Source organism: Cololabis saira, chromosome 24 (assembly GCF_033807715.1).
Source record: "Cololabis saira isolate AMF1-May2022 chromosome 24, fColSai1.1, whole genome shotgun sequence".
In the NCBI taxonomy this organism is placed as follows: Eukaryota; Metazoa; Chordata; class Actinopteri; order Beloniformes; family Belonidae; genus Cololabis; species Cololabis saira.
The window spans coordinates 8,645,846-8,790,024 of record NC_084610.1 but is presented as its reverse complement, the minus strand read 5'-3'; the positions used below and the strand labels follow the sequence as shown (position 1 = coordinate 8,790,024).

Below are 144,179 nucleotides of genomic sequence, written 5' to 3'. Positions count from 1 at the left end.
CTCTGTCTACACGCATCTACATAAACGGAGTTTTCAAAAATCTTCACTTTGCCCGGAGTTTTTTTAAACATTCGTTTATTTGCGTTTTCATGTGGATGACAGGTCCAAACATAGGAAAATATCTTCGGTTTAGCAGATACCGGCTACGTGTGTACGGGGCCTTAGTCTCCGTACGGCGAAGTGCCATGTTGTTGATGGGTGGATGGAGCAGGCCTGCAAGGTCGACTGGGACTCGCCCACTTTACTTCAGTCACAGTCGGCTATCTGGTTGACTTTGGGTGTGTTGTTACTAGGGGTGTAACAATATATCGTGCCACGAAATTTCGCGATACAAAAACATCACGATACGTGTCATGGAGGTGACAAACTGTATCGCGATATTGGGTTATTAATAATCTATTGTGTTGACTAGTAACGGGCAGTGTATTGGTGACGACCGCGCCTCGACCCGCGGGCGAAAATCTTCCTTCGCTCAGAAGAAACTAGTACCGTTTTGGTCCCGATCACGGGACTCTTGCAAGGTTTTGAGCTCTGAACTTTTACTTATGTAAGGCTGGTGTAGAGTTAAGCCTTACCTTATTAAATTAAACCTTTTTCGGGTGGTGAGTAGGATAAACACGGGGACAACTTCTGCTGAGTTCCAGTGTACTTTAATGTCCCTCAACACAGTAGGATTTTAGAACGTCAACAACAGCACCTAGCCGCCCAATCTAAAACAGACTAATCACTACAGATAACTGACTAGTGTAATTATAGTCCCTGATTTACATCAGAATATAAAGAATATATTAAATAAATATTAAATAAAATAATGAACCCTGAATTACCAAAATAACCTTCTTGACAAAAATAAATCTCCTCTTACACTTATAAGGTGAGCATGAATCAATCCTTTTTATGATGTAAAATTGTATGTATTTTTTTACTTTTTTATTTATTTATTTAATTTTAGTTGTTAAATTTCTGGAAAAGAAAAAAGTCAAATCATACATATGAGAAACTATTCAGTTTGTGGCAAAATATTTTTACTTGTATGAAACTGAAGATGCATAATGCAAACCTGACATTTACTTTTAGTTCATTTTGTGGAAAATGGTTGGCCTGGCTTTCTCTTTAAAACTTAAACAGTTATAAAGCATTAAAAACTGTAACAATAGGGCAAATGCACAGCATTGTTTTGTATTTTGTGTCTTTCAAATAAAAGACAATTTTTTCCAGTAATATGTTCCTCATTCAAGGTTGTTAAAAAAATACTGCTATAATATCGTATCGTTATCGTGACCTCAATATCGTGTATCGTACCGTATCGTGAGATTAGTGTATCGTTACACCCCTAGTTGTTATATAATCTGATCAAACATCCTCATTTCAAGTATCACTAAATCTGGAACCTGAGCAGAGCTCAGCTGTAAAACCCAAAAGACATTGTTGAGTTAACTCAAGGTTCCCCTTGAGTTTGAGTCTCATTCCTAGTTACAACTGCAGTGTATGCAACCACAAACAAAAACTCAGCAAGAGTCCATTTTGCCATCATCTTGTGTTTTTCTATTGGTGCTTGACAAAGAGTGAAAGTTGTGTCCCACTGCCAGGTGGAATGGAGCGGTAGTTAGCAGTAGGTCAGTAGGTCCTACCGGGTCCCTCACTATAAATGGAAACATCACAGCTGGAAGGACCAAAGCGGAGGGTCGCACCTGAGACTCCTGCTAATGGAAATTCAGCTTTACACCCCTTTAAATGGTTCAACCTAATTCTAAATTCATCTGTATGTTTAAAGAGGTCAAATGGTGGCCATATCTAACTTGTATTTGAGTCGAAGGACCGGGATAGGAGCATACCTGTCAAGTTTAAAAATAAGGGAAATTTTCCGCCATGCGCTGTCCCACCAGCCCAACCGAGGTCCAGTATCTTACATTTTAAGACAGGTTTGCAAGAAATGTAAAATAACTACCTGTCAATCACTTACAAACTACAATTATGTGCTCAGAATCTGATAGGACTACGTTTGTTGACACTGAAATTCTGCAGATATTCCTACAGTATGTGTGTAATTCCTATAATAGAGCCTAAATGAAAACACAAAAGGGAATTAAGGCACATTTATTTATTTTAAATATTTTCAGTTTATATACACATTGATTGCCTTCAAGTGAAACCTTTACATTTTCTTTTAATTTGTGATTTTCACTCATGTGGCTCTCTGGTACGAGTATTAGGCCAAACTAAGACAAAAAAAATTATAGGAAATTACGAGAATAAAGTCATAATATAATGAGAATAAAGTCGTAAAATTACGAGAATAAAGTCATAATGTTGCGAGAATAAAGTCGTAATAGAATAAAGTCGTAATATTATGAGAATAAAGTCATAATATTACGAGAATAAAGTCATAATATTACGAGAATAAAGTCGTAACATTACGAGAATAAAGTCGTAATTTATGAGAACTCTAACAGGAAGAGCAGTCTTCTCCCTGTGTTAAAATGAGGAATATTTAGCATCTTGTGATGTTATATTTATATATTTATAATATATTTAATATTACGACTTTATTCTCGTAATGTTACGACTTTATTCTTGTAATGTTACGACTTTATTCTCAAAATATTACGACTTTATTCTCAAAATATTACGACTTTATTCTGGTAATATTATGTCTTTATTCTCGTAATTTTACGACTTTATTCTCATATTATTATGAATTTATTCTCATAATTTCCATTTTTTTTTGTCTTAGTTTGGCCCTAATACTCCGTCGTACTCTGGCGCCGCCCTGGTGCTGCTGACGGACATCGTTCCTTCCCCCGTGAGAGAAACTAAAAACGCAGTTACAAATCTTTCAGAACGCATAACTGAGCCCCATTCTGCTCCTCTTTAGGAAAGTAAATTCCCTATCCCATTTTTAGAGATAATTATACAAAGTCTTCGCTTTTTTGCCAGAAATGCCTCTTTTTTCGTTACATCTATCCATCTCTGATTTGTTGTTCCGAGTTTGTTCCCATTGTCCCGTACTGGACTCCAGTAAATGTGACTGGTCTGCCTGGTAGCTTCGTATTTGCTGCAATGTCAGTAAAAAGAGCTGTTGCTTGACATTTATTAGCTCCAACTCCTAAGTTATTCTTTATTTGTTGCCATGATTGAGCTGCATGAGGAAGGAAGCTCAGCACAGCAGGCTGAACTCTATATCTGTCTGCTAGCAGGTTTCACGTCCTCTGTGACTGTTGGAAAACTGAATTTCACATGGATTTCATGCTTTCATACTTCTTGGTTGGAAGTCAGAATTTGTACACATGTATGCATATATTCAGGTTTATTTATACACAAACATCAAACAAAAACTTTGTCCCACGGTGTCATTAGTGAACAAAGCTTCCCTGGAGTGTGCTTCAACCTTGCAGACTCCGTGTTTCGCGGCCATGAAGCCCATCGTAATGATTCCTCCAGGACATATCCATCCTGCCTAAACATCCTCAAACAAGAAACTGGATTATTTTTAGTCCCAGGGAAGCTGCTCTGCCCAAAACGTAACAAGGGTTTAGCCTTTAAGAATCAGGAATGACAGAAAACAAAAACAAGTGTGGCCTTCCACTGATGACCGTGGCACTCACCCGACTAAAAAAACCCCCACCTCTTTAAGATCAAACCACTAATCCGATGTTAAATGTCTCAAATGGTTTCTGACCTGCCCCTGTAACTCGAATCCAACTCACTCCAACTGTGCGTACACATCAAACAATAAAACTCCATAAAACTAAAGCTGCCGCGCGTCCAAAAATAAAACCTCACAGAGCCGCAGCACCTGATCAGCATTGTCCCGGGTCCAAAATAATCACTCAAATCCAGGGTCTCCAAATGGTGGCATTCCCCAGAGATACCCAGCTATGATCACTCAAATGCTAAATGTCCCGGGACACTCCAGGGTCTAAATATAACATGAGGCCGGTGCACTGGATTTTTGGGCATTCTTTTCATTCTTCTGAAAATAGAAAGCCACATCAACTGGAGCTTGTTATCTGTCATGTACGCTGCCTGTGTTGTGGAGTTTGTTTCCGTATTTCAGGATAACAATCCCCTGAACAGAGCATTGTGTGATGTAGTGAGAAGTAGAAACTAATCAAAAGCTGCAGGGAGATATTCCTGACTTCTTCTCTTAGTCTTACTGTAGAAGATAATCATGATTATTGCTGGAGCTTGAAATTTCAGCAAGATATTGCACGAAGCTTTTTGGAGCCAAAGTTTGATAGCAGATCTTAATCAAAGGCATGTATTTTTGCAGAAGTCACCAGATCATAGAGGAGTGTACCATCACTCCAGTACTCCAGCACTCTTCTAAAGCCTATTGCTCATACTTATATGCTCTTTAAACAGTCAATTTTTCCCATTTAACTTGCTGATTTTTTTTCGTCTGACAAGAATATTTAGGTTTTAAATACCTGACATGTTTTGGCGATTAGTTCCGCCTTCACCAGTCTTGTGTGAAATGGAGTGATTTGCTTTTGATTAAAAAAAAGAACGCTCCAAATCATAAACACGCACAATACTATTTTGATAGATGGCATTGACTGTCTTTGCACTACTTTAATTTAAATAGTCAATTTTTCTTGTTAATCGTTTTTAGAAAACATTCAAGCATTTTGAATGTTGATTTGAAAAAGCACATTGTGTGCAGAAAACATATGAAATATTTCAGTGTTAGAAGAAGATGCGTTTACATCGTATTCTGGTTCCACCGGGTCTGTTTTGAGGGCGTTTGGTCTTCTTTAACTTCTTCCCACAGTCCAAAATGATCCATGTACAGTTGATTGCTGCTGTTTTAAATGGATTGCATAGAAATGAAGTATTAAAAAAAGAAAGAGACTGTATCTTCACCTGAGCTCTTTTTTCCCCCAAATTAATTTCTAAAACTATTTCTAAACAGAGCGCTGGTGGATCAGTACGTCTGCTCCTGCTGTGAAGTCCAGAGAGGATTAGAGGAAGTATGCTGCAGATAGTCCAGGCTTCTGAACACATAACTGAAAGCTGTTATCAGCGGCCTTTAGGGCAGCGCAGAGGGCATTCTTTCCATTGAAACAGTATTGCCATCACATTGAGTCTATAAAAAGATTGTCTTTTCACAAAGGCGGTTTTAAAAGCACAAGCTGGACTGATCTGAAAGACTCCCTGTGAAGGATTTCTGTCTCTCTGATGTGCAGCAGTGCTGTTTTCATTGCTTTCCTGTTGATGAAGTTGTGGCCTGACTTTCTGTTCTTCCCCAAAGTGCCATGATCTCACTTAGCTTTTAAAAAGAGTGAAGGGCTCATCGTGGTTTAAATTAGAGTGGGGAGTTGCATCTTCTGCTGCAATAAAGTCTTGGGCTGAACATGTTTCTGTAAATAAGACATAAGTAATAAATTGCTGCATGAGTATTCTGAATAATTTGGAAATGTTAGTTGTTTATGTCACTGCATGTCTGACTCTCATCGGCGCTGCTTCAGGATGTCCCTGGGGAGCATTTTGGCTGCAGCTTCAATCCTCTCATGATAAAGTGCAGCCGCTTCCTCGTTCATCGCAGCTCCCACCTCAACAGCCAGGACAATTCTGTTTGACGTAATCCCCGTTAAAGATCTGATCTGCTGCAGTTATTTAGAGCAGTTTGATATGATGATGGAGTTATCTGAAGGTTCTGACTGGCTGTTAAAGGTAAAATAGAGGATTGTGATTGGATGCTGGGCTAGTCAAAGGGTTTATCCAGAGTCTAGATCTCATGTAGAGACTAGTTGGACCGGAGCAATGGAAAAATATCTGATCTATTTATAAAGGCCCATTTAACAGAAAAGGGTCATCGGTGTCCTTCAGCGGAACAGAAAAAGTCTTTGACGAAGCAGAGAAAAGCCAGCTTTCACTGTTCTGATATAAATGTACTTGATACCAGAGGTGTCAAAAGTATTCACATTCATTACTCAGGTAGAAGTATAGATACTAGAGTTAAAAAATACTCCTGTAGAAGTTGAAGTATCAACTCAAGTTTTTTACTCAAGTAAAAGTATAAACGTACTGGTTTCAAAACTACTTAGAGTATAAAAGTAAAAGTAATGTAAGGGGGAAAAGTCATTAAGGACAAAAGCAATTGAAAATAGATGCATCTTAGTATAATGCAAATATATTAAAGAACCATATATGTGTACTATTGAGCATTAACATGTGTTTCAGAGAGCAGGAGATATGATGACTAGTTGCCTATAAGTATTGTAATGGTGCAAAAAGTCAAACTTCAGAGGCATGTTATCATTTATCCTAACCTTTATTGGAATGTACATCCAAGTTTAGTTGCAGGAATCTGAGGGAACGGATGTAAGAACAAAACTGGACAAGAACATCTGAAACAACCACAACCAAATTCCCTCTATCCGGATGGAGCAATTTAACTGGATAGTTTTTTTTAAAGGCCGAAATGAAATAGAGTAACGAGGCTGTTTTTAAAATGTAAGGAGTAAAAAGTACAGATAATTGTGTGAAAATGTAAGGAGTAAAAGTAAAAAATAATTACTCCAGTGAAGTATAGATAACCAAAATTTCTACTTAAGTAAGGTAACAAAGTATTTGTACTTTGTTACTTGACACCTCTGCTTGATACTCATGGACTGTGATCTTAAAAGAAATATTCTTATTTTATATTCAACAATAAATACAGGAATGAGCTATTTCCAAGCCACCCCAGAAATAAAGCGTGTCCAGTGAGTCCTGGGTGAACATGGCCAACACGATTTGTTGTTTGAAACAAAACTCACCAAATGTTTGTTAGTATGAGTTTGAAGAAATACTTTTTGTAAGGAGCCACTGAGACTGGATGAATGAACTTACTTGTGATGTCATGCCCCCATTTGGTCTGGCATGTCATTGTTACATAGCGTGCCTTTAAAGCATATAGTTACTGAGAGTATTTTGATTTAATGAAGTTACATAATTTCTGTGAAATATCAGTGTTTCATAAAACACATGCACGACCTAAAGCACCAGATGATATTCAGATGATCCACTATCGATTGCTGATTCACACTTTCATCCATTCACACATCTGGATTTGTGAAGTGCTGTCAAACTTGACTATTTTGCTATTTACATTATTTATGTTATGCATGAACTGAAAACTAAATTTGGTTCATGATTCTGCAGACATGCAGTACTTTACATTTGTTAAAAATATGATATAACAGTGCCCCCCTGTGGACATTTACTATTTGTTATGAACACAGCCTATCAACTAGTGGACTTGCATGAACGTATATTGAATATTAAAATACTCGATAACTGCACTACAGGAAAGTGAAATCCAGCAGTAATCCAGTTTTGAATAAAATGCAGGTTTGTTTTTAAGGAAGTGATACTAAATAACCTTTTTTAATGCTGAATCATCACAGTAACATTAGGTTATCTTCTCTTGTGCAGGGGATGATTATTCTGACTTCTCTACAAGTCATGTTGCTGCTTGTTTTGCCTCTTTTATGCAACGCTCAGCCCACATGTACAGGAACCTGCTCAACGCTGTCAAACAGAAATCGAAATAAGAAATAGAACATACTAGAAATGGTTTCATGGGTGACACGCGTCATTGTTTGGTTTGAGTTATCACACGGAAACAGCCGTTGTGAGTTCCTTCCTTCTTCTCACCTAAAATACTTCAATGAGACTTCAAACCACGACTTCAAATAGCTATTTGATTGCCCAATAAGTGCTCAACCTCCTACACTGCGCTTCTTGGGAAGAAGAACATTTCCATACTGAAGCAAAACAGATGAAATGTGGCAATAATTTTCTTTTTTAGCCGTCAGCATTTCTTTGTTGTGTAGTTGACGTTTTCAGGGCTGTTAAATACAATTATCAGTGATTTGGAAAGAGCCCTCATGACGTACTGTATCTAAAAGGAAGTGAAAGGGGTCAGACAGGGCTGTGCTTGCTTCACTACCAGGTTCGGTCCAGTGAAGCCTTTTATTTGACAAGGTTAGAAACCTTCTGCGTTTCTAAAACCGCCAAGAATGAGATTGTGGACTGTTTTAGTTGTCACCTTACTGTCGTGGATTAAAAGCCCCATCACATTTGAGTTTAAAAATGTTCTTCAAAATCGGTCCATTGTGGATTCGCTTTCCTTGGTGGCCTGAGTGCACTGCAAAAACTCAAAATCTTATCAGGAATATTTGTCTTATTTCTAGTTAAAATGTCTAATTTTTAGTCAAAAAATATCATTACACTTAAAACAAGAGTCATTACCAGAACTTATTTGACAATTTTCACCTGTTTCAAGTAAATTTTCACTTGAAATAAGTAGAAAAATCTGCCAGCGGGACAAGATTTATCTTCTTATTACAAGCAAAAAAATCTTGATGTAATCTGAATCAAGGTGTTTTAAAAATCTTGTTCCACTGGCAGAGAAATAAGACAAATATTCTTGTTAAGGTTTTGAGTTTTTTGCAGTGTGGACTCTGACTGGAGCCCAAGAGGTTTTAGTTTTTGTTTCTTTTGTGGGGTGAATGATACTAAACCTACACAGGACCCATCAAATTTGCTAGAATCTCGGAGAATCTCATCTCAGAATATTGACCATTTTGTCCACTTGTATCCCTCATTTGAGACCCAAAACTGAAAGTTTCCCTTTTTTTTATATATATATTTCTACCCCTGATTTTTTTTCCCCATTTTATCACCCAGTGCTCCTACCTAAATCAGTCCTGGGCATTGCCATCCTCTACCAACCCCGGGAGGCCCTGCACTGAGCTCAAGTCTCCTCCTTACTTGAGGAGTCAGAAATCAGAAAATCAGAATCAGAAAAAGGTTTATTGCTAAGTTTGTTAAACACACACAAAGAATTTGTTGTGGTTATTGGTGCAATACAATACAAGAGCAAATATATAATGGAAAGAGAGGCCACTTCTTTTCACCAGACAGGGTGGGGCTTCTCTGGCTGGATGTAGCACGTGGAAGTGTACATAGCCCAGGGGCCTCATTTATAAAGCTCACTTGCGCACAAAACAGGGCTTGAAAGATGCACAAGCTACCTTCTACGCAAAGGTTGGGATTTAAAAAGAAAAAACTAACCGAAAAATGTGCATATCCCTACGCCAACCCTGACCCTCCCGTAGGAACAGTCGTAAGATATGGGGAACTGGCGACGCAGGCGGTGAGGTGGTGAAATGAAGCCAGATTCATGTCATACTCTTAATGTCATCACATATCAGACTTATAATATAATAGCGCTGATCGTGTCCCTCTGTGTTTGAAGCACAGCGTCAGTCAGGACTCTGCTGCTGCAGCTGCAGTGCAGGACACGCCGGGAACCTCCTCGTACCCACCGCTTCCAACCAAAGAGTGACTGAGGACAGAACAAATGAGGGGCTCCGTAGAGAGTTTAGGGGCGTTTAGGGGTAAGGAGGAGACTTGAGCTCAGTGCAGAAAGGGGAGCGGGGCTGCCGTCCCGTCTTCGTATCACCTTCGCACAGGGTGTCTTGATGATTTACAATTACAGGCTGAGCCTACCATTAGTTTTTAAACTGTAAAAAGTGGGGGGGACATGTCCCCCTGTCCCCAGTGGAAATTGCGCCCGGCGTTTAGCGCAGCAACGGCGTGCTGCCACTCACTCGCTTTATTTTATAGCCTACTACTTTTTCTACTTTTACTGTGACCACCAAATAATGTCGCTTTCCTGTCCTCCACCTTATCCACAACATCTCGTTCTCAGTCTCCGTGAAATTTAGTGGCCCGGTGGCTCGACACGTCTCATTCATCCTGACGCGCAGCAGAAACAGACTGCAGGAAGCCGCTGCGCATGCTCAGCAGGCTCATTTATATGCAAATACAGTCATGAAGTACTTTACATTGCCCATTTATGGTATGAAGTGGGCGCGTAGAGGGCGGGATATGAGGCAAATTCAGCTGCGCAACCTTCCAGATGGACTGTGATTTATAAAGCGAAGATTGCGTGCAAGTGTGCATGCACACGGTTTTATAAATCCAGATTTTTTTTTGCGCCCGCCATTTTCGGCTTTTGGGTTTATGTGCACTTTTAGTATGAATCCTACACACTCTTTTATAAATGAGGCCCCAGGACTGCTGCATGTTTTTGTGAGGGTAGCTCACATTAGCTACCCAAGGGAACACGGGGAGAACATGCAAACTCCACACAGAAAGGCCCTTTCGCCAACCCCACCCAGGGTGCTGAAGTCATGGGCACCCACAGCATTTCCAGCGAGAATTGTGCATGACCTTCTAGCTGTAAGTTTCCCATTTTTAAAGAAAAAGTGGAAAAGTTTGTTGGATGTGATTTTGAGGATTTGATCCTTTAACCACAACTATAGATCAGAGATTAGCAGATAGATAATAGATCAAGCCTTCTATCACGCAGGATTTTTGGTTGCTTTCACAATGAAACATGCTTAATTTTGCATGATTGTTTTTTTTTTTGGCATCTTCACAGTTTTCACACAGTGTGAAGATGTTTTTCCCCCACCTCTTTCCTAGTGTCATCCTTTTTCTCACCTAATGAAAGGTTGGCGCCTACCCAAGGCTGCAGCCTCAGGCACCTGTCTACCCACATCTTATACTGTTTGTTTGTCTGTTTTGTTCTCTTTTGGACGGGTTGTACTGGAATGAAATGTCGTTCTGGCGCTGGCTCAATGACAAATAAAACACCTTGAATCAGATTACAGCAGGCATTTAGTAAATACTGGTATTTTACAATTAGGATCTTTGGAAAAACTATTCAGTTTCGGTTTCAGTATTACGAGCAAGTCCTTCATGTTGAGACACACCTCCCTGAACATCGTAGATTTAAGTGAAGACGTCCCAGTCCAGACGTCCCAGAGGAAGCTGTTCATCAGGGAAAGAGCAGAAGGTGAGTAAAGAAAGACATACGAGTTGATTTAGTGGCTGGAGTCCCTGAAAGTGAAAGACTGTGGTCAGCTTGTAGCATGTTACCCCTCAATGTTGGACGACTGGACCGTATTTCATAATGTTAAAGCAAAGTGATAAATGATTGATGGTAAAACAACTTCTCTTTGACTTGAGTGCAGCTGTATGTTGTACGACAACGCAACAATTCAGGCCTTAAATGCATCACCAGTTATGTGACAGTTACAGCATCACTCAAGCAAAAGTCCAGTGAAAACATTGTACTGTTTTAAGTTTTTACTCTACTCTGAGTCCCTCGTGGAGGATTGAACACCCTTATCGCAGGAGATTCCAGCCACCTGACCTGACGGAAGAAACTCATATCAGCTGCTGGAATCTGACATCTTATTCTGTTGAGTACTACCCATATTAATCCGTGATGATAGATGAGAGTGGGAATGTAGGTCGATTGTGAAACAGAGAGCCTTTCCTTCTGGCTCAGCCTTCTCTTTACCACAACAGACCGTTGGGGGTCTACGTTACCGTAGACGTCTGTCGATCTCACCGCTCCACTCTCCCATCACCCGTGAATAAGGCCACGTTTACACGTAGCCGGGTATTTACAAAAACGGATATTTTCCCCTCTACGTTTTCAAAAATATCCTCGTTTACACGGACCCGCATGAAAACGCTGTTAACGTCATGCCAGCCAATCAGAATCCTGGAAAAAACATCAACAAATGACACGTGTAACTTGCAGTTAAGGCTGATTTATGGTTACGCGTTACACCAACGCGTACCCTACGCCGTAGGCTCTGCGTCGATTTAACGCAGGACCATAATTCAGGCTTTACTTCCAAGACGGAACGAGAGTCTGAGAGAATTTAAAACAGGTAAAATAAAAGAAATATTGATGGTGGCCAAACTAATTGTAAACACAGGTTGCACTCATGATGCTGCTGGTGACGTTTCTGTCGCATAATGTGACGTAAATTTCCGTTTTCCTCCGTTTTCTCTGTTTCTAGACGCAAACGTGAAAACAGAGTTTTTGAAAATCTCCACTTTGGCCGGAGTTTTCAGAAATGATCGTTTTTGGGGGCTTTGACCTCCGTTTTCGTGTAAACGAACGGCCAAAACGCCTCCGTTTTTGCCCCGTGTAAACGGGGCCTAAGACCCGAAGACTGTCATGGTGCTTTTCCACTAGTACCTACTCATCCCGACTCCACTCGCCTCAGTTTGGTTCTTTTCCACTAGGGGTCTAATGTGCCAAGTAGATACTTTTCTGTAACTAATCTGCCGAGGTTCTAAGCAGCTGAGTCGGCTGTATCTGACGTCATCACACTACAGTACATGCCACCGATTGGTCTGGTGGTTGGCCAATCAGATGTCTGAGTCAGGATGTGACATCATTTCAAGAGAGACTCGCCGCTTCTTGTTCATTTTATTCGAAGAACAACGGCAGCACAAAAGTCTGCTCCGTGGTCTGATTCCGAGATAGAGACATTCTTAAACCCGGTGGCCGAGGAAAATATTCAGAGAGAGGTAGATGGGGAGACGAGGAATGAGAAAATATATCAGGAGCTTTCTCAGTCCATGTGTGCTCAGGGCCACGAACGGACTTTTCAGTACCAAGACAAACTGTGTCGCACAATCGAGTACGTCACAGCAGCTTCGCTCCAAGCCGCCTACTTCTGATCCGGGTGTGGAAAAGAAACAAGGGCAAGTTGAGTCGAGTCGAGTCGGGGTGAGTAGGTAGCTACTAGTGGAAAAGCGCCATTAAACTCCTCCACTTGAGGCAGACCCTTGTCCCACCCCTTTCCGACTGATGGTCCCAGATTTGGAGGTGCTGATTCTCACCCCTGCTGCTTCACACTCGGCTGCAAAGCGCTTCAGCGAGAGCTGAAGATCTCTCTGAGGCCCCGTTTACACGGAGCAAAAACAGAGGCGTTTTCATGCGTTTTGGCCGTTCGTTTACACGAAAACAGAGCTCAAAGTCACCAAAAACGATAATTTCTGAAAACTCCGGCCAAAGTGGAGATTTTCAAAAACTCAGTTTTCACGTTTGCGTCTAAACAGAGGAAAACGGAGATTTAGGCTTCAGAATGTCACATTATGCGACAGAAACGTCACCAGCGTCATGTGTGCGACCTGTGTTTACAATTTGTTTGGCCACCGTCAATATTTTCCTGTATTTTACCTGTTTTATATTCTAAAGTCACACTTAAAAGTAACTCCACTTCTCTGTCACTCCAAACGAAAGGCTCTCGTTCCGTCTTGGAAGTAAAGCCTGAATTATGGTCCCGCGTTAAATCGACGGCGTAGCCTACGGCGTAGGGTACGCGGCGATGCGCGCCGTACGGTGTGCGTCGCCGCGTAACCTACGCCGTACGGTGTGCGTCGCCACGTACCCTACGCCGTAGGCTCTGCGTTGGTGTAACGCGGAACCATAAATCAGCCTTAACTGGAAGTTACACGTGTCATTTGTTGATGTTTTTTCTAGGATTCTGATTGGCTGGCATGACGTTAACAGCGTATTTATGCGGATTAGTGTAAACGAAGAGATTTTGAAAACGATCTCGTGTAAACGATGACATTTTTCAAAACGTAGAGGGGGAAATATCCGTTTTTGTAAATACCCGGCTATGTGGAAACGGGGCCTGACAGAACCAAACAATGAGTGCAACTATCACTCAGTTCACACAGGGACTGAATAGCCCATAACAACAGACCTGGTACCCCTTACTCCTGGAGCAACCCCCTAAAGGACACCCAGAGGAACACGGTCAAATGTCTTCTCCGAGTCTACCAGCCACATGTCGACTAGTTGGACTTCCTAATTGGAAGTGTTGGTGGGATGGAGAAGATCCTGGAAGTTTCCCTTCCCCCATCTAACGGCATCCCCATTAGAGCCAATACAGCACACCACCCTCACTATATAATGTGTTGGTGAACCTCTGCTTTCCCCCCTGAACCTCCTGATGGTTTGCCAGAATCTTCTTTGGGCCTTTCTTTGGACAGATTATGTCTCAGGCTCGACGATCTCCAATAAACTGCATCTGAGTCGTAAAACCGTTTCAGAATAATGTGCCGGAGCATAAAATTGTCACATAATCAACATTATACAATGTGATTAAGAGAAAGTTTATCTCCAACAAGATTCCAAAGAGTGGAGAAATCTCAAGGCTGAAGCTCAGCCCTGAATGCTCGTGATTTTCGGCTCTTTAGCTGGCTCAGACATGAGTCTGTAATGTAAATCACTGCAGGGACCTGGGATAATTCCTGGAAAGTTCATCATGCAGGAGCTCCTTCATCCAGAGAACAAATGTAGATGATGCAGCCACCACCTTGACTGGGTCAAAGCTCATTTATCATGGATTAAGTCAACATGGAAAACGGTTCTGAAGTCAGATTAATCGACATTTAAAATACCTTGTTTTTTCTGGAGCGGACCGCCCAGATGTTTATCGTTGCTCAGTTCTAAGTCCTGCATCTTTGGTGGTGTACATGTGTGTTGGGACTTGTAGAGCTGGAAAATTGCACATCTGGAAAGGAAACTACAAGGAGGCACAAGAAGGAAATACGGAGCTCAAATCTTAAATCAGACAAGAATGGGGCAACGCTCCTCTGCCAAAACCCCGACAACTAGTCTCATCCGTTCTCAGATGTCTGTTGTTGACTAAAGAGGTTTAAAAAAGTGAAAATCCAGATCTTCATCTGTCTGTGAAAAACAATTATACTATTTAGTTTATGTTCAGGTGAATAAAAACACTACTAAGATGCCTCACTGTCTTAGAAAAATCCCCATATTTAAAAAAATTATCTTTATCTTCATTTTCACACCATTACAACACAGAACTGCTTGTTTTTCTTTCTTCTTCCGGTTCTTGGGTATGTGAGGTCAAGAAAACTCAACATGATGAAATCACAGCTGATACTCTTGTTGCTTTGTAAAGTATGAGATCACTTCTGGTGGTTGGACAGATTTACCGGATCCCACTCAGAGACAGACGGAGACTCAGTTAGACTCAGTTAGACTCAGCGCAGAGCGCCGCGATGCTGCTCCTCTGACACTCTTCCTGATACTTCCTCACTGGTAAGATGAGATGCACCATTTCAGCTCTGAACAGTCAGAGTATCGTATTTACAATAAATCAAGTTTTATTTACAGGAATCTAAAAAAGCGTTGAAATACTTGCCTTCTTAAAGAAAATAAATTTTGGTAATTTATTCAAGTAAACCATCTGATGTTGTTAAAAGCTGCAAATGTATATCTTAAAGTCTAAAAACAAGTTATCTGATAACTATTTATTGTGGATTTTTTTGTTTTAATTTTTTATCATTTTTATTGCATTTTCTGTTGGTTACACTGCAAAAACAGCTGCTTTGAAAATAAGCATAATATTCAATAAATCTAGTCAAAATTGTCTCATTTTAAGTAAAAAATTATTTCTCTGTGGGGTAAGAAAAAATTTCTCGCCTACAATTTTTTAAATTAGCAAAATCGTCTTGAATAGTTTTCCTCTGTTACGCAGAAAGGAGTTTATGCAGTGATGTGTGCTGGAGATCACAGATAATATTTATATTTAGTAGAAGGTAGATGAAGAAGCACGTTTCTGTGTTCTAAATATGGCTTTTGTAGCAATTGCTTTGTTCTTTGGCTTTGAAAGTAGATGGGGCACCTTGGATCACTTCCTTTCAAAACCATAAGTTCAAACGCGCACACACACACACACGTACCAAGACATGCACAGACACTGAAGGGTATGTGTTCTGACAGGAAATAACCCTCGATAAAATGGAAAGTTCTTCTTCTGAGCCGAATGTCAGGAGAGTGAAGATGAAGATGGCTTCTGTCTCCACCGTCACCTTGTTTCTCCTCGGCTGCTCTCTCATCCCCTCAACAGGTACTGATCACCAAACACCTTATTCTGTTTTCTGTCAGTAAATGTCACTAATGAGGTCTAGTATGAGGCTTTTATAATACAGTTCAGGTGAAGGTTAATTGTAGGTTTGGGTCCTTGAACTGGAGCTGGTGGGTTCTTAACATCTACTGTCTGTTTTTAGAGGCTGATTTTAGAAATCTGTGCACAATTTGATAAAAGATGTTAAAATGACACGGCATGGAGGTCTTAGTTAATGAAATGATAAAAAAAAAGAATGAATTAACCTTTAAATCTGAAAATTTACCATCAAAAGTTCACTTGTTCATGTTTTAATGGAGAAGCTTTAAGTTAAATGTTGTTTCTGTGTTAGTTAAGTTTAATTGTCTAACACATTGGCACCAAATGAGAACCAACAAAACACCTAAGCGCCCTCATGTTTCAGTTCTGGTGCATAAAGAGGCAGTAATTAGATTTCAGTTCCCAGTGAGGTTTGATGATGTGAAACAGACTGGATATTTCGGTTTATTGGACCAGATTTAGTTTAAAATCATTTCTGCATATATTTTTTATTGCCCAGATTGTAGTTCTTACTTTTACAAGGAGGTTTATATGAATCATGATATGATTTTTGCAACCCTGTGAGATGAAATGTGCACCAAAAATGCATCAGAGTGAGACAAAAGAAAGAAAAAACACGGATTGTGTGTGAATGTTACCTGCAGATAAAAGTGCAGACGGAGCTGATGCGTTGACAAACAGGAAGCTCTGCAAAAGCAGCAAGGCGGAGGAGACCTGCACACCACTACATACTCACACAGCCGTCACAGACAAATGTGAAACATGAAAGCAGAAATCTGACTAATACTTGAAGATATTTTGCTGGAAAAATGAAAATGCTGAAAACGTACATTTTATAAAGCATTTTTAAGTTTAGTTTTGTGGATGTAACATTTATTTTTACGGGGTCACAAAAGGAAAATGGTTTTCAATTCGACATATTAACTCAGTCTGGTTCAGAAGTATTTAGAAAACATTTTATGAGATCCAGACTTTCAGATTTATTTTAAAGGGTTTCTTTAAAATATGACATTTATTATTTAAGGAATTACAGTGTCACAGGTATTTGGACATATTTCTATGTATAACTGTAATTTTTAATGCTTGAGTGAAAATTCTTGCCCAAATCCCTGGAGATGCTTTCCAGGTCTGATGCCTTATCGTTTGTAAGTATTATTATATTATCGTTTGTCTGCCTTCAATTTGTCTTCAGGAACTGAAAAGCTGATTTGTGGGGTTGAAATCAGTTGACTGACTTGGCCACTGAAAAAGACTCCACTTCTTTTCCTTTAAAAGCTCTTGAGCTGCTTTTTCCCAGCATGTTTAGGGTCATTATCCATCTGCAGTGGGAACTGCTGTCCTTTCAGTTTTGTAGCATTTGGTTGAACGTGTTCAGAGTTTGGAAAACACCTTTTCAAGATGTTTTCTGTCTTCCTGTTCATGAATGTTACCAAGGGTCTAGAGCTGGTTGTAAATCCTCTTCATGAAGGAGTCTTTCGATTGTGGATGTTGATTTGTGATGCACATCCCTTTCCTGACTTCTGTTGACCTCGTGATGGCATTTTTCTTCTTCAAGCAAAGGCTGATGCAGTAATCCACTTATTGTTAGGGATCTTTTGGGGTCTTTCAGATGTTGTTGACCTCACCGGGGCTTTCTGATCCAAACGTTTGGTTCAACTGCACCTTGTTGATGATTTTCGAGCACTAAGATGTCCGTGGACTGAAAGCCAGTCATGAACACCAGAACCATCACCCCCTTCATTTATCAGAATCAGAATCATCTTTATTGGCCAGGTTCGAACATTGTCCAACAAGGAATTTGACTCCGGTTATTTCGCTCTTTAGATTTAAAGAATATCTAGCAGTAAATAAACAAATGTGGCACTTATTGACATGTATACAATTAAAGAACTGAAGGTGCAGCAGTATGAAGTAGAAAAAATGACGGCTCTGAATAAAATATCGTATATACAATTATACAAAAAAGGCCTGAAAGAGCTGATCTTGGTTAAAAATATTTGTACTCCTAAATATAGTATTTTTGCATTTATTTTTTTGTGATTGATGAAAAAAAAACTGCACAAAATACTTTACTCCTTTTTTTTTTACTGTTATTAAGACACAGGAATAATATACCGTATTTTCTGGACTATATGCCGCACCTGCATACAAGCCGCTCTATTTTTAAAAAAAATAATGAAAAAAAGATATATAAGCCGCATCCGCTCTATTTAAAAAAAAAGATATGCAAGCCGCAGATATTTGTTGTTAGATTAGATATTTACTACATGTACAGAACGATTTTGAACCGTAAATGATGTACATGTACCTAAATAGATCCTTTACTAACAGTGGCCCGGTTTCCCAGATCAGTTAAGTAGTTCTTAACAGCGAAAGACTTCTTTCAAACCATCTTAAGGAGCCTGTGAAAGAAGTCTTTCGCTGTTAAGAACTACTTAACTGATCTGGGAAACCGGGCCAGTGTCTTTTAACACGGCAGCAACTTTGCTGATTAAAACGGGACAGAACCAAGAGAAAATAACGGTATTTATTTATCTGTTTGAAATCTGCTTCTACCTACTTCTATCTGCTAAAGAAGTAGTAGTGTATTGTTCTTTGCATTTATTTTGTCTTAGTTTTGATTCTAATTCCGGTTAGAGCGCCCCGAGCGGTGGAAGAAAAATCCACAGAATAGCCGCACCTTTGTATAAGCCGCATGGTTGAAAATCTATGAAAAAAATAGCGGCTTATAGTCCAGAAAATACGGTAAACACTTTATGTGCTCTATGTGATTATAAAAATAAAACCTAATGTAGTTTTATATTCATGAAAATAACATTTCCTGAGTGAAAGGGAAACTAAGGAACTCCCTCAAATTTGAAAACATAATCTTTTTAATGAAGATTATATTTAATGGCAGTTTTTTCTCTGTAAAACATGTAAGAAAAAATAAAAAAGAATCCAATATATGGACTGGAACAGGAAAGAAGCTGTGAATCGCTCTGACATTTAGATCACGTATACAAGGAGAAAAAGTCATTTTGAGAGGTAATAAGATGAAAGTCGACCTGACACTTGCTGCTGCTCCTCAGCTCTTAAAACATCATGAATCTCATCAATTTGCTTCCACTTTTAGATTTCAAGAAAAACAACATCTTCATGTGTTGTTTTGGTGTTTTTTTCATGGATTTGCTCCACAGGGTGCTGTGAGAGCACATGTGGGTGTCACATGAAATAATAAAACCGAAACTGAAAAATCATATCATAGGAATATTTTGTTTAATTTTTTTTTTTTACTTTGAAATAAACAAACACAAACCCTAATACATGCTGCCTCCTAATTTGAATGCAGCTTCTGCTTTTATTTCTGTATTAACACCTGAGGAAACTAATGTGATTTGCTTTGGCAGTGCTGCAAGTACGTGGCAGCTGAACGCACAGCCTCATGACCTCGTGTCGGCAGGACTGAAACTAGGCCAAAAGACATGAGGACTATGTTCCAGTCTAAGATTATTGGACTGAAAACAGTTCCAGTAAAACCGGAGAGCAGCTATCTCTAGAAAACACCAGTCACAGTCGTGATTTCAACCAACGCGTTGGTTTAACACACATAAGATGTGTTTCAGAAACATCAGCAACCATCATATTCGGTTTTGCTTCAACATCGCAGACAGCTGCTAGGATAGATGGTTGCTATAGTTACACCAAGCCTGGCTATTAAAAAGCTCCTGTAGATATTTGAATATGTGACGTATCTTTAGCCGCGTTCAAAAGTCAGCTTCTTCTCGACTCTTTCCACTCGTGATGTCCTCCCCCTGCCGGACACGAGGATTGAACTGATTCAGAACCAGCGTGATGATAATGCTCAGTCCCCCTCAAGGGCCGGGGATTGTCAGGTTGGACCTCTGAGACTGAGAGCCTTTACCTCCTGGTTTCATTCAGGCAACACCGATGAGTTTTAGAGGAAGTCTGAAGCTGCCTTCTTGAGCAGCGTCCCACTGATGTGGTTCAGATTAAATAAGCTATCCTTGAATATAAAGAAATCAAATTTCATAATTTTTAGTGGCAAAAATCATACCCTAAGGATTCATGCAAAATTTTGTCTGTTAATATGCCTCAGGTGTCAACTCCAAGATTCCTGGGTATTATTGTTGATGAGAGTTTGAGTTGGAGAGAACAAATTGACTGAGTTACCAAAAAAATCAATAAATCCATTGGCCTTATAAGGCGTGTTAGTCATCTTGTCATGACGAGTTGTCTCCTTACACTTTATTATAGTTGAATTTATCCTTATCTCTCATATTGTAATATATTTTGGGCAAATACTTTTCCTACAAATCTTCACAAAATTCTGGTCCTACAGAAACGTTTTGTTAGGATTGCAACTCAATCAGAGTCACACGCTTCATCTACTCCTTTATTTCACAAACTCCAGATTCTTACTATTTATGATATCAATATTTTTCAGATATGCGTTTTTATTTATAAGATAATGATTCAAGTGAAGGGAATATTCCTGGACAGTTCAAGACTTACTTTAAATCAAATTCACAGGTTCATTCTTATTCATCTCGACAATCCTCAGATCTTCCTCCTCCTAAATTTCTCACTTGCAGAGGTCAATGTTCGGTGAGATTTAGGGACTAAAGTTTGGAATGATTTTTCCCACCTGGCAAAGAGCTCTTCCTCTTTGAAATGTTATAAAAAGTGTTTGAAGGAACTTGACTGCTGATGTAATGTTGTACATGTATCCATGTTTTTTTTTTGTTTTTTTGTGTGTTTCACTCATAGTGACATGATCATTTCTACCATTATTCTTATTTGCTCAGGAGTCAATACAAGTTGTAAAAACAATACCCCATGCACGCTCACACACACTTATGTTTTTGTCTTTATTCTTTATTATTTATATATTGCATTATTAGTTTGTCATCACTTTTGTGTAGTTATACTTTTTGTTTTTGTATGTTAATCTTGTGTTCTTTAACACATGTGACATTTTAATAACTTCGGTGGAGGCTTCAAATAAGCCCATTGGGTTTTTTTGCCTCTTCCTGCACCGTATAGTATTTATATTTGATATTTTCTTGTATATCTTTAAAACTATGCAACACAATAAACTAAACTATAAACTAAACCGAGTACAACATTCACCAAGTCCTGACTACTATTTATCATCATATAGAAACAAGACAATGCTGGCTTTAATGACTCATGCAGTGAGGCATCCACGAGGGTTCACTTCCCAGAAAATAAAACAGTTCCTGAGAACGACTTTCGAAAGGAGTCTTTCATTTTTTATTTATTTTTTTGTATTTGACCCTTTGTGATCCCATACATTTTCCATCCACTTGGTAATTCACTATGTTTTTCTTCAAAACTGATGAGAAACTGTTGTTTGTGCATCCGTAGTCGATTTCTATGGATTTATAACCTGCACCAACAAACCTTTTTTCATACTTTGATTCATATATAAAATTAGGCTTAAATAGCAATTTGTTTTTAACATTTTGTTGCAAACATACAGTATATTCTGTTCTTACTTAAAACCCTCAACACGTTTACACCTCTTATATCTAATAACAGATCTTGGCTGGTTATAAGTGCAGAATGCTGCTTTTAATATTCAGAAATAAAACCTGTTATCTTACAGAAATGATGTTGAATTTCACCATCAGGTTTAAGAAATTGGTCTTTTTTCCTTTTTGTAACTCTCAACATTTCTTTCTAATTCAAAGAGTCTGCCGGCGACTGCAAAGTCTATGCAGAAAGAGGCAAAAGTGTCACCGTGCCTCTGGGAAAATCTATCCCTTCAATCTACAAGTTGCAATGGCACCAAAGCCAGGCGATAATCTTCTACAAGAAAGGACCGACCATCATCACAGGGAATAAGGACGACGTTGATAAAACAGGGTCCCTCGTTCTAAAGGGTCTGCAGCAAGAAGGAACCTATAAAGCTGATGTTTTTGGACAAGATGGAACATCAATATACTCCTCAGGGGGGATACGTGTATGTATACAGGGTGAGTGACTGAAACCAAAATAATTGCTTGATAAACTTTATTCCTCGTCCATATATGTCCTTAGCAGTCTTTAAGTTTAGTCATGGACCTCTGCTGTGTGTTTTCTTCAAGTATCTGAATCTGTGAAACCTACAGCATCATTGTAGCATCAAAAGGTTTTATTACAAGTGTACAATTCTGTCCTCGTTGAATCTTATCAGACCCTGTGAAAAAGCCAACACTGAAAATGGAGTGTGTAAAACCAGATTTTGTGAAATTTACCTGCACTCCTGGTCAGGTAAGAGCAAATGAAAACCTCATCTTTGTTCTCGCGGTGTGTTTGGAGCCTGCGTAACGTCCCAGCCCACGACAAGCCTTCAGAAGTTCAGTTATCGCTTCTCTTTTCCCCATAGGGAGACAAAGATCTAAAGACCCAGTGGCTCAAGAACAATGTGTCTGAAAAGGACACACTACCGACTCTAACCCGGATAGCCCAAGATGTTGAAAAAGACAGTTTCTCCTGCAAAGTTTCTAATCAAGTTTCCTCTAAAACCAGTTCCTCTCTGACACAAACCTGCTTCATTGATTCAAGTGAGTAAAAGCCACTAGCATCCACAGCCACGGGCTTCTTTTACCGGGATGGTCAAATGACTAATTATGACTTTTGCAACAGTGAAAAACGTACAATTTGAGTAGTTACAGAAGATTGTCATACTGTAGTTTTTTTCAACCTGGATCAGCAGGTTGGTTATTGGAAGCTGTTAAAGGGCCTGTCACAACTTTTGCTGGCATACGTTGAAACAGGTTTTGCATAAGTTCGGAGCACGATGAAAGCCACAGGCGTTGCATTGTGGTACGGCGAGGTCCTGGAAAATATTTGTCCATGCATAAAAATCCTTGACGTAAGAAGAAAAAACACCTATAGTTCTGGGATCATATTTCTTCTCCTTGTGTTTTCTCTTTAAGCATTTATTTTTCCAGAGGAAGTCTTTGGAATTAGTATCTGGATTTTTGTTGGAGGAGGAGGAGGTACGTTGTAAGATTTTTTCTGATATTTTTAACATTTGTAATATTTTACATGTAATTAATTCCTCATGAAATTGTTGTAATCTGCTAATCTTGTACAACATGTCATCATCCTCTTCAGGTATCGTTTTGCTGCTGATTGTACTCGTCATTATTTGCTGTATCCGGGCCAAACGGAAAAGCCGCATGCACCTGAAAGGTAATTTTCTTTTTTTAATTTCTTTTTTCATTACAACTTACAACACATGGTAAAATCTGATGGATCAACTTCTAGATCTTGCTAGTTTCTCTTACGCCTTCCCGTTATTTTTATCCAACAGTGAAGAAACCTGTGGAGCACCACAAGGCTCAATGTTGGGACTACTTAACTAATATCATTCAAATGTTAAAACATATTTAATTAATAATTCCTGCTTTAGGGAATAAGAAGGAGTTATATTTAATGTCACAAAAACCAACATTGGTGGCTTTTGCACACAATCAAGTCTAGATTTGGTTTTGTTCAACGAAGGCTGGAGGCTACACCTACTTAGTTTCCTGTCAGAGCTCCTTTTCCTTTACATTTCCAGAGGAAATTTGGGGTTTCTTTATTTATTATTATTCTTTATATTATTTTCTGTTTGAAATTGTTTGAATTAACAATTATTTCCATGATGTAATACATTTGAGTTTGCATAAAATTGAATATTTGAAACAGTCAAGAAACCTTTACTATGTGGAAATGTCTATGCCCTCCATTATTTCCACTTGGACATCCTGTTATCAGAGACTGAAAACCTAGTTTTAGTAATGTTTCTGACAATTTGTTCCGTTGAGCTTTGAGGTCTTTGCAGTTTTGAGACTGGACTGCTCTTTCTGACTGGGAGGCATGATGCTTATTTAAATACAACCAACAAGCAGCATAAAAGCTAACAGCATTGTCAGGACTGACAAGTTCACACATCCAAGAATGGTCTAAGTGTGAAATAAGTTGAAATGTGTGGCTATTTGCAGCAGTTTCCTACGGCCCACATGATTAAAAACATAATGCAGCATCAATAATACACATGTTGAAGTAAATTTGATTCCTCATATAGGGATGAGTCAAGATCATGCTCCTCCCCCAATATCACTGACTTTTTAAGGTATTCAAATTCTTATAAAAACAGTGGGTGATGAATGTGCTGATTCTTTTATTTCCTCATCAGATGAAGAGGAGTTCCGTTTAAACTTGGGCTGTCCCGACCAGCAACATCACCAGAATCAACATCCTCCTCACGCCCACAACCATCCTCATCATCCTCCCAACAATCAACCGTTTCACCAGCCCCATCACGACACGGCTGGCCACACCGGCCCGCGCCAAAACCGCTCCCGAACCCAGCGTCCCAAAGCTCCCAACCCGCCCGGAGTTGACCCGAGCCCGGCGCCCAGACAAACCGTACGGGTAGGAGCCTGCAGGCCTCTCGCCAAGCAGACATAGGGCCAGTCCCAATACTCCCCCTAGCCTTACTTTTTAGCCCTACCCCTAAATTTTGTGCATTCCCGTGAGGGTAGTGGTGTCCCAATTCCTCTTTGCATGTAGGGGTAGTGGGCATAACGAGGGCTAGTGTGTATGAATCTAGTCCAGGGGTCGGCAACCCGCGGCTCTAGAGCTGCATGCAGCTCTTTAGCGCCGCCATAGTGGCTCCTGGAGCTTTTTCAAAAATGTTTGACCTTTTTTTCCCTTTTTTTTCTTCTTTTTTTCCTATTTTTCTTCTATTTTTCTTTTTTCTTCTATTTTTCTTTTTTCCTTATTTTCTCTTTTTTCTTCTTTTTCTTTTTTCTTCTATTTTTCCTTTTTTCTTTTTTTTCCTTTTTTTCTCTTTTCTTTTTTCCTTTCCTTTTTAATCTCGACATTTCGACTTTTTTCTCGAAATTTTGACTTTTTCCTCAACATTTCGACTTTTTTCTCAACATTTCGACTTTTTTCTCAACATTTCAACTTTTTTCTCTACATTTTTACTTTTTTTCGACATTTTTACTTTTTTTCGACATTTTTACTTTTTTCTCGACATTTTTACTTTTTTCTCGACATTTTTACTTTTTTCTTGACATTTTTACTTTTTTCTCAACATTTTGACTTTTTTCTCGACATTTTGACTTTTCTGACATTTTTACTTTTTTCTCAACATTTCAACTTTTTTCTCGACATTTTTACTTTTTTCTCGACATTTCCACTTTTTTCTCGAAGTGCATAATAAAAAAAAAATCTTCCCCCAGTTATAATTAATATAAAAACATGCCGCGTGTGTTGTCTTCATTCTAAGGCTTATACAAGATTTGCGGCTCCAGAAATATTAGTTTTTTGTGTTTTTGGTCCAATATGGCTCTTTCAACATGTTGGGTTGCCGACCGCTGGTCTAGTCCTTCACAGCTAGGGATTTCAGGTGCTGACTCGCCAACCGAGGGCTAGAGACATTTTCCCAGAATGCTTTACGTCATCATTTGCAGACTGAATCAAACAAAAAAACATGGCGGACATTTCTCATTTTTAGTGAAATAAATCAATATTTTGAGTTAGTTTCTGCATAAAAATGCATTTTGATTACATTTCTAGCAAGAAATATATATTTTACTTTCATAATATTCACTCAGTGAATGTACATAATCACTCGCTTGCCCATTGTTGCAAAGTTTTTTCAGATCTCGCCAGAATAAAGGCTGATTTATGGTTCCGCGTTACACCAACGCGTTACACCAACGCAGAGCCTACGCCGTACCCTACGCTGTAGGCCCTGCGTTGATTTAACGAGGAACCATAAATCAGCTCCCGAGCCGGCAGGCTGTTTTCATCCCGAAAACATCGGATCAAATTTCTTAACAGGCGTTATTTGGATAAACTGAGCCCAGGTGGGGGATCTTAACGGTTACTTTTACGCCTGAAAAAATATTAAAACTTAATAAAGTGGCATATTAACAGCGCTACGGCGGAATTTAAAACAGCTTTTATCTCTAGGCTTCCTGATACGGTGTGACGTATGTGCAAACATAACTACGCAGTCGCTTACGTACCCGAACGTAAACCACACAGTGACGTAGCAAGTGGTGTCCCAATCCCTAGGGAAGATTACAAAGCCCTACGCCTTGTGGCTTCATTTTGAGGGCTAGTGGTAGTGAGTAAGGGGTTAGTGGTAGTGAGTAGGGTGAACATTGGGATTGGCCCATAGTCTACATAGGTCACATTGCGTCATGTGGATCTGAATAGTTTGACTTCAGTGTGGTTTTTGGTCTGACTCTATTTTCCGCTCCTCTCAGGGCCCTCTACCAGCTCATCCTGTCGAAGACGAGCACCCCCCTCCTCTTCCTCAGCCCAGGAAGAAAGTCCCGAAGCCCCAGAGGGCGTGACGCCTGTGACGTCACCAGACCATGTGAGGAGTCATCACATTGTGTCATTGTACCCTGATTTATGACGCTGTTTCAAAAGATTATTTCATTTTATGAGGCGTTAATGACACAACGTGTTAAAACTACTACAGGGAAACGCAGAGACCACGCCAGCATTTTTTAATGTGCTAAAAGATGGGTTTTGGTCCAGCGACACTTTTCTTTTTCATTTTTTTTCCAACTGGCCCCTAAGTTATATTTTGCTTGTCACCAATTTTAGAAATGTTAGAATAGTTTACGCCCTGCCGGATCTCAGGCTTACGCCCCCTGTACCGGGGGCTTTAACAAGTTAAAGATAAACGTAATGAAACTGCAACTTGAATGAGACCAAAGGCTCAGGAGAACAATGTTTACTTTGTGACATATAGAGAAGAAGTTCATTTTTTGTAGATTTTTTTTTTTTACAGTTTTCGTGTCTTTTTTAACAAAGTCAAGATGTCAAGTACAGTCAACTTTATTTATATAGCATTTAAAACCAAAGTGCTTCAAAAAAACAAACACAATATATCATACAGCAAGCTACGGATGTAAAAACATATAAATAGTTTTTTAAAGCAAAATTTACATAAATGGATTGCTTTTTTCTTTTGTTTTACTATTTTTTACAGTAGGTATATATATATATATATATATATATATATATATATATATATATATATATATATATATATATATATATAGATTATATTAATGTTTCCGCAGTATTACTTGTTTTTCTCAAAGATTAAAAAAGAAGACTTTTCAAACTGAACTGATAAAGTGGGTATATTTTCTCACAGTGTGTGGCCACCGTGATGTCACCGCTTGGTTTATTTGAGTCTTTGAAGCCTAGACTCAGTCTCATCTTGGTTTTTGAGACCGCAGGTTTCAATTTACAAAGAAACCTGCACAAAGACGCCCACTGATGTTCCTCACCTGCACTTTGGTCCACGCAGCCTCATTTGGATGAGAGGACTTTGGACAGAACCCCAGTTTCTCCCATCAGCAGCAGCAGCAGCAGCAGCAGACTATCCCACTTTGCTTTTTTAAATCTGGACAATTTCCAGTCACAGTTCTGTTCACTTAGACAGTCTATGCATTATGAGTCTAACTTAGACTCATAACGCCATGTGTCCAAAGTCCAAGAGTCAGAAGTATTTCCCCAGAAATGAATCAGCACTTGAATTTTTAGAGGAAGCAGATGCCATGAACTCTCATGGCTGTTGACAGAAGTCTACACTTATGGACTTATAACATCAAGGTAGCAACCAAACAGTTATTTTATACACTTTCTGTACATGTGCACAGTTAAAGCTGCCCCCGGTTTGTCCGTAGGAGTAAAATAGCTATTTATTTTGACATAGCTCCACCGCTCCTTCGAGTCATGTTGATTCGTTGGTACCTAATGAAAGTTTACACTCCTTTTAATTTGCTTCAACTATTGAATTATCCTTAAATCAAACTCAGTTTACCACTCAGTTCTATCATCCTTTTTTTTTTCAGAAATTCACCATCAGATGAAGCCTTGCTCCATCTCATCGGCTAACCACTGGTGCTCACATTAATGTGCTACAATTAGCCTTTCAAGCCACACCCACCTACTCGCAGTGATATCCAGCGGTACAAAACGTACCGAGCAAGTCGCCATCAATGAAATTAGTGAGAATTGATGATTAAAAACTAATTTTACTGCAACAACCAACAACAGGCATTCACCTTGCACTCATTTCATTCATTTCATTTAATTATTTATTCAAACAGGTTAAAACAAAAACAAAAAAATAATCAGAATACATAAAATGTATATACCGAAAAAACAAAAAAAAACATAAGCAAAACAAAGCAAATTAAAGAGACAAATCTATATGTAGATAAATATTTCCTGTTTGAAAGTGTGTAGGATGAAGTTTCAAAATACTTTTCTAGTCCTACCCCTTCTAATGTTCTGTTTTTACAATTTCTTCATTTCACAGAACTTCTAAAAGAAAAGCATAAAAGAAAAGAAAAAGTGGTTCAGCTGAGCACGGCACTTTGGTCACTGGCTGTCAGTTCATGTGTCCATTTCCGTTTTGTATCCGTACAGAGTATTGATTTTAAAGATTTGTTTAAACTTACTTGGTGATTTGCATGATTTCATTTCATCTTTACAGTTGTTCCACAGATTAACTCCCTTCACTGAGACACAATGGGTTTTGATGTTTGTTCGTACATGCTGTTTTTTAAAATGGCATATTCCCCTGAGATTGTGTTTATTTTCTTTTATTTGAAACAACTTCTGGATGTCTTGCTTCACTGATTTTTTTTATTGTTTTTGTCTTTTGTTGATGCCCATCTGATTGCTGGTCTCTGATCTAGTCAGGTCCAGAAGTAGGAACTTTAATGTTCAACCCAGACGTGTTTTCTTTGAACACGGCGATACTAATTTATCAAACTTACTGCTCGCGGATCAATACCGGTACATGTGGTGAACTTCTGTTGAACCATGTAAAGGAAGTCCATCCGCCTGGATTGAAGCCTTGACTGATTTGCTGAGCCTCTGCACCAACTCAGAACGTGGTTTTTGCACATGAACGTGTCATGTTGTTGATCTACATGTATATGACAAGTTCGCATGAAAATACCTGAATTTGCTTCAGTGACTTCAAACTGAATTTTGAATAATTTCAAACTCTTAGCATGTATTTGTACGATGCAAAATGTGCTTTCAAACTATGTTATGTATTAATACAGCACATATGGATTTCAAACTGTCATTTTTACTTTGTTTTATATATATATATATATCGGTGTGTCTGTCAGGTTAAAAACGTTTTTTTTTTATCAAATGATCTGTCATTTAGCTGTTTATTTTAGAATATGTGTTTATGAGTCTTTAAATAAATGGTGGAAGTTTTGGTGTGAATTTTCCGACAGTCATTTGAACCTCTGCTGGTTGAAGTCACTGCAGTGCACTGTGATGAGACACGGCGCATGCGTGTGTGTGTGTGGGGGGGTTTTGTGTGTCTTTTACATATCCTGTGTATTTTGTGCTGAAAATGTGTTTGCGGTTTGCCGTGTGCCTTGGCTGTTCGTGCTGAATTCAAGATGAATATCAGCTTTGTGCAGTGTGGGGGGAGAGAGGCTTTTCCTGCACTGGCAGCCTTTTACAAAAGGAAAGAAAAAAGGCCCGAGGCGACCCCCGCTTGCGTGGCCGCAGGTCTTCACACTTGCTGCATGAAGGGGTTGATTGAGCAATGTCGGTCGGAGCGTGCTCATGATGCTGCCGTGCACTTCTGCTCTTTTTCACACCTTAAAACCATCACAGGATGCTGTTTTCTCGTCATACAGAAATGAGTGCATGTAATGCAGACTGAAAACATTTACATTCAGTGTTATCCTGTTGTGTAATTGTACTGTGTTTTAGTTTATTAAAAATTATTTAATAAAAATCATAACCAATGTGCCTTTTTTTCTTTTCCTCGGCTGGTGCTATTGCTATGAAGGTGTTATTCACAACAAGCACCCAATAAGGTATTTATTTTCAGTATTATTGCTATTTCACTGCTGCGAAATGTCATTGGCCTGCTTTTTGTTTCAGACACAGATTATTTATTTAATTTTCTGCATTGTATTAAGGTTACTGCAGCACTGAAGTGGAGACATTCATGAGGTGTGACTGAGAGCTCCAAAGAGGACACGACTGTGTAATAAACAAACAGGTCTGACCTGAGTCTGTTGTAAAAGAGCTGCATGGTTTACGCAGCACCTCTGGCGCCCTCTGGTGGCCGCTCTGCTGAACTGCGGGAGCGACTCATTTGGAAGTTAATTTTGATTTTCCGTCTGTAATACATTAATTAATCTTTGCAGTCCAGATTTTCTTCAACTTTTATAGACACTACACAGAAAATAAAACTATCATGATTGTTGGAGGAGTCATGTTTGCACATCTAAATGTGTAGCAAAGCTTTAATCACGTACTCTTACTCGTTTATGTGTGCACTTGAACATGTTATCAACATCTGCATCTTCCTGTGCTGCTCATCCTCCTCTGTTTTTGCAGCACCAGAGTCAAACTGAACAAGCAGGAAATGCAAGTGAACTAAAGCGAGGGGAAACCCGCAAATACTCATATCTGTATGACCCGTTTCCTCTGCAACCATTTGTTGAAACCGAAGGTGTCAAGAGTTGGACTGGTTGGTTTTAATGATAAATGTGCTTTTTTTAGATGTACACAGCCTGGTGGCACTTGACTTACAGTCATTTACGCTCATTTAAAAGAAATATTAATCTATTTTTCCACATGAATGGTCGGTTTTCCAAAACGATTTACACATTCACATCGTCCTACAGTACAGGGCAAACGCACTGGTTATTGCACACATTCATGCTTTTTTCAGTTAAATCTGAGACGGAAATATTACTTCAATGAATAAAAATGTAAACTTACTACGAAGAAGCACTTAAATCATCAAATGAAAAAAAGTCATTAAAAGCAACAAAAATGCTACATTTTAAAAAGGAGTAACATCTGGGTGCCCCAGCAGTAGAGAGCAAAAATGAGACCTGATAAAACCACAAAGGGAAGTTAATAGATCACCAATTGGGGAAAGAAATGACCCAGTGTAGCCACAGATGACTATGATGCAAAGGGAAAAAATAAAGAAGCAAAGTGAGAAACAAATCTACCACAAAAAGATGAGCAATGATCACAAAGTCCTGACCTTCATGTGCACGTGGGCCTCATCTGGATTAGTAGTGGGTTACAGAGTGGATTTGGGCTTGAAAGGGGAAAACAGCATGGTTCTCTCATGGTTTCAGCTTGTGGGCCCCCCGAGTGGAGCGATGGGGTACAGGAGGGCATCCGCCGCCAGTCTAAAACGCGAAAAACACAGGGAAACGCACAACGAGCACACAAGCCTTGGATATCTGTAAGAGAAAAGACAAAGACACGAAACAGGCAGAGACATAAGCACTAACCATTTCAGGTCCCTGAGACTGAATCAAAGCTACTGCGATTATCTGTCCCCCGAAACTGCAGAGTGAGTATGTAGGTGAGTGAGCAGGTGTGTACTGTATGTCTGTGTAACTGTGTGTGTGTAAAGCCAAAATGCAACCACTTTAAGCTCATGAGGGGACCACATATTAATATATGGCTGATGTGGTGGAAACTAAAACTAGACATGAATGTACTGGTGCAGATACTGCAGAGACACAAACACACAAGAAAGAGCACAATCATTTCTGCATCTCTGTTGTCAGTTTGATAACTGGAGCCCTCAAGCCAGTCTCGAGCCCAGAAGTAACACATGTGGCTCTGCTGTTGGGTAAAAACTAGGGCTGGGGATCGATTCAAATGTCAAGAATCGATTCGATTCAGAATCGATTATCAAGATTTGATTTGATTCGATTCGATTCCGATATTGATTTGGGTTAGTGTTATTAAAACTGTTTTTTGAGCTGTTGCATGAATTATATGACTGTAGTTATGCAAAATATTACTACTAGTATTGAGATTAAACAGCAAGTATTGGCAGCTGATGATGCTGTAAGGACGAATCACCTCCCAGAATGCTGATAGAACTGCTTTCAGAAACATCATGTGGGTCAGAATTACCAAACAGATCCAGGGAGGAAACAGAGACGGATGAAATCGGTTTTATTTTTTCCCACATTCTGTTTTTATTTGTTCCATTTTCAGACTATTTTGGTTTTTAATTTTTGAGCATTTGGTTTTTAGAATTCTTTGCAAATGTAACCCCAAGACAGTATATAAAGTAATGAAATATAGACAATTTATGCAATTATAACCTAACACTTTAATGTTTTCATACCTTTAAACATATTTAAAGGCAAAAACATGGCACCAGTTATTCTCGTGTCCAATAAAACATTCCTTTTTTGGAGATAAACAAAAAAATAACCAAAAGTTGTAATGTAATGATGGAAAAAAAAATACATAAATAAATAAAAAAAATAATAATAATAACTTTTTTTTAGATCGATCTTTAGACATATGAATCCATTTTTAGAAATTTATATGAGAATCGATTTAGAATTGGGAAATCGATTTTTTCAACACAGGCCTAGTAAAAACTGCACCTTTGTGGAGATTCCTGCCTCAGCCCAACGTTAGTAACAGAGTGTGTCTCTGCAGCCAGAAGGTGGCGACCCAAGTCCATTTTCTCCTGTTTGTGAAATGAACCTCCTGCAGCACAAACTGCTGTCTCTGTCAGAGGTTAACCAGGTATGTATGCCAGCTATCTCAGCTCTTCCTGAGCTGAAGCTCAGTCCACATTATCATAACTAACCTTCTAGCTTTGGTTATTTCAGACAACGAAGCGTCTAGCAGAAGACAGAGAGTTTGTGTTAACAATCCGTAGCCTGGTGGATAACTAACAGGGAGCAGAGCCGTGTCTTTAATATGGCCAGATCCTGCAGGCCGATAGATCCTGAAGAGCTGGGACTGCAGCACACAGCTCGGCTTCCTCTCAGCCGTATACGCAGGAAAGCAACCTTTGACCGTGAGGTTGAGAACCTCTCCCCTCCGCTTCTGCTCCATCTTTCTGAGTGACTGAGCGTGAACTTTGGCCCGCGCAGCAGCAGCCACGGAGTAAATCCGCAGCACTGGTCTGACCACACGACTGTAAATGACCACCAGAATGTGTTTCTGTCGGAGAAAACGCCGACTGCAGGGAAAATGAGCACCAAGACGTATTTATATAATACTTCTGGGAGACCACATCTTCTTATAGACTTCCTTTGAATGACAATGAATTGATGCTAATATATATTTTGTCTGACTTATATGATCACAACACAAAAACTTAAATTATTGTAGATATCTAGCTCTTCTGTAATGGTCTGGATAATGAATCTCTTTCTCCTGCATGACCCTCTTTCATACAGTTTTCTGCTGAGGCAGGCATTTGGCTTTTTTATTATTATATAACTGTAATATTATGTTACACTCTCATTTCTGATGTATGTTTAATTTCTTAAAGGGAACATATTCTTAAAAAAAAACTGATTTATTTAAGTGTTTGAATTCACTGTCAGCTCAAAACCTTTGAGTCTTGGTCTCCATAGCTGGATTTTGTATTTATTTATTGGTATACAGACCACTGTGACTGGCTGTGGATTTGCGTGGAAGAGTCTGAGTTTAGCTAAGAGCAGGTGGGTTTTACTATCTGAGCATCAATTAAACTTCTGATTTCTCCACAGAAACAACATTTGGGGCTTAATTTGCTGATTCTTTTTGTCGAACAAGAATATGTAGGTTGTTTTTTTTTAAATACCTGATGAAGGCAAAAGGAATCGTCGAAACATGTCAGGTATTAAAAAAAAAAAAAAAAAAAAAATATATATATATATATATATATATATATATATATGTATTCTTGGAACCACTTCATATCATTTCAGGATCCTGTCCATCACAGAGTTCCATGTTTATTATATGGGTTTATTAAGACCAAGTCAACCAAGATAAGTGGGCATGTTGCAGCTGGTTTCTCAAAAAAAAAATTCTTCCAAAGGATGTAAACATTTCATGAAGCTGTAGCAACATTAAAAAATGTATCACATCTCATTTAAAGGGGACTTATTATGACAAACATGTTTTTTCTTGCTTTAACATATATAAAGTGGTCTCCCCTCAGCCTGTCAACTCAGAGAAGGAGGAAAGCAACCAAATTCTGCAGTGTCTGTACAGCCGCCCGGATGATCCATCCAGTGTGATGTGGATCTACGAGCCGTTCAGATTCTGCGCCCATCGTTACGTAACCAAAATGTGATTTACATCGGTTGGCCTCCGATGCGTGAAACCACGCCCACAACTAACTCCGCGGGTCGGAGCTTCCACCATTTTTTCATAGCGGTGTATCGCGTCATTCAGGCAGCCAATCAGCACAGTGCCTCATTATCATAGCCCCGCCCACTCAGAATCCCGCATAGATAATGAGGTTAGAGAATGGGAAGATAAAGACATGGCTCAGAGGCTGAATTTCTAATTTATTTAGCAAAAACAATCAAAAGCTTGTTTTTAAGACATTCAAGGCCTGTTTAAAATAGGTATTAGATGCCATAATAGGTCCCCTTTAAAGCCATTATATGTGGCAATACCATCTCTGAACACATGGGGGCGTATGGTGCTGCTGTGTTAATGAGTGAGTGTGGTCAGGCTTGTCTTGTACCCCACTAGAGGTGGACATTACTGTGCCTCAGTCCACTTGTGACATGCTGCCCCATGTGGCCAAAACTGGCACTGCTGCAGAGTGTGGCTTTAATATCCGCGTTTCCAAATGGGCTTCAATGTCCTTTCCTGCAATAATAAACAAGTCTGCTAAATTAGACTTCAAACAGGTGTTTTGCATGACTTTTTTTCAGATTTTTTTTGCTCCTTTATCACTCCTTGTAATTTATAGTATGTTTTTTGTTTTGTTTTTGTCTTTGTTTTTTGTCTTTGCTTCTTCTCTAGATACCTCTGTTACTTGTCCACTATATCCATTATTTTCCAATGTTTGAATCTAAATGACTAGTTTTGTTTTGTATAAAACCTCCTGAGTAGAGGTTCATAAAAGGGTAGGCATAATAAGCCTTGGCTTCAGCCTATACCTTTCCGGTGCCAGTTAAAATATTGGACTATTTTTATGTTGTATCCAAATGGACCGAAATAAAACTCAAAATCAATCAATCAATCAATCAATCAATCAATCAATCAATCAATCAATCAATCAATCAATCAATCAATCAATCAATCAATCAATCAATCAATCAATCAATCAATCAATCAATCAATCAAACAATCAAACAGGTGTTTTGCATGACTTTTTTTCTGATTTTTTTGCTTGGCTCTGTGAGGTCCCAACCCACTAAGAGGTTTAGCAATGAAGCTCCACAAAGTTTATATACAGGACTGTCTCAGAAAATTAGAATATTGTGATAAAGTCACAATATTATATTGTGATATACTGTGATATATTGTGATTATTTTCTGCAACGCAATTAAAAAAACAAAAATGTCATACATTCTGGATTCATTACAAATCAACTGAAATACTGCAAGCCTTTTATTATTTTAATATTGTTGATTATGGCTTACAGTTTAAGATTAAGATTCCCAGAATATTCTAATTTTTTGAGATAGGATATTTTAGTTTTCTTAAACTGTAAGCCATGATCAGCAATATTAAAATAATAAAAGGCTTGCAATATTTCAGTTGATTTGTAATGAATCCAGAATGTATGACATTTTTGCATTACAGAAAATAAAGGACTTTATTGAATTGAATTGAATTGAATTAATCTTTATTTCGGCTTGTACAGAACAAGATGAAAAGGAAGAGAAAAACAAAAATCAACATTTCTTTTGCCGAAAAGGTGTAGGCTGAAGCCGTAGCTTATAGTGCCTACCCTTTTTTCTTATGATCAGCAAAAAAAATATGAGACATTATCTTTTACTCAGTGAAAACAGACAATACATAAAGAAGAAAAAAAATAAATAAATAAGTAAGACAAAATATAAAATTGACATTTCACATCCTAGAATGTTTTTGATAGTATACTTTATAATTATAGTGTTTTATATTTATTTACAATATTTTCTTTAAACAATTTCTTAAACTTGACGATAGAGCGACACATTTTTAGGTTGTTGTTACAACTATTCCAAATTTCTTTTGCCTTAACTGATGTACATTTCTTTTTAATATTTGTTCTTGCTGTCGTCAACTCAAACATGAGTTTCCCCCTCAGATCATAACAGGTTTCTTTTATCTGGAACAGGTCCTGAATGCAGTTTGGAAGCAGTTTCTGCTGGGCTTTAAAGGCAAATAAAACAGTTTTCTGCTCTACTATATCATGGAATTTTAAGATATTATATTTAATAAAAAGATTATTTGTTGGTTCATAATAGTCGGTTTTATTAATTATCCTTAACGCTCTTTTCTGTAATAGAAAAATAGGGTTTGTATTTGTTTTGTAGGTGTTACCCCATATCTCCACACAATAAGTCATGTATGGAACTATGAGTGAGTTATACATTAAAAACTGTGCTCTTTGACAGAAAAAATAATTTGTTTTATTTACTATTGCTAGGGTTTTAGACATTCTTGATTTTACACTATTTATGTGTGATTTCCAGCTAAGTTTATCATCAATTATTACCCCCAGGAACTTATTTTCATATACTCTTTCTATTTCCATACCACTAATTTTAATTGTTATATGATTATTTTTTTTTCTAGTGCCAAAAATTATGAACTTAGTTTTAGTTAGGTTTAATGATAACTTATTGATATCAAACCATGCCTTCACATTTTTCAGTTCTCCTTCCACCACATTCAGCAGCTGTTCCAAATTCTTCCCTGAACAATAAAGGTTTGTATCATCAGCAAACAAGACATAATTTATTATTTTAGACACTTTACAAATATCATTTATATATAATATGAACAATTTAGGACCTAGCACTGAACCTTGTGGGACACCGAAGGTGACTCTTTCTAGTTCTGATTTATCATTATTTATCTCAACATATTGAAATCTGTCATCAAGATAACTCTCTATCCATGAATTGGCAATCCCTCTGACACCATATCTCTCTAATTTATTTAATAAAAGTTTATGATCTATGGTATCAAATGCTTTCTTCAGGTCAATAAACACCCCCACTGTATATTCCCCTTTCTCAATAGCAGTTGAAATTTCCTCTACTAGTTCCATCACAGCCATTGAGGTGGACCTATTACCTCTGAACCCATATTGATTATTGCTCAGCAGATTGTGTTTTTCTATGAATTTATCGAGTCTATTGACAAACAATTTTTCTATTATTTTTGAGAATTGAGATAATAACGAAATTGGTCTGTAATTATTAAAAAGGTGTCTATCTCCGTTTTTGAAGATGGGTATTACTTTGGCGGTTTTCATTTTATTAGGGAAGATTCCAGTTTGAAATGATAGATTACATATATAGGTCAGTGGTTTTACTATGTTTACTATAATATTTTTAACTAAAGACATATCTATATCTGTCCAATCAGCAGACCTTTTATCTTTGAATTTATGCACAATATCAAGTATGTCTATTTCTTTAACTTCACTTATATAAATTGTATAATAATTTCGTTCAACTAGATCTACTAAGCCTTCCTTATTTGCCGGCTCCACAATCTCATTTGCCAGGTTATAACCCACATTTGAGAAGTATGTATTAAATTCATTGACTATTTCCTTTGGATTATTTACTGTTGTTTTTTTATCCTTCGTAAAATAATTGGGATAGTCTGCTTTGCCCTTACCTTTCCTAATTACACTATTTATTACCTTCCATGTCCCCTGTGTATTACTCCGATATTGTTGCAGTAATTTATAATAATGCTCTTTCTTCTGAATTCTTATAATTTTTAATAATTTATTTTTATAAGTTTTGTATCTATTTTCGGTTTCTTTCGTTCTATGTTTTAAAAAGTTTTTATATAATAGATTTTTCTTTTTGCATGCATTTTCAATCCCCCTTGTTATCCAGGGGTTATTTTTGTTCTTGGGCTTTGCAGCTTGTTTTCTTAAGGGACAGTTCTTGTCATAAAGGTCCAGTAATGTGGCTAGGAAAGCATCATATGCTTTGTTGGGGTCTTTGTTAACATAGACCTCCTGCCAGTCCTGTTCACTAAGGTCCACATTAAGGGCTGCAATGGTTTCCAGTGTTTTCAATCTGGAAAGGTTATAGATGTTTTGCTTGGGTTCTTTTTTGGCCTTGAAGAAATTATGTAAGATGGCAAAAACGGGAAGATGGTCACTGATATCATTCAACAGCAGTCCCCCTGTTATTTCAATATCAATTTCATTAGTAAATATATTATCTATCAAAGTTGCTGAGTCTATTGTGATTCTGGTTGGTTTTAGTATTATAGGAAAGAGGCTACTGCTATACATTTGATTTATAAAGTCTATTGTTTTATTATTTCCATGTGGATTTAGAATATCTATATTAAAATCCCCACAAACTATATTCACTTTGTTATTATTTATATTACTAAACATATCAGCTATTTTATTATTAAATCTATCTAAACAAGTACCAGGAGTTCTATATATGCAGCTGATCATTATATTTTTAGCTTTTTCATTAATAATTTCAATAGTTAAGTATTCTATAAGATTTTCTATTTTATTTGACATGCTTTTGACCATTTTACATTTTAAAGCAGTATCAACATATATTGCAACACCTCCTCCTTTTTTACTGTCTCTATTTGTTGTAAACATCTCATAGCCATCAAGATCCATATCGTAGCCTTTGTTGTCATCAAGCCAAGTCTCTGAAATTGCTATAATGTTAAATTTCTTAAACTTCCCAAGATATTTTTTAATTTCTGTGAAGTTTCTGTATAGGCTTCTGCTGTTGAAATGCACTAGTGACAGGGCACCTTCCATGTTGACATTACTAATAAATTGTTCATCTGTATAGTATTCACAGTTATTACTCATAGTATTATAGAAATTATTGTCTGGATCAAGATTTTGGTCAATACCATAAAGTTTGTGCTCATTGCGATCAAAGGTTTTAAAATTCAAATTTTCATATTTACTATATAAACTGTTCACATTTCCCTCTAAGCATGATGTATCTGTGTCTGTGTCTATGATTTCTCCATCCTCCACTCCTCCAAACGGAAACAAATAATCCTCAACACAAAACGCCATAATTACTTTGTATGGGCAACAATTGCTCTCCGCACACACAGCCTTGCAGTTTGTTCCTTTTGTTCACAAGCAAGCACACACATACGCACACACCAGAATCAAATAACCGAATGGACAAAATCAACGCACACACGCAAACATGCTCACACACACACATACCAGAATCCAGAATCCCCCCACAAAATAAACGAAAAAACAAAATCAACAAACGGCTTTCCTTAAACTTAAAGTCTGAGCCGCCATAAATCAAACACAGCCATGAATGCATGTCATTGTCCTCTGAGAAGAAAAAATATAGAAAAGGCATCCACTTCAGTTCGATACAAAAACATATCCATAAACAACAAAAACAGCACTGTCTTTCAGTTACTGTCCGTGCCATCAAGGCCAAGGTCCTTAAAATAAGGATAGGAAGCCCAAAACATTGTCTAGAAAGCCATTTGCGAGACCGGTCAAGTGGCAACGCAAGAATAAACCCGCTCCAAGCAGGGCGGGAATAATCCATGCAAAATATATTAAAAATCCAAGGAAAAAATACTCCATACAAAAAATGAATGCAATCCATGTCATGAGCATCTTCTCTTTCGAGTGGTAACTCAAAAGAAAAAATAGATAGAAAAATTAAAAGAGTGGAAAAAGGATCAAATAAACTTAAGTGGAGTTTCACCATATTAAACTCTAACCTTTGAGTCACGGTATAAATCTGGTTCCTCATTTGAACCGGGCTAGATCTTGCAGCTCTCTTACCGTGATCACCTTGCTTTCTTCGGGTGTAGATCCCTTTGTTTTAATAAAAACTTTGCAGTTTCTTACCCACGTAGCTTGGATTTTTTTCTGTTTCCACAGGTAGCGGGCCTCTCGGGCGATCTCAGCGTTCTTTTTTGTCAGATGTTCGTTGATGTACACCGCGGTCCCCTTCAGCAGCTTGCCCTGGCGTAGCAGCTCTATTTTGTGTTTCCTACTTACAAAGCGTATGATTATTGCCGGTTTGGCTTTGCTGTCCTTCCTGGGGAGTGTATGGCATGTCGCGATGCTATCCTTCTGGATGGTCATATTTTTCCCTTCAAAGAAGTTTATTATTTCGGTTTCCAGCGTCTCCTGCTCTTCTGGACGCAGCTCCTCGCCTTCTTTGGCTCCTGGGAGCGTAGCTGCTGTTCTTGCGTAGGATCGATGCTTTGTCTCCAGCCCGCTTATAATCAGATCCTCCATTCTGGAATGTTGTTCCAATTCATCAACTCTTCGTTCCAGACCATTGATTATTTTGTCCTTTTCTTTCAACTGAGTTTTTAGCTGCCTGACTTCACTCACGAGCTCCAGCAGCGTAACTTGCTGTTTAGCTACTGAGCTCATCTCTTGGGTCAGGTAATTCAGAGATTTTTTTATTTCCTCCATATCGTCTTCAATTGTGCTCGTGACGGTAACTGATTGACTTGATGCTTTCTTTGGTGGCATCTTGTGTTCTTATTTTCGTTGCTTTTTAATTAACTTTTTACCAGTAGTTCGCTCCGTCCACGGCGGGTTTTGATCTCCGAAAACAGCTGATCCGTCCAACAGCTGATGAATTATCACAATATTCTAATTTTCTGAGACAGTCCTGTAAACTCTGCGCAGGATGAATCCATCACATCATCACTGTAGGATACGTGACGTGTAATAAAGACTAAAGGCTGATTTATGGTTCCGCGTTACATCAACGCAGACCTACGCCGCGTCGCTGCGTACCCTACGCTGTACCCTACGGCGTAGGCTCTGCGTCGATTTAACGCAGAAGCATAATCCAGCCTTTAACGCCTGCAGCAGGATGGAGGTCTGTCTCCACCTGGGACCTCCCCGTTTCCTCCACTCCTCCTCCAGACCGACACCTAACTTCCGGCCGGTATCTCTCTCCCTCTCCCTCTCTCTCCCTCTCAATCAGCCTCTCCCTCTCAGTCAGTGAATTTCTGCAACTGGTTCCCACACCAGCACATGCATTAACGCTCCGGCCGTGCCAGTGTTGCTGCGTGGAAACAACTCTCCCCCCGGGACTACATTCGGGACCAGGTTGCAGCTCGGGTCGGGCTGCACGGAGCCCGGACTTTTATTATTGGATTGCCCCACAGCGGCGGGAGAGGACTGGATTTACGGATTTACCCCCAACCCCGGACAAAAGGGACCAGATTGGGGATTTAAAGAGGGGGGGAAACCCACCAGAGTGGACTAACAGAGGAGACATGGATCATCTTCTCCTCACACTCGCCTTTGGTCTTTTAATTCTCGGTAAGGGACGTATCCCTGCATGATTGATTACTAATTAACTCCGATGGATGGCATTCTGCTAGAATGGGGCGAAACCCCCGTTTTCAAATCTGCCGATTTAATATTTTCGTATTGACTCGTAGACACACACGCCGTGTAAAAGATCACTAAAGAGATTTTTAGAATCATTTACGTCCACTAGATAATTCGGCCTAAACTAAATAGTCATACCTCATTAATTTTTGAGGCATTTTTTAACTTTTCCCCACTGGTGCGGCGTGCTATCCCCTTCAATCCGCGGTGGGTTTTAATGATGGAAGTCGTTGACTTCATGAGTGAAATGATTCAAAAAGTTGCTATTTTAGTGTTTTATCGGTATCAGGTTGTAGGTTTTATAACGCCGAGTTGAAGATTGGGTCCAAAATACTGAAATACATTTGCTTCTCAAGTCTCAGAGTTGGCTGTCTGTGATTGCGATTAAAGAATATGAAAATGTCAAGTCAGTGAATGGAATTAGGTACGGTAATCAATCCCGGGGAGGGCAAGATGTCACATATTCCCCCTTAATTTAACTGCCCAAACGAAACTGAAAGGTTAATATACCACTGTGAGACTGTTTTTCTTACATTTTCACTATCCTTTATCACATCTACAAATGTCTTTAGATTTACTTATTAATTTGAAATGAGTAATGTCTTTGGTTTGCTTTGATAACTATTAAGTCACGTGACTGACTTTTTATTCTTTAAAATTGAGAGATTGAGATTAAAAGTGCCTAACTTCCAAGAAAATGACATGCCTCCATGAAATATCTCACATTTGTATATTCTTTCAGTGTTATCTTTTTTTTGTTTTTATATTTTTGTTGTCTTAGTCAAGATTATTGCACTTCCCTTGAGACCAGTTTGGTCCTATGACTCAGTTTTGAATCGAAATGGCCTGGCCCTCATGATTAATGTTTGAGACCAGTAGTTAATCCGGTTTTTCCCACTTTGACGCAGCAGGGCTTGTCTACCGCCCTACCTGAGCCCTGAACATGCCATATGTTTATGTGCACAACAGCGAGTCCTACAGGGGCCTCCCCTGTGTTCCGGGGACTTGGCTCAAATTAGTGCAGTGCAAGATGATCAAATGTCACCAGCACCCATGCGGTGTGTATTCCTGTAGGCGTATGTGTGTATCTAATGGTACAGATGGGAAAGTAGCTATTTTCTGCAAATAATATCCCTTAACTCAGTCCAACTGTCACGCTCCATATAAAACAGAAACCGTGTTCTATATGTATTTCTGGTTGCACACTGAGACTGCAGACAGTGCTGACCCAGTCTGAGCCCCGACATGGCCCCTGCTGCGTCTCATGTCTGCGGTGGCTAGCACATCACTCACACACCATCAGACTCGAAAGAGGAAGAAACATCTTGGTTAGACGTATTTACTTATTTAGCTTTAATGTTACCACCGGACTGTTCTGTTCCAGGAACAGGCAATTTTACAATAAAATTTGAATGCATCACTAGAGGCATAAACTCATGCATGCTTTCATTTTCAGCAAGGCTTGGAATGCTTTCTCTGTCCTGAAAAGTAAAGGAACACATACTGTATATTGCATCATGTCATAATGGGGTAAAGTAGGAAGCGTTGGAGGAAACAAGTGGAAACATTTTGACTGACTCTTATTGATAAACAGGAAAAAATGCAAAAACATACCTCGTTAAGCTTCAATGAGCTTCTGATGGAAGAGCATCCATCAACGACTAAAAGTCTAAACTAGTTTTACTTGATTGTTGGGAAAAGTGCAATGATATGCTCAGATTAGGGCTGGGCGATATGGACCAAAAGTCATATCTCAATATTTTCTAGCTGAATGGCGATACTCGATATATATCGATATTTTTTATGTGACATAATTGGGGTTTCCCCCAAAGCATTATAGCATAGCATCTCTGTTAGCTTCATTTTTTTCTGAGGCAAACCCTTAAAAAAACAGTCAGTTTTAATAAAACAAAGCCTCGTGCCAAATGTCACACAGGTACCTTTTAGGGCTGTTCGATTTTGCCCAAAAATAAAATCTCGATTTTTTTTCTCTCAAAATCCGATATTCGATTACGATTATTTTGTGAATTGACAAAAGGCAAAGAAATGATTTCAAATATGCTGTTTTTTTATTGAACATTTGCCCCAAAATGAATGAATAAAGTGCAAAACTCTGTAAAATAAGTTGAAAAAAAGTTTTAAAAAATATAATAAAATATAAAGTTTTATCTCTGAAAAAAAAATCAGCAAATCAGCACTTGTAAACATACAGTAAGTTATATTTCCAATTTAAAAAAAAAAAAAAAAAAAAAGGAAGTGAAAAATCGATTTTACGAGTTTCACGTTTTAACATCGTTCTAATTACATAATCGCGATTACGATTTAAAATCGATTAATCGAACAGCCCTAGTACCTTTATTAACAGAGGTCTGCACAATATCAAAATGTATAAAACAAATGAAATAAAAATAAACTGCCTGCATATATAGAATAAAATTGCTTCTTGAATAAAATAAAACAAATTTCCCTTTCCTGCATAACAATTAAATTAAAATACACTGTGCAATTAATACAATGTAGACAGTAACAGGCAGACTTTTCCACTGAAGTTGACAGTTGTGCAAATAACAAAACATTTGTGCAAATCTCAAATAAAACATTCAAGTCAATTTGTCACAAAATAAGCTATATCAAAATCATAAAAAAAAGCTATATCGATATAAACGATATTGTCTCGTACCATATCGCGTTTGAAAATATATCAATATATATTAAAATCTCGATATATGGTCTAGTTCAGATCCACATTGACTATGCATCCAGAAGATGCTTTGCACATGCTGAGTAATAAATCAGTAAAGACTTCCCCCTCCCTGGCCATCTCCTTAAACTCTTCTGGGGAATACCAAGACGTTCCCCAGCCATACTCTCATTTTGGGTCTCGCCTGGGCCTCTGGACCTGCCAGAAACCCCTCCCGAGGGAGGCGTCCAGGAGGCATCCGTACCAGATTGAATTGTCACTTAATAATGCTTTGGGAGGAGAGTATGTGCCCAAATGGCCCCTGGTAGACATGTTGTTGGCAGCAGCTGCCCCTGGTTGGGTCTCCCACCCACACTGGTCCTGGAGGATGAGTCAGATCATCAATCCTGATGGATTGCCATGAAAAGGAAAACTGTGAAGAGAAAACAATGTCCTGAGCCTGGTTTGGATTAGGATCTTCACGCATGGGGCCCAGCTGGGTTTAGCCCAGCAGATGATGTGGGTCTACCCTCCGGTGATGGGTGGTCCTCACCCAAACCTCCGTCGCTGAAACACACTCAGTTCTGCAGGTGGTTTTATTTTCCATAAATTCCTCAGTTGAACATCAAGCCTCGTTGCCGTATCCAAACTGAACTGAAACAGAACCTGGAAACCCTCAGATCTCACATCTGATCACATCTGTAAAAAATAGTGATGTGACATGTTGATGATGATTTGAATTGACTTCATGTCTAAAAAAAAAACTTTTAACTTCAGGGCAGAAGTTTAAGGGATTGTGTGCTGTAGATGCAGTGGTGCGGAAAGTCCTGCAGCCTGACGTTTCAGTACAGTGTGTGGTTCGGTGTTTGTTTGACATAGCCCACCAAGAGTTTTACGATTTTCTTTCACTGTCAGAATCGCACTGTGGCCTGCTGGTTTCTCTGGAGACCAATATGTCAAACAGAAGCAGCTTTGCTTTATCTCGTCTGAAGCTAAAGACGACATAAATAATTGCTCGCTTCTGACAGAAATGGAAAACTGAAACATTCAGTAGGTTATTTCATTGTCTTGTTATTTACGAGGCAGGAAAAAAAGCCCACATTCAGCAGATCCACACAAGTGGGTCAAAGACGTATAAGGCCTCATTTGGGGCGACCGTAATTTATCTCAAAATGAATAGATTTCCATAACAAAATGTATATTTTAATAAGTATTAGTAATTAAATTAACTTTTCAAGAAAGATAGACACATGTTTCCTTTCACTTTTTTAAAAACATTTTTTTTTCTTCCTCATTTTTTTTATCCCGTTTTTTCCCCCATTTTTACCACCCCGTGCTCCTACCTAAGTGACAGTCCTGGGCATTGCCATCCTCTACCAACCAGAAAAAACCATTAAAAACCATTTTTAAATACATTCTATCCATAATGGCAGTGTCACCCTCTTACTTACTCTAAAATTCATAAAACTGATTTAAAATGTGTACAAGGTGTATCCACTTATGCATGCTATACCAATAATTCATATTTGAACCAAAACTGATAGACATTCAATTTTGAATTTGATACAGAATTGCCATTTGTTGGTTACCCCACATGACAGGTGGTCACCCCACATGATGCTTTCAAGTTTAATCAAATATAACAGGCTAACAGTTAGCTATATGATCTAAGCTAGCTACTTCTCACCACATATCACTAACAAATTTACCTTCAAAATCTAGATTTGCAAATAAAACGAATTATTTACAGTTTTAGGGTGGTCACCCCACATGATATCAAAATGTGACGTATACACTGCAGCAGTTAGAAAGAGGATTTATTTGTAAGGGAGAGAGAGACTACTGACCTGCAGGTTGTCTCTCTGGGACCCTCATAGAGTAACTGGCTGATGCAACATCCTCTTTGAGATGATTGTCAATATAAAAGTCCCTCAATTGTATTTTTTTCATGGTCACCCCAGATGATAATTCAGACAATGAACATATTCGGACAAGATTAGTTTGTGTATTATGATTGAAATGTGTGTACAAATGTTCCATAACTTTGTCAATAAATCTAAAACAAGTTTGAAAGTATGCCCAATAGGGCAAGCATTATTTTTAAATTGTTTTAATGTGATTTAAAACCAGTTGTCCAAACAGAAGTCAAGGCCGGACGGTCACCCCACATGATGTATTCACACTTCAGATGGCAGAAAATGACCAATAACCAACATGTTTAAATAAAATAAGAGTGGGCACATGTAGAAGGAACGTATTAGACATACATGTTATATTTTTTATTCATTTTTATGTTTATTATTAGGTAAAAAGTTCCATCGGACAGAAAAAGTAAGCGTCACGTCTTTGACCCAAATAACATCAGGGCCGGCTGCCAAAAAACTCAAGTATTGATGGGCCGTACGAGTGCAAGGGTTGTCTACGGGGCTCGTTTTATCACCTAAACTGATTTAGTTCCAGGTCTAAAGGTATTGAGAGGTAAAGAAGAGGAAATGTGCTCCTTCTCACTGCTCCTGGTTTCATTAATGCAAGTCTTCTAAGGCTGAAGAATTATCTGGTTTTGCAATTAAAAAATCAGATATTTCACTGAACAATTGAGGACGACATTAAGTTTTAATTTCCGAGGGCTGCTTAAAAACACATGCGTGTAATCCAAACCATTTAAATGTTTGATTCAGTTCACAGTGAGATATTTAGATAACGGGAAAGTCCTCCACTAATCTGGATTTCTCTCATTAGAAGAAACATAATGGGAGTTTTTTCTCCCTGGCAAGTCCTCGTTTCTGCGCATAGTCAGAGTAGCTGTTATTTCTAGCACTTGCTCCCAAGCTGATCAGACATCTGCTATAACACAACACATTTTTTTTCTTGGACTTTGAAAGAATTAGTGTGATCAGATCTGCTCAAGTTCATTAATGTCTTGCTCCAGAAGAAAACTGATAGCAGTTCCACGTACATGGAACTCCCTGACCAACCGGCTGGAATAGCCCAAGACAAATGTGGGTTTGAACTAGGAATGGGCGATATTTTACTGTTCACGATAAACCGTCAAAAAATTCCTCACGATAAGAATTTGTCATCTCGCGGTAAAAACGATAAATTCCCCTTGATGACGTTTTTGTGTAAAGCTGATTTATGGTTCTGCGTTAAATCCACGCACAACGGGAAGGAAGGAAGGAAGGAAGGAAGGAAGGAAGGAAGGAAGGAAGGAAGGAAGGAAGGAAGGAAGGAAGGAAGGAAGGAAGGAAGGAAGGAAGGAAGGAAGGAAGGAAGGAAGGAAGGAAGGAAGGAAGGAAGGAAGGAAGGAAGGAAGGAAGGAAGGAAGGAAGGAAGGAAGGAAGGAAGGAAGGAGAGAGCAGAAGGAAGGAAGGAGGGAAGGAAGGAAATGAGCCAGGAAGGAAGGAAAGGGGAGAAGGAAGGGAGAACACAAGGGAAGGAAGGAAGGAAGGAAGGAAGGAAGGGAGAACACAAGGAAAGGAGGAAGGAAGGGAGAAAAGAGGAAGGGAAGAAGGAAGGAGAGAGCAGAAGGAAGGAGGAAGGAAGGAAGGAAGGAAGGAAGGAAGGAAGGAAGGAAGGAAGGAAGGAAGGAGAGAGCAGAAGGAAGGAAGGAGGGAAGGAAGGAAATGAGCCAGGAAGGAAGGAAAGGGGAGAAGGAAGGGAGAACACAAGGGAAGGAAGGAAGGAAGGAAGGAAGGAAGGAAGGGAGAACACAAGGAAAGGAGGAAGGAAGGGAGAAAAGAGGAAGGGAAGAAGGAAGGAGAGAGCAGAAGGAAGGAGGAAGGAAGGAAGGAAGGAAGGAAGGAAGGAAGGAAGGAAGGAAGGAAGGAAGGAAGGAAGGAAGGAAGGAAGGAAGGAAGGAAGGAAGGAAGGAAGGAAGGAAGGAAGGAAGGAAGGAAATGAGCCAGGAAGGAAGGAAAGGGGAGAAGGAAGGGAGAACACAAGGGAAGGAAGGAAGGAAGGAAGGAAGGAAGGAAGGAAGGAAGGAAGGAAGGGAGAACACAAGGAAAGGAGGAAGGAAGGGAGAAAAGAGGAAGGGAAGAAGGAAGGAGAGAGCAGAAGGAAGGAGGAAGGAAGGAAGGAAGGAGGAAGGAAGGAAGGAAGGAAGGAAGGAAGGAAGGAAGAAAAGAGGAAGGGAAGAAGGAAGGAGAGAGCAGGAGGAAAGAAGGAAGGAAGGGAAGGAAGGAAGGAAGGAAGGAAGGAAGGAAGGAAGGAAGGAAGGAAGGAAGGAAGGAAGGAAAGAGGAAGGGAAGAAGGAAGGAGAGAGCAGAAGGAAGGAAGGAGGGAAGGAAGGAAATGAGCCAGGAAGGAAGGAAAGGGGAGAAGGAAGGGAGAACACGAGGGAAGGAGGGAAGGAAGGAAGGAAGGAAGGAAGGAAGGAAGGGGGAGAAGGAAGGGAGAACACAAGGAAAGGAGGAAGGAAGGGAGAAAAGAGGAAGGGAAGAAGGAAGGAGAGAGCAGAAGGAAGGAAGGAAGGAAGGAAGGAAGGAAGGAAGGAAGGAAGGAAGGAAGGAAGGAAGGAAGGAAGGAAGGAAGGAAGGAAGGAAGGAAGGAAGGAAGGAAGGAAGGAAGGAAGGAAGGAAGGAAGGATAAATTCCAGTTGATGGCGTTTTTGTGTAACAAACATGGCAGATCTGAGAGCTAGATATATTTATAGTTACAAAGGTGGAGTTGAATTGGTATTTTTTTTTAGCGTTAAATTGGTATTTTTTTTTAGCGTTATCGGGATAAATGCCAGAAATTATCGTGATACATTTTTTAGTCCATACCGCCCATCCCTAGTTTGAACCCTCAAAATCAGATTAGATGATGGCATCAAAGGTGATGGATGGAGAAGGAAAAGCATAAAGATCTCCTTCCATATCCAGAAAAAAACTGGGAAAGTCTGGGAACTGATTTGGGTGTGGAAGCATCTGATTCCAGAAACCTGCATACGTAATGGTCCACCACTTCCACCTTTGGGGAAAGTGCGGTTTAGATTTTGGCACTTTTGGTGCCGTCATTTACGTCAATACCTCCCTCAAGTTAGGACCTGCCCCGCTCGTGGCTCTAGGTTTCTGTCAAGCATGTTGCAACAGTCGTCCATGTGAGCTTCCATCAGGAAACCTCATCAGTGAGGCATGTGAGCCTGGTACTCTATCAGTCTGTTCAGCGTTTGGGTTTCGGTGACGTGATGCAGCGGTTCCCAACCTTTTTTCCTTGGAGCCCCCCCTACTTGTGTCTAAGAACAGCCGGGCCCCTGACCCGTACGTACTGGCAGCAAAATAGTAAAGTTATTAGTTACAAACCTTTAATTGAAAAAAATGAACATTAATTATGTTTTTTTGATACATTTCTCTTTGGTTTACCCTGTACTTTGTTTTTCTCACCTTCCCTTTGTGTCACCAATGTATAAAATATGCACAAAAAATAATTGTAAGGACATAAAAATATTTCTGAAAAATGTCTCCTTTTAATATGAGAGCAACAATTTTGAAAATTTTTTCTTTAACAACCTGTCGGAGTAGTAGTATATTTAATGTTGAATAATGATATAATAATATATTTTTAAGTTTTTATCCTGATAAATAACTTACGTATTTTAAAATGACCAAAATATATTTCTAAGTGGGTTTATACAGACTTGTATTACTGTATTCCATTAGGTGTTTTATTATGATTTTTTTTAAATTTATTTAACATGTGTAAATATAATTTTAACAACTGCATATCCTCAAAGCAGATAAAGTTTTGCACCCCACCATTGATCTCTGGCGCCCCCCCAGGGGGGCCCGGACCCCAGGTTGGGAGAAACTGACGTGATGGACTGACTGGAGCGTCCAGTGTGACCAATTAGCATTTTCCAGACTGTAATATTTGTCATTTTCTCTCCGTGCCTGTAGGTAGGTGTTCAGCCCGCGTGGTGTCTGTGTCTCCTGGTCCGTTGGTGAGGGTGGAGGGTCAGCCGGTCTCCATCAGGTGTGATGTCAGGGAATACGGTGGACCGCGTGAACAGGTATGATGTTTCTTGGTATTTTTGTCACCGTCCAGGAGGAAGGTTCCTGGTTCATTCTCCAGCTGGGGCTGTTCTGCGTGGGGTCGGGGTGCCCCCTCCCACGCTTGCGTAACTTTTCCCTGGCCTCTTGACACAGTCCAGAAACGTGAGTGGTAGGTTAGGCCCGGGCCAATTCTTGACCCTAAACTGAGTCAGTTTGAGTCTTGTCAGTTCGTCTAAATGTGGCTCTGCAGCCGACCTGTGACCTTTCACCCAGAGAGAGTTGAGATGTGCACCGGCAGACCCCGTAACCTGGAATACGAGGAAGTGGGTGACGATAATGGAGCCACCCAGATAGATTTAGTTGAATTTTAATTTATAAATGCCCAAAAAAACACACTGAAATCCATTTTTTTTCTTTTATTTCCCCAAATCTGATTCAGACAGCGTTCAGATATGGATTAATATTAAATTCCAATCAGATTCACAAAGATACGTCCGTCTGAATGATGTGGCTGCTCTAATAGGATTTAGATTTAGTCTTTTGCATCGTTTGCAACCTAACACCAACAGGAGGGACTTGAGTGATAGTTTTAAAGCAGAAAAACGGCGGTGTTTGTGCCGTTTTGTCCCACAGCTTTGACACGACAGCAACAACGGTCCATAGACGGACGCTGAAATTTTCACTGCTGCTTCCCGTAAACATCTGACAAACAATACGAGTAACACCACCACTTAAAATGCTTCACTTTGGTCTGTTTACACCAGTGTGTGTGTGTGGGCTACCATGGCAACCATACAGATTGGATCTGATCTGAGCTCAGATATTGATCAATTGTGGTTACCTGTGGTTAACTTGTTCCTCTCTCCTCTTCTGATTGAACTATGGGGGGTTGAGTGTAGGGCTGGGCGATATGCACCAAAAGTCATATCTCGATATTTTCTAGCTGAATGGCGATACTCGATATATATCGATATTTTTTCTGTGCCATAATTGGGGTTTCCCCCAAAGCATTAGAGCTAGCATCTCTGTTAGCTTCATTTTTTTTCTGAGGCAAATCCTTAAAAAAACAGTCAGTTTTAATACAAAGCCTCGTGCCAAATGTCACACAGGTACATTTATTAACAGAGGTCTGCACAATATCAAAATGTATAAAACAAATGAAATAAAAAAAACTGCCTGCATATATAGAATAAAAAGGCTTCTTGAATAAAATAAAACAAATATCCCTTTCCTGCATAACAATTAAATTAAAATACACTGTGCAATTAATACAATGTAGACAGTAACAGGCAGACTTTTCCACTGAGGTTGACAGTTGTGCAAATAACAAAACATTTGTGCAAATCTCAAATAAAACATTCAAGTCAATTTGTCACAAAATAATCTATATCAAAATCATAAAAAAAAAAAAAATCTATATATATATTTTTTTTTTAAATCGATATAAACGATATTGTCTCATACCATATCGCGTTTGAAAATATATCGATATATATATTAAAATCTCGATATATCGCCCAGCCCTAGTTGAGTGCTGAGACTCCAGCTGAAGTTTTAAATATGATTTTTATTCAAATGCTTAGATCTTTGCCACTGACGGGCCATGCCACACTGTATCAAAATGCATCAGTTTGTTTCTATGGCTATAAGCCGAAGTGACCATGAAAATCCTCATCGCCGCTCTGTTCTGCAGGATTTTGAATGGGAGATGTCCAGGGACCCGAACGGCGCCAAGACCAAAATAATCTCCACCTTCGACGTGGGATACTCGGACGCGTCGTTCAGCAAGCGCATCGCCTCCGGCGACATCTCGGTGGTGCGGCTCCAGGACAACGAGGCGGAGCTGAAGATCGCCGAGGCGAAGTCGCAGGACGCCGGTTTCTACTGGTGCCACACGCCGAGCACCGACGTGGTCAGCAGCGGCAACTACAACTCCCAGGTCCAGCTCACCGGTAGGAAAGAAGCCCATCAATTGAATCTTTCTGATTATCATTTAAAGCAACTGTAGCTTTTCTGTGAGTGAGGAGACGTTAAGCGTTGGATCATTTGACAACTACTTCCATTACTTACTATTAATACTCTGATAAAACACAGCTGCAGCTTTTAGACAATGACTGGTTCCTGGTTTGGTTTTCACACATATAAATACAACACACCTCAGCACGCTCGTGCAGGGAGCAGATGTCAGGTGGGAGTATCTGGCACGTGAGCAGTGCAGGTCTAGGAGATGCAGATTTGGATATAAGATATAAATACCAGCAGAATAACTGATTATGTTTTTATGTTGAATGTGTTTCAAGCAGAGGGGGAAATATGAGCATATTACAGGTTTGACACCAGATATTTAACCAACGTTGGGTACAGTAGTAATTATTTTAGCATTGCTGGTAAAATGGCTCAGATACAGTTATGCAAGAGATGACTTTTATGGAAGTTTTTTCTGTCATTTAAAGTTGTTTTTATTTATTCATACACCCATAAAAAACAGTCAAATTCAAAAACAAACATTAGCACCATCATCAACAGATCCAGCATACAATCCTATATACAAAGGCTTCCTGCAGATCTGCATTTTTTATCATTGATAATTCCAGCCAACGTGAATTTTATATGATGCAACTGTGAACATCATTTCCATCCATTGTTTAACATCTGGGGCGACTGTACTCTTCCATACTCTAAGAATCATTCGAGCAGCTGCTACCATCCCAACTTTTAAAATCCCCCGTTCTTATTTACGTATATTTGTCATTTCTATTTGATTTCCTAACAAACACAGTCTGGGTGATACAGGTATCACCACACCGAGCCATTTACTCACCTGTTCCAGTACCGTCTACCAAAACGGGTACACTAGTTTACATCCTCAAATTACATGCAAGAATGTCCCTTTTTCACTCTGATACTTCCATCATAATTTATTTCCTATTAAGCCCATTTTTATGAAGTTTTGAAGGAGTGAAATAAAATCTATGAATTATCTTGTACTGAATAAATTTCCCCTTTTAAAACTTTTATGGAAGTTAAGGTGGAAGTTAATGTGATATTCTGGTAACTCATCAGCAAGCTTGATGGAGGAAATCCTCTTTTAAATATCCTGTATAAAATGAACAGTCCACCATTCATATTATTGGCTGAAAAAACGGGAACAAGAAAAAAAAAAAAGATGTCAACCTGATTTACAAGTTTGTAACCACCTGGAAAAATGAATCCATTTGCAAGTTAAACATAGAGATCGTAAACTGACCCTTCCCCCCGATCAGATGTAAAGCTCTTCCTCATCTGACGTGATCTCCTATAACCTTTTATTACCCTGCTCTCGGAAAAGTGCTTAAACATAACCTCACCTTTTGACACGACGGGCTCGAAATAGCCTGAATATTTCAAGTCATTGTTCCCTTTTGAGACGTAATCAAATGAGATCTAAAGATTTAGCAGTCAGCGTTCCTGTGAAGCGGCTTGTAGAACATTATTCGCTTTGCATATCTCATACAGCTGATCTCCAGCCCCGCTGGCTCTGATTGGTCAGCTTTATTACTCTGGACTGTGTCCCTGGACTGAAGTTAGATTTGAACTCTGATAATTTGATGCTTCCTTGAACTAACTATGTCAAAACTAATGTACCTTCACTTGGTTGAACCTGGGTCATTCAAACTAGAATGTTTCCAGACGTGTTTGTTCTCAAAACCCCTTTTGTGCAAAAATGTGCCGTTGGCAACAAAGTTAGACTAATCCGTGAACAGCTGGGGCTTTAAAGCAGCACAACGGACTTTAACCTTCACTTAGCAACCTGCTCTCAGATCACTTGAGCCCCCGGTACAGGGGGCTCTGGTAATCAACAGGTCAGCTTCCACTGCATTTGGATAACTGGACTTTTGTTGGTGCCGGTTGGGACAACTGGATCATTTAAGATGCGATGTTGAAGAAACGTGCTCACAGAGCGACAGTGGACGTCATAACGGAGGTGACCCGGCCATCCGGACTAGCCACTTAACCTCCACACTAGGCCTGGGCGATAAACGATAGAGATAACGACATTCGCTGCAATGACTGATGTCAATTTTCCCATGTCGGTAAATTCGGTGTTGTGATTAAAAAAATAAAAGAAAATGAACATCTTTTTGTCTGTTTTGACTGTGTGCTGATAGGCTAGTTTCATTCCCCTTTTAAGACGTGTCTGTGTGATCACGTGACTCCACCCATCCAGTCTAGACGAGAAGGGAAACCCAAGAAAATGGCTGATGGTTCAAATGAAGATGTGGCTGACACACGTGGCATTTCTCACGCTGAGAAATTAACTTTACCGCACAGTAGCTCCAACAGGCCCCCTGCAAACGAGTCAAAGTACGCTATGGGCTCAGAGCAGCTGTCTCCAGCTACCAGCCAATCAGCCAATCAGAAAATACCGTATTTTCTGGACTATAAGCCGCACCTGTATACAAGCCGCACCCGCTCTATTTAAAAAAAAAAAAAAAAAAAGATATGCAAGCTGCAGATATTTATGTTGTTAGATTAGATATTTACTACATGTACAGAAGGATTTTGAACAGTAAATGATGTACATGTTTGTACCTAAATAGATCTTTTCCTAACAGTGTCTTTTAACACGGCAGCAACTTTGCTGATTAAAACGGGACAGAACCAAGAGAAAATAACCGGTATTTATTTATCTACTGTATTTATATGTTTGAAATCTGCTTCTACCTACTTCTATCTGCTACAGAAGAAGTAACGTATTCTTCTTTGCATTTATTTTGTCTTAGTTTTGATTCTAATTCTGGTTAGAGCACCCCTAGTGGTGGAAGAAAAATCCACAGAATAGCCGCACCTTTGTATAAGCCGCACGGTTCAAAACCTATGAAAAAGGTAGCGGCTTATAGTCCAGAAAATACGGTAGATGTTTTTTTTGTTGCTGGGTAAGGTCTTTCAGCTTCAAGCATCCATGAATGCTCAGCGGAAGTAACCTAACTTACAACACACATCACTTTTAAACACACACAAACCACCGTCGTTCAGGGGACCAATTTGGGGCTGAACGTGTCTTTATTTAATTTTTGTCCAATTTGTTTGACCAGAGCAGAATGAGACCAATGCTGTCAATAATAATGATAATAATGAATACAGCACAAAGACAAATTATTTAATATATCATGAATATTGTGAATAGACAATGGCCACTACAATGTTCTTCTTTTTTATAGAATAAATAAAACGGTCTAGTTCCTTTTATTAGTTCCTTCTGAAGAAGGGTCAATGGGACACACGGAGGGAGTTATTCCACGCAGAGGGTTTAAACGCCTCATGAAAGTAGCGTCAAAAGGTACACCAAACCATCGCGTTTATCGTGCATTTATCGTTATCGAGATAAAACTGCCCAATTTATCATGATATTGATTTGCGGTCATATCACCCAGCCCTAATGTGCACACACGGAAGACCACCTGAGCTAAACATGGCTAAAGTTCCTCCAGATGTTTGGCCTCACACCCATCACTCACTCTCAACAGTTGGTGATTAATTGCTCAGTTCATTCAAGTTCATTCAAATCCCCAAATTACGATAATTGACTCCAACTATGTGACTTCGTTTCTGGTAGACCTGACAAGAAGTATGCTTCTGCAAAGTTCCCCTTTACAGTTCTGGTCTGTGCTATTTTCTGAGCAGCAAACATATACTCAGCATGTTCCTTTGATTTCTTTTTTTCTTTAATTGGATTGCTTTCTGCTTGGTAATTAAATGTCTGCTGACTGTTTTTTCTTTAATTCCAATGTAAACACAACCCCAACAATAATCTGTACTGAAATTAGTACAAAAAAATGGGGGTTGCATGATGTATTTTGTCTTCAAGAAGGATTTCATGACAACCAATCATCGGTTTTAAAGAGGTAAAGTGACAAAACGCATCTTCCGACAGCTGGGTAGTTGGCTCCGTGATGCACCATCATGTTCAGTGGCTCTCCGCTTCCCGGCACCAGTCCCCAGACACCTTGTTAAATTTAGACCTGAATTAACTAGGCAGCTCTGTTTTGGTGGGAGGGAGGTTGTCATGTACATGTGCAGCACGAGTACAGTGTTTTCCACTGTATGTTGGAGACCGGCTCCGCAGCCGAGGCGGCGGTTTGGGAGATTACGAGTTGGAATCGAACCAGTCGAGACTTGTGCGCCACAGGAACTCACACGCTGCCTCCGCCGCTCCGCCGAGGCCGATCGGTTATGTAAGAAACAAGCGGAGGTCAAAAAAGGGTTTGAAAATCCCTTCCGGGCTAATTTTAATTGATGGAGCGTAGAGATGGGCGGTATGGACTAAAAAATGTATCATGATAATTTCTGGCATTTATCACGATAACGATAAGAATGACGATAAAAAAAATACCAATTCAACTCCACCTTTTTAACTATGAATCTATCTCGCTCTCAGATCCGCCATGTTTGTTACACAAAAACGTCATCAACGGGTTTCTTTCTTTCTTTCTTTCTTTCTTTCTTTCTTTCTTTCTTTCTTTCTTTCTTTCTTTCTTTCTTTCTTTCTTTCTTTCTTTCTTTCTTTCTTTCTTTCTTTCTTTCTTTCTTTCTTTCTTTCTTTCTTTCTTTCTTTCTTTCTTTCTTTCTTTCTTTCTTTCTTTCTTTCTTTCTTTCTTTCTTTCTTTCTTTCTTTCTTTCTGGCCCATTTCTTTCTTTCTTTCTGGCTCATTTCTTTCTTTCTTTCTTTCTTTCTTTCTTTCTTTCTTTCTTTCTTTCTTTCTTTCTTTCTTTCAGGCTCATTTCTTTCTTTCTTTCTTTCTTTCTTTCTTTCTTTCTTTCTTTCTTTTCTTTCTTTCTTTCTTTCTTTCTTTCAGGCTCATTTCTTTCTTTCTTTCTTTCTTTCTTTCTTTCTGGCTCATTTCTTTCTTTCTTTCTTTCTTTCTTTCTTTTTTTCTGGCTCCTTTCTTTCTTTCTTTCTTTCTTTCTTTCTGGCTCCTTTCTTTCTTTCTTTCTTTCTTTCTTTTTTTCTGGCTCCTTTCTTTCTTTCTTTCTTTCTTTCTTTCTTTCTTTCAGGCTCATTTCTTTCTTTCTTTCTTTCTTTCTTTCTGGCTCATTTCTTTCTTTCTTTCTTTCTTTCTTTTTTTCTGGCTCCTTTCTTTCTTTCTTTCTTTCTTTCTTTCTTTCTTTCTTTCTTTCTTTCTTTCTTTCTGGCTCCTTTCTTTCTTTTTTTCTGGCTCCTTTCTTTCTTTTTTTCTGGCTCTTCTTTCTTTCTTTCTTTCTTTCTTTCTTTCTTTCTTTCTTTCTTTCTTTCTTTCTTTCTTTCTTTCTTTCTTTCTTTCTTTCTTCCTTTCTTCCTTTCTTCCTTTCTTCCTTTCTTCCTTTCTTCCTTCCATCCTTCACGTACGTTGTGCGTGGATTTAACGCAGAACCATAAATCAGCTTTACACAAAAATGTCATCAATTTATCGTTTTTACCGCGACATGACAAATTCTTACCGTGGGGAATTTTTTTGACGGTTTATCGTCAACGGTAAAATATCGCCCATTCCTAATGGAGCGACGCTCAGTTATTGGTCTTTCTTTATCTCCCGTGGACGCTGGCGTCAGTGAAGCACAGCTGTACGGTTGCAGTTCCACCTCCAGCCCTGCCACGCTGCCGTCCACTGACTTTATCCTCCATTTAAAAATACTTCAAGGATTCCAAAGGAAAGCACTTTAATCTTGTAATATCTTTAATGCGGATCCTTAATGAACCTCTGAATGCTGATGGTGGGGGGAGATTTGCCAAGGTCAACTTCACATTTTCAAAGCACGACGGGGGAACTTGAGGGCCAGAGATGGGAACATGTCCCCACTAAAGATGATAAACGGACATAAGGCAACACGAGGATGGGGATACTTTTCGGGAGCAGGAGGAGCTTTTCCTTTTCCACAACTTTGTCCTGCTTATGAGCTTTAGCCAGGAACAGATTTTTTTTTTCCTTCTTCTCCCCCCAACTCCCTCTGCCAGCTCCCCCCGCCCCCAAAGCCGGTGTCGGCGTTCGGTTCCAGACGTTACATTGAGCTTGTAGGGATTGAGCCTTCGCCTGGATTCCCTGAAGCTCCTTCTCCTGCCAAGTTTAACATGATTGCTCGCTCATTCCACTCATGTTTGGAGATCACATGGGTCAAATGCTATTACACAGCACAATTTGGACGTATGGCGAGGCCGGCCAAGCGAGCGCCGTGACGACACTCAAAGCTCCTAAAACTACAGCTGCACTTGAGCGGTTGCAGTGAAATGCTAATGACTTCTTCACATGGAAATGATTTGAAAGTTAAATAATGAAATAACCCTGCGATGCTTTGACAACAGGCCGCAGGAGGGATGCTCTGATCACTTGTCTTTAAGCAGGGCTACAAAAAGAAATACTTCTGTTATTAATATCAAAGGTACTAGACATTTTCGTGTCTGAATGCATACAAACCAATTTGCTTTACAGAATGCAAGCGTTGCATCAGTGAAAGTCCCATAATGCACAGCTTCCTCTCCGCCATCTGCCACTACTTGGATTCATTTTCAACATGAAAAGAACAGTTTTTTTTTTATTTAATTACATTATTTATTTGTTGTTTAAAATCGTAGCAGCTCTACGGTCTCAAATACCAAAACTGCGGTATGAAAAATGAGTTTTTGCAATGACAAAAGGCCTTAAATCACTTTCAAGGTTTTAAAGGTGTCTTAAAATTGACCCTGTTTATTTATTTTGTTAGTTTACATGTTGTTTTCTATAATGACATAATTTAAGTTTATTTTTTCAAGGATAAAAGTTAAGAAATATTATTGCAGTTGAGTGTTTGTGCATCGTGCTTCTGTCAGTAGTTCTTGTGATGGTCCATTGATGACCATGAACGATGGCATCCAAGACTCGATTCTTGACTCGTTTTTAACATTCCTCGGGTTGTGAATTTCCTCGGTATTCGTTACATCCAAGAAATCTGGCATCTGGCTTTTGACTGCGACATTAAACAGCTCGGCTTGGCTCGTCGGTGGTCCAAAAATCTGTCAAGAGGAGAACTTGTGGATTGGAAAGGAAGATCTACAAGCTGACTGGAGTGAAGTCTGTGCCAGAAAGAATTCCATCGTTTCAATTGTGAAAGACGTCTTCTCTCTAGATAAAGGTCAATGGTTTATGTCAGAGAGGGAGACATTGGGTGGAGTATTTTGTACATGTAAGACGAAGGATGCAAGGAATTTCTGCAATACTTAAATCTGTCCAAGAACACAGAAGACTCCATCATTCTCAAGTGAAGTTTTCTTGGATGCTGCCGCCCATCTCAAAGTATACCAAGGACCTTAGTTGGATAGGTAACCATTGTTAAATTGCTTGTGGAGCTTGAAGCACTCTGGTACTCTTGGCTTCTTCCAACGTACGTTAGGTTGATTTGATGATTCTTATACGTAGCTGGGATAGGCTCCAACCGACCCCCGTGACCCTGGTTGGGATTAAGCAGGTGCAGAAGATGGACGGAGCTGGCCAGTAGGAATGGGCGATATTTTACCGTTCACGATATACCGTCAAAAAAATTCCCCACGGTAAGAATTTGTCATTTCGCTGTAAAAACAATAAATTCCTGTTGATGAAGTTTTTGTGTAAAACTGATTTATGGTTCTGCGTAAAATCCACGGAAGGAAGGAAGGAAGGAAGGAAGGAAGGAAGGAAGGAAGGAAGGAAGGAAGGAAGGAAGGAAGGAAGGAAGGAAGGAAGGAAGGAAGGAAGGAAGGAAGGAAGGAAGGAAGGAAGGAAGGAAGGAAGGAAGGAAGGAAGGAAGGAAGGAAGGAAGGAAGGAAGGAAGGAAGGAAGGAAGGAAGGAAGGAAGGAAGGAAGGAAGGAAGGAAGGAAGGAAGGAAGGAAGGAAGGAAGGAAGGAAGGAAGGAAGGAAGGAAGGAAGGAAGGAAGGAAGGAAGGAAGGAAGGAAGGAAGGAAGGAAGGAAGGAAGGAAGGAAGGAAGGAAGGAAGGAAGGAAGGAAGGAAGGAAGGAAGGAAGGAAGGAAGGAAGGAAGGAAGGAAGGAAGGAAGGAAGGAAGGAAGGAAGGAAGGAAGGAAGGAAGGAAGGAAGGAAGGAAGGAAGGAAGGAAGGAAGGAAGGAAGGAAGGAAGGAAGGAAGGAAGGAAGGAAGGAAGGAAGGAAGGAAGGAAGGAAGGAAGGAAGGAAGGAAGGAAGGAAGGAAGGAAGGAAGGAAGGAAGGATGGATGGATGGATTCCCGTTGATTATGTGTTTGTGTAACAAACATGGCGGATCTGAGTCATTACAGTTTTGCAGTACAGGTGTAACTCATTTAATTGGTTTTTATTAATTCAATTTAATTGATGTAGTTGAGTAGTATTTAGTATCTCTTAGAGCAGTGCTTTGGGGGTTCCAAAGACTGAATGTGGTGATAGATTTATAGTTAAAAAGGTGGAGTTGAATTGGTATTTTTTTATCGCCATTTTTATCGTTATCGGGATAAATGCCAGAAATTATCGTGATACATTTTTTTGTCCATACCGCCCATCCCTACTGGCCAGGATAACAGAAACATCTACAATCATGAAAGCAGGGCTACGACTAAGGATTGTTTTTATTTATGTATTGTTTTGGACCCATCTACGAGGCTGTGTTGACGAATCTTCATAATGTAATCAATATGTCAGTGAATCATTGCTGTCATACTTCACGAGCTTGGAATTGCCAAAAGGCGCCTAATAAAAACCAAATCCTCTGATCTAATGAAAGAGAAGCTTTAAGCATTTTGCAACAACTCCTAAATATGAAATGTGAAGGGAAACCAGAGAATTACCCAGTTAATACCGTTTCCAGGACCTTTAGTCAAACGTGGTGCCGGGAGGATCATGTAGGAATGTTTCCTGTGAGAACGATGCTGGAAGACAAAATCAAGGGGAAAATAAATCTGGCGTGAAAAAACGGTTTCCAGCGCTCAGGATTTCACGCTGTGTCGAAGGCTTACGGTGCGTTTTTTACAAATGTAGTCTTGATCTGAACCTAGTCGTTCATCTTTTGGGTCCTGTAAATATTTATAGCTGCAGAAAACGTACAAAATAAAGGTTCGCTGAGCTTGTGGCATCGTTCATAAAACTGCAACCTGGTATTGCCAAAGCTGCCTTACCCAGATCCCAGGATGTGTTCTGCACACTTATGTTAATAGGATATCCTAGTCTCTTTTTATTTTTGATGAATTAACAGAACACCTTCAACCTCATCTTTGCTTTTTGTTAAAGAATCAGCCGAAAGGAAAATGAAGCGTAGACTGAGGAAGCCAGAGACTCCACTTGTGTCTGACATCGTGTGCAGTTTTTATCGGCGTATGTTGGTGGTAATGATGAAGCAGGGCGTGTGTGCAGACATGCAAAGCTCACTCTCAGATTGCTACTGAGTGTGGGTATTAACCCCCCGTGTCGTCACTGCCAACTTGCAGCTCATCAAAAGCATCTGTCGTTTCCTCTCACTGCTCACGTTGTTCCCCACACGAGCAACCAAACTTTCCTTTTCTTTCCTTCGTTGATTCACTTTCCCAAACAGTGAGTCACGAGCTTTCTTTTGTATTATAACAAGAAAGGGAACAAAGCGGTGGTAGCGGTTTGTTTAAAACTTGCCTGGGACATCTTAAAAGACTGCACTGTTGTGGAACAAAAAGACCTCTGGATGAGAGCTCGGAAGTAAATATGTTGAGTTTATTGGGTTACCTGAACACTCCCCGGGGTGTGTCCTACTCTCACACAACAGACGTGCAGTCACAAATTCACAAGCTTATCTTGAGCTGTTTACTTATTCCTTTTTTTTTTTTGCTTTAACTCGTGGCCTTGACAAAAGTAGACACACATTTGGCTGGCTTACGTCAGTACCAGGAAATGAACCCTGCCCTAAAGATTAACCTATTTATGAAGTTTGAATTACCCGTAGATGAGCTTGAGCGTGTTGCCAGTTAAAAGGAGTGTTATTATTATGACTAGCTGCACTCTAACAGATGGCTTTTCTTAATTAGTTTTTATATTTTAGCATTGTAACCCTCTTTAAAGTATTGATCAGACATGCTTCTCAAGCTCGCTCCCCAAGGATCAGCTTAGCGTCCAAAACAGATGCTCGGCAGGAGGTCCAGACCACGCAGGGAAATAAGTTCTTACATTGTATTTTTTCTAACATCATCATTTCTCCTCTTTTACACATTCTTCTTTCAAATTGTCATCTATTAAGGACATGCACTCAGTTCAATGCTGCTATTTTGCCAGTTAGTCACCCCGCTCTGTATGAGCAACAGGAACTGATTAAAAAACACAAACAGGGCAAATAAAACAATGACGAGATGGTAGACGTCTGCATAACTTGAAATGTTCTGACGTTGGGTATCAGCCGATATCAGACAATAATCTGATAGCAGTGTTATTAAGGAAGATATGTCCTTTTTTTTTTTTTTAAGCTTCCTAAGACCAGGCGTGCACATACAGACCCTTTCAAAAAATTAGAAAATCATGGAAAAGTTGTTTAATTTCCATAATTCCATTCAAAAAGTTAAACTTTTATAGATTCAAAGCCCACAATTTAAATAATTTCAAGTATTTCTGATTTAATAAAGTACATTTTGTCCATGGCTTTACAATTAATTTGCTGATTCTTTTTGTCGGACAAGAATATTTAGGTTTTTTTTACATACCTGACATGTTTCAGCAATTCCTTTCGTCTTCATCAGGTGACTGAAGGCGAAAGGAATTGCCGAAACATGTTATTTAAAAAAACGAAATATTCTTGTCTGACAAAAAGAATCAGCAAATTAAATCTCAAGTATTTGTTTATTTTTACATAATTTGTGCTTCCAGCTCATAAAACCCACGAAAATACTGTGAGAAATTGCCATTCACTTCTCAGTTTTTGCAGAAAAAAGAGACATTAGGACCAAATCGATCAAAATGTGGCACTTTAGAAAGGATATGTCAATCTTCCCTCTGGAAGATGAAATCTGCATCTCCATACAAGCAACAAGTTAAAAGTTTGCACTGGGTCTTAGGAGGTTAATGAATATTCCTTCTAACCATTAATGATTGACTGCCAGCTAACCGTCGCTACGGTATCACTCATGTGGGCGGCAGGCATTTACTGATCTTTGCCGTTTCTCCAAATGCTCAGTTTAGTGGCACAATCTACATTTTTGTCAATAACTGACAAAGCCTGATCATCCAGAACATTGAGTGTGTTAATGTCCAGCTCTCTTTAGAGAGTTTTTTCCAGAATCTGCTGTTGCATTTCCTTCATCTTCCCCTTTGACTTAATAAGAGTCCTGGACTTTGACCTGATGGTTCCGGAAATGTTCAATACTCGACCTCTGGAAACCATAGCTTTCCGTAAAGACCATTCCAGCATAAAATAACAATGTTGTGCAGCATTTTGCTGGCTCAGTCCAATAACCCGTGTCTCCATCAGACTTGAAACAGGACATTGGAAGTCAGCGTTTCATCTATATAATGGATAGAAGTCGATGCAATGTCAGAGGAGTTTCCCTTTTGATCAAAAGCCTGGGCCTAATGATGAAAAATGTCCCCTCTGGGCTTCTGTTGGAGCTGCAGTGTAAATTGAAGTCAAAGTGGAAGTCAATAAACTCACGAAGAGAGCTGTGAAAGTTTCCATGTGTGTCTCATTTCTGGTGTTTGTCTTTCAGCTGGTTGAATGACAATTGTATTCTCTTTCTCTTCCCCCTCAGTCATCCCCAACACCCTCAAGGTCTCCCCCCAGACTCCGCCTGCAGTGGTCCCAGAGGGCAGCGACCTCACGCTCTCCTGCAACGTGACCCGGGAGCTGGCCCATCCCACCTACCTGTCCGTCAGCTGGTCGGTGAAGAAGGGCGCCACGTCGGAGGACATCCTGACGTTCGGCCCCTCAGGGGGACGTGGTCACGGGCGCCAAGTACGCCCGGCGTTACGCGGACGGGGAATCCGACTGGTTCCTGGCAGGAATGGAGTGTTTGAGCTGGTGATCTCCAGGGTGACGACGTCTGACGACGGCGTTTACGAATGCAACGGGACGGAATGGACGCATGAAAGAGGAGGGAAGTGGATTAAAATCGTGGAGAGTAAAAAAGAGATGGGGACTGTTGCCATCACTCCTACAGGTAAGATACCCAAAACAACCATCTCTGTATAGCAGTAGAACAGCGTCAGTATTCTTCTTTATTTCTGCATTTACTCTGGTCATACCAGTGTTGGTGTCTTGGTTCAGACTGATGGACCAGATCTCACTGCGTTGGTCCTCTGATGATTACAGTATAATCCAACTGGTGACCAGGGAAACCATGTCAACAATGCTACTAGAAGGGTTACCTTCTGCCTGAGTTTATTGCCGTGGTGATGCTGGACTGCCACTTGTTTGCTGATCAGAATTGAGGAAATGTTGTCCAATAAATCTTTCCACTGTGGCACCAGTCAGATGATTGTTTGTTTTGAAGTGGGACAGCTTTTATTGAGAACCGTAACTAGTCACGTCTCCATTAGACTTTTCGTGGGGGGGTCGATGTTTACATTGACTGGTGTTTTATTCTGGATGAGCATAGACCCTGGTTCGCTGGTGTTCCTACCCATCATCCCCTGCTGCTCATCAGTGTTTGTGAATGGTTTCCCATGATCAAATATGCTGGTTGTTTACTTTTTTGCTTGTTGTGTAATAATTAGTCCTTCTTTTTTTTTTTTTTTTTTTTTTTTGGGCTCTAGTGCCCTTTTATTGAGATGCAGACTGGAAAGGGGTAGAGAGAGAATGGGGAAGACACGCAGCAAAGGTGCGCGGGCTGGATTCGAACCCGCGACCGCTGCAGGAGGACTGTAGCCTCAGTATATGAGCCGCCGCTTAACCCACTGCGCCACCGAGCGGCCCATTAGTCCTTCTTTTTGTAATTTATTCTGTGTGTTGAGTTGTAAAGTACGACGGAGTATTAGGGCCAAACTAAGACAAAAAAAAAAGAAGGAAATTACGAGAATAAAGTTGTAATATTTTGAGAATAAAGTTGTAATATTTTGAGAATAAAGTCGTAATATTAAATATATTATACATATATAAATATAACTTCATAAAATGCTCAATATTCCTCATTTTAACACAGGACTGCTCTTCCTGTTAGAGTTCTCATAAATTATATTCTCATAATATTACGACTTTATTCACAGAAATTACGACTTTATTCTCAAAATATTACAACTTTATTCTCGCAACATCATGACTTTATTTTCGTAAATAAATAAAAAAAAAAAAAATAAATATAATTAAAAATAAAAAAAAAAAAAAAAATAAAATAAAAAAAATATAAAAAAAGAAATAAAATAAAAAGAAAAATAAAAATTAATAAAAGAAAAAAAAAAATTATAAAAAAAAAAGAAAAAAAAATAAAAAGAAAAAATAATAAAAAAAAATATAAAATAAAAAAAAAATAAAAAAAAAAATAAACAAAACATAAAAAAGATAAAAAAAAAAAAAAAATAAAAAAAAAAAAAATAAAAAAAAAAAATAAAAAAAAAATAACTAAAAAATTATAGAGAATGATAATAAAAAAAAATAAAAAAAAAAAAAAAATTCCAATTATTTTTTTGTCTTAGTTTGGCCCTAATACTCCGTCGTAGTAAAGCAACCAAGTCAAGAATGGGTTTATGTCGATGACCTCATGGTTTCTCCATATAAGTCAGCTGGATCAGCATGTGGGTTAGTTGGCCATGGTGGGGAGGTTGTAGGGTGCACAAGGTGTTAAAGCCTTCCACCTTTCCTGTGTTGCTAGTTAAGTATTAATGTCTGCGTCCAAACTTGGGGGATCTCATCAGCAACAATCCACTACGCTGCTTTGTGTGCATCCAAGTACTGCAGCATTACTAACAACTTACTCTGCACGGTCCCGACCGGAATTTGGTCTGGACCGTGCAGTTTCTAATGAGAAAGTAGTCTGTTTGAGGCAAAAATCTGACTTGGAGGCATTTGTTTTGTTCCTTTCCTTAATGGGAACTTAAAAAGTTCAAAAGTTCGAAAGCAATCCAATGTCATATCCAACTGTTGGCAGTTGATTTGCATTCTGGGTAATGTAGGCAGCAGATTTTGACAATGAGAACAAATGTGTGGAATAATAAACTGACTTGACAGGTTTTTCAATCATCTGCACTTTGGTATAAGCAAAAGAATGAAAGATTTTTTTTCTTCCACATTTTATTATAGAATTGTAAGAAAATGTTCAAAACCTTTTTCATTTCCATCATTGCCTTTATTTAGATTTTGATTAAGCAAATAGTGGCTTATGCTGTTATTTCTCAGAAATGCCCCAGGAATTTGAGATCAGTCGTTTTCTATATACATTTGGTATTTATAACCTCTCAGGATGATTATTTAAAAGTTTTTAAAAGTCACATCTCATGCTGGAAGGGGCTTGTGAACAAAGAAGTGTGCCGACCTGTCGGAGTGAGTCACAGATCTTCATGACGGAGGATGAAATAAATATTTGGCATGAAGGATTTAAGACTAATGCAGCTGAGACTTTAAAACATGCTGATGAACACCACTGACTAGTTTCCTCTGAAGCAGGGACATCTTGTAAGTGCAGAAAGGTCTCCACCTCTGATTCAGCAGTCCGTGGCATTAACCACAGCTCTGCATGAGGGAGGAAGTTCCTTCCTTATTTGCTTGAATCTGGGATGAATCAGATTTAATTAGCTGACACTGTATCATATAAAGTTGACTCACAGAGTCCACAGCCCTGGTTGTCTGGTTCCTTAAAGTCTTTTTCTTGTAAGTCTGTAGTGCTTAGTGTTGTGTTGTACTGCCTGAGCCATGTGTCCTTCACTTAAGCAAAATTTAAATATCTTTTGGGCTCTGTTACCTAAAAAAAGATCAAAGCTGCTTGCTTTCCAAATCTTCAAAGGATCCATTTAAAAATACTACGACACGAGTGCTATTGTGATCGTATTGGGAGGCCCGCTGCAGATCTCACCCTGGATTTGAGGGAAGAAGCTACCATGTGTGCAGAGTTTACTGGCCAGGGTGTCGAAATGTAGTGGCACAAAGATCCAGGGACGTGGGAGAGTTCTCGCTCTGTTGTGTCGGCCCTTGTTGGTTTAAAGAAATCCTCTCCTCTGAGTGTTTTTCTTCCGTCTGTCTCGTGCTCTCCCTCTCCCGGGACTCATTGGTCGTTTTTCTGCCTCATTCTGTCCTCGGAGAGGCCCCTTGCACACTAAACACACCGCAGATCCTTCACTGCGGTTGCTCTGGTCACCATATCTTGGATCTTTCTAGGTTACCGTATCCTCTTAAGTGCTACGGAACATGCAGTGGTTTGTAATGAAACCAGAGATGAGACACACACACACACACACACACACACACACACACACACACACACACACACACACACACACACACACACACAGGTTTCAGTCTTGCATCCATTGTGTCCCAGTCACTTCATATTGACTTACTGGCTTGAGTAAAGAGGATGAGAAAAGTCAAACAGAGTTGCCTTTGTCCCCTTTGTCCTTTTCCAGACACCGTAAAGAGCCTCTTCACCATATCACAGCTGTTTATGTTGTTAATGGAGACCATATTGAAGCTCCTGATCTCAGTCTGGGTTTAAGGATACATAGGAAAGACTGACGGTTTTTTAATTCGTTGGCTGTCTTTCCATTGAAAAGGACAGTAAAGGTCTCCTTGAGCACCTCTGCTGAAAGAATGTCTTGGGAAAGCTAAAGCAATCTCGTCTCAGTTTCCACTAGGGATGGGCGGTATGGACTAAAAAATGTATCACGATAATTTCTGGCATTTATCCCGATAACGATAAAAATGACGATAAAAAAATACCAATTCAACTCCATCTTTTTAACTATAAATCTATCTCACTCTCAGATCCGCCATGTTTGTTACACAAAAACTTCATCAACGGGAATTTATCCTTTCTTTCTTTCTTTCTTTCTTTCTTTCTTTCTTTCTTTCTTTCTTTCTTTCTTTCTTTCTTTCTTTCTTTCTTTCTTTCTTTCTTTCTTTCTTTCTTTCTTTCTTTCTTTCTTTCTTTCTTTCTTTCTTTCTTTCTTTCTTTCTTTCTTTCTTTCTTTCTTTCTTTCTTTCTTTCTAGCTCATTTCTTTCTTTCTTTCTTTCTTTTCTGGCTCATTTCTTTCTTTCTTTCTTTCTTTCTTTTCTGGCTCATTTCTTTCTTTCTTTTCTGGCTCATTTCTTTCTTTCTTTCTTTCTTTTCTGGCTCATTTCTTTCTTTTCTGGCTCATTTCTTTCTTTCTTTCTTTCTTTCTTTCTTTCTTTCTTTCTTTCTTTCTTTCTTTCTTTCTTTCTTTCTTTCTTTCTTTCTTTCTTTCTTTCTTTCTTTCTTTCTTTCTTTCTTTCTTTCTTTCTTTCTTTCTTTCTTTCTTTCTTTCTTTCTTTCTTTCTTTCTTTCTTTCTTTCTTTCTTTCTTTCTGGCTCATTTCCTTCCTTCCTTCCTTCCTTCCTTCCTTCCTTCCTTAGTTCTGCGTTGATTTAACGCAGAACCATAAATCCGACTTTACACAAAAACGTCATCAATGGGAATTTATCATTTTTACCGTGAGATGACAAATTCTTATTGTGGGGAATTTTTTGGACGGTATATCGTGAACGGTAAAATATCGCCCATTCCTAGTTTCCAGTTGTCAGCCCAGATTGAAATTAGGTTTAACTCACTAATGCTTGTCTGTTTTCGTGCTTCAGGACGTTTCCTGCAGTGAAAAAGCTAAAGCGCGATCGTATCATATCCATCTCACACGGCCAAATGTGAGGAATGTGTTGGTTGTACTGTACGTGTCCAGATGTGTTGACTGATTTCTGCTTCTGTCCCTTCAAGGCCATTCCCTCAGCGTGAAGGCTTCATCTCCCTCCTCCTCTCCCTCCCCCACGTCGGTGCTCCTCTCCCCCGCCGAGACGCTCACCCTGCTCTGCTCGGTGGCGGCCGACAACCTGCCCGCCCTGGCGCTGGAAGTCACCTGGCTGGCGGACGGCCGCGAAATCATCACCATGGAGCGCGGCGGGGTGGTGAGCTCCAACGCGTCCAGCGCGGCGGGAGGAGGAGCAGGAGGAGCGCGGGGGAAGCGGGGGCAGGCCAGCCTGGAGAAAACCGGAGCCAAAGAGTACAGGCTGGGGGTGAGGGGGGGCGAGCGGCGAGGACGGAGGGCTGTACACCTGCCGGGTCAGAGCCTTCATCGAGAAAGGAGGACGCAGCGCAGGAGGAGGCGGACGGTGGCACATGGCGGCGGAGAAGACGTCCAGCCCCGTGACCGTCAAGGTCTCCGAGATCAGTGAGTATTTATTCCCTTTAGTCCAAAAAAACGAAATGTTAATTTACTTAAAGGAGCTTGAGGCCGGATTGTGGCAAGATTTATGAAAAAAATCCGTATACATTTTAAGTTTTCTAGTAATAATGTCAGATGAAGCGTTCCAAACCCAAAAGAATGAGCCCTCTAGCGTATCTCTCCTTTGCCTTGAACAGGCTGTGTGCTGCAAAATGTGCTGCAATTCGGTCCCGAATTTCCCGTGCTGGGCTGCGGATGTGACGTCACATGACGCTGCATGTGCGTTCTCCCCGTTCTCCCGTGCCGGCTTCACTGTTGGCTGCAGTACCCCCGACGGCCGTCGTGGTGAAGGGTGGCGCTAGAGAGTCTCATTTCTTAAAAGGAGCCTCAAGCTCCTTTTAAAAGGAAGGCATAAATAATTGCCATGAATCGCAGCATATCCGATAATATATTTCTTCTACAAATCCATCGTTATTCCACAAATAGAGCAGTTTTTGACATTTTTTTTTAGTTTTCTAGAATGCATTTGCCGATTTTATTTCTTTGTAGACGGTCGTTTATTTTTATTAACTGACTACTATTATATATTTTCGCAGGAAAAATATCACTGCTAAAAAAGATGTTAGAAGATATTTATTTGGAGAATTTCAGTTTTGAATACGAGGATAGTGACAAAGTAAAACAGTTAAAAGAGAACTGCTGACTTTTTCGGCACACTGGCGTAAATATCTGCGCCAATTTTTTAAAATAAATACACTTAATTGTACTGGAAACATCTCTAAATCACAAAGAAACACTCTCTGATGTAATAAGAAAGATTTAGCTTTTAATTAAATTTCCTATAAAAAAGCGAAATATAAAAAAAAACATGTTTTTTTACATAATTTGAAAAAAAACGAGAAATTTCAAGAAAAGATGCTGAAGAAATATATTTTACATAATTAGAGTGTAAACAAAGTGCATATTTCCTTTTAAAATTAACTAAACTGATATTGAATTATTGGATTGGATTATTTTTGCACCGTTTTTGTTATTTTGAGCGTGCGGCCCGTGAGAAAAAAATTGGTCAAATCCGGCCCGCCAAGCAAAATGAGTTTGACACCCCTGCTTTAGTCCCTTAACCTTTAGTTTATGTGACTTTTCAAAGTTTCCAGTACATCTTATTGCTCGTCTTGATTATTGGGGATTGTGTAGAAGTCGTGATCATTATCTCTTCCTAATAAGAGTATCAATAGTCATCCTGACACTATCATCCCGTCTCCGTGGAGACGTGTGGTGCAGGAATAGAAATTATGGATTAGAGCTGTCACCCTGTTTTTCTAAAAGGCACAGTTGGGGACATATTAAAACCCGAATGCCAGTAAAGGAGCATGTGAGCGTCGCATCTGAATGATTCCTTCATATGTGGATGTGTAATAAGTGGCGCAGAGCTGCATGTGACTCCGGAGTCCCAAGGGGGGGCACTCTTTAATCCTCCAGTCAGCCTGTCGACTCTCGCTGTGAGAAGGATTGATTAGCCATGCCTGTCCTGCTCTCCGCTACCTCTGGGTATGCTGTTAATGTGTGTGCAGGATGCTCTGATCCTGCCTCGATGTCTAACACGGGCGACGCAACAATCAATTACCGGCGTGGTGGGTGGTCTCTCTGTCTGCGGAGGCTCCTTTCACGGGGTTTTCATCTCATTTTCCTCTGTGCATTTAAACCTTGAATCACATCACATCCTTTCTAGTCGGGATGAATGCAGCTCGCTGGCAAGGTTATGTGTTGACGCGATTAGTGATGGAATTTATTTATTCTCCTCTAAACGTAATGGAAGAAGCATTATGGCCATTGAAGCGTTCATTTTCAATATTTCTTTTCATCCCGACTCTTAAGATCTGCAAATTAAGTCATGTTTTCAGCAGAAACAATGAGATGAAAACCAATCCTGAGCAGGATCTGCTGACTATATTGTTCATTAAGGGAATATGAGAGCTTGTATATTAAATTTGCCAGAGATGTCTTATTCCAACTCGAGTTGGCTTATATTAGACGTCATTAGGATGGATGCTGTCAGTTCTGATCACAACCAGACGGGGAAAACAGAAGTTGGTATAATGCACGATGCTTTCAGCCTGCTGTGTGTTGGTTGGGCAGCGTGGAGGCCCGGTGGTTAGTGTCGCCTCACAGCAAGAGGTCAGGTTTAGGCCTCCGGATCCATTCAAATGTCAAGATTCGATTCTGAGTCTTAAGATTCAGAATCGATTATCATGATTTGATTTGATTTGGGTTATTGTCATATGAGTACAAGTATTATATTGAGATTCAACAGCAAGTATTGCAGCTAATAACGGCTGTAAGGACCAATCAGCTCCCAGAATGCTGATAGAACTGAAACAGAAACATCGTGGGACAGAATTATCAAACAGATCCAGGGAAGCAAACCGAAATCGGTTTTGTTTTTTCCCACATTCCATTTTTATTTGTTCCATTTTCGGTCTATTTTGGTTTTGAATTTTTGAGAATTTGGTTTTAAGCATTTTATGCAAATGTAACCCCAAGACGGTATATAAAGTAATGAAATATAGACAATTTATGCAAATATAACTGAAAACTTTAATGTTTTCATACATTGAAACATATTTAAAGGAAAAAACATGGCACCAGTTATTCTAGTGTCCAACAAAACATTCATTTTTTGGGGCATAAACCAAAAAATACCAAAAGTTGATTTCTCATCAGCGTTGACACAAACAAAATTTTTAAAAAAAGCGTTGCCGCTTGAAGCTTCTTTCACTCTCATTTTTTAACTACATATCGAACACAAGTCACAGCCCCAGCAGCACATATATATCATCTCCTCCAGGTTCTACATCTTTAGTGTTGTTGTCTTCTCCGTTTAGATTTTTGAGTCAGGTTCGCTGGCGAGTCTAAATTGCCAATAGGAGGCATGTTTGATAGTTAGAATACTTGCTTCCAACAGATTCTCTGCAGTAGCCAGTGAGAGCGAGCAGACCGGATATTGTTACCAGCTATTTTTAACTCGTCCTGCATGTTTGGTGGGAACAGGTTCAGATTGGCAGGGAAGCATGGAGGTGGCAGTATGATGATGAGGGATTAGGTGAGTTAGAAAGTTTCTGGGGGAATTACAGCTTGAAAGCCTGCAAATGAGCCAAAAACTGTCTGAGTTGATTCCCCATCTCTAGGAGGCTTACCAAAAGAAGAATATTTCAGGCATAGTTTTGTCTTTTATTTTGAAAAGTATTAGACTACGACTTTGAAACCATCCCAATATTATTAAGACCTATTTCAGCTTTAACAAAGAGGAACTCGGCGATGGAGGGAGATGTTTAGACGGATCAAACGACTACTGCTGGATCCCTGACAAACTCCCAATTCCCTCGTCACAATGAAAGAAATGGACTTCAATGAATAAATAAATCTCGTTACATAATTGCTTCCATCGGCTCAGCTAGTGGGAATTCTCAACTGGCTTAAAGTTTACTTTGACCCCGAGCCCAATTATTATTTTATGTCAAGAAAGTGCCACTTAGTGTTTTTGTCCCCGTTTCTTTTTTTGGGTTAAGCCCCCGGTATGGAGAGTATAAAAGACCTTCACTGATATTTATGGGGTCCAGTTTGCTTTCGTGCTTCTTGGATGGAGTATTGTCAGCACAGATTCCCTCTGCGGGGTTTGGAGGAAAGCGATGCCAGTTGATGCTGACATCAAAAGGGAATCTGATAAATAAAATGTCATTAACCCATAAATAGCTGCTTGATTTTACAGATTTGGCCCACATGGTTCATGTTGTTCACGCCACTGAAATCCTGCTGTTGCTTTTTCTGGTTTTGCACATTTATATTTGATTTTTGTCTCTTTTTTTTCTCTTTACTGTCTATTTGCAGCTGTGTTTATCTGTTTGGAATAGGTTCACACTTTTTACAACAGCAAATAATTCCTCCCACGCAATATTAATCACTTAAAGCCTGTGAAATTGAATTTATCTCCTTTTATAAATTCTCCACTGAAACCAGGCCAATGATGTGAAAGCTACTCTAATACTGCAAATTTGTGCCGGAGCCCTTTATGTTGAGACAATTACAAGCTTTAATTTAGTAGACGACCAAGACTCTGGATATTTTCTTGTGGTTTCACCAATTTTAACGAAACGGTAACTTCTCTTTGGTGCCCTGGTATTTCCTGTAATTTCACAATAAAAGTCCTTCAGTATGAAGCAGTAGGGGAAGAGTAAAGATCACCGGGGCAGATATTCTTTTAAAAGCTGCAGATGAACGATCCCAGACGGAGCTTTTCTCCCACGTTACATGTGCTAAACACCAGGCTTGGTTCTCAGGGGGAGATGGGGGCAGGTTGGCCTTGGGGCGACTGTGCTACCCAGCAGTCTGGGCCAGCTGCACTTAGTCTGAGCAAAAACAGCCGAAGGCTACGGCTCCGACTCGCAGCTCAGGTCTAATTTGTGGCTTGCAAATAAAGTTCTTCGCATATTTTGAGGCGTGGTCCCTCTAGATACTTGTAAGCATTTGTCGAGAGCGACGTCGGTTGGAATTTCTGTATAATTTCTACAAAATTATGCAGAATATTACATTTTTTTTTATCCTTTCCACGTTTGTTTACTCTGGTTAAACCCATAACTCTTCTTTTTTTTCATATAAGAAAGAATCAAATGCCAGTGGCTAACGCATCCAGCCATTAAACGTGAGTGTTTTATTTAATCTCTTCCTTTTATGCCCCGTTACCTGGGGCAGAGGACGCAGATCATTAAAGCCATTTTTAATCGCACAAAGCAATAAACACGTGCAGCACACACAATGGAACAAGAAAAAGCTCAATGTGAAGACTGTTCCATCTTAACGAAACCCAATTTTAAAAGCAAATGGCTAAATAAACACATAATGACAAACCAGGGATACGGCGCGCTGCAGAAAACCAGCACTAGAGAGCGGATGCTATTGCTCCACGAGCAAAAACAAAAACCTGCTATTAGCTGAGACGTTAGAAACACAGCTGTGACAGAAACTCACAGAGAACCGAAAACGGGAAGAAACAACTTCACTTTCTACTGCCTAACTCTGAAATGGCTCTTACTTTTGAAGGTTTCACCATCTTTAATCATATTCCACTGAACTGCACTCGACTCTCGTAATCTCAAATCTCTGAGACAAATCAAAATCACATTTAATCCGTTTCTGTAAGAGCATGCAGGAGCTCAGCAAACCAGAATCATCTTGAGCAAACATACAATCTTTGCTTGATGATTGATGCCAGAAGTGATGCAGATTTGTGAAGTTGCCATGGACTCTATGGGCCGTGAGGACGTCAGAGAGGGTCGCTGACCCTAATCCGCCAACCGCTTCTGGAGACGCTGCCTCAACAACCCACAGCTCACTGATGCTCCATCTGCCGTTGCATAGCACGCATGGAGATTTCAGCTGGTACAAATACCTCAAAACCGTTATATCTAAAAAGAATCAATGCATTAAAGGGACATATATTTGAACTATAACCGTTCTATAATGTGGTGCCTAAAAACTCAAAAGTGTGTGGCAAATTGCCCAATTTTGAAAAGTAGGTTAAAACATCCCTCTTCTTCTAAAATGTACACAATAGGAAAATTGATCTTTGTGCAATAGAAGCACTTTTAAAAGTTAAATTTTGTGTTTTCAGTTGTCACTGTCTTCCAGCTTCATTAACTCAGATCTGGTAATATGTGAAGTTAATTTCACACTTTAACTTGCTGATTCTTTTCGTCGGACAAGAATATTTAGGCATGTTTCAGCGATTACAGTAATCCCTCGCTATAACGCGGTTCACCTTTCACGTTTCGCTGCTTCACGGATCTGCATTGTGCATCGTGTTCTGCATTCTGATTGGCTAAACAGTCTCCCCGCTTCTTAGCGTTACGGTTTAATATGTACTGTACATGTACATGTACGTAAAAACAGCTTACCAAATTTAAGTTTGCAAATTTTCTCCAAAACCCATAATGTCGACAAAACGTTCTGCACCGATTCTCCCGTTCAGATCCAATTACTCGGGTCGCGGTGGGGCGGTGCTGATCCCCGCAACTCGAAGCCTTGTATAATAATTGTAAAAAAAAAAGATTACTTCACGGATTTCACCTATCACGGGTTCCCTGCGGAAAAAACGAGGGATTACCTTACTTCCGCCTTCATCAGAGTCTTTGATCTAGGCGGAAGTAATCGCCGAAGGTATTTAAAAACCTAAACATTCTTGTCCGACGAAAAGAATCAGCAAGTTAAATTGTAAAGCCATGGACCAAATAAACTTTATTAAATAATTTCACACTTCTGCTGAAATCTCGCATATATTACCTTTTTTATTACGAAGGCAGACTTGTTGTTGCATCTTGTAGTTGCTGAGAATCAATCTTTGATTAGCTATGCCAGGGGTCGGCAACCCGCGGCTCTAGAGCCGCATGCGACTCTTTAGCGCTGCCCTAGTGGCTCCTGGAGCTTTTTCAAAAATGTTTCACCTTTTTTTTCCTTTTTTTCCCCTTTTTCTTCTTTTTTTTCCTTTCTTTTCTTGTTTTTTTTTGCTTTTTTTCTTCTTTTTTTCTTCCTTTTTTTCTCTTTCTTTGTCTTTATTTTCTCTTTTTTTCTTTCTTTTCTTGTTTTTTCTTTTTTCTTCTTTCTTTCCTTTTTTTCCTCTTTTTTTCTTCCTTTTTCCTTTCCTTTTTAATCTCGACATTTCAGGTTTTTTCTCGACATTTCGACTTTTTTCTCAACATTTGAACTTTTTTCTCGAGATTGTACTTCAACATTAATCTCAACATTTTGACTTTTTTCTCTAAATATTGACTTTTTTCTCCACATTTTGACTTTTTTTTCTCGACATTTCTCCTTTCACCATTTGTCTGCATTCTAAGGTTTATACAAGACCTTTCATTTTTTTGCGGCTCCAGACATATTCGTTTTTTGTGTTTTTGGTCCAATATGGCTCTTTCAACATTTTGGGTTGCCGACTCCTGAGCTATGCAATAGTCAAGCAGGAATCTCACATGTAGGCCCGGTCAGGAAGGAGTTAAGCCAGAGCCGGTCAGGGCGGTGCGTGTCTGCTGGCTGCACCACAGCGTGTGCGGTATGTCAGCCGGTGCCTTTAGTTAAAACAACAACCATCTCTGATATATTCCCAGAGGACTCCTCCTGCCTTGAGGATGAATGCTACATTTTGAAATATCAACCTTTTGGGCTCCAAATGAAATGGCGCCAATGAGAAGACTTGATCAGTGTTTTTGTCGCTCATGCGTGGTTGCACATCTTCATGGTCAAGGCTTGCTATGTGCATGCATGCATGTTGTCTGCCGGGTGTCTTCCTGCAGATGCATGATCAACACACTGCCTTCTGTGTCCCACATACTGGACGGAAGAGACTGGTGGAAGTTAAACGTTTTGGCCTGAGGGTTTAAATTCCTTCATACTTGATCTGCAGAAACCCACCGCCAGAGCTGCACGTCCCACGGCTCGTGCACCAGCTCGTGGACTCGTCCCCCGCTGCTCTTATGTGTCGCTTTTAAATCGTGGTTTTGTTGTATCTCTGTGTGCCACCACTCACTTCCCGTTCTGCCGATCTGCAAGCTTGAATTTGTTCTGTCTTCCCACAATGCTTTGCTAAAGGTTGGAGAACTTGTTTCAAAGGGCATAACGGCAGGATTGAACGCACGCATGTGTTCGGGGCGTCTTCTCAGATCTGATATAGTGCGTGTGCGAGAATCCTTGGCACATGTTTATTTTTCTATCCACGCATCGTGGAGAACCTGCAGAGCAACTAGCAGCTATAATGGCACAGCTGCGTGCACCGTGGTGTGCCGAGGGTCAGAGTTTCACCAGGAAGTCGAGCTGCAAACTACAGTAATTGTTTGCAGCCTTTTGGCTGATCATTTCTCCAACTTTTACTTTTAGGTTTCTACTTTATCTGACTTCTTTTTACTAAAGATGAATTGTTGAGGGGGGAAAAAAAATAAAAAAAATTGGCACCTTGTTCAAATTCTCCTGCAAAGTGGCTTCATTAGTCTTGATTTCCACTTGATGCATTGAAACGAAGGGAAGTGCATGTTTTCTCCAGCTGTCTGTGTACGACGGTGCAAAAGAGAGCGGTGGTTTCTCGGGTTTTACCGCGGCAGCAGTTCGCTTTCAATCATGTGTGAGCTGTCAGGCGGTGAGACGAAGGTGCTTGATCGGAGAATTTAGAGGAGCAGCTCAATACTGAATCTTTTTTTTTTGTTTTAATCTGTAACTCTCAGTGGAGGATCGTGAAGTTTTGTTGTTGTTTTCAGGCCTTCAATTTGCAGCTTGCAGCAGAAGTTGTTTGCGTGAATGAAAGAATCACGTCTTGAGGATGTGCCGCCTTCATGTCTGTGACGGATTTGGAGAACTGAGACCTGCTCGGCTTTAACTATCATGTGTCGTTTGTTTCTAAAGAGTAATCAAATGATCTGAATAACGGAGCAGGATCTATCTGACCTCCTGGTTTCATCCCTGACCTCTGTGCAAGTTGGCTGTTCCTCTTCACCCAGAGGAGTCAACGATGGGTAAAAGAGCAGAAACTATGAGTGGAACGTTTGACTGCGTGTCATTTCTTCATTAAACCACAGACAACAATACCAGGCAGAGTTTGCAGTGACCTAGATTGGAGCATTTATCAGTTTGAGAGCCAAATACTTGGTTAAAAGAGCTGATAGAAGCCAAAACAAAGCTTAAACAGAACAATTTTGGAGTCAAAAACATCACATTCCCATCTGTTTTCTTACACATTAACCACATGACTGCATACATTTATCACTGTTGTATTTGCGGTTTATGCTGACAACCGAACAGGAAAAACTATAATTGCGTTATTCAATAATAGAGAATGCTTTGATATAAATGTGTGACCACAGATTATTTTGATTGCAGAAAGTTATTTTTTTTCTTAACCACATAAATCCACTAAAACATTTCCATCAAACTGCTTCATCGTGTTGCATATCAATCATTTCATTGCTGCCCTGCACCTTTGGGCCTGTACTGCTGAGAATATACCAAAAAATGACCAAAGAAATGCTCCTTTTTGGCTATTATTTCTCCGCCTGCTGCCTTCAGTTATGAGAAACGCCAAATTTAGTTTCAGTAACTGAGTTTGAAGGTATATAGTGCAGAAACATTGATATTAGATTAGTCTATTTACAGAAATCCAGCAGGAACGAGAGCTCGTACATATTTGACTCGCTGAGAAAACACATAAATGTGAACAATCTTCAGAGCAGGAATCTGCCAAATGCATGAAGTCCTGGAGTTTAATTTGCCTGTTTTCTGTACGTGAGGGTTGACAGCATTAAAGAGTTTTGCTGAAATCAACTTGATATCAAACAGGGTTAACTGCATGACGTTTTATTTCCCGAGGAAACCATTTAAAACGCATCCTGCAGTTTTCCGGCAATTTAATAAACTCCTAGAAATTCATACTCCGGTGAAATTTAAAGTAAAGCAACTAAATTGGAGGAATCCCTAAGCTGCAGGTGTATCAGAAGTATCAGAATAACAGGAACACTTTTATATCACATAGTATCATCATTGACAGGTAAGCCAAATTGGAGAAGTGTGTGGACAAACTAAAAACAAACCTCAAAGATGGAAGAAGTTGTAGAAGCATCTTTAACAACAGCTGGTTGACGTTAATTTCCTTTTGACATTTTCAGTTTTACGTTTCCTCAGTTTTTTAACAGTTTCAGTCATTTCAATGTTATTGATATAGCAGTTATTACAATACAAGTTGTCTCTAGGCACTTTTCAGAGACCAAGAACTTGACCCCCAAGTAATTATTACATAAACATAAACAATGGCTGGTAAAAACTAGTGGAAGAAAAACCTTAGGAGGGAAGAAACCTGGACCAGGACCTGGATCATAAGGGTAGAGCAGGGAAAAGGGAAACCAGAAAGAGAGAATGGAAAAACAGAGAGAGGAGAGACACAGATATGTTGTCAAAGGTCCCAAAGACAAGATGTATTTAGTATTGATTATCTGTTAGCAGGAGAACTAAGAGTTCTTTGTACATTTTACTGATACATGGTTAGTTGGTGTATTACAGGGAGGACTATATAAACAGATTTAGATTTAGACACTGAGGTGGTCAGGTGTCCCATTGCAGCTTGGGTCTACTGTATAGCAGCATATTATGGGATGGAGCTGTTTCAGACCAGCTGCCCTAGTCTGGTCCTGCAGCTGCAGCTATGACTGCTGGCCAGAGGTGTCTTCAGTATTCACATTCATTACTCAGGTAGACGTATAGATACTAGAGTTTAAAAATACTCCTGTAGAAGTTTAAGTATTAACTCAAGTTTTTTACTCAAGTAAAAGTATAAAAGTACGGGTTTCAAAACTACTTAAATTATAAAAGTAAAAGTAATGTAAGGGGGGGGAAAGCCATTAAGGACAAAAGCCATTGAAAATGAATGCATCTTAGTATAATGTAAATATATTAAAGAACCATATATGTGTACTATTGAGCATTAACATGTGTTTCAGAGAGCAGGAGATATGATGACTAGTTGCCTATAAGTATTGTAATGGTGCAAAAAGTCAAACTTCAAAGGCATGTTATCATTTATCCTAACCTTTATTGGAATGAACATCCAAGTTTAGTTGCAGGAATCTGAAGGCAACGGATGTAAGAACAAAACTGGACAAGAACATCTGAAACAACCACAACCAAATTCACTCTATCGGGATGGAGCAATTTAACTGGATAGTTTTTTTTTAAAGGCCGAAATGAAATAGAGTAATGAGGCTGTTTTTAAAATGTAAGGAGTAAAAAGTACAGATAATTGCGTGAAAATGTAAGGAGTAAAAGTAAAAAGTCGTCTGAAAAATAATTATTCCAAGTAGAATAATTTCTACTGAAGTAAGGTAACGAAGTATTTGTACTTCGTTACTTGACACCTCTGCTGCTGGCCCTAACACACTAGAGTTTACACTAACTACAGGTTTACTAAACAGAAAGGTTTTAAAGGTAGAGGTGGTGTCAGCCTCCTTAATCCAGATTAGAAGTTGGTTTCCATAGTAACGGTTCCTGATAGCAGAAGACCGTCCTCCAGATCTACATTTGGATACTCTAGGAACTACGAGTAAACCTGCACTCCGAGAACGAAGAGCTCTGTTAGGAACATAAGGTACTATCAGGTCTTGGAAATATCACAGAGCTAAACTGTTTTGGGTTTTATATGCAAGTAATACAATTTTCAAAATTTGTTCCCTGCAGTGGCCCTTTTTGAGTTTTACGGGGACCAATGGAGCAAAGCTAACACTGAAGAGACGTGGTCTCTCCTGCTGATTCCTGTCAGCATTCACGCTGCTGCATTTTGGATCAGCTGTAGAATATTCAGAGAATTACTTGGACATCCTGCTAATAAAACATTGCAGTAATCTAATCTAGAAGATACAAACACATGCATTAGTTTTTCAGCATCATTCTAAGAGAGGATGTTCCTAATCTTTGCAATATTACGGAGATGGAAAAACACTCTTACAAATCTGATTTAATAAGCTGTTTAAAAGATAAATACTGATCGAAAATAACACGAAGGTTTCAAATAGTAGCACTGGAAGCCATCGCAACACCATCTAATCGATAGATAGAATTTAAACCAACCTTTGATCCCAACAACTTGCTCTAACCTGTGTAGTAAAATGCCGATATACAGTATCAAAAGCCGCACTGAGGTCCAGTAGAACCAGTATGGACACCAATCCCTTATCTGAGGCCATAACAAGGTCATGAGTAACTCTAACCAGTGCCGTCTCTGTGCAACGATGCATTCTGAACCCTGACTGAAAAACCTTTTTCACTCTAGAATGATGGACACTTCCCTGAGTGATGCAACAATTGCTGATGTCTTTACTCCTTGGCATTTGAACCGTCCAGATCAAAGACTCTATTTTTACTTACTACTTTTACATTTAGGCTTAGTTTTTGTCAAAGAAACGCACCACGTGTCACGTGTTTGCTGTTTCTTAGGTTGGATTTAGCTCAATTTAAGACCTGACCAGATTTCTTTTCTCTTCCCTGCTGGAGAAGTGAACTTTCTCTTTGAGGAGTATATATTTGACACCCTTCTCCTTTCCTCATCTATTGTTAGATAAAGGCTAAAAAAATACATTTCTATCACACAATATGTTGTGCAAGTTTGTTTTTTTTATTTGCAACTCTTCTTGCAAATAATAAAGAATCGATATCTCATTTGATTTAAATGTCAGAGCTCTCTGTGGGGTTTTAATATCCTTGTTGTTGTGGGTGTAATCTGTGATGAGTGTACATCTGTTCAGTGTGTGCCGGTCCCGTACTTCCTCTTCATCCCTGGAGACGCGCTGTGTGTTGACAGAAAGACGGCACGGCTCCATTGGCTGTTTCATATCTGTGTTACTATCTTACACACACACACACACACACACACACACACACACACACACACACACACAAGATGCATACCTCACACACATGTCTGCACACTCCAGTGAACACTCACATGTGTCTCCGGTTCTTTTGGCTTAATACACTTGCAGTCCGTCACGAAACTGTGGATTTTGGCAGAAGTGGGAAGTTCAGCTTCCTGTCCAGCTAAAATGACAGCGTCTGTAATAAGCAGTGAGGTTTAATTCTCCTCGTCTTTATGCTGATGGAATACAGCCCACAGGTAAATGACACGAAGCAGAAAAGACCAAGAAAAACCTGTAAAATCATGTTTTAATGCAACATACCGAACCGATCCCGAGAGGGCGGGGGTGGGCGATATGCAACGATTCGTACAGGAGTAACGAACAACCGCTTTTCAATCATTTACCAGTACTACTGCACTGCTCTCTGTTGGATGTCTTTTGTAGAACCAGCCTGCTTGGCCCTAAGACATATGATTCATTTCTGATTAGTTATACCACCCAGTGGCATCCGGAGGCAGCTTCTTCAGTGTCCGCCGGTACTGCCTGCTGGAAATCCAGATGGAATATGGAACTGTGAGCTCTTTAAGAAGGTCATTAAAAATGATTTTAAATTCTATTCTGGGTCTTTACAGGGAACCAATAAAGAGAAGCTCATACTGAAGAAGTATGAACTCTCTGGCTAGTTCTTGTCAGGAAACTGGCTGCAGCATTTTGGATGAGCTGGAGGATTCTTTTTGTGTTTTGTTTTTTTTGTGTAATAGTGTCAATCGTCCAATCTTGAGGTAACAAATGCATAAGACATGCTTGTAGTCTGACCTACTGTTTACTTTCCCTGGTTTCATGGAAAGATATAGCTGAGTATAATCAGCACAGCAATGTAAATGTATGGCATGCTGTCTAATATTAACCAATAGCAGCAAAGGTGAAAAGAATGGGTCCAAGCACTGAGCCCTGTGGAACTCCGTGGATAAATCTGGTGCGTGAGGAAGACTTGTCTTTTACATCAACAAATCGGGATCTATCGGATAGATATGACTCAATCCAGTCTAATGCAGTTAATTTTAATCCAAAGAATTGGGATGGCTGGCCAGGCTAGTAACTACCCAACTATGTCTGAGTCAGCAAAAATGCACACTGACTTGGCAAATACTTCTGTTTTCTGAGTTAATTTAGTTCAGTTAAAAGAGTCAACAATCCAAACTTCACCGGAAGTTGTGTTGTTCTTAAACATTAATAGTTTACATTAGCACTTAGCACAACATTAGAGCCTGAAATCATGGGCAATGTTTTTGTTTAAAGGAGCTTGAGGCCGGATTGTGGCAAGATTTATGAAAAAAATCTGTATACATTTTCAGTTTTCTAGTAATAATGTCAGATGAAGTGTTCCAAACCCAAAAGAATGAGCCCTCTAGTTAGACCCTCCAGGAATCCGCGATTCCGTGATCGCGGAATTTTTCGCGGATTTCACGGCTGTCCGTGGATTTACAGACCTTCCGTGGATTTCAATGTCTGGTGCAGAAAAATCACTTTTACTGGGGTTAATATTGCATATGTCCGCGCTGAATATGCGAATTATGCGGGGCTCGCTTGATTTCACCGCATCATCGCCGCACATTTTCGCATAAAGTTTGGAAAAAGGGGGAAGTGTTGTGAGTGACATGTAACTTTCCGCATATTCCACGACTTCCCGCATATTCCGCAATTTCGGCGCATAAAAGCACATAAAAAACCTGCACATTTGATCGCAGAATCAAGGATTTTAGCCCGCAGAATCAAGGATTTTTGCCCGCGTTTTTCTGGAGGGTCTATCTAGTGTATCTCTCCTTTGCCTTGAACAGGCCGTGTGCTGCAAAATGTGCTGCAATTCTGGACCCGAATTTCCCGCGCTGTCCTGTGGATGTGACGTCACATGACGCTGCATGTGCGTTCTCCCCGTTCTCCCGTGCCGGCTTCACTGTTGGCTGCAGTACCCCCAACGGCCGTCGTGGTGAAGGGTGGCGCTAGAGAGTCTCATTTCTTAAAAGGAGCCTCATGCTCCTTTTAAGTTGGGTTGAGTAAAGCAAATCAAGTGAAGGATAAATCGGTGTGGGGGGCCGAGCCGAAAAATCAGAGCAGATGGGGATTAATTTTTTAAAATGTATTTACAAAAAATCCCAAAAGAACAACTCTTAATAATTTTGGACATACACATGAACACACTACGTACATACTGGCTGATCAGGGCATTTTGACACGGAGAAGGGAAACAGAATATCTGTTTAAACAAATTACAACGAAAACATTAAACTAAACAGTACTCCATGGGGAAACAAATCTAAACAATCAAACTCTTCAAATAAAGTAAAAGGAACCAAAATAGGAAACCTAAACTTCTCCTAAACCCTTGTCTTCAAATCTAGTGGATTAGTCCAATTAGGCCTCGGCCCCATTTGAGCAGATCCGTGGCAGCTGGGACTCGTTTCCCTCAGACCTGGCAACCCTCCCTCACAGCAGCCTCTCGGGAACCGGTGACTCAAGGAAAAATGGATTCACTTAAAGCACCAAATCGACAAGGTGATGAAAAATCAAGTTTAACTAAATATGTGCACCCAATCAGCCGACTATTTTTCGAAGACATTAATACTATTAAGACACTATTACTGTCTTAATAATGAGAAAGCAAAGCTATCAAGGCTACAGGGAGCCAGGGGTTTGTGTAAGTTAAAGTTGTGTTAAAAAGGTCACACAAAAAGCAAAAATGGGACATTTTGTAAACTTTTTGGGCTACGAGTTTACGAAATGTGTTTCTTAATCAAGCAAATAATTGTCAAATACAGTAAATCAATAGTTCCAGCTACTGTTCATGCTAGACAATTGTTTGCTCTTTGAGTTGCAGAACGATCCTAAGCTATAAAATTTGAAACAAGCTCTCTTGGTGCCCCCCCCCCCCCCCCCCAAAAAAAAAGAAGTGCTGCATTACATTTGCTGTAAACTAATGAGTAGCTTCTCAACATGTGCACATGCAGTGAATATGATGAAAGCACTTTGTTGTTTTATTGACACTGACCTATTTTCCCTCCCTCTGCCTCCTCCGACAACACACTAATAAAGCCCCTTTTTCGTCTTTTGAAAGCTGGTTTTTACAGTTTCTTCTCTCCTCGACGCTGCAGCGTGCAGGATATCAGGAGTGCCAGTCAGACTCAGCTGTGAGGACGAGACATCATTCAAGTCTCTTCAGCTTGAAAAGTGTTTTCCTTCGTATTGATAGGAGCCGTAGTGTTGGTGAAATGTTTGGTTTGAGGGGGTTTCTCTAGCACGCTGCCTCTGTTGTGCATATTTATGGGATGTGGGATGTCTGTGGTATTGAGAGTTAAAAGAAACATTTATGATGTTTTTTTTAACTAATTGACATAATTTCCTGGTATTTTAATGAAATGTACACAATTAAAGCATCCTCTTTATGACATCTAGTTTTTAAGGGATGGAATTAATAAATGGTGCACCATATATGCCCCTTTTCCACCAAACTGTTTCTAGGGCTGGTTCTGGGCCAGTGCTGAGATGCAGTGATCCATTTATTGTGTGTATATATATATATATATATATATATATATATATATATATATATATATATAGATGCGGTAGACCGGCTCGTGTTCCTTGCAAAAAACTTGCAAATGTGAATAGCAAATGTAATGACTGACATTACACACCTCTACCTCCTTCATGGGTTGCATTATTATTTAGCATGCAAAGACCCAGTTCAGTTTAATTAGAAAATGTCTTGTTTTATTTAATTGGAAATATAACTTACTGTATGTTTGCAAGTGCTGATTTGCTGATTTTTTTTTTTTTTTTTTCAGAGATAAAACTTTATATTTTATTATATTTTTTAAAACTTTTTTTCAACTTATTTTACAGAGTTTTGCACTTTATTCATTCATTTTTGGTTTAATAAGAGCAAAGTTTGCACTTAAAGCCCAATGGGGCAAATGTTCAATAAAAAAACAGCATATTTGAAATCATTTCTTTGCCTTTTGTCAATTCACAAAATAATCGTAATCGTAATTGAAAATCGGATTTTGAGAGAAAAAAATCGAGATTTTATTTTTGGGCAAAATCGAACAGCCCTAATATATATATATATATATATATATATATATATATATATATATATATATATATATATATATATATATATATATACATACATATACATACTGGTATTTACCTCCTAAGAACTGAATTCCAGCGTTGGAAGAGGGTTGCAGTTGGTTTTTCATATTGAATATTAAATCATTTAAAAAAAATCCAGCAGGGCTTTTGCAAAAATTGAAACTGAAATGTTTGAATTGTAATGAATACATCTTTATTTAGTTTTTAATTCGAACAGTAAATGATATTAGTATCAATATTTGACACCAATATTGGATTGGCTCTTTCCAGTGATGAAAATGGAAAGAAATGAATACTACTACTATTTTTGGGTCTGTGATGTCACAGTGCCCTGCCAATCTGAACAGCTAGTCCAACGTCTGTTTGAATAACACATTTGTAGACTTGGACGTCTGGACTTCTTGAGTTGGTAGTCGCTTCAGACACTCAAGTGTATGTTAATAAGTGCTGGTAGTTTTCTTTTCTTTTTTCTATTATATGTCAGTGTGAGTCTTTCTGCCAGCTCTTATGATTGATGACGATTTAAAAAAGCAAAAATAACCAGATTGATGGAGAACCCTGGTATAAAATATCTTTGAAAATGCACAATTTGGCTCTAAAAGTTTTATACTACCTGAGCTCCAGGATATTGTGCAGCTTCTGATCTACTGAAGCCGTGATGAGCAGTTGAGTAGCTTTAGTGTGTGCGCGTGTGTGTGTGTGTGTGAGGGCGAGAGGGGGGGGTGTGCATGGCTAATTGGAAGAGACGCTTCTCACATTCTCATTGATGTGTGTGTGTTTCACAGCAGATGGTGACAGTGCATGAGTCAGTGTGTGTGTGTGACGTCCTGCTGACATCATGCGAACCACCACCGTAGCCAAACACACGCTCGCACATGTACATCCTTGTATTTATAGCGTTTTGTCGTGCCAGGTTAGTTTCATGTACTGATGTGACAAAGCTGGTTTCTGTCAGGGACTTCCTGTTTAAGTATGTCCGCATTCATCTACGGTGAGTGTGTGTGATGTATTTCATAGGTGGTCCTGAGCTGTGTGTGTGTGTGTTTCTTGCTCATTGACGTGTAAAGTTACAATCTGGTTGTCTGGCTGGGGGGACCTGCCTCCCAACCTACACACTATTAACACTGATACACACCTCATCTCACTCCGTTAACGGTGTTATTTCAGGTCTAATTCTGTCCTCCGGCTTCGTCAGCCAACTGTTTCGGCCCGAAACAACCTTAAGATGCTTTTCTTTTTTTTTTTTTTTAAAAACAAAAGCAGTGTTCACTTTGCATTTGTCTGGTGATGCTGCAAGAAATCAAAACCCTGGCATAAGTGATGAAAGAGAATTCCTGCTGAGATGGGAATCATTTTTCCTGGAGGAAGCACAGTAACTCAGTTTATTTCATTATCAGGCTGGAGCTGCGACTCCCTCAGGGTCCAGATTCCTTGCCTAGTGTTAATTTCAGGAGTAATTAACGCTAGGTAATGTTTGGGCGGGGGACAAAATCCCTTAAAACATCTAAGATTAGATTTTCCTTTTAGATAAAATTTCCAAGAAATATCTGTTTTCCTATTAGACAAACTCATCTTCAATTTGCACGAACCTGATCCAGAAACATTGATAGTATTAACTAGTGCTGGATGGACAAAAGCTACGTGTTTGTTGAAATCGATCAATTTTCTTCTGAAAAGCCCAGATCCCTGTACTGGCCCTTTTTGAAATCAGCTTTAGCAACCAAACTTGAAAGAGCACGCTGATTAGAACGTCCTGCAGGCACGATGGCATCTCCCGTAATGAGGTTTTGTTGCTTTCCTTTCAAACTTCTATAGAAACGAGACAAACCGATAGTTGATTAATGGGAGTTCAGATTTATTTAGACCTGCAGTGTCTCCATCTGCGATTGGTAAAGTCTCTGCAGGCCAGAAAAGTTTCTTAATGTCTTCATGGAGCAAATTTAGGGATGGCGGAGTGGTTTATCTCATTTGGAGATAGTTCAATTAGATGAGTTTGAAAGCTAAAAGTGCTTGTTTTCATGTGATGTTACTGGGGTAAAGCTTCTTACAATAGGCTGAATTACAATACTATGTAATGATTGTGCGAGGGACAAAATCCCTTTAAAACATCTAAGATTAGATTTTTCTTATAGATACATTTTCCAAGAAATATCTGTCTTCCTATTAGACAGTTTGCACGAACCAGAGCCAAAAACATTGATAGTATTAACTAGTGCTGGATGGACAAAAGCTACGTGTTTGTTGAAATCGATCCATTTTCCTCTGAAAAGCCCAGATCCCTGCACTGGCCCTTTTTGAAATCAGCTTTATCAACCGAACTTGAAAGTGCACGCTGATTAGAACGTCCTGCAGGCACGATGGCATCTCCCGTAATGAGGTTTTGTTGGTATCCTTTAAAATTTCTATAGAAACGAGGAAAACCCATAGTTGATTAATGGGAGTTCAGATTTATTCAGACCTGCAGTGTCTCCATCTGCGATTTGATAAAGTCTCTGCAGGCCAGAAAAGTTTCTTAATGTGTTCATGGAGCAGTGATGGGGGAGGTGTTTATCTCATTTGCAGAAGGTGCAATTAGATGAGTTTGAAAGCTAAAAGTACTTGTTTTAATGTGATGCTACTTGGTTAAAGTTTCTTACAATAGGCTGAATGTTGTGCTTTTTCTCTTTCTGTCCTCAGAGCCGAGCTTCACGCTGGCCCTGGAGGCCGCTGTGAAGCCCCAGATGACAGCTGAACCAACAGAACTGGCCTGTCATGTGACCAACATCACCCAGCTGCCGCCAGGCGGCCGGCTGGGCGTCAGCTGGGAGCACACCACACTTCCTGGTACTTTCAGCCTCTTTAACATCTTTTCCACACCTTTTAATATATATATATATATTAGGGATGGGACGATACGGGTAACTCACAATTCAATACTGTGGCCATATGTGGCCCACGATAATATCACGATACACGATATCTATCATATTCGATATATTGTAAGAAATTTCATCAACGATATATGTGACTGAAAAAGAAAAAAATACCCATAAAAAGGAAAACGTCTGTAGTTATGCATTTATTCAATGCCAAAACTTCATACAATGTACAAAGAAAGTGCATTTGTATAGAGCCTCACTGCTTCCTAGGTTTGTAAATGTAAACACTACAGCTGGACAAATTAAAGTGCATGAACATTAATAACATGTTTTATATAAACCAGGACAGTGCACTGCTTTGTTTCTGATACTGAAAAGTCAGTAAGCAACTTATTTTTGCATAATACCTCACTGCTTCCTAGGCTTGTAAATGTAAACACTGTACAGTTGGACAAATTGAAGTGCATGAACAATAGTGCGGTGACAACCGCGTAAATCCATTATGTGTGTTGTAATAAAATATCGATATTTGCCGTCAGTTTATCGATTATTTATTGCAGACAGAGAGCGCAACAATATATTGCAATATCGATTTAATTCCCCCACCACTAATATATATATATATATATATATATATATATATATATACATATATATATATATATATATATATATATATATATATATATATATATATATATATATATATACTGTATATATATATACCTACTGTAAAAAATAGTGTATGTAGTGTAATATATGACCATTTCCTACTTTTAATGGTGTATCTGGCAGGTATTGGCGATGATCCTCAGACCTCGCGGCTCATTGGCTCCTTGGATGGCAACGGCAACCTGTTGCCAGGGGCAACGTATGACGACCGGCTGATGAGCGGAGCGGTGTCTCTGAGCAGAGTCCAACCCAACACGTTTAAGCTGCGATTTCTCCGCACGCAGGTAAGAAAAGAAGAGTGCCATGTACACAGTGAGGGCAGGAAAAGTATTATCCAAATAATTTATACACACAGTAGAGTTATAGTTCTTGAGACCACTTTTTTGTGGTCTTTGTCTACTCGGATAATTGAGATGCCGTGGCACCAAGATGACAGAATCTTGTATCACCAATTCTTTCTCTTGTTAATTTAGTTTTGTAAACTATTTGTATTTTGCATTTGATTTAATGTTTTGGTGCATCTGCATGTGTGTCTGTATTTAATAACAGTATTGTGTTTATAACGACCTTGTTTGAATAAATATATGACATCATTGGCCTTTGAATAATTGCATTGATTGATTAAGCATCAGGTCTATTCCAGTGATGCTGATATACGGTGTAATTTGGCTACTATAATGGTAAATAATGTAAAGTTCAAGTCGATAATTGTGTGTATCTTTAATATTTAAAATTTACGTTTCATCTACAAATTAAGTCAAATTTAAATCAGTAACATTTACTCTTCATTGCTTTTCTGAGGTGGAGGGGGGTGTTGGAGGCTGGTTATTCTGCTAGATGACTTTGGGACTAGTTAGAAGTCGTGTCAATCCTTAAAAGCACTGGAGTCAATCCTCCAATAGTGTAGAAATATTGGTATTGCAGTTTCCACACATATCTGATCTCAGCTGATGGATGAAAACATTTCTAGTGAGTTCAACATCATCATCCACTTCTCTGTGTTATTGAGCTGCAGTTGAATACAAGCTCATATGGAAACTAAGCAGCTGAACCAGGATGGAGCTGATGTTCTACAATCATGCAAGATGATGAAATAACTAGGTTTCTTTTTGGTCTCAGTTTTGAGCTGAACTAGTCTTGGTCTTGATACTTGGTCTTGGTAGTGTCTTGGTCTCGGTTAAGGCGGTCTCGACTACAAGTCTAACACACAGAGCTTTATTTTCTATTACTCAGGAGATCCTCAAAGGTATATGTGCATACATGGAAGCAGATCATAAACAGGAAATGGAAATCTTGTGATTGAGACGAACTGATGAGCTCTTCTTCCCTCCCTGCAGGAGATCGACATGGGCCAGTACGCGTGCAGCGTCTCTTCCTGGAGTGTCGGCAGCCAAGGAGACATGGTGAAGACCTCGGAGCAGCAGAGCTCACCGCTGACTGTACGCTGGGACACCAAAAGTGAGGATGCTGCATTCCCATCATTACAGACCGAAAAAAACACTAGAAAGTGGTTTCTATTGTCATTTGTGTAGCTGTTACTATCAGCTGTGGAGGAAAGAAATCACCAATGACTGAAAGTCAAATCTAGACGTTGCATCAGCGATAAATATTTAAATTTATTTTCAATTGGAAAAATAGTATTTTTTCCTTTCTGTAAGAAATCAGCAGTGTTCTCCAGCATGAATGTGACTCTGACTTTGAGGTTTCTGAAGTGTCTGCTTTGATGTGTAGACATGATCTCCAGACACAGCAGACCACTTGTCCATTCACAGTGGACACACATATTTGCTTCTTCTCCACGTTGAACTTTGATGACCTTAATGTAGCTCATTACGCTGTGATGTAACCGCTTTGTTCTGTGTGCGAGTATGAGGCAACTCAGTGGTTATCACTTCCTGTTGGCCTCTGGCGCCGGGGTTTTCCGTCTCTGGTGGACCCGCTCCCTCCTCAGGGGTGATTGATCGAGCAACCGGTTCCATTTTCAGGTCCGGTTCTGAACGTCATCGCCAAGCGGGTCCGCGAGGCCTCGGTGGGCGGGGCCACCTTTGAGATGAGCTGCAGCGTGAGCACGGAAAACCTCGGGGAGGTGAGCTACTCGGTCCTGGTCCAGACGCAGGACAGCTTGCAGGGCAACGTCAAAACCATCATGACCCTCAGTCCCGACAACGTGGTGCAGCATGGAGGAGCCACCGACCCCAACCGGAGGTACCGGCCCGCACAAACACACACATGTTGCATGTCAGCCCACAAAGACTGGCTCCATAGGCTTTAAAAACCCACTACTTTTTCTCCCAAAGTTCCCTCTCAGCTGGAACTGAACCAAAGGTGGGTTTCCTTTTAACTGGAACCTGTAACAGGATCTTTTGGTCCTTTTTAGCTTTAATATATCCATTAGAGCAGGAGTTGGCAACCCGCGGCTCTAGAGCCGCATGCGCATTTTTTTTTTTCAAAAATGTTTGACCTTTTTTTTTTCTTTTTTTTCCCTTTTTTCCTTTTTTTCTTTTTCTTTCTTTTTTTTTCTTTTTTTAATCTCGACATTTCAACTTTTTTCTCGACATTTCAACTTTTTTCTCGACATTTCGACTTGTTTCTCGACATTTCGACTTGTTTCTCGACATTTCGACTTTTTTCTCAACATTTACACTTTTCTCTCGAGATTGTACTTCAACATTAATCTCGACATTTCGACTTTTCTCGACATTTTGACTATTTCCTCGACTTTTCGACTTTTTTCTCAACATTTCGAACTTTTTCTCAACATTTTGCCTTTCGCCATTTGCCTTCATTCTAAGGCTTATACAAGACTTTTCATTTTTTGCGGCTCCAGACATATTTATTTTTTGTGTTTTTGGTCCAATATGGCTCTTTCAACATTTTGGGTTGCCGACCCCTGCACTAGAGTGAAGGAGTGCTACTACTAGATCCTACTGGACCTAGTTTCCCCACCCCTGCTATGAAACTCGCCTCATCCTTCATAAACTGCAACGAGAGTGAAGTTAGAGATCTAAAACATATTTCTTGATCATAAATGTCTTAGGACTGACACCACCCATCTCTGTGATCTGGGTCTGTGATGTCACAATATCCTTCAAATCTGATCCATTGACTGAATGACGAGCGGATGTTTTCAATCTTGTAATGTCTTCAGTGCCGTTCTTGACGGTTAAGGCACGAAACTGGATCTTGTCTTTTATTTTGAAATGTCCCTCCGTCTCATTCACTCAGAGACAACCTGGTTCTGACCAAGTCCGGTCCGGCCGAGTTCCAGTTCCGGCTGGCGGGCGTGCAGCTGTCTGATAGAGGCTACTACTGGTGCGACATCAGCGCCTGGACTAAACAGCAGCCGGGACAGACGTGGACCAAAGCCATCAGCTCGGAGTCCAACAAAGTCAGGATCGACTTTCAGGAGAACGGTGAGTCCTCTGTTCAGGTTCTGAGTCCTGCTCGGAAAACTGTATCCTGGTCATTGAATGTGGAAGACGATGTGTCACAGCGGTGACTGAAGTGACCCATGAAAACCATTTAAACTTTAAACTCAGCTCTTTAGGGTTAATACCTGTTGATTAAAGGCTGATTCCACTATTTTTTTCCCTCCAAAGTAAACTTTCATATCAGTTTAGATTTAGAAAAACTGCTGAAAACGATGGGAAAGGGCCAGCTTTGCTCTCGCAGGCTGCAAACCTAAGTTATTTTTACTCTGATGTTTTTGAATGAGTCTCCTAAACTAAAGTTTCACTTTATTTTATCTTCCAGTCCTTTTTTTTTTTTTTTTACATAAGACTTGAAATAAAACAAATTCATTGTTATAGAGGGAAGCTTTTCTAACACCGTCCTGATTATAAAGCAATAATTCAAAGCAGCTTTCCGTTCTTTCGCTTACTTTTTCAGTTACGTAACAGTCTGAACAAACATTAATGAGCATATTAATGTTAAGACTAATTGTGCTGGAAATCCTGCATTAACTGCCCAAGAATAGAAATCTGTAAGCTGCTCTGTACGCTTCCACATGCATAATAAACATACACATCCACTCAGCGTTAATTATGAGCAACATGAAGTCCAAAAATAAGGATGCAAACACACACACACACACACTCGCGGGCGCGCATAACTTTAGTCCTTGAACATCCAACACGGCCACCGGCCTACTTAGCTGCTTTTGATCTGACTACAAGAGGGGAAACGGGAGGAGGAACAGGAGACAGGAGGAGAGGAGGGAGGCATGCAGGAGGAAGAGGGAGAGAAGGAGGTGGAGACGTGGACTGAGACAGAAGAGAGGGAGGACGAGTGCAGTGTAGAGGAAATGAGGGGAGTGAGGAGGATGCACGGAGGAGGAAAGTGTCGAGAGGAGGAGCCGTTGAAGGATGCTGGAAGAATGGAGGCCGAATGATGCAAATGATTCATGATTGCAGCTTCTCGATACTAACTCCCTCAAAGAAATTAATGGCAGAAGACAAACACTTTCACACGTGTTCAGTCGACGTTAGCCGGCAGAGCTGTCAGGTTTCTGTTCCCTTAATTACTTTAAAAGACTCAATTTATCATGTCTGCTGGTTATTCTAGCCTAACTTGGGTGTCTATAAGCAGCTAAACAGATAACTTAGCTCACTCGAGTGAAAAGAGATGCATCTGAGGATTTTTGATGTTAAATTGTCTGCTCAAAACCATTGTGGAACCACAAAGATGCTGTGAGGACAAGTCCTCCGGCCATTTCTCTTCAAGAACATCATCCAGCTTCTACATCAGCAAGTAGTGTTGTTTTTGTCAGCCTGTTTCAATTTTAGTTTGAGTCTAGTCTTTGGGTCAAGCTATCATTTTAGTTTTTATTAGTTCTAGTCACGTTCATTCTCCTTTTAGTCGTGTCAAGTTTCAGTCCACTAAAAGTCTGAGCATTTTAGTCTTATTTTAGTCAGAAGTGTCCAGGAATAATTCAAACAAGGTTATCTTATTATATTATTGTTACCTTATAGACCCAAGAATACATTCATTCCAGATACAGAAGACTCTAATTTGAGTTTACAACAGATTTATTTTTCCGCATTTCTCCCCATCTTTTTCTTTTTCAACGACACATTGGGTTTTCTTTTCCACGTCTATGTAGGAAAGGGTATCCAAAGTTGGTCTCTTCTTTGTCTCCAGTCCCAGAGAAGATCCCCGCGTTTCTCTATGTAACTTTGTTTTTAGTTGACGTGAACCTAGAGCTCTGCGTTAGCGGCATCAGCCTCTAACCTGCAGCTGCATCTTCTGGATCTGATTCCCCGCGGGGAAACTAGAGCAGGAAACTATTTAAAACATGGAGATTAAGGATCTTTGTTAGAACATTTCGTCTCGTTTTGGTCAACGAAAATGAAGAAACATTTTAGCAGTTTTTATTTTGTAATCTACATTTTAGTCTTTTAGTCATTTATCCGTCTACGATATTGCATTATATATATTTAATTATCGTTATCGTCACATGACCAGCATTTTCGTTGCGTCTCGTCTCGTTTTCCTCAGGTGATAAAGGTTCATTGATGACGATATTCAGTCATAATTTTCGTTGACGAAAGCAACTTTACCACCAAGGAGGTGACACATGGAGGAAACCATCCCTAAAAAAGATTTTTCTTCTCTGATGTACTTGCGAATTCCCTCGTAGCGACTTCCTCCACATCCCATGGTTACCTGGGTAACCACATCCTGAATCCACGCCTCTGTCCTGGGTCCTCACTTGAACTGCAGATGTCACAGCGAATGTCGCAGATGCAGGCAGAGCTTCTGATCCGTCGCACCTCCAGCGGTTACACGTTAAGTCATCCGAGAGGTTTAGAGAAGGTAAAGACGCTTAAAGTGTGAACAGATGGCGCGGAATGAAACATGACATCAAAGTCTGAAGAATGGAGAGAAAAAGAGGAGATAAATTGAGGACTATTTTATGTCTTTCTCTGTGGAAGCCAGCAGCCCGTGAGCATTTCTCTCCTTCTCCATCACTCATGCTTTTGTCCTCCTCCGTTTCCCTCACCATCCAGTGTCTCCTACCTCCCTCCCTCCCTCCCTCCCTCCCTCCTCTCCCTCTCTCTCCTTCTCTCTCTGGGACATCTTCAAAGTGAAGCCCTTTGGCCAATCGGCCAACTGCGAAGATCTGCACCGCTGCTTTTCCTTTCCTCGCTCCGCTCCCTTAAATCTGTGCAGAATCTTCCAAGTCTTCAAGTCGAATATTTTGAGCTGACCCCACATAGAGCCCCCCCAACCCCCCCACCCCCCTTACACACAAACACACCCACATGAACAGCGTGAAAGCTTCAAGCTGAGCCGTTTTCAAGAGCGCCTTGCACTTGCCTTGAGGGACGGAAGCTCTGTGCACTCGCTCTTGTGAGTGTGTGTGTATGTGTGTGTGTGCGCGCTTCGAGCGTATCCTCAAACTGGCAAGTCTCCCAGTCTTCCAGCTGTATCTTGAATGTTTCAGACTTGTTGTGGTGGGGGGGGGGTTGTTTTGTGTTTTTTTGCCTGAGCAGGGATCTTGTGTGAAGACGTATGTGAAATGCAAAGTCTCACCAGAGCATTTTCTATTAATAATTCAGTGTTTAAGTGATTTTTAATGCAGAAGGGCAACATAAATATGGAGGGGCCACAAGAAAAAACTTGTCATCTTTTAGACTCGATTAAAGCCAACATGGATGCTTTTACAAGAGTGCATCCTCTGTTTTTAGACATTTCATGTCTGAAAAGCCAACTATTTTCAAATCAGCAGCTGTATTTTTGCAAAACATCATCCCCGTTTCCTCATTCTGATCTACAGCTTTAGTCTGCAGGTTAGATTTAGTGTTTTTTTTTTTTTTTTTGAATGGGCATTAAGACTAAGATAAAACATCCTCATTCGCTCCACGTGATGTTTATGCAGCTAAAGTTCATATATTTTAGAATATGTGCACAACTTCCAACGGTATAACTGTCAGAACATGTTAAATGCTGGCGAGAGCCACGGGTCCGAGACCGCCGCTGCTCCCCGGGTGCTTTTCATCATCTTTTCAAAGGAACTCATCTTCACATTTAAACATCCAAGGTAACTTTTTCTTCTTTTTTTTTTTCATACTTTCAATCGGATGATCATTGGCTGGTCCAAAGATACCAGTCGGCTCATCCGTCCATCTGTCTGCCCGCCAGTCCATCTGGTTTCAGTGTTAACTCATGAGACTGTTTGGCAAGTTAAAGGATCACGCTGGCTTCATATCCAACATCTCTAGTTGAAGTTTCTTCATTTTTAATCTTTATTCGTATAGACCTTTTAAATAACCAAAGTGCTTCGCATTTAAAATCAAATTAAAATGCCGTTCTGAACAGTTTGTCTGTCCTCCCCTTTAAGGAAGTGTCAGTAATAAAAGGTGACGGATGGCTTCTGTTTGGAGTTTCTGTATTTTGCATTGCAGGGTTTTACAATGTTCATGCCAATAACCCGTCGTCTTAGTATTTATGACTAATATAGCTTTTGCATTTTTATATGGAAATAGATTGTGTTTTAATTTGATTAATGAAGGATAAGGCGCATCGTATTATAAGGCGCACCTTCAATGAATGGCCTATTTTAAAACTTTCTTTATATATAATTTGCACGGAATATACGGTAAGATACCGTACGATAGTGGCCGGGGTTGAGTTATGTATCTACCTGATGGAGCTGCGTTACAGGAAATCCAAAAAAAAACAAGAAGAAAAGTACCGTAGGTCAAACTTTATTATCAAAATAAAAACCAGCTTGCTGAACACTTTGTTCACTCCCAAAACAAACGCAAACGAGAACTTTTCCAGTTCATTCCCCATCCCCGAAGCCCTGGAAATCTTTTGAATCCCTCGAAATCTGTTGGATGCCGCTGCGAGTGCAGCATCCAATGGTCCCGGCTCTGTCTCGTCACGGTTGCCATGCGAGTCAGAGTCCCCGAGCAACGTAAGCGTCTCTTTAAATGTGCCTTTTTCTGGGTTTTAGCGCCATTTTTAGCGCTGTTACTCCAGCGACACAGACTACAGTACCCAGAATCCCCCTGACTACAGTAAAGGAAATTACTGTTATGATCCTATATAAGGCGCACCGCATTATAAGACGCGCTGCCGGTTTTTGAGAAAATGAAAGGCTTTTAGGTGCACCTTATAGTGCGGAAAATACTGTACAGTATGTCCTATGAGGTACGTCACAAAGTGGAAATACGATTGCTGGAAGGTCCAAAGATCAAATAATACTCCAGCCAATCACGGATGGGGACTGTTCATGTTGGAGTGAAGATGGAGGTAGACGTGGGAGTAGATGGGGTGCGTTTTCTTGAGGGTGGGGGGGGGGGCTAGCTCTAGTGTTTGTTTCAAATATTAAAGGAGCATGAGGCTCCTTTTAAGAAATGAGACTCTCTAGCGCGACCCTTCGCCACAACAGCCGTTGGGGGTACTGCAGCCAACAGTGAAGCCGGCACGGGAGAACGGGGAGAACGCGCATGCAGCGTCATGTGACGTCACATCAGCAGGACAGCGCGGGAAATTCCGGTCACAATTGCAGCACATTTTGCAGCACACAGCCTGTTCAAGGCAACGGAGAGATACACTAGAGGGCTCATTCTTTTTGGTTTGGAACGCTTCATCTGACATTATTACTAGAAAACTTAAAATGTATACAAATTTTTTTCATAAATCCTGCCTCAATCCTGCCTCAAGCTCCTTTAACATACATAATGTCGTTCAGAAATCACTTACCCTGCCTTTAACACCTAATTAATTTGCAGTCGCTTCCTGTTTTAAAATGATTTGGTTTAAATTTTAAAATCATCTGATGCAAAGTAGAGGACTTGGAGGAGGGCCATCAACATCTTATTAACTTTTATGTACTCTGCTTAATCCAGGAAGATCCGACTGAGTTACAAGAATATTTCTTACTCTATTTCAAAATAAAAGCTCCAGAGGGTGTTTGCATGTGGGAAAACGAATCGCAGTGCAAGCAGAAGAAGAACGATGCTCAGCTCCAAAAATAGTCAACCAATTTGTTGGTGAGCCGTTTTTAAATTTATTCATGACAGACTGACATGAATATATTTATAGGTGTGAAACCCCCAGATTGGCACGATTGTGTCTGACTTGAACATTAAACACTTTCTGATCCGTCAGACATCAGTTTTAAACTGGCTGGTAGCACTAACGTCTGGTCAGTGCCACTAAAAGTTCAGGACAAGAAACTTGTTGGATGATTTTAGTGTCTGTAGAAAGGTTGAAAAGAAAGATGTAACAAAATGATAATGTCATTTTACATCAAAATGTCATGAAATTAATGCGATTTGCACTATGGATAAGTCAGAACTCGGGTTTAGACATTTTGATTGGACCGTTTTGACAATGACATGTGATTGAAACACCTTTCCAACAAAGGAAATGTCAAAAATGACATTTGAACAGAGACAAAATGAAGCTTTGATCAATGTAAACTGGTCAAACCCAACCTGAAAGCCAATGAGTGTAGAGGATTTTATAATTATATGGCTAAATCTTTAGGGGCTAGATTTGCAGCAGAGGTCAGGTGTACAGATCCCTCGGAGGTATCGACTCCGGCTTCGGATCCCATCACTTTTCCAGCCACATCTCTGCCGTTTCCTCCATGTTGATTTCTGGATATCAGAGAAAAATCGCTCTGTGACTTTAAAGAAGTGTTTACTCTCTAAAATCCGTTTCCACAGGGACGAGCGAAGCTGCATTACACAACATGTGGGTTTAAAGGCGTTCTGTGTTTAAACGGATCCTTTTGATCTGGGTTTACTTCCCTAGATGCATGTTTTTTGAGTAAAGCTCATTTGTGCTGCTGTTGCAGGCCCATCCTTCTCCATCACCATCGACGCCGACACCAACAGTGTTTTTCCGTGGGAAACGGCCAAGATGGAGTGTTTGCTCAGCGTCTCTGGATCCTCACCAAAGACAGGTACAACACACACACACACACACACTCAGGTATAGCTCACACACACATGGAGATGTCTCATCACAAACACTCATAAATCACAATCACTGTTTCAGTCATCTTGCTCTGCAGATTTTTTACACTAGCGATGCGTCGACACCTGCACACTCGCACAACAGTTACACACTCATTACCTCTGAGCTCTTCTCCTTCCCACCTGTCAACGGCGCCGCTCCTAAGAATGATGGGTCTCCTGCATTTCAAATTACATGAAGATTCACCCTCCTGCTCCTGCTAACCGCTCGATATTGTTTCACTTCAACTGTGTTTGTGTTAAAGGCTAGAAATCAGGTTCCTCGTGTGCTAACACATCTCTCTCAACCGCTCGCTTTGGATGTTTTTATTACGAGGTTGTCGTTTATTTTAATCAGAGATTATAAAGCGAGCACAAACAGGAGGACACGGAGCATTTGAATATTGGATATTGGAGCTGCGGTCTGCACGCGCTGGTGCAGTTCTGTGGTGCGATCGACTCTGCGACTCAGAGCAGCTCATGCTCACAGTCCCGCATGGATCGCTGGTGAATTTATGCAATTCATAAAAAATGTAATAAGTTTGAGATTTCTTCTTCCTCCAACTCGGGGCCTAAATGTTAACCCCTTAAATGTCAGATGGGAGTTCAGAGACAAAATCATTTTGCCATGTTAGAATGAGCCTGCCGAGGTGCCGTGCAGTTAAAGTGCCCCGTATACAGAAACCTGAAGGCCACTTGTGCCCATAAAAATGTTAGTTAGTTCTGGTTTGATTTTCCCTGGCTCGTGACCCATCACATCCCCTCGTACCATTAACAGTAATCCTTTAAACATTCTTGTTGACCGTAGTGTTGTTTTTATCAGCCTGTTTCAGTCTAGTCTTTGGGTCAAGCCATCATTTTAGTTTTTATTAGTTTTAGTCACGTTCATTCTCCTTTTAGTCGTGTCAAGTTTCAGTCGACTAAAAGTCTGAGCATTTTAGTCTTATTTTAGTCAGAATTGTCCAGGACCATTTTAGTCTAGTTTTAGTCAAAGATTGTATTTAGCCAAACCCATTTTACAATTCAAACAAGGTTATCTTATTATTATATTATTATTACCTTATAGACTCAAGAATACATTCATTCCAGATACAGAAGACTAATTTGAGTTTACAACATATTTAATTTTCCGCATTTCTCCCCCATCTTTTTCTTTTTCGACGACACATTGGGTTTTCTTTTCCACGTCTATGTAGGAAAGTGTATCCAAAGATGGTTCTTCTTCTTCTTCTCCCATCCCCAGAGCAGATCCCTGCGTTTCTCTATGTAACTTTGTTTTTAATTGACGTGAAGCTAGAGCTCTGCGTTAACGGCATCAGCCTCTAACTCTGCAGCTGCATCTTCTGGATCTGATTCCCCGCGGGGAAACTAGAGGAGGAAACTATTCAAAACATGGAGATTAAGGATCTTTGTTAGAACATTTCATCTCGTTTTGGTCAACGAAAATGAAGAAACATTTTAGCATTTTTTATTTTGTAATCTACATTTTAGTCTGGTTTTTATTCGTGTACGATATTGCATTATATATTTAATTATCGTTATCGTCATATGACCAGCATTTTCGTTGCGTCTCGTCTCATTTTCCTCAAGTGATAAAGGTTCGTTGATGACGATATTTATTTTTACATAATACTTTTCGTTGACGAAAGCAACTTTAGTTGACCGGCAGGGAAATGCTGGATTTCAGTGCTCCGTTGGACCTAGTTAGCTTTAGAGCAGACTTGTGGACGTTTGATATATTGTCATCGCAGGTAAGCGGGAGGACTGCTTTGCTGAGATGAGAGGCAAATACGATTCAAACAAAACATCTTTCTCTAATCGATGGTTTTGGATCTGCACTCCATATCAGAACATCTCAGGTTCCAGTGGTCGTCATTGGAGGAAAGGGATTCTGTGATCGTGGTTGAGAGAGCGGGACGTGCTTTGAGTTGGGCGAGGTCTTGCCAACCTGCTGTTGATCCAAACTGCCCGGTCATGCAGCTCAGCGAGCAGTTTGGATCAGAACTGAGGAGTCAGATGACGGCGCTCACCGAGTCTGAATGTTGTCTGCTGTTGATTTAATGACATTTAAGGCTTTTTCAGGATGGTTCCTCCCTGCTGCTGCATGTAAACTGTTAAACAAGTCTTGTCCCTGAGGGCAGGTTACGTCAGTTACCAGCTTCCTTGTTCAGCTGGGATCTAAATTCAAAGAAACCAGGTAAATGTGTCACTAGTAGCAGTGACTCAAGTTAAACCTGAAGGAAAGGGGCAGATTGTAAAACTGGAATTGACTAAATTGTCAGCAAAGGTGTGGTTTTATGCCGGTTTACCTTTGATAACTGCTTAATTTCCTTACGTCTCCTTACCTTCATATGCACACAGACCTCTGTTCCAGGGGTGTGTCAGCATATTGCACCATAACGCTGTACCTTTGTTCCTAAATGCACGAGTGCTGCTGCCTGATGAAGTTTATTCCTCCGATATATCACCCGTCTCGCCCCGCTCAGGTCCGCGTGTGTGTGTGTGGGTGGGACTCCATAGAAATGATTTGCAGAGTTTCTCACCTTCTTTATGAGTTGCTTCTCCGGCACGATGAAACGAGAGGGGGACTTCTCATCCCTGGGAATGTTGAGCAACCGTAAATATGTGTGCGTGTGATGTGCTGCGTGCAGTACATTCCTCGGAGATGGCTGGAAACGGCTCTCCTGTCGGAGCTTGTCTTGATGATGGGCTGTGGCGAAACCAACTCTTGCAAAATACCCCCCCCCCCCCTTTATTTCTCACGGCGCAGTCGGTCTCTGATTCTCATTGCTGCGGTTGTGATTCATCCTTTTTTATTAGGAAGGCTGACTCCTCGCGAGTAGATGCATTGTTCAATGCAGCAACTGTGACTTCTTTGTGGATATTACACATGACAATAGTGCGCTGATGTAGTCTGAGAGTGACTGAAATGTCCTTGATCGCTTTTATTTGATTCATCTATCGTAGGTATCCAAGTGTTTTTAGTATTTCTTGGTTTTGCTCCACCTACTGGACTTAGATTGGTACTGCAGCAGCTTGTCCAGAACTCTCCCCGACAACTTCACGTTACAAAGCTATGAGATTTAGGCGGGAATTCATGGTAGAGTTGTAGTTCTCCAGACCGGTCTTGTTCTCAAGGCCACTTTTTTGTGGTCTCGGTCTCGGGTCTCCGGTCTCGCCATGTCTCGTATTCGGATAATTGAGATGCCGTTGCACACCAAGGTGACAGAATCTTGTATCACCAGTTCTTCCTCTTGTTAACGTACAGTTTTGTAAACTATTTAATGTTTTGGTGCATCTGCATGTGTGTCTGTGTTTAATTACAGTTTTTTGTTTATAACGGCCTTGTTTGAATATGGATAATATTTGCATATTGTTGTGATTGATTAAGCATCAGGTCCATTTCAGTGATGCTGATATACGGTGTAATTTGGCTACTATAATGCAAGTTCAAGTTGATAATTGTATCTTTAATATTTAAAATTCACATTTCATATACAAATTAAGTACCATTTAAATCAGTAACATTTACTATTCATTACTTTTCTGAGGTGGAGGGGGGTGTTGGAGGCTGGTTATTCTGGTAGATGACTTTGGGACTAGTTAGTAGTCGTGTCAATCCTTAAAAGCTCTGGAGTCAATCCTCCAATAGTGTAGAAATAGCGGTAGTGCAGTCGCCACACATATCTGATCTCAGCTGATTGATGAAAACATTTATAGTGAGTTCAACATCATCATCCACTTCTCTGTGTTATTGAGCTGCAGTTGAATACAAGCTCATATGGAAACTAAGCAGCTGAACCAGGATGGTGCTGATGTTCTACAATCATGCAAGATGATGAAATAACTAGGTCTGAACTAGTCTTGGTCTTGGTACTCTGGTCTTGGTAGTGTCTCGGTCTCGGTTTAGGCGGTCTTGTCTTGACTACAAGTCTAATTCATGGCAGTAATTGTCCATCGCTCACACTCTTAATGACATTAGACATTTCCTCAGGACCGTGTAGTCTTACAGCCACCATTTGATCCAACCCTCCACTATCTCTGGCCTCAGACGTGATTATTGGCAGTTACCGTTTCAAAGAAGGCGTTATTCATTTTGGCCTCCTGTCTGGAGAGATCTGGCCTGGCCGGCCGTACTCAGTCACTTTCTCAGGAAATGGGTCCAGTACATCTGAAATTCCCTGATTCCCAACCAGTCCCGCCCTGTTGGTCTTCACATGGAGTGAAAGATTTAGGATGGCTTCTCAGGCGATGATAGCTCTCCAGATATGACAGTACCGATGTTTTTCATATATTTTGAAGCTGCTAAAAAAATTTAAATTAAAATGTTATCTGCATGTGGACCTTGTCTCAACAAGCTGCTGCATTCGGACACACAACATCCAGTACAGTGAAGTGGAAGGCGTGTTGTTGCCGTGGCAGCGGGGCCTGTCTGATGCTGCACACTGGAAATCAGTGGTGGGAGATGACATCATCATTAGAGATTTCTTTAGTTATTTTTTTCCTTCATTTTTTTTTTTTTTTTTTTTTTTTTTTTTTTAGAAGCGATGCCACAGACGCTGTGACAGTTTCACAAGATAACAAGATTTTTTTTCTCGCTCTGGAATTCTTTTGTTAAAATAACAGCGTGCCACTCTGTTCCTCATGAGGGAAGAAATAAAAAAATAAAAGCTTTGTTTTTTGCTAGTTAAACAAAAGCTAAGAAATAAAGCAGGTGCCTTTTATTGTGTAATGGATTAGCGCCGAGCAAAATGTAAAGAATGCATTTATTAAATGTTGTGCAAAAGGAAAAAAAAAAAGCCCAGATATGCTAAAAATCTGCAGGTATGTTTCCAAGAACATGGGCGTAGTGTTGAAGAAATGTAATTCTTAGGTTTCAATTCCCAGAACTGAGGACTTGTTTGGCGGACCACCGACGCCTCCGTCGTTCAGCCAGAAGTCTCCGGTCTGTTTGTCAAACAGCTGGAAGAATATTCTGGATTTGCAGCAACCAAACCACAGTTGCGCCTTTTTTTGATTTTTGTCTTAATTGTGGAAATCTTGGATAATTCAAACCTGGCGGTGCATAAATCATTGCAGTTTTAAATAAGCTGATAGATTTATTGTAAATGGATTGTAAGTTGTTTCTTTTAAGTACATCCGTCTGTCAGTTTCAGAGGTATTCTGCCAAATTACTTTTCTTCTTTTCTTTAGTTAGTTATTCAAATATTTTTTCATGAGAAGAAATAATAGTATTTGTGATTAAATAACAGTTTAGCGGGTGTGGCTGGCATTACTCCCACTTATCCTGGCAAATGTGTTGTTGCTCTTAATTTAAAGCAAGACAGTTTATTAATATACATTTATATCCTGCAACACAACTTTTTGTGCCACCCATTTCTTTTCCTTCCTCTCATGAGCTCTGTGAGTAAGTGAATCAGGCGGCAGTGTTTCTTTTAAGGACTGAAAACAGAATTTTCTCCACTGCAGAAAACAAGCCTTTTTTTTTTTTTAAAGCAGGTTTATAGACATGTATTTCTTTCTCCCTTTTCGCTTTTTAATGGTTGAGTTGGCAGATTTTAGTACAGAACTTGATCTCCATCCGTTTTCACTGGTGAAGTCGCTGTATAAACACATGATGCTGTTAATAATGTCACTTTAAATGCGCTCCTTTTAAAGCGATTTATGCCAGCGGCCGGTACCAGGGTTACTATAATCAATGAAAACCAAGACTAAAACTGGAACTATATATTGGTAAAAAATTACCTTGTTAACTAGAATAAAAAGTTATTTTTATTGAATAAAAACTTAAATTAACGATGCAAAACTAACTGAAACGAAATAGAATTGCAGGTAAAATGGACTTTTTTTACTTTTAGTTTCTATTTCAGGCTTTTTTTTTTTTTTTTTATAAGATTGGCACTTTATTATTTCCTTTAGGTAACAAAAAATAAAGGATGTTTCACTGTGTGGGATTAAGATTCCTATGTCCTAGATTATTATTATTTTGGTTAACTCCTTAAACTAAGACTAAAAGTAACCAAAATTTTACCAAACTGAAACTACTGTTGCTCTTGGTAAAATAAATAAAACTGAACTCAAATAATCAAGCAGACTGAAAACAAAATAAGAATAAAAACTATCAAAAAGTGGAAAACTATCCTAAGTGTCTGGCACATGAACCTTCTTGAGATGCTGCCCCATGTGGCCAGACGTGGTGTTGCAACATAGGGGCTTTAAAGGGCACCTATTATGAAAAACAAGTTCTTTCTTGCTTTAACATATATAAAGTGGTCTCCCCTCAGCCTGCCAACTCAGAAAAGCAGGAAAGCAACCAAATTCTGCAGTGTCTGTACAGCCGCCCGGATTCGTTCAGATTCTGCTCCTGTCGTGACGTCACGATAGGAGCGATGCGTGAAACCACGCCCACAACTAATTCTGCCGGCCGGAGTCTGAATTTCTAATTTATTTAGCAAAAACAATCAAAAGCTTGTTTTTAAGACATTCAAGGCCTGTTTAAAATTGGCATTAGATGCCATAATAGGTCCCCTTTAAATTCAGCAAATCACACAACGGTAATTGTTCTGTAATGAAAGTCGTAGCGGGTTCTGCGTGAGTACGAGCCACTAATACATTTGGGTAAAGGAGAATTATGTTTTGAGGTTCAAGTTCACTTGCAGGTCTTTAGTCTTGTGTCTGAGAGCTTCACGTTACACAATCTGCTTCTCCAACGAACAGGTGAATGCTTACATCTGTGATGTGATGGATACACCGGTACATCTTTTCTCTCCTCTTTTGGCTCCTCTACTCCTTCAGTCTCTCCCCCTTCCGCACCAAATTACCCAGCTGTCTTTGCAGGGCCGCCAGGCAGCCGTTAATTAGCCAATCTCACGCTCCGTTAGCCGGCCGCGGAGACAGAACGAGGTAGAGGAAGAATAGACAGCGAGGTGGGAGAGAGAATGGAGAGATGGTGGGAGTGAATGTTGGTGGGGGGAGCCGGCGTTAAAGTGAGTGAGAGTGGAAACGTGTGAATAGCGGAAGCAGTAAAAGAGGAGGGGAAAGTGGCTCGAGAACTCTGTATAGTTTCCCAACAAGAGAGATGAGGACGAGAGGAGAGAAGTGAATCCAAAGTGGGGAGAGAATTGGACGGGTTGAGTGGAGGGCAGGAAAGACGGGGACGGAGGGGTGAGAACGGATGGCAGGAAATGATTCTCACTCCATTAACCGTTCCTGCTGAAGCAATAACAGCCACAAAACCTGAATTAATTTGAGATCTGTCTGTTCATGTTACAGTTTATGACTTCAATATTTGGTGCTTTATAATCCACACAGCTGGGAGTCCGGGGGCGTGGTCCCTTTATCCTGCAGTTCTGAAGAAGTTGGTCTAATTAGACAAAATATTCATTCATTCATTTTAAATTAATCGATAAGCTCAACAGTTACAAAAGTTAGTGCTGTCAAACAATTTAAAGAATTGAGAGATTACTTAATTAAGATCTGTAATTAATTAATCTAATCTCTTTTTTTTTTATCTCACCTAAAAATTGCTGAGAAAAGTGCTCAGCTTGAGTTGTTTTCCTTTTAAATTCATTACATTGTTATGGCCAGAGGTGTCTTCAGTATTCACATTCATTACTCAGGTAGAAGTATAGATACTAGAGTTTAAAAATACTCCTGTAGAAGTAGAAGTATCAACTCAAGTTTTCTACTCAAGTAAAAGTATAAAATTACTGGTTTCAAAACTACTTAAAGTATAAAAGTAAAAGTAATGTAAGGGGGGAAAAAGCCATTAAGGACAAAAGCCATTGAAAATGAATGCATCTTAGTATAATGCAAATATATTAAAGAAGCATATATGTGTACTATTGAGCATTAACATGTGTTTCAGAGAGCAGGAGATATGATGACTAGTTGCCTATAAGTATTGTAATGGTGCAAAAAGTCAAACTTCAGAGGCATGTTATCATTTATCCTAACCTTTATTGGAATGTACATCCAAGTTTAGTTGCAGGAATCTGAGGGAACGGATGTAAGAACAAAACTGGACAAGAACATCTGAAACAACCACAACCAAATTCACTCTATCCGGATGGAGCAATTTAACTGGATAGTTGTTTTTAAAAGGCTGAAATGAAATAGATTAACAAGGCTGTTTTTAAAATGTAAGGAGTAAAAAGTACAGATAATTGTGTGAAAATGTAAGGAGTAAAAGTAAAAAGTTGTCTGAAAAATAATTACTCCAGTGAAGTATAGATAACCAAAATTTCTACTTAAGTAAGGTAACGAGGTATTTGTACTTTGTTACTTGACACCTCTGATTATGGCAGATCAAAAGATTCATATACAGTACAGACCAAAAGTTTGGACACACTTGAAAAGGTGTGTCCAGACTTTTGGTCTGTACTGTATATTAAAAAAAAAAGTGGCTTTATAAAGTAATTTATTATTTTTTTTAACAGACCTGAGCAGGTGCAGTCCTAGCCATTTACATCCACTTGGCAAGATCATTCTCCAGCCTCTCGGTCACAGACGTGCGCATGCGCGAGGTCCTCGGCGCATGTTAAACACGCCCAAACACAGTGACAGCAACGTGTGACGGACCATTGTTTTCCACCCACAACTCAAGCACAAGAAGCCCACCGCACAAACACAGATTTCAAAATAAAGGCAATTCGCAAACAGAAAAAGTAAAGTTAGAAATTAAAAAATAGATTAGGCGATTTAAAAAAAAAAAACACATAACGTGCTAAATATGCCTGTAATTAATTAGTCGCAATTAACGCGCTAATTTGACACCCCTAACAAAAGGCTCAACAAAAATGATGCAATACTGCCCCATAGAAGCCCATGGATAATTTGAAGTACACCAGGAACATGACTGAGAATAAATACAACATTTTGGAAAACAAATCAAGTTTTTTTTAACATCTCATGTATCATGATGCTGTTGTGCCGGGAGGTCCTTGCTTATTTCAGCAAGACACAATTGTAATGCTGATAAACATGCACTTGTTCTGACTTTAATTGTGAAACTGGGTTATATAATACGCATTAAATTGTATAAACTACCCGTTCGGCTGGAAGAAGTTAAGAAATTGTCTGTCTGCTGCTTTTTTTCCCGTGTTTTTAATCCCAGATTTGCTTTTTTCTACAATACTTACCTGCTTTGACGGCATTTAACGGTGCAATTCTACATAAACTTGCTATTCTCCTTTTATTTGCCCCACGTACTTTAAGTCAGCCTTCACGAGACACTTCTAAAGCATCTCCAATGCAGACCTGATTCCGTGCGTCACCTCCTTCAGAGCAGAGAGTCCAGACGGGAAGTGAGAAATCCAAACGTCCCGGAGGACTGTTGGTATCTCTGGCAGTTGTTAATTCTTTTAAGTGTTTCCAGGTGGACCACCTGTGTGCTCTGTTTATAAAGCAGCGTTAATTCGTCATGAGCTGGGAAGGATCCAAATACCCATCTAGTGCATGTCCATCACTGTTTGGACAAAGTGACCCAAAAATAGATCTGACTTTGACGCCTATAAAACTGAAGGGACAGGAGAATAAACCCCACCGGGTTTAAAATAAAATGTGCCCCTTCCTGTTAGTGTTGTCTAATTTAATTGTTTGAGAGTCATTTCCAATAATCAGCTGCCTCTGGAATGTTGCTTTTTGGGTGTTTAAGTGGAAACACAACGGTGATCGTGTTCTGGATGTGCAAATGACCGCAGCCAATCTGAAAGAAGAAGATTGAAAAAGTGGGAAACTGATAATAAAGAAGGGAGTTCTGGTCGATGTGACAATAAAACACAAATTGAAAATGTAGGGCAGTTAGCAGCGGAGAAGTGTCGTCGTTTTCACCCCATTAGCTCCTCCAGTTAAACGGGAGTGGCAGCAGACGGGCAGCTTTGAAGGAGTTTGGGTAAAAGGCTGGTTTCAGAGGCGTCCGAGTGGAAAGGCTTTGGTTTCCAGCAGAGGTGTGTAAAGATAAACCGCCGTTACAAATCACAAGGGCCCTCGACGCTGGTGATCAGCTGGGAAGTTCAGCAAACTGTATTTTTAAATTGCAGATGTCAAAAAGCTGCTATCTGACATCACTCGTCTTGGAACTTCATAGATGTGTTTATTATCGGCTCAGAAAATCACTTCTATGATGCCCTTTTATCAACAGCTGACAGTATTTCCTGAGGCATTAATAAACTGTCTGTGAAGAGTTCTGATCAAAGTAGCACCGAGACATAGTTCAGCAGTTTCTTCTCAGTCACGTCTTAGCTGGTTTTTGGGGGCGGAGTCAGCCGCTTTACTCAACCCCTCCTCTTTTGAAATGGTTGTCTTTGTGTTTCCTTTGTGTTTATGCAGTATAATATGCAGTTGGATGGAGATAAAAACAGCAAAGCTGGATGGTTCCACTCCGGTCTGGATCTGTGATGTCACAGGTCCAGAAGTTTTTACTGCAAAGCTGACACAAGTCATTCATGAGCCTTAAAAATGCATTAAGGCATTAAAGTCAGTCTGCTATCACCTTAAGAATATATCAAGGATAAAAGATCTGATGTATCAGCAGGACCTGGATAAACTGGTCCATGCATTCATCCGTAGCAGGTTTGTTGTGCATCTTTACAGTCCACCTTAAAGCAGCACTATGTAACTTTTCCACCTTAATATCATATTTCCAGAGTCATTGTGATGGTACATCAACTTCCAACAGGTTTAATGACACCTCTGTCATGGTCTGAGGGGTCTGTATCGCCTTCACTGGCACTATGTAACTTTGAGGAGCATGGTAGGAACCCTGCCACACTAAAAAACTACACATCTTTACGGCTTTGACTGCTTTACGGCATACGTCACTTCCCCTTCCTTCCCGATTCGTAGTCGAGACGAAAATGGGCGGGGCTTGGAGCGCAGAGCTCAGGAGAAGCTGGTAACCCGTTGCTGCGTTGTGGCTGCAGCAGCTCCACACGTAACAGACGTGGAGAAAAGATCCTAATGGTTTGACTTTTCACCGGTTTCCTGCTCGGAGGCAGAACCACGGAGGCCGAGAATCTGAGATAACAAAGAGTCGTCGGCTCGGTTGGATCGCGGCTGTAACGACCAAACATAACCTTCCTCAGTAAACCACAAACAAACACTCACACAGACCGGGTCGGATCAAAATACGGGTTTTATTCCCCACTTCGCCAGCTAAACGCAGTTGCTGGCCAGCTCTCTGCGGTGCGATTAACCCCAATCTTCAGATAAAACTAGTTTGTTGAGGAAAAAATATTAACTCTATTTGTAGCTGCAGAGGAAAAAAATAATCCCACGAGGAAAACTAAAATATTGCTCACGCCTCGGAGCCTCTTCAGCATAATATAACAGTCAAAAAAAAGAAAAGAGAAGTAAGGGGGATACAAAACATGTACTGTATGTTGTACTATTATACTAATTTATTGAAACACATGGCGAGTCAAACATTTACCAAAGCAGCTGCCAAACACTCCTAAACAAGGTAGTAAGACGTGGGTTGTGCAGAACTGCGGCAGTAAATCCTCATCGGAGCTCCATTCTTTGATAGGGATTTCATATGAACCCAACCCGTTAATAATCATTATTTTCTCCATATACCGCTCCCTGGCTTCCTTGTTTAAGGTATCCCAGTAAATTCCAGTTCCTTTCCATCAGTTTACCATCTTTTTTTTTTGCATTCCGTCTGTTCACTTTGTGAAACAGAAAAGTAGTTTTGAAAGTCCGTCCCGTCTTCATTCGCTATCAAAACAAATGCACGCGACGGGGACAGGAGTTTTCCGGCAGTACGTGCTGGTGCTCATGGGAAACGTAGTGTTCTTTCTGGTAAAGCACTACCGCTTTTGTCCAAAGGAGCCGCCAAACTCAACAAAAGCTGAAAGTTACGTTGTGCTGCTTTAAACATCAGCAACTGCAGCTCATTCAGAACTCCGCTGTTCGAGTCCTCACTAAGACCAAATTACTGGACCACATCAGTCCAGCTCTCAGGTCTTTACGGCTGCCTGTCCATCAGAGGACAGACTTTAAAGTTCTGATGCTGGTCTATAAAGCTCTGAATGGATCAGGACCAAAACACATCAGGGACCTCCTGACCCAGTATGAACCTTCCAGACCCCTCAGGTCATCAGGATCTGGTTTATCAGTTCCCAGAGTCAGAACCAGACATGGAGGAGCTGCGTTCAGCTTCCATGCTCCACATGTCTGGAACAAACTCCCAGAAAACCTCTGATCAGCTGAAACACTCTCAGCTGCACTTTTAAACTTAAGTTTCAAAACCTCATTACATTTAACTATGTCTTTATCTATTGCTCTTTTTTCTTTCTTTGTTTTTGTTAAGATGTTTATGCCTATCCAGCGTCATCCACGGATGGTTTCTTCTGCAGTTGTTGGTACCAGAGGGAAGCCCAGTTGCTGCAGCACTGACCTGCTAGTGGTTGGTACCGTTACACACCAGCAGCAGCCACGCCGGCTGCTCGTGTAGACCTAACAGTGCTTTCCTGTACATGGCATCACACTGGCATTTGATGAAAGGTCACGATCGCATCAGCGCAGGCAAATCAGGTGGAAATCGGTTCGAGTGGGAGGAGACGTGTGCTGCCAGTGGACTTGAAACATGAGCTCCAGTCCGTCTGGTTCCCACACTACAGAACAATGCGTTGCCACATGGTTGTGCTTTTTGGTGCTCTGGCAGTTGGAACTTCTTTTTTCCCCCCAAACACAACAATCCCCTGCATCATGACTTGCAATATTTATTTTTTGCTTGTATATTTCACTGGCTGTTTGAAATTTAAACCTTTTTTTACTAGTAAATTCAATAACAGGTGGGTCAAAAGTCTGTTGAAGTGATAAAGATCTTTGAATCCGAGCTTTCGTGGTACCCTAGAATGATTACAAGGATATTTCCACCCGGCGAACGACTTAAAAGCTCGTGAACATACTCAAAAATATAAAAACGGATGTTTTAACCTTTTTAAAGTCCACATCACAAGCATGCAAAATATCCCAAATATGAAGCAAAGTTTGCCTTCATTTCCCGAGTTCTCATTAGGCATTCAGAGAGTAGCGGGGGGGGGGGGGGGGCGCGGCGTCCCAGTGGCTTTTCCTCCGTGAAGCTAAATAGTGTTTTTATAGTGTTTAGTATTCCACTCTACCAGCGCCGTCCTGCTTTATGGAGCAGAGAACACACAAACACACACAGTTTCATTAGAAGTTCAAGTGGTAATTGTCAGTCTTTTGTGCGTCTGTGTGTGGGTTTGTGCATGTGTTGTAGGCAGGTTTTTACGCCGCCGACTCTCCTCCAGGGATTAATCCCGAGAAATCCAATCAGACCGTCTTCATTTCCACCGACAGCCATTTTATATTATTGGCTCAGACGCGAGGCAGATATTCTATTAGCCATGCACGGTAGTTCCTCTTCTGCCGAGCTTCTGTCTGTGCACAACAAAACCCAGGCTCGGATCCCGCCTCCCGGATCAAATGAAGTTCGGGGTGTTTTGATGGACGACTCCCGAGGCCCGCTGTCTTCGCCCGCATCCAAGCGCTCGTTTCTTTATTTTCTAGATCTCCTCATGAGCGAACAAGCGGAGATGACGGCACGTGCTCCTGGACCACGCTCTCCTTCAGATGCCTGATTTTTCCCGTCTTGCACCGAGTTGCACACTTGAAGTGATGGAAGTGTGCAGACGGAGAAATGAGGGCATCGGGGAGATGTTCAAATGCTTGTTTGATGATGCAGCAAGCATTTCTTCTCTATTTGTTTTTTATGCCGACATGCATCATGTCATACTGTGAAGCATTTATTACTTGTTCTGGCCGGATCGTCCCACTTACATGCAGAAAGGGGCCATCCTCCCCAATTGCACATGTTTGTGATTGATTTTGAACCTTTGTTCAGTCAGACCCCCGCCCATCCCTTGAAGCATTTGTTTTTTTTCAATTCTTATTATTAAGATTTCACAAAGGTCCATACATTCACTGAAATATCACAATTTCTCTCATCTCACCCTCTGCCCCACAATTGTTGCATAACCTACTGCATCTGAATTTCCGTAAGCGATACAAAGGCCATTAAGGACCCAAAAGAAAGAAAGAAGTAAATAAATGAAACAGAATACCAAATAAAACCTTGCAGTCACTCAAATCTCTTTACACGAGTAGAATATGAGAGAATAAACAGTGGGCATTACAGTAACGGAATGATAGTCATACAAACACATTATACCTTATCCATCTTTCCCACTTTCTCAGACATTAGTCCTGTTTCAATCTCTTTTTAACATATCTTTAATTAAACTTTTTTCTTTTCTTTTTTTTTTAAATGGACAATTAACATTTTGTAGCATGAATCAAGGGAATCTTTAAAATATATTACTATTTAGATAAAGTCTGCTCTCAATGGTGACACGAATTCAACCCAGTGTTTCCAGAAATTCTTAAATTTGTCCAATATAATCTAAGCGAGAAAGTCAACTTTTCCATCATGTAAATGTTCTGCATCACATCTATCCAATCTTCCCTTTTAGGTGACTCTGTTTTCAGTCACTTCCTGGTGATGGCTTTTTTACTCGCCACTAACATCCTTCTAAGTATATATTTGTCCCCCAAATTTGTTATCTCTTAGTTCCCTTTTCCCAAGTACATATTCATAAAAGTAAATGGAAATTCCACTTTCAAGATTTTCTTCATGCATTTCTGTAAATCCTGCCAGTAAGTTATAATAGAGGGACATTCCCAAAAGATATGAAAATGACTGGCTTTATTTTCTCCATGTAGTCTGCAACTAGGGATCAGCTTTTTTTGGCCCCGATCCGATTCGAGTCATTTGATTTTGAGTATCTGCCGATACCGAGTCCCGATCCGATACTTTCGTAACACATTAAAAAGATGATCGAATGCAAAACAAACAGATCCCGGATGTCCCTCGTTTTTATTTTATTCTTATTATCATTTTTCACTTAAACAGTACAGATCACCACAAACAAACAACTTTATTGAACTCACTTTGCGTGACAAAGCCCACACTCCGCACCCCCACCTCACCCATAGCTTTCTCCATATTAGCGCCGTTGTCACGCAAAAATTACGTAGACCTGTTGCCTGTTGATACACCAGTTGTTTAGCATTTTTTTCATCATCTGTTTGATGCACTGAACAAAATAATGAGAATAAAATACATATCCGATTCCTGATCGGGATGCAACGTCAAAGTCTGAAACACCGTGATCGGGCCCGATTTCTGATCATCGGATTGGGACATCCCTATCTCCGACATCTCGTATCTTGAGATTTCTGTTGTGCTGGTATCATAAAGTATCTATATTTTGCCATATTCTCTCCATGAAATGGAGCAGGTTGTCCTCCATTGCTGTTTGTTGATCTGCTCCCACTCCACCTGGTATCAGACTTCCAGCCTTTTTCTCCCACTTTTCTTTTAAGTATGTCGCATTGTCTTCTTTTAGATTGTCCTGTTCTTTATTAGGGCTGGGTATCGATTCAAATGTCAAGAATCGATTCGATTCCGATTCTTAATATTCAGAATCGATTATCATGATTCGATCCGATTCGATATGGCTTAGTGTTATTTAAAATGTTTTTTGAGCTGTTGCCTAAATTATATAACTGTAAAATAATTAGTGAAATAATATTTTCACAATAATTATTGTGAAATAACTAAGAAATAAATAACTCAAACAGGCCTTTCAATATCCATTTAAAGTGCAAAAAGAAAGAAATTGCAACAGTTCATGCAGTAAACAAATCATTTTAGCTTATCTAATTTATTCTGTCACCACGCACACATATTGCCATGAAGCACCTGGCATTTTTCAGAAGTGTCATGACAAACTGTGTGTCCGACTACTGGGATTAAAGTTCACCTGGCGAAAATGATGAAAAAAAAAAAATAAAAAAAAACGATCTTTAGGCATAAAAATCGATTTTTAGGAATTTATATGAGAATCGATTTATAATCGGAAAATCGATTTTTTTTTTTCAACACAGGCCTAATCTTTATAGAATTTTGAGATTCATTTCAACTTGATCATTCCCGACTTTAGTCGAGTGGAGAAGTTGCTCCATATAGTGTCTCATCTGTAGATATCTTTACAAATCCTGATTGTCTAATCCATATGGATTTTTTTCTTTTAGGTTTAAAGCATGTTTTTAATGAGGTGTTTACAGGCAGAGGAAATATGGAAAGAGCTGTTAGCGTGAACCATTGCAGAAGCGTCGTGTGTAGCTGCTTCCTGTTAGTTCTGGCAGCCGCGCGCGTGCAGGCTGCAGGACAGCTGTGAGGCCGTGTAAATAGTTTGTACCTTATCAAGTGACTGCTGGGATGGAAGTTCTGAAGTTCACGGAGGGAGTGAGAAAGGTCTCCATGGAGGGGAGGGGGTTAGGCTGAGTGGAGGAACAGCTGTGTGAGAGGTTGCCGGTGGGGAGATGGTGAACTGCACCTCCCGCGTGGAGGAGGGCGGGCCCGTCTCCGCCGGCGGAGCAGGCTCTCAGAAACCCGTGGATGAGGCCCTCGCTGTTGATTTATGGCTGTGTATTAAACAGAATAATCTCCTCCAGTCATTAAGCATCTCAAATCCCCTTCCCCTCCTCTCCTTCGGCGTCCTCTCCGCCGTAAAGAACAAAGAAAGTAAAGGGGTGGACTCTTGGAGTGCACGAGCGTTCTAATTATAGCTCGGCGGCGAGAAGCAACTGGAGTTGAAGCGTCAGTCCTGTAAATTTATGCAAACATGCCTTTGATCATTAACGGGGATGTCAGCGGGGGTGTCGGAAGGTAACCTCGCCGCATTGGAACGCATTTTGAGTGTCAGCCGGACCTGTTTTTTAAAGGATGTGATTATATGAGAGTATATTAATTATGTAAAGCATTAAGCCGGGCTTTCACACAATCTTTCCCTTTTTAGAAAACATCCTTGTGACGTGGAGCCGCTTGGCCACGTGCAAATTATGAAGTCACATGGTCATGAACTGCTGGTCGTGACTGATGAGCAGCTGAAATGAGGTGGTGAGAGGTTTGGCCCTCAGGTCTGGGACCCGCATTTTCCGATTCTAAATCGATTCTCCTATTGATTCCTAAAAATCAATTCGTATGTCTAAAGATCGATTTTCTTTTTTTTTTTTTTTCTTCATCATTACATTACAACTTTTGGTATTTTTTGGTTTATGCCCAAAAAAAGGAATGTTTTGTTGGACACTAGAATAACTGGTGCCATGGTTTTTCCTTTAAATATGTTTCAATGTATGAAAACATTAAAGTTTTCAGTTATAATTGCATAAATTGTCTATATTTCATTACTTTATATACCGTCTTGGGGTTACATTTGCATAAAATGCTTAAAACCAAATTCTCAGAAATGAAAAACCAAAATAGACCAAAATGGAAAAAATAAAAATGGAATGTGGGAAAAAATAAAACTGATTTCATCCGTCTCTGTTTCCTCCCTGGATCTGTTTGGTAATTCTGACCCACATGATGTTTCTGAAAGCAGTTCTATCAGCATTCTGGGAGCTGGTTGGTCCTTACAGCATCATTAGCTGCCAATACTTGCTGTTGAATCTCAATATAATGCTAGTATTAATATGTTGCATAACTACAGTCATATAATTCATGCAACAGCTCAAAAAACTGTTTTAATAACACTAACCCAAATCAATATCAAAATCGAATCAGATCAAATCGATTCTGAATCTTAAGAATCAGAATCGTTTCTTGACATTAGAATCCATCCCCAGCCCTGGTCCTCCACGTTGAGAGCAGCCACTTGAGGAAGTTAATGTCATTGATAAAGTTGTTTGTGACTTTAACAACTTATCTCCGCCAAGTCATTCAGTAGCCAATGAGCTACCAGATCTCCATGTCCCGCCCGGCTGCTTTAGATTGACGTGGTGCTGATTTGAGCAACCGGGAGGTGACCTCATGGTAGAAGGAGAATATGCTGGTGAGATCCGGTCCAGGTGTCCAGTCCATCACAGAGCTCATACAGCTCAGACAAGTGGCGACACACACTCGCACTCATTCCTACGGGAGATTCAGAGTCATCAATCACCCTGACAGGAAGAACCCACAGAAGCAGATGAAAAGTCCTCCTGCCAGGATACGAACCAGGAACCGCCCAGCCACCATGATCTGATCTCTGATCCAGTTCATTTATTTCATTTATAAGCTAAACAAGTCAAAGTTCATAAAAGTGGGGATAAAAACCCGGCTAAGCTAAGGAACCCAACAGGTTTCAATCTACACTCCGGTCCAATCCTCTGTCCTACGCAAGTACGAGGCGACAGAGGAGAGGAAAACATTCATTACTCAGGTAGAAGTATAGATACTAGAGTTTAAAAATACTCCTGTACAAGTTGAAGTATCAACTCAAGTTTTTTACTCAAGTAAAAGTATAAAAGTACTGGTTTCAAAGCTACTTAAAGTATAAAAGTAAAAGTAATGTAAGGGGGAAAAAAGCCATTAAGGACAAAAGCCATTGAAAATGAATGCATCTTAGTATAATGCAAATATATTAAAGAACCATATATGTGTACTATTGAGCATTAACATGTGTTTCAGAGAGCAGAAGATATGATGACTAGTTGCCTATAAGTATTGTAATGGTGCAAAAAGTCAAACTTCAGAGGCATGTTATCATTTATCCTAACCTTTATTGGAATGTACATCCAAGTTTAGTTGCAGGAATCTGAGGGAACGGATGTAAGAACAAAACTGGACAAGAACACCTGAAACAACCACAACCAAATTCACTCTATCCGGATGGAGCAATTTAACTGGATAGTTTTTTTTTAAAGGCCGATATGAAATAGAGTAACGAGGCTGTTTTTAAAATGTAAGGAGTAAAAAGTACAGATAATTGCGTGAAAATGTAAGGAGTAAAAGTAAAAAGTCGTCTGAAAAATAATTACTCCAGTGAAGTATAGATAACCAAAATTTCTACTTAAGTAAGGTAACGAAGTATTTGTACTTCGTTACTTGACACCTCTGGGGACGGTGGCCGTCCGCCTCGATGGGTTTGGGGGTCTGAGACGATGGGAAATGGAGACAAAAACAGGAATATCTGCCTATAAGACACTTGAGGAGAGTGTTGATTGCAATAGTGATGACGAATGGATACAACAAGAGTAAAGAAAACGGAATGAGGAACGAGCCCAGTGCATCATGGGAGGTTCCCCTGCAGTCGAGGCCTGTAGCAGTAAAGTAACTTCAGGTCACCTGACTGTAAGGTTTTATCAGTTACAACATGGAAACACTTCCCTATTTTTGTAAATGCTCTTCTTCTTTCATAACTACTGAGAAGTGACATTTTTGGAAAAGTGAAACTTTTCCATTTGTTACCATCTTTGTACAAAGTACTCATGCAAAACTCCGTTTTCACCCGCGGAGCATTGTTATGTCTCCTTTTTCAATGTTTGTGAAATAGTCAACCCTTTGGGATGGATTATATTCTGCACCAGTTCACTCCACGGCCACGGCCCCGGAGACCATTACCCCCATCATGCATCATTTATCTCGTGGAAGAACCGGGTTTGTGTTTCAATGAAGCGCGTTCCGCTGGGAGCCCTCACTAATTGCTGTGTCAGGTCCGTGGAGCGATGCTCCCTGTGCTCCACCACACCTATACATGCACGCCGGCGTCTCGCTGGACCATGGTCTCACTGAGAGGAAAGACGACACGGTTGCGTTTCACCCTGAACATGATGTCATGAGGGTGCTAGATTATTAGATTGGTGATTTTTAGACTTGTGTCACTTTGTTTGAAAATAGAAAAACAACAAAAACATCCATCTGTATTTTTCCAGAGCTTCTCCAAACGACAACAACCAAGTTATAACTGAGAAAAGAGGCAAAATGTTACATTTGAGAAGTTGAGACGCAGAAAATTATTGCATTTATACTTTAATGTTGTACTTAAAATTATTAGAAGGTAATCAAAATAAATGTTGTGTTAAACAGCAATTGTTTTTGCTCTTCACTAGGGCTGGGCGATTTTGGACAAAAATAAAATCCCGATTTTTTTTTTTTTTTTTTTTTCTCTCTGAAAACCCGATTTTCGATTTCGATTTTTTTTTTGGTAAAACTACAAAAGACAATGGAATAAATTGTTTCAAATATTTTATCTTTTTTTTTAAAGAAAAATAGCAAACAAATTTCCCTATTGAGAATGAAGTGCAATTGAAAGATACTGTAAATACTCCTTGAGTTTAGTAAAGTGACAACATTTACAATCTTCTTGACCAAATAAAGATGACTAGACGAGCTCTGTCTGTAATGCAGCCAGCTGCAAAAAAGGAAAATCGATTTTCCTTTTTTTAACATCGTCTTGATTAATAAATCCGATTTAGATTTCAAATCGATTAATCGCACAGCCCTACTCTTCACTGTAACTCTGCAGAGCTTTACAAAACATGTTGGGGTAGTTCCCCGTCGCCATGGTGCCGCTGGAAACGGCTGCGAGTCTGTCCTCTCTCTCGGTGTCAGAACTCTCCTTCAGCTTCCTCTGGTCAGCAAGTCTGGAGGGGTGTGTGTGTGTGTGTGTGTGTGTGTGTGTGTGTGTGTGTGTGTGTGTGTGTGGGTGCGAGTGTGTGTGTGTGTGCGTGTGGTCAGTCGACCTCGTTCGCTCTCCCTTAGTGTCTCCTCCTGTTTCCTCCTCTGGGGCTGGATGGATGGCTCGGCTACTGGCCTTTAGTAAAAGACAACCCAGCTCCCCCTCAGTCCCGTCCTGTCACATCTTCATCATCACCGTAAACGCCAAATTACTCACATTACACCACATCAAGTGAGTGTTTTACTGACAACCATGGGGTGCCATACATTTAAATTATTTGACTGCTTGCGCTAAAGTCATCCTATCTTTATCTCCTCGACTTAACTCGGAGAACGCTGACTTACTTGACACATTACACCCCCGTGTCCAGAGGGTCCAGTTATCTAACAGGAAGCGACAGACTTAAGAGAAAAGAGATGCTCATAAGACTTGAACCAGAGCGCAGATCTCCTATTCCTACGCTACATAATGAACTACTAGAAAAAGTCATGAAAATCAATTTTAGATCAAAGTTCAACTAGCAAACTTTCTTTGTGGGACAGAAAAAAAGATACTTATCAGTTCATCAAAACAAATCTAATAGAGCGTAATGTCCCGATGAGCAGTACTCGAGTTGTAAAAAGAAATCAGGGGGGATGGTGGATTTGATCATATGGGGACAGATAATTTGTGCTGATTACAAATAATATAATATATTACAAATAATAGCAGTGACCAAAACACCTGCAGAAATACTGCAGGAATGACATAGCAGCAGTTAAATGCAGCCTTCTGTAAGCTTGAAATATCCACTGGACTTACATCAAATACATCAAAACACAACAATAAAAAACTGTTTTCTGAACTTATCAATATGACTCTGTCCTTCACAGGATAAGTAAAATGGATCACTGCAAAAACTCACAATCTTAACAAGAATATTTGTCTTATTTCTAGTGAAAATGTCTCATTTTAGTAAAAAAAATCTCATTACACTTAAAACAAGACTCATCACTGGAAAAAACAACAATTTTCACCTGTTTAAAGTAGATTTTCACTTAAAATAAGTAGAAAAATCTGCCCGTGGAACAAGATTTTTTTTACTTAATACGTAATGAGAAGATACATTTTTTTTATTTCAAGTGAAAATTTACTTGAAACAGGTGAAAATTGTCAAATAAGTTATTTTTCTTTAAATATCCACTGGGCTTACATCAAATACATCAAAACACAACAATAAAAAACAGTTTTCTGAACTTATCAATATGATTCTCTCCTTCACAGGATAAGTAAAATGGATCACTGCAAAAACTCAAAATCTTAACAAGAATATGTGTCTTATTTCTAGTTAAAATGTCTCATTTTAGTAAAAAAATCTCATTACACTTAAACAAGACTTATCACTGGAAAAAACAACAATTTCCACCTGTTTCAAGTAGATTTTCACTTGAAATAAGTAGAAAAATCTGCATGTGGAACAAGATTTTATTGGTTGTAATGAGAAGATAAATTTTGTCCCATTGGCAGATTTTCCTACTTATTTCAAGTGAAAATTTACTTTAAACAGGTGAAAACTGTTGTTTTTTCCAGTGATAAGTCTTGTTTTAAGTGTCTGGTGTTATTTTTCTGGTGATGACTCTAAATGTTGAAATAGCAGTAAAACCACATTCATTGATGAAATGACATAAGGGATGGAAAGGGGGGATGTCCGTTTTACAGGGGGGGTGATTTTGACCGTTTTTATTTCAGGGGGGGATGCCATCCCCCCTCATCCCCCCTCATCCCCCCTCAACTCCAGTACTGCCGATGAGTGATGAAATGAAGAGATGGACAGTTTATTGTTCCAAGGTTGGAGCCTTTTAGCCTTCAGAGCTGCTTGAAATACTCAGATCCAACGAGCTGCTGGACCTGTGCCCGGGAGACTTGGGTGTACAGTAACGAGATGGCGCAGGGCACTCGGAGCGGAAACACGGGCACCGGTGTCGCGTTGCAAACCTCACGTCCCCGAGGCGCTCTACTGGATTAGACCGGAGCATTGGGTGAGAAGACACCAGCGTGGCGAGATGTGTCTCGTCTGCAGGAAAGTACACCGCAGTCAAGGTTGGACACTCGTCCCACCAGGTATGTGTGTGCATCTCCCTCCAATCTGTCGTCCAGTATCACAGAACCCGTGCCAACTGTGCGGCATCTGCCGCTGCGGCCGATCTGTCACGCTTTCCCGGACGCTCTTGAGCAAACCCTTCTCTTTTATAAGTTGTGAACCTTGAAGTGTATTAAAATCCACTTCAAGCACCTGACGGCTCGGTTTGACCTTGAATAAATCTGAATATCGGCATTCCTATAGGTACAGAGTTCCTACAGTACGTCTCGGGTGTTTGAGGTAATTTGGGAATAATGTGACGATAAAGAAGACCTGAAGTTTCATTACATTTTACCATATTAATCAAGAGCGGCTGGCTCGGAGCGTAGAAGTTAATGAGCACAGAAATGCTTTAATTTACGACTCTCCAGTGAGGTGTGACCTCAGAAATCATAGCCTCCTAAAGTATTGTTTATGGGATTAGTTTGCAATACCAACGGGTGCTGAAGAAACTCCCTCTGAACACTATTATTTTTTTTAAGGGGGGTAAAGACAGTACTGGAGTTGAGGGGGGATGAGGGGGATGGCATCCCCCCCTGAAATAAAAACATTCAAAATCATCCCCCCTTTCCATCCTTTATGTCATTTCATCAATGAATGTGGTTTTACTGCTATTTCAACATTTAGAGTCATCACCAGAAAAATAACACCAGAAAAATGTGACAATTTTGACCTGTTTCAGGTAAATTTTCACTTGAAATAAGTAGAAAAATCTGCCAGTGTGAGAAGATTTATCTTCTCATTACAAGCAAAAAAATCTTGTTCCACTGGCAGATTTTTCTACTTATTTTAAGTGAAAATCTACTATAAACAGGTGAAAATTGTTGTTTTTTTCCAGTGATGAGTCTTGTTTTAAGTGTAATGAGATTTTTTTTACTAAAATGAGACATTTTAACTAGAAATAAGACAAATATTCTTGTTAAGATTTAGAGTTTTTTGCAGTGATCCATTTTACTTATCCTGTGAAGGACAGAGTCATATTGATAAGTTCAGAAAAGTGTTTTTTATTGTTGTTTTGATGTATTTGATGTAAGCCCAGTGGATATTTAAAGCTTACAGAAGGCTGCATTTAACTGCTGCTATGTCATTCCTGCAGTATTTCTGCAGGTGTTTTGGTCACTGCTATTATTTGTAATATATTATATTATTTGTAATCAGCACAAATTATCTGTCCCCATATGATAAAATCCACCATCCCCCCATGATTTTTTTACAACTCGAGTACTGGGTAAAGAGGTGTAAAGATATGGCTGAATAGGGAGCTGTGGTACTACATTTGTACTCAAAACAAGTCACATTTCATTAAGACCTCTGAAAATCGTGTCAACTTGTTAGAAGCAGGGCAGAAAATGTCTCCTTTTAGCTGCTTCCCCATCCCTGAGCTAATTCTGGTCATTAATTGCATTTCGCAGGGCAGGTGTTGGAGAAAATGCTCTCTGTAGCTGCTTGTATGTTTCCCGCTCCTCTGCTCTTCGTGTAAATTGGTGCGTTTAGTCTCGAACGACAGCCGAGGGTTTACCGGCCTGCAGCCCGTAGATGTCAGCAGGAAATCTTGAGGACATTTTGGCAGGATTTCTGCACTGAAATGTAACGTCACATGAAGAGATAAATGGGCCGAGACGAGTGTTTTTACTGCCGCTGCTCGTACCGCTGATCTTCAGTGATGTAGCGCCGGAATATTTAAACGATCAGGGAAGAGAGGGGGTGAGAAATTTAGTGAGATTCATTATTCTCCTCTGGCTGAGTTCACTCTTCCCTCAGTCTTCCTCTTCATTACATTCAGCCTTTCTGTTCTCCTCTACCACCTCCTCCTCTTTTTCTTTTTCTTTTTTTACATCTCACTTTTTTCATAATTGTTTTTCATCATCATTTGCCTCTTTTTTTCTTTCCTGGGTTGTTGTTGGCAAATGTTCCTTTTTGTTTTTCTACTTTTTCATCTGCGTTCTCTATTTGTCTCCTAAATGACAGAGGATGACTCAAGCTCCATGGTGTGTGTGTGTGTGTGTGTGTGTGTACGGGGGAGTTGACAGACTAATGACTAGTGTGTGCTTCCGTCTATCGCTTGCTCTTCGTCGCCCTCTCTACCTCTTGCTCTTGGAAATTCTCAGCTCGCTCGCACCCCCTTTTTTCCAAAGATTGCATCTATTATCACAAATTGTCTCAACATCGTGTCCCTGTTTTCCTTCTTCTGTCATCATTATCGTCCTGTTGGTGACGAATGTTGTTCTCTGCCTTTTTTATAATCGTCTAATTGTGGGAACAAGAACAGCAGCTGATGTTCAGCAGCTGTGACGATAGCTGACGTGCTCTGGTTTTCTGGTGACACCAGGAAGTGCTGTGGACCTCTATAATCACAGTCAGGCGTCACAATACAATAGGTCCTCTAAAAATGTCTGTAAATGGTACTTAAAATATATATGGAGGACATCTGCAACTAGCCTGGTCAGCCATGCTGATTAATCTCAATTGAATCCTCCCTAATGGTTTGGTTCTGGTACCTCTCCACTCCACATCCGTTTCCACCGGTACAGGTGTGGGAGCCAAAGTGTTATTTAGGTGCTTCTACTTGATTTTTGTTGGTTTATTAGTTAATGTTAAAATAAATAAATAGTTAATTTCATTGAATAAATAGATCATTAAAATAGGTAAAATGTTATTAAAATGTTAATTTAAGAGAGGTTAAGAAAGCTTGTTTTTGTAACTGCTTGAGATTTACTTTCATGTTACTGTCGCTTTAAGAGAGCAGAGCAGAAGGAGCAGAGGCTGTTGAGGTTTTGTTAGGATAGAGCCAAACAGTTTTCTTAACGTAGTGCTTTTTGTTTTGGAAAACTGTGGAATAGGATAACTCCTGTAACTAGATGCCGTGGAAATTAAGGAATAAATATACCTTTGATTCATCTTTTTACAACGGAGTCCTGTGGATGTTTTTTCCATGCTGTGAAAGCACACGAGTCAAGTCTACTCTGGTTCAAAGCTTCAACTCCCACATTGTAAGAAAACTGGCTCAACTTGGATGAATGGAAGGATAAAAAGGACTGGATGCCACAAGGAAAGAGGATTCACCTACAACAGGATAAATGGTCGTGAGTAGAGCCAAAGGAAAAGTCAAGAAAAGTGCTGAGTAACCTGCTAGTTAGCCAATTAGCTGCAACAACATTGCTAACGGAGCAGCATGCTACTTTGATAGCTTCAATCTTCAGACTGCAGATAATACACTCTAGCTGTTGTGTAGTTTGTGGACAAGCTATGGAGCACAAAGATAATGATTCAGACTCACTTGTGGATGTTAGAGCAAAGACATTCTCTGTGAAAGCAATGGAGGAAAAGCTGCAACGTGCTGTTGGCACACGCAAGGCCAAGCTGGCTAAGCTAACAGGTAAAATGAACCAGATTCGTCATGCTATGGATGAAAAGGGTGACAGCAGCTTAGCAGTGGTTCAGACCAAAATGGTGGAGTTTAACAGACTCTTTGGAGAGTTTTGTGACTTGAATATCAGTGTTAAAGAGACATTACACCAACTTTCTGTGGAAGACATGAAAGAGGACCAAGCTAACTGGTTCGAACCTAAGGCTGACAGCTTTAAGGAATTTGCAGAGAAATCTGAGGCTTGGATAATGGAAGCTCAGCGACGTGTTGAAGAAGCTAAAAGATACAATGAAGCAGTTCAGCCATCTGACAGCATATCCAGTGCACCTTTATCAAGATTAAAGGCAAGTTCTGCGCATTCTTCACGCACATCATCATCAGCTTCATCTACTCGGCTAAAAGCAGAATTGGAGAGAGCTACATTGCTAGCACAGGCTTCCGCTTTGAAAAGGAAACAGAGTTTGGAGGAGCAGGAAGCCAAGCTAAAAATAGAAAAGGAGGAATTAAAGATTCAAACTGCTTTAGCAGCATCTGATGCTAAAATCAAGATCTTGGATGAGTTTGAAGCTCTGCGTGTGACATCCAGAGCATCAAGTCGTGATGGAATGAACTCTTACCTTGGTTCAAAACACTCATCACACAAAGACAAACAAGGAGTGCAAGGTAACAAAATTCAACCTTATGTCCAACCACCAGTCGGTGCAGTCACTCAACCACAAGCACAGGTGCCAGAAACTTTGCATGGTTTTGCTGAAATGTTAACAAAGCAACAGAGACTAGCTTCACTGCCCCCACAAAGTATTCCTGTGTTCAAAGGAGACCCCTTGGAATATCTGCTGTTTAAAAGAGCGTTTGAACATGGAGTCGAGAATAAGACGGAGAGCAGCAAAGACCGTCTCTATTACATGGAGCAGTATACCGCTGGACAACCGAGGGAGCTAGTAAGGAGCTGTTTCCATATGGAACCTGATCGTGGCTACTATGAAGCTAAGGGACTCTTGGAAGAACATTTTGGAAACGCTTACAAGATTTCAGTGGCATATATTAACAAGGCTCTGAACTGGCCTCCCATAAAGTCCGATGATGGAGAAGCTCTTCAGTCGTTCGGCCTCTATCTCACAGCATGTTGTAATGCGATGTCTGATGTGGAGTACATGGAAGAGCTTGATAATTCAGTAAACTTGCGTGCTATCATTGCCAAGCTCCCCTATAAATTGAGGGAGATGGAGAAGCATGGTCTGTAGAATTCAGGACTACGATTGTCGCAGAGCAAAGTTCAAAGACTTGGTGGAGTTCATTAACAAGCAAGCAAAAGAAGCATTGCATCCACTGTTTGGAGACATAAAAGACTTAAAGAGCTCAGCTAAAGGTCAAATGAGTGAGAGGTTGCATCGGCCAAGTGACAACAGGAGAGGTTTCGTCACAGCAGCAACTATCACAAGCAATGAAGCAAGGAGGCCCGTAGACCAGCCAAAGAGTAAAGCTAATGACAACCAAGCGCACGCATTTGCCAAACCCTGTCTTTTCTGTCATGGCGCAGAACATTCAATGGAACAATGCAAGAAAATGAAAAATTCTCTGCATAAGGACAAGATTGACTTTTTACGAGCCAAAGGTTTGTGCTTCAGCTGTCTTAAGAGGGGTCACATGAGTAGCTCATGTACTGGGAAAATGACTTGCCAAGTTTGCACGCAGTCACACCCTACAGTATTGCACATGAAGGCCAAAAACGGCATTTCAAACAAAGACTTAAGCACAGAACATGAGTCACGCAAAGACAAGGAAAAGCCGCTAGATTCAGTTGTAAGTGGGTTTGTGGACACCAGCACTACAACTAACAGAGAAACAAGTACTGAGAACGTGGAGAGTATACTAGCTATAGTTCCAGTTCAAGTCAAGACCAAGAAGGGCCAAAAGGTGACAACGACGTATGCCTTTCTCGACCCTGGCAGTACTGCGTGTTTCTGCACTGAAAATCTATTAAAGGAGCTTAACCTCACAGGCAGAAAGACGCACATCTTACTGAAGACCATGGGAGAAGAAAGGATTGTGAGCAGCGATGTGGTGTATGGCTTGGAAGTAAGCAGCTTGGACTGTAATGATTTTCTGGAGCTCCCTGAGGCATATTCTCAAAAAATCATTCCTGCAACAAAAGGTAATATCCCGTTACAAGAAGATGTCAACAAATGGCCACACCTACAGGAGGTGTCACTTCCAAAAATAGAAGCAGATATAGGGCTGCTTATTGGGACTAATGCACCAAAGGCTATTGAGCCCTGGCAAATTATTGCCAGTGTAGAGGACGGTCCATACGCTGTAAGAACACGCCTTGGTTGGACCATTAATGGACCACTGCGAGAGATCACTGGCCATAACACCACGTCTGGATTGATGCAGGTTCAAGCAAACCGAATAGCAGTTACCCGATTGGAGGAACTCTGGAATCAACAGTTTCAGTGTGACTTCCCTGAGTGCAACCAGAGTGAGAAGCTGGAGATGTCTAGGGAGGATCGTCAGTTTCTTAACATGGTCACACAGTCAGCCAAACTTGTGGATGGACATTATAGCATTGCTCTGCCATTGAGAGACAAAGAACTAAAGATGCCGAACAACCGAAAGGTAGCTGAGCAACGTGCTCTGAACTTAAGGCGGAAGTTTGTGAAGAACCCAGCGTTCCACTCAGAGTACTCAGCATTCATGGACAGCATTATCAAAAGGGGATATGCTGTGAAGGTACCCGACAAGGACATCAGCCGGGACGATGGTCGCGTATGGTACTTGCCACATCATGGGGTGTATCACCCGAGGAAGAAGACACTTAGAGTGGTTTTCGATTGTGGAGCGTCATACCAGGGCACTACTCTAAATGAACATCTGCTGCAGGGACCAAATCTCACCAGCACTCTCCTTGGTGTGATAACCAGATTTAGACAAGAGGAAGTCGCAGTCATGGCCGATGTGGAAGCGATGTTCCATCAAGTAAAGATGCCTGATGAGGACTCTGACCTTCTCCGGTTCCTCTGGTGGACATCAGGTGATATAACTCAGGAGCCAGTGGAGTACAAGATGGCGGTGCACTTGTTGGGTGCAGCTTCGTCTCCAAGTTGTGCCAACTTCGCCCTTCGAAAATGTGCTGAAGACAGCAGAACGCTATCAAATGCACAGGCAGTTGACACAGTGCTCCACAACTTCTACGTGGACGACTGTCTCAAATCAGTCCACTCTGAAGAGGAGGCAGTATCGTTGTATCACACCCTACGAGCTGTGTGTGAAAAAGGTGGATTCAGGCTCGTCAAGTGGATCAGCAATAGCAGGGCCGTGCTGTCTGCTATACCAGAAGAACATAGAGCAACTGAGGTTAAGGACCTTGACCTGGATCGGGATATGCTTCCTATTGAGAGAGCTCTAGGAGTTCATTGGTGTATCGAGTCTGACAGCTTCAGGTTCAAGATCATCTTGCCAGACAAAGCAGCCACCAGGAGAAATATTCTCTCCCTCATGAGCTCAGTTTATGATCCATTGGGTATCTTGGCGCCCGTTGTGCTCTCAGCAAAGATAATTCTACAAGAGCTCTGCAGATTAAAGATAGGCTGGGACGTCCTGGTACCTGAAGAGCTAGCTCATGAGTGGTCCACTTGGAAGGCTGAAATACAACTGCTAGTGAACGTCAGCATTCCTAGGTGTTTCAAGCCTGCAGGTTTTGGTGAAGCAGTGTTTAATCAGCTGCATCATTTTGCTGACGCCAGCGAAGAAGGTTACGGAACGGTGAGCTACTTGCTACAGAGGAATAGCAGCAACGAAGCACATTGTGCATTCGTCATCGGGAAAGCTAGAGTGGCTCCACTCAAGCCCATGACCATCCCTCGCATGGAGCTCACTGCAGCTACTATGGCTGCACGCATGGACCAAATGTTAAGATCGGAACTTCACCTCCAACTTGAAGAATCTGTATTTTGGACAGATAGCACCACGGTGCAGAAGTACATCAGGAACAGAACAAGCAGATTCCGCACATTCGTTGCTAATCGTGTGGAAACCATCTTGAGGATGTCTAGTCCTCATCAGTGGCGGTATGTCAACACCTCACTGAACCCTGCAGATTATGCATCAAGGGGTCAAAGGGCAGAGAAATTCATCCAGAGCCATGCTTGGTTACAGGGGCCGGAATTTCTCACCAAAGACACAGAAGATTGGCCCGAGAACCCAGACCTCCCTTTAAACTTAACTATGGAAGACCCTGAGGTGAGGAACACTGTGGTCTGTGCTACTGCAGCCGAGGAACAAAGAGATGCAATGCTGGAGTTAATGCAGTACTTCTCTTCATGGCATAATCTCAAGAAAGCAGTCGCTTGGATACTCAAGACTAAGAGCACTCTACTGAGCTTGAGTAGAAAGAGGAAGGAGTTGAACACAACTCTTACTCCAACTGAAGTTGACAAAGACATGAGTAACTTCAAGGCAAGTGTTTCCAGAGCAAGTGCTGCTAAGCTCACTGTGGAGAACCTTAATGAAGCAGAGCGTGAGATCATCCGCTACTGCCAAGGAAAGACTTTCAAAGATGAAATCACGGCACTCTTAGGGTGAATGTGTAAAGAAAGGCAGTAGTCTTTTCAAGCTTGATCCAGTTCTGCAAGAAGGCCTTGTCAGAGTAGGAGGAAGACTCAGCAGAGCTGCTATGCCTGAGGAAGCAAGGCAACCAGTGATTTTGCATAAAGACCTTCACATCGCAAAGCTGATCCTCAGAGATATCCATGAGAACCTTGGACACAGCGGTCGCAATCATGTGCTCTCAATGTTGAGATCTAAATATTGGATCCCTGGAGCAAACTCAGCTATAAGGAGAATCTTATCCAAGTGTCAGGTCTGTCGGCGCTCTCATGGAGCTACAGGTCAACAACAGATGGCTAACCTACCTCGAGACAGAGTCCTGCCAGATGAGCCACCGTTCACCAACACTGGAGTGGACTACTTCGGTCCATTTGAGGTAAAACGCGGAAGGAGTTTGGTGAAAAGATATGGTGTGATCTTTACATGCCTGACAACTCGTGCAATACACTTGGAGTTAGCATCTTCTCTGGATACGGATTCCTTCATAGCTGCTCTTCGTCGCTTCATCGCTAGAAGAGGCCAGGTGAAGATTCTCCGTTCAGACAACGGAACAAATTTCGTTGGAGCCGAACGTGAGCTAAAGAGAGCCATCCAGGAGTGGAATAGCTCAGAGATTCAAAACACTCTACACCAGAGAGGCATCCAGTGGTTATTCAATCCTCCCACTGGCTCCCATCACGGAGGGGTATGGGAGAGGATGATCAAGTCTGTAAGGAAGATCCTGAACGTCACCATGAGACTACAGAAACTTGATGAGGAGAGCCTGTATACCCTGCTATGTGAGGCAGAGGCCATCATCAATAGCCGGCCTATAACTAAGGCATCCGATGATCCTAACGATCTAGAGGAACTTACTCCTAATCATCTTTTGCTCCTCAAGACAAAGCCATCTCTCCCACCAGCCCTATGTGACAAGCAGGATCTCTATTCCCGAAGGAGATGGAAACAGGTCCAGTACATGGCAGACATGTTCTGGAAACGGTGGACAAGAGAATATCTACCGCTGCTACAAGAACGTCACAAGTGGTCCCGCCCATCTCGCAACTTTGTCATAGGAGACATTGTGTTGGTCGTTGACGACACTGCACCACGCAACTCCTGGCTGATGGGGAAAGTGATCCAGGTCATCCCTGATAAGTATGGACTGATACGGCAGGTCCGTATAAGGACTAAGACCAGTACACTGGACAGGCCGATTACAAAGCTTTGTCTTCTCGAGGAGGCTGAGTGAAATCCTCCAGTTATGAAAGAAAGACTACTTAAGTTAAAAACACTTTAATTTATGGCTCCTCGTTTATATATTGTGGTAATTGTCTCCAGTTAAGAGTACAATTCGGGGCCGGTATGTGGGAGCCAAAGTGTTATTTAGGTGCTTCTACTTGATTTTTGTTGGTTTATTAGTTAATGTTAAAATAAATAAATAGTTAATTTCATTGAATAAATAGATCATTAAAATAGGTAAAATGTTATTAAAATGTTAATTTAAGAGAGGTTAAGAAAGCTTGTTTTTGTAACTGCTTGAGATTTACTTTCATGTTACTGTCGCTTTAAGAGAGCAGAGCAGAAGGAGCAGAGGCTGTTGAGGTTTTGTTAGGATAGAGCCAAACAGTTTTCTTAACGTAGTGCTTTTTGTTTTGGAAAACTGTGGAATAGGATAACTCCTGTAACTAGATGCCGTGGAAATTAAGGAATAAATATACCTTTGATTCATCTTTTTACAACGGAGTCCTGTGGATGTTTTTTCCATGCTGTGAAAGCACACGAGTCAAGTCTACTCTGGTTCAAAGCTTCAACTCCCACAACAGGTTTACACGAGGAGCCAAGAGCCACTATTCAAAACAACCAATGTAGCTGCAGAAATAGGGCTGGGGATCGATTCAAATGTCAAGAATCGATTCGATTCCGATTTTTAAGATTCAGAATCGATTATCAAGATTTGATTCGATTCCGATATTGATTTGGGTTAGTGTTATTAAAACTGTTTTTTGAGCTGTTGCATGAATTATATGACTGTAGTTATGCAAAATATTACTACTAGTATTATATTGAGATTAAACGGCAAGTATTGGCAGCTAATGATGCTGTAAGGACCAATCAGCTCCCAGAATGCTGATAGAACTGAAACAGAAACATCGTGGGTCAGAATTACCAAACGGATCCAGGGAGGAAACAGAGATGGATGAAATCGGTTTTATTTTTTCCCACATTCCGTTTTTATTTGTTCCATTTTCGGTCTATTTTGGTTTTTAATTTTTGAGCATTTGGTTTTTAGCATTTTTTGCAAATGTAACCCCCAAGACAGTATATAAAGTAATGAAATATAGACAATTTATGCAATTATAACCTAACACTTTAATGTTTTCATACCTTTAAACATATTTAAAGGCAAAAACATGGCACCAGTTATTCTCGTGTCCAACAAAACATTCCTTTTTTGGGGATAAACAAAAAAATAACCAAAAGTTGTAATGTAATGATGAAGAAAAAAACATAAATAAATAAAAAAAATTAAATTTAAAAAAAAAAGAAATTAAAAAAAATCGATCTTTAGACATATGAATCGATTTTTAGGAAGTAATATGAGAATCGATTTAGAATTGGGAAATCGATTTTTTTCAACACAGGCCTATGCAGAAATCCTAATAACATCTTTGGTTCAACAAGTTTGCAGTGCCAAACCGCTGAAGTGACTACAAAATCAAAACCTTTGACGTGATGCGACTACTCGGTTGTTTGGGGCTGCCAAGGTCTGACAGCGTCAGTCAGTGATCGGGTCCAGTTTTCCAGGCTGTTGTGACATCTCAGACCCAGAACAGGGCAGAATTCTTCATCTCTATCGCCTCATAACTTCCCATCATGCTGCACTCACTGCATCTGGGGAGTGGGTGGTGCAAAGCTGAGGGACAGATCTCCAAAGTTGGAAGAAGAAGCTGGGGCTGACTATTAAAATAGAGCAGATGTTTATGTCATCAGCGTATTTGCAGACATCTAATGCTGAATAATCTCCAAACTGACATGGTTTCCTAAATGTGTGTTCATCGTTCCGTCCCTCAGACGACCTGGCGTACGAGGTGAGCTGGTATTTCACCAAACTGCGTGGGAGTCAGACGCCCATCCAGGTCGCCAGCCTGGACCGCTTCGGCGTGCTGAGGAAGTCCGACCGGAACTCGTCCAGTGACGTTTCGATAGAGCGGAAAAGCACGCACAGCTACATGTTGGGCATTTACGGCACCCAGGACAGGTGAGCGACTCGGACCGTCGTCTTCCTCGCATCACTTTGCGGCTGTAGCACCTTCACTTTATCGTCTTTTTTTTTTTTTTTTTTTCATAATAGGTCTCCTTTTTTTTTTTTTTTTTTTAACATATATTTATTGATTTTTGTAATATAGTAACATTCAACAACACTTATAACATCAAAACAAATGGCAGTATGTAAAATAAATAAATTCGTACACATTTGTACCAAATATTAATAATTAATTAAGTCAGAAGTGGGTAAAAAAAAAATATATATATATATATTAAACAGAGTACTGTCTGATGTGGATGTACCATCCAGATATTAAAGATACATTTATGTAGCCAGACAATTTGTTCTACATTAATAATAATAAAGGAAGAAATAAAAAATAAAAAAAAATAAAAATAATTAAACAGCAACAACAAAAATTTCAAATATCTGTAACTTCATGCCTTCCTGAGAACCAATGAGGTTTTATTCCATTGTCCTATTTTTCCACTGTCCCCTCTATGTCACCAACCCTCAAAAGGTCCAAAGACATTTCCCAAATTTCATAAAAGAGAGATACTTTAAAACAGAGTTACAGAATGTTTCTTTTCACAATTCCACAAGCAGTGATAAAGAGTACCTTGATGTTTGTTACATTTATAACATAAATCAGGTATCTTAGGGTCAAATTTATTTAACTGTACAGGACAGATATATGTACGCATTATCCAATTGAATTGTATCATTCTTAATCGAGTATTGATAGTTTGAGTGTGTATTTTTAAACATATTTTAGTCTTTATCGTCTTTTACGCTAACCAAACTCTGCGGCTGTTATCTGATGTTTCCAGCGACTCCGGCGAGTATCACTGTATCGCCACTCCCTGGTACCTGTCGGCATCCACGGGAGCCTGGACCGAAGCCGGAGAGCTGACGTCGGGGAGGGTCTTCCTCACCGTCAAGTTTGCTGGTGAGTCCTTTTGGACAGATAAGGAAGGACAGAAGGATTTTATTATTAATAATAATAATAATAATAATAATAATAATGTGTTTCTTGTGTTTCTTTCCGTTTCCTAGTGTGGGACTCCCTAAAGTTACCTCTCCTATACGGTGCATCAGCCTCACTGGGTAATATATCAACACTTTAGCCGATTTCCTTATTTTGTGCTCTGTGGTTCTTGCTTTATTTTTACTTTCTCTACATTTTGAGTCTCATTTCCTAACGCAGTCAATAACGGTAACTAAAACACATGCTTACCGTGTCTGACACCAGCGAGGTGTAAAGAGGACTAGCTCTTCTAGCTGCTGTTAATCACAACTCTGAGTCAGTGGTGATTGTAGTTGTAATAAATGCAGTGATAGTTCTCTGAGGTCCTGTTTTCACCTGGTATTAACATCCGTCCTGGGTGACGCAGTCATAAATAGACAGATCTGTTCCCACCTGCATCAGCATCGCCTGCATATGTTTCCAGAATCACATCTCATGAAGATTTCTCTCCGGAACGACCAAATGTGTCATTATTTGGGTTTTTTCTTCTTACAAAAATGCACTAAACTTCAACTCAGGAATAAGAACATCACCCTTCTATCTCTCGGATTGCGTTTGATTTAACATACATATACAACCAAATACAAATACAATCCTTCTGTCCACAAAGAAGATGACACGTGTAGGCAGATGTTCAGTGTTGCTGGGGACCTGTTGTGTTTAAACTGTAGTAAAACCACCTCTAGATGAGGTTTGACTGATCAGATCTCAGCCCGTCCTGGATGCATTTACTCAGTGGCCGGTGGTGCATTTTACACTTAAGCCTTCAGTGATGTCCAACTTAGTCAATAAATACCTTTCATTAAGCAGCATTTATAACAGCAGGACTGGAGAGTAGTTAGAAACACATTTAAGCACTACGAGGCATTGCATCACCTCAGTTGGTTACAAAATAGGCTGTTATCCAGCACATTTTAACAATCAACAAACCCGCATCAGCAAATAAAACATATCTGGTATGTTACATGCTACTGCTGCTTTAAAATTATCTTTCCAAAAAGTTTTATTAAATTGAGTCCACAAACTAACTTTAACAAGATTGTACAATAAATTGCAAAATCGCAGTTTAATATCAGAAAGACACTAACAAGACGGCCATACTTTTGGCGACAGCGACACAATAAATCTCTTTGTGAAAAAACTCTTTCATGTCACCATTTTTTTGTTCCATTTTCAGTATATTTGTCATTTCAGTTTGTTATTATGGATTTGATATGAACGAAATAAATTATAAAAACCTATTCAACTACCATCAACTGTATTTGTTCACTTACTGTGGACAGACGCCTGCATTGTTGATTCTGAAGGCAGATTTCATACAGCCTGGCAACATAAGCTAGCTGAATTCTGATTGGAGAACAACTCTAACCTAAAAACAACAGGATTGGAAGGAATATAATATGAAATGAACAGATATGAATACTTTTAGATATTTAGGGAAAGTTAATACAAAATTAAGTTAACCTTTATCATAATTATGATCATGATTTCTGGTTATGTTAGGCCAGGGGTCTGCAACCCAAAATGTTGAAAGAGCCATATTGGACCAAAAACACAAAAAACTAATATATTTGGAGCCTCAAAAAATGAAAAGTCTTGTATAAGCTTTAGAATGAAGACAACACATGCTGCATGTTTCTATATTATTTATAACTGGGGAAAATTTTTTTCATTATGTACTTCGAGAAAAAAGTCAAAATGTTGAGAAAAAAGTCAAAATTTCGTGAAAAAAGTAGAAATGTTGAGAAAAAAGTTGAAATGTCGAAAAAAAAGTCAAAATTTAGAGAAAAAAAGTCGAAATGTCGAGAAAAAGTCAAAATTTTGAGAAAAAGGAAAAGGGAAGGAAAAAGGAAGAAAATAGGAAAAAAAAGAAGAAAAAAAGGAAAAAAAGGGAACAAAAAGGTCAAACATTTTTAAAAAAAAGCTCCAGGAGCCACTAGGGCGGCACTAAAGGGCCGCATGAGGCTCTAGAGCCGCGGGTTGCCGACCCCTGTGTTAGGCCAACAGAGAAGGCCTTGCTGGCCCTGATCTATGAGACGATACGCTGAGGGAGACAATGTCCAAAAGTTTCTCTGATGTTAAATGTTTATATCTGTTCAACGCACCCAAACACAGAGATTACAACTCCCCACAGTAGTCTGTGCCAGGAGCAGTATTAGTAGTAGATGTTTAGCTTGACTTTGTTGTATATTTGCAGGTGTGGGCCTCTTCTCCCTGGTCCTGGGTCTGGTGTGCGCCCACTGCTGCTGCCGCAACACCTCACACACTCCACGCTCGCGCAACAAACTGATGGATCTGGAGATGGACTGACAAACACTTTCCCCCGCACCGACACACTGCAGCGCCCACAAGAAGCACCACATGAACAACCGGCACGCGTCCATCGACGACTTCTGGGACACCCAGCTGTTCGCGGGGGACGGCCGCTGGGACTAGGACGACGTGGGAAACCTCGCCCACCAGTCCCAGTGCTTTTTAAAAGGGTGCTCAGGACTTCCCAGCTCTGCAGTGGAGGTGTAGGGGTCTTCCACACTCACATGTGGAGAAATAGCCTTTCAGACTTCTGTTTCTGTGAAGAAATCCGTGGCGCTTTTTAGTGAATTCTTTTGCAGCCAGATTTGTTCCCTGTTAAGTTTGCAGCCTTGTCTCTGAGGAATCTGGAGCTTTTGAGATGTCACTGCCAACCGGGGAATAAAGGACCTCTAAACAGAACGGCTGCCTCTCTAATCTTTAGGAATAACAAATGAAGCACTCTGGCCAGAATATTTTTCTTTTCTTTTTTTTTTTTTTTTTTTGCTTTCGTCTGATGCCAAGACTCGCTGCGAAGTGCAACCTCTCTTTGGATCTGATAGCAATCGGGACTTTCAGTGCGAATCTGGAACAAGTTGAGGGTTGGACATTGTCTGCACGGACTAAACGACACCTTGACACAATCTGAAGTTGGAAACATCTGCTGATGGTGCAAAGGAGCGTTTGAACGTTCCCTCCGTCACAGAGGAGTGAACACAAGGTTCCTCTTGGACAGATAAGCGCGTCGTGAGCTTTCCACATGAGAAGTATTGCACCTCAAGAGTATTCTCACCTTAGCAAGATGGTGATGACCTTTATTCTCAACTCTAGTTTTTTGAAAATTTAAAGAGATTTTAAAAAAAGAGACATTTTTAAGCTTTACAGGATGAGATATGCAGTTAGTGTGTTTGTGTGTGTGAGCTATACTGTACATGGTGCCAATAATATTTGAACTTCACGGAGTGTGCTCGGTTCATTTAGCCAGACCAACACTTGAACTGCCTCTCAAAGTGGCGACAGCAAGCACTCTTCTTTTATAAATAGTCAAATATATCCAGCTGTTATTTTTGCCTGAGTCTTGTATGTGTGTGTGCGTGTGTGTATGTGTGTTTTTCGTACACTGTGCGAGTGCTGTGAGACGAGGGATTGCATGTACTGTTATGTTTTGTTTTTTTAAACGGTATGATGTCATTCACGAGCAACACAAGTTTTCTTTGTTGACATCAAAGCCTCCGACATCCACATATAAAAAACTGAGCTGTCACTTTGCTAATGTTCACTCTTTTAGTGCTCACGCTGTGAGCCAGTGATGCTTTTTTTTTTTTTCGCTTTTTTTTTTTCTTCTTTTTTTCTGTTTCAGGGTGGTGCTGCGACAAATTCGATTACTTCCTTGACTTGCAGTTGGAGTTTTTGTGCTTAAGTGTGCATGTTTGTCCGTTTTTAAAGGTGTAGTTTGGGAAACGTGCGTAGTCGGGAGCGTAGCTCCTTGCTAAGCGCATCTGTCGTCACGCAGCGCGATGTGAAAGCACTTCCATGAAACTGTTTGACTTCCGTACTAATCGCTCTTCACTTACATTTCCACCCACTGAACATAAACGAGACTGTGAAAATGTCAATTGCCAAAACGCTCTTTTATTTTGCGGTTATTTTTAGCTAGGCTAAGGCTTCAGCAGTATTTGACAAACATCTCTCCATAAATATTAAGCTCTTCCTATTATACTGCCAACTATTTGACAAGGGATCGAATTTCGACAGTGTTTTAAAAATTTGACCCTTAAAAAACCTTCTAATTTTTAATTCGCCATGTTTTGTCGTCTCTGAGTCCTTGCACGCTGGCTCACATTACCATCCCAGTTTATACTGCATTTAATTTGGGGCAAAATAAAATAGTTTGAAATCACTGAACCGAAAAAAATATTAAAGGGACATATTGTTGAGGAAATAAAATAAACGTAACTTTAAATTTTAACAACTCTAACATAAAACGACCTCGTCGCTGTGTTTGAGGCTCCAAGTCTGAAAAAATGTCCTTTGGTGAGTCGTTCAGACTTGCTTCCCATGTTTGCACGTTCATGCTGCATTTGGTGCACCGCGACGTGGGAGATATACATTTATACCACAGCTTTTACTAGAGGCTCAGCAGACGTGCGTTGCAGTCAAGTGGCGTCCGACTCCGCCCTCTCAAACCAGCTGCTTTGACCCGAGCTGTGAAGGCCTGGCTGAACGGCAATATGGCACTATACAGTATTTATGTAACATATTGGCCAAGGTACATCGCACACATTTCATTAAGACGTAAGGAAACTGCATCATCAACTCTTTTTTTTTTTTTTTTATCATATTCATGAAGTTTAACCTTGTGGGCAAAAGCTTTTGCAATTCTTTCCAACCCTTGTTGAAAACTGAGCCCCAAGAATAGTTTCAATCAAGCAATTGTGTGTTTCGCTGAATTCGCTTGTTGAAATGTATAAAATCGATTGCTTTACACAAATTGACTAAGTCACATGGGAGAGTTCATAACGAGGCATTTTCTTGCAGAGCCCTGGAGGGAAGAACTTATTCCTGGTTGTATTCATTTATGTTTTTCCTAATAATAGATGCGATGTCATCCAGAAATCGCCTACCCTGCCTTTAATTTCTGGAAATGGCCAAAACTTGATTCATGTATTGTTTTGAATTAGTGTAAAACAATGGCAAGTGTTGATTTCTTGGGTGTCTAGCACAAACTTCTGTTAAGTCCAATGAAAAATGACTGAGGCTGAAAATTTAAAAAAAAAGAAAAAAATGGAAAATTTGCAGACCAAACTGCAGGAAATTGCCTTTTTGGAGTATAGCTTTTGCTTTTTTTTCCTCCCATTTTAATCAGGATAATACTTAACAGATTTTATTTTTATTTTCTAAACAACCCATTACATAACTGGGAGGGTTGAGTGTGCTGACATGTAAGCACTCCGGCTGCAATCGTTAAAAAAATGGCTCATCTTTTCATCTAGATAACAAAAATGTGAAAAATCTAAGATGACAGGTTGAAAGTTGTTTTTGTTTGTTTTTGCAAGTCGGTGAACTCGTGGTGACTTGTTTATCATGCCGACTGCTGCATGAACGTGCATTCACAGTTTCATCAACAACACAAAGTGAACATGTCAGCATCTAAACCCAGCAGGATCCAGACTGTGCTCCCTCTGAAGGAAGTGGGTTTAATTAGGGTTTTGTTTGGTGTGTTTGACAGTTTAAAGGGAATATTAAACAAGTATTTAAGAGCAATAATAAGGCTGTGTTTGGGTCACAGCTCACAGAGTGCCGTACCGACTTAAATCCATAATCAGATCGACAAGGCTGTTCCTGGATACAGAAAAGGATCCTGGATCAGCTCATAATTTCTGTTCTTATACAGAAAAATAACGGCACTCTGTGCCAAATGCTGTCGCCAGTAAACCACACAAGGTATCACCGATGCACACCACTGAAAGTGTCACTGCAAGGCTTCCCCAATGTCTTTTTTTTCGTGTGTTTTTACTCCAATTAGAATGATGAATCATGATGTTTTCTTTTTTTAATAAATAGATCTGTGAGATGTACTCTGTGTTGAAGCATTTAATTTGCTGTGGTCTCGAGTTATTGTCAGTGTCGGACTTAAACTTGATAAGATCAAATGTTCACAAAGGAAATGAGTGACTGGCCTGGCTACTGATGCTGCCGCCCCACCAGAAAGCTGCAGATAAAGCTTCTTTCGCCACCAACATTGTCAAAGACGTGCAACAGCAAGCTGACTAAGAAGCAACTGGTCTAAAGGGTCGGAGGACAGAGCTTGGCTAAGCAGCAGGCAGCCTGGGCTTAACAGATGTAAACTGAATGATAGAAGCCTTGCAATCCCCCGGGTTTCGTCACAGCTGGGTCCCATCGAACCCTCCACACTGACCTGCACCCTTTAGGACTCAGTAGCTTTACCAGAGCCAGTTGCTGCTAAGCTCAGTCACTGAAGTCTTGAAGAGGGATTTGTTATTTTTATACTGTTTGGAAACTTTCATAGCACCACTGTACCCTGATTTCCTATCAGTTTTACACCCAATAGGACCAAGATTCACAAAAATGTACACTTTACTCTCCAATGATTCTTCATTCTCGCATTCAAGATAAAAATCCTTTGAGAAGATGTTTAGTGAAGACTTAAACCAGTAATGAGCCATTTTGCCACAGACTTGTTTACAAATGCTATTGTGTTTTTGGAGCACAGGCAATGCCCCCTTCTGGGCGTTACACGTAATGCTGGTTTAATGCAATTCTGCGTTGGTTTTACGATGTTTTTATGCTAAGGACCCTTATAGTGGCTGATGATGCGTTGACAGTAAGGCAAGGCAAGTTTATTTGTACAGCACATTTCAGCAACAAGGCAATTCAAGGTGAAGAGTGAGAAGGAAAAAGTGTTAAAATTGACGTTGAAGTTAAAATCCAAAATAGTTTAATTCATTCAAAGGCAGCTGTAAACAAATTGGATTTTAACCTTGATTTAAAGGAACTGAGGGTTTCAGCTTCCTGCAGGTTTCTGGAAGTTTGTTCCAGATCTGTGGAGCATAGAAACTGAATGCTGCAACTACATGTTTGGTTCTGATTCTGGGGACACAGAGCAGACCTGAACCAGAAGACCTGAGAGGTCTGGATGGTTGCTATGGCAACAAGTCTCTGATGTATTTTGGTCCTAAACCATTCAGTGATTTATAAACTAGCAGAAGTATTTTAAAGTCTGTTCTCTGAGGTCCAGGGAGTCGGTGTAAAGACCTCAGACCTGGAGTTATGTGATCCACTTTCTGAGTTCTAGTGAGGACCCGGGCAGCAGCATCCTGGATCAGCTGTAGATGTCCGATTGACTTTTTAGGCAGCCCGGTGAAGACGCCGTTGCAGTAATCAAGTCAACTTAAGATGAACACATAGATTAGCTTTTTTTAAGGTCCTCCACACCAATTAGTCCTTTGATCCTGGAGATGTTGTTCAGGTGATAGGAGGTCGACTTTGTATCTGTTTAATGTGTCTCTGAAGGTCCAGGTCCGAGTCCATAACATTTTCAGGTCTTATCAGCTGTGCTGACTCTTAAACGCTCTTCTTTTGGTACAAAATCAACTACTTCAGTTTTGTTTGTGTTCAACTGAATGAAATTATGACATTCATCCACTCATTGATCTGTTCCCTGCATCTACTCAACAATTGTATGGGCTCAGTGACTACGTTTACATGCAGTCAAAATTCGGGTTATTGCTAATATTCCGGTTACTGAAACGTTCAGAATATTCCGTTTCCATGCGTGAGCTAACAGGGTTATCCCTGTATCCATGGTGATTAATAATTCAGGATATCTAGATCAAACCAGCGACGCACAGAGAACGTGATGACGCAATCACCGTCATTTCCGCTTCTTCTTCCTGTATCCAAATTCAAAACAAATGCTGCTTCGCGCAACTTTTCTCTCACCTTCTTGTAAATCTGGCTATCCCGGTACTTTCTACCGTCTACAAATGCCAAAATGTTCATATCCTTCATTACATTTATGAAGTGATTAGTCTCCTCCTCACTCCTTGTGTTTCCCCATGTTTAGAAGAACTTCCTGGACTCAAAAGACCAGGATTCCTTGTGAACAGAACATGCGCAGAAAACAAATTCCTGTTCCGTTTGATGAGGATATTCCGTTTGGCGTTTACATGACTGAATATTCGGGTTTTAAAAGGAGTAACCCAGGGGTCATATTCGGGTTTTTAAAAACCGGAATATGAGCAAATTCGGGTTATTCAAAGGGGTTATTGGCGTTTACATGGCCGTGCAAAACCGGGTTATTGCCAATATTCGGGTTTTAAAAGGGTTATTGATGCATGTAAAAGCAGTCAATGTCTCCTGGTGACATTGAAATGTAAAGTTGTGTGTCATCTGTGTAGTTATGGTAACTTATCTTGTTGTTTATTATTAATTGAGCTAACGGAAGCATGTAAATGTTAAATAGGAGGGGTCCTAGGAGGGAACCTTGGGGAACCCCACATGTAATTTTTGCTGATTCCGATGTAAAGTTACCGATTGACACAAAGTAGTTCCTGTCCTTTATGTAAGACTCAAACCAGTCAAGTACTGTGCCAGAAAGTCTGCAATTGCTCTAGCAATATACTATGGTCAACAGTGTCAAATGCTGCGCTGACGTCCAATAATACCAGCACTGATGTTCTTCCACAGTCTGTATTTATGTGGATGTCATTGAACACCCGGACACGGGTCAGTGCTGCGGTGAGCACGGAAACCGGACTGGAAGATGTCAAAGCGCTTGGTTAAGTTAAGAAGGTGTTTAACTGTTGAGACACAGCTTTTTCAATAACCGGAAGATTTGAGATTAGCAACTTATCCAGATAGTTATTTTTCAGCAATGTTTTGATGACTGCTGTCTTCAAGGTCTGGGGGAAAACATCCGACAAGAGAGATTTAGTTTACTATTTGAATCAGATCAGATGCCAACAGGAGGATTGGTTTAGCTGATCCATATTATCCTCCAGATTTTTGTAGATGATTGCTTAAAATTGTCATTTTGTCCAAACTGGTTGTAATTGGAGACATAGACATTAGTGCAATAAAGTGCAACTTTTCAGGAGATCTGCATTTCTCAGTATTACAATTCAGTAAATCACTTCAGAGCTCATATTTAAACTGCAATTTACACATTATTTTCCATATATTTTTTAGTATTTTGAGCATGTTCCTCCTAGCAGTGGTGAATGAATCGCTGATTCTGAAAGTATCCCATCACCGCTAAATTTTTCCAGAAGATCCGATCTGGTCATGATCACAGCTCCTGCTTGAAGACTTGTGACAAATGTGGGCCAATTTGGGTTTTTTTCTCCATCTTTGGGCAAGCAATCAAGGATGTTTTTCACTGCTTATCCACACCGAGGGGGGGGGGGGGACTTGTAGCAGAATAAATGTTCTATATATTCTAATAATCCGACATTGGACCAAAAAATCTCTTCCTTTCTCGTCGTATTTCTGACTACACCTCCCATCAGTTTGTTAGCCCTCTGGGATGTATGTGTTTATAAATCCCCCCCCCATTTGTCACCAATCTCACTTTGAGTCCATCTCTGGTCCTCTCTTTCTTTCTTTCTTTCTTTCATTTTACTCCTCACTTTCACCCATCGCGTCGGCTCCTCTTTCATTCTCCCTTTTGATTAGAAAGTAAGATGAGTTGAAACTTCAGTCGCTCTCCTGAGTTTTGATTTTTACACCACTTTTAACATCTACCTCTCTTTCACCAGCAGCCCTTCTCTTCTGCTCATGTGGAGATGAGAGGGAATAAAGATCCAGTGTTGATTGGCTCTGAAGCTTTCTGTGGCTTTTCCTAACGTGCACTTGTTCTCTCTCAGGGTCCATTTGACCCATTTTCCCATCCCTGCTTGTGTGTGTTCATGCCTCTCATGGATCATTTGCTAATGGGGCCTTGTCACAACTGAAACCATTGTCTTCTTTAATTGAATCAGCGATGTGCGTGAATTAAAAAGAAAAAAACGCAGCACAGGATATTTTCCAGTTCTCTTTATCCCCTCTATCCCTCCTGCTGTTTTGGAGATGCTCCATGCTTTTTACCCCTGGCTCTGAATTCCACGTGCCACTGCTTAAAGGATGCTCCAAATAAAAAAAAAAAAATGTTAAAAAAACAAAATCAGACAGAAAAATTTAGCAGCACATGGAAGCGAGTAAGCTGTCTGTTTTTCCCCAGAGCCCACCAAAGGCGACACGT

At 40.2% G+C, this 144,179-nt stretch overlaps 2 protein-coding genes across 2 annotated transcripts; both read left to right on the top strand.

Moving 5' to 3' along the window:
- The first annotated feature begins 14,894 nt into the window (after positions 1-14,894).
- On the top strand, positions 14,895-29,637 carry LOC133425203 (uncharacterized). Its single transcript, XM_061715917.1, has 10 exons — positions 14,895-14,947; positions 15,632-15,758; positions 21,533-21,817; positions 22,018-22,094; positions 22,210-22,387; positions 22,763-22,825; positions 22,944-23,021; positions 24,010-24,248; positions 26,099-26,211; positions 27,710-29,637. The coding sequence occupies exons 2-9, from the start codon at positions 15,650-15,652 to the stop codon at positions 26,186-26,188; spliced, it is 1,119 nt and encodes a 372-aa protein (XP_061571901.1). The 5' UTR covers positions 14,895-14,947; positions 15,632-15,649; the 3' UTR covers positions 26,189-26,211; positions 27,710-29,637.
- An 11,181-nt stretch (positions 29,638-40,818) lies between these two features.
- LOC133424893 (prostaglandin F2 receptor negative regulator-like) lies at positions 40,819-139,995 on the top strand. Its single transcript, XM_061715462.1, is given in 18 exon segments — positions 40,819-41,146; positions 49,778-49,890; positions 51,567-51,825; positions 63,567-63,739; positions 63,741-63,789; positions 63,792-63,974; positions 68,692-68,993; positions 68,995-69,142; positions 88,399-88,545; positions 89,376-89,536; positions 90,590-90,710; positions 91,238-91,457; positions 92,478-92,665; positions 99,067-99,174; positions 132,906-133,092; positions 133,932-134,050; positions 134,158-134,208; positions 136,326-139,995. Coding segments are annotated over 18 exon segments (2,688 nt in total). The 5' UTR covers positions 40,819-41,100; the 3' UTR covers positions 136,439-139,995.
- The last annotated feature ends 4,184 nt before the right edge of the window (positions 139,996-144,179 follow it).

Coding starts and splice junctions, on each gene's coding strand:
- LOC133425203 (XM_061715917.1), top strand. CDS start 15,650: ATGGAAAGTTCTTCTTCTGAGCCGAATGTCAGGAGAGTGAAGATGAAG. Junction 22,095..22,209: donor TTACCTGCACTCCTGGTCAG/GTAAGAGCAAAT, acceptor TTTTCCCCATAG/GGAGACAAAGATCTAAAGAC. Junction 23,022..24,009: donor AAGCCGCATGCACCTGAAAG/GTAATTTTCTTT, acceptor TTTCCTCATCAG/ATGAAGAGGAGTTCCGTTTA.